General features: G+C 35.7%; 6 protein-coding genes across 6 annotated transcripts in view; 3 read left to right on the top strand and 3 right to left on the bottom strand.

Moving 5' to 3' along the window:
- The window catches only part of tbc1d10aa (TBC1 domain family, member 10Aa), a 16,341-nt gene extending 12,425 nt beyond the window's left edge, over positions 1-3,916 (bottom strand). Inside the window, exon 1 of the mRNA XM_051117195.1 lies at positions 3,008-3,916. Within this exon, the coding sequence (XP_050973152.1) occupies positions 3,008-3,192 (185 nt within the window). The 5' untranslated portion in view covers positions 3,193-3,916. The remainder of the gene's footprint in view (positions 1-3,007) is intronic.
- A 4,779-nt stretch (positions 3,917-8,695) lies between these two features.
- Positions 8,696-11,733, bottom strand: myl7 (myosin, light chain 7, regulatory). Its single transcript, XM_051117194.1, has 7 exons — positions 11,610-11,733; positions 11,210-11,311; positions 10,745-10,820; positions 9,747-9,851; positions 9,554-9,632; positions 9,421-9,469; positions 8,696-9,196 (listed from the first exon to the last, which is right to left on the bottom strand). Exons 1-7 carry the CDS (start codon positions 11,610-11,612, stop codon positions 9,092-9,094), a joined length of 519 nt encoding a protein of 172 aa, XP_050973151.1. The 5' UTR covers positions 11,613-11,733; the 3' UTR covers positions 8,696-9,091.
- A 13,676-nt stretch (positions 11,734-25,409) lies between these two features.
- Positions 25,410-34,227, top strand: gck (glucokinase (hexokinase 4)). Its single transcript, XM_051116271.1, has 10 exons — positions 25,410-25,559; positions 25,730-25,892; positions 26,915-27,069; positions 27,155-27,274; positions 27,414-27,509; positions 27,658-27,757; positions 27,957-28,140; positions 30,266-30,421; positions 33,162-33,395; positions 33,533-34,227. The coding sequence occupies exons 1-10, from the start codon at positions 25,413-25,415 to the stop codon at positions 33,678-33,680; spliced, it is 1,503 nt and encodes a 500-aa protein (XP_050972228.1). The 5' UTR covers positions 25,410-25,412; the 3' UTR covers positions 33,681-34,227.
- An 8,357-nt stretch (positions 34,228-42,584) lies between these two features.
- Positions 42,585-51,966, top strand: sb:cb288 (uncharacterized). Its single transcript, XM_051117490.1, has 5 exons — positions 42,585-42,785; positions 43,855-43,903; positions 43,989-44,057; positions 49,320-49,404; positions 50,932-51,966. Exons 1-5 carry the CDS (start codon positions 42,717-42,719, stop codon positions 50,984-50,986), a joined length of 327 nt encoding a protein of 108 aa, XP_050973447.1. The 5' UTR covers positions 42,585-42,716; the 3' UTR covers positions 50,987-51,966.
- Positions 51,967-52,145: 179 nt separating this feature from the next.
- npc1l1 (NPC1-like 1) lies at positions 52,146-71,360 on the bottom strand. The gene is made up of 19 exons (XM_051117489.1): positions 71,103-71,360; positions 65,933-67,250; positions 63,855-64,119; positions 63,122-63,222; positions 62,866-63,038; positions 62,654-62,782; positions 62,001-62,183; positions 61,373-61,487; positions 60,768-61,033; positions 60,289-60,378; positions 59,976-60,166; positions 58,429-58,556; positions 58,186-58,318; positions 58,007-58,065; positions 57,610-57,760; positions 56,009-56,240; positions 55,776-55,889; positions 55,509-55,671; positions 52,146-53,168 (listed from the first exon to the last, which is right to left on the bottom strand). The coding sequence occupies exons 1-19, from the start codon at positions 71,163-71,165 to the stop codon at positions 53,026-53,028; spliced, it is 4,017 nt and encodes a 1,338-aa protein (XP_050973446.1). The 5' UTR covers positions 71,166-71,360; the 3' UTR covers positions 52,146-53,025.
- On the top strand, positions 71,221-97,251 carry LOC127169898 (izumo sperm-egg fusion protein 1). Its single transcript, XM_051117570.1, has 10 exons — positions 71,221-71,288; positions 86,615-86,781; positions 87,323-87,397; positions 87,517-87,600; positions 88,811-88,831; positions 89,063-89,152; positions 89,284-89,402; positions 95,249-95,402; positions 95,486-95,654; positions 97,072-97,251. The coding sequence occupies exons 1-10, from the start codon at positions 71,221-71,223 to the stop codon at positions 97,166-97,168; spliced, it is 1,044 nt and encodes a 347-aa protein (XP_050973527.1). The 3' UTR covers positions 97,169-97,251.
- The last annotated feature ends 7,749 nt before the right edge of the window (positions 97,252-105,000 follow it).

Raw genomic sequence — 105,000 nt, 5'->3', positions numbered from 1 at the left:
GTGTCACAAGAATAAATTACAAGAAAAACAGAAACTATTTATTTTAAATTGTAATAATATGTCATAGTATTGCTGTTTTTACTGTATTTCAATCAAATATATGCAGGCTTGGTGTGCATAAGAGCTGTAGTCCTACTGACACCAAATGAGAAAAATGAGTAATTGAAACAAGAAATCTAGGTAGGAGTACTCCGAAACAATTTCATGACTAATGTAAATAACCATTCAGTCCATGACTAGACACTTTCATCCTGACTAACGTCAGGGAGAATCTCCCTGGCTTTGACCTGTGGTGAGCTACTTTGCCTAAGCCTACAATGCTGATGAACAGGCCTGTTATCTTTCTCTTTCATGTTTCCCCTATTCAATTTTGAACCATGTAGCTTGTGGCTGAGACATTTAAATATCAGTCTGCCAGCACACCAACCACCAGCTAGCTTCCCCTTTACTTAGATACCGAACCTAACCACTAGAAATTTGATCTGAAAGTAATGTTTCTTTAAATATTTTCCTACTAAGCTACAACTTACAGGTTTTACTTCCTTTTCATTTTCAAGAGCAGTTTTGACTTAAAACGGAGGAATCCAGAAGCGTTTTCACGAGAGTCAGGTTTGGGGCCGCTCTCTCTCCAGCAGTTGGCAGAGACGGTGTAACCTCAGGGCACCAGCACTCCCATAAACCACAGGAAACGGAAAGCGCCTGTACACTCAGTACACAGGGACAACTATCACTTACTCATTTATTCCATGCTCTTTAACAATTCACACCGAAAAGACAGGCCTGCTGCTGTCTCTGGCTACTGTTTAATACCGTTAATTCTCACAATGGAGTGGTGACAATCCCAAATCTAGGCGTATCTGTAAACAACACAAATGTGTTCTTCTCTGTAGACTGCAGTGTCTTTATTAAAGACGCCAACCTGGAGCAGATGCCTCGGTGATAAAAGACAGGAAGCTTTAACAGGACTGCAACCGGCTACAAAGCAAGTGAGGATGAAACGCCCTGACACTCCATTCAAACCACATCAATTAAACTAACATAGAACTTTTTAAGCCCAATTCCAATGAAAAGAAAACTGACAGTTTCACACATCCGTCAAAACTGGTTCAACGAGTTACACTAAAAAGATTAATTATCTCTGAGAATAGATTGGTTAATCTTGGTAAGTTTACAATACTTGGTTGCATGCTATGTTTTGATGTAGTTTCTTTAGTTAATTTAGCCACCAACCTCACATTTATCATTTTTTAAAAGGAGGGATTGTGGTGCTTTACAAAAAAGGGTGTAGGAATATATTAAGCATAATTACAGCTCAATTACTAATGTCATGGGAACAGTCACATGACATGAACTGTATACAATATATATAATTATATAAATGTATGTATACATACACACACATACAACCAAAAACTGAAAAAGAGTTTTTTTTTTTTTTTTTACAAACAGTTCTTTTGTAATAATTTTGTAATTTACAATATTTATGTTTAATGTTGTGTGTGTATATTATATTAATTAATAACTTGTACATACTATATGGTAGGGGTTAGGACTAGGATTCGGTTTAGGGTTAGCTGTAATTATGCATAATTTACTGTTATTGCTATAAGAAGTACACTACCAGTCAAAAGTTTTTGAACAGTTATATTTTTAATGTTTTTTAAAAAAGTTTCTTCTGTTCACCAAACCTCCATTCTTTGATGAATAGAAAGATTCAAAGATCAGCATTTATCTGAAATAAAAAGCTTTTGTAACATTATACACTATACCATTCAAAAGCTTGGAGTCAGTATAAGTTTTATTTTATTTTATTTTTTTAAGTAATTATTTTAATTAATACTTTTTTAAAATAATACAATACTTTAATCAAAAGTGATGATAAAGACATTTATAATGTTACAAAAGATCTCTATTTTAGATAAATGCTGTTCTTCTAAACTTCCGATTCATCAAAGAAAATGTTTTTGAGCAGCAAATCAAAATATTAGAATGATTTCTGAAGGATCATTTGACTGGAGTAATGCTGCTAAAAAAAATATATTACATTATAAAAATAAATTACATTTTAAATATATTCAAATAGAAAACAGCTACTTTAAATGGCACAAAAAAATTCCAAATGTAACTTTTTGCTGTACAAATAAACACAGGCTTGGTGAGCAGAAGAGACTTTAAAAAAACATTAAAAATATTACTTTTCAAAAATAATTTGACTGGTAATGCAAGACACTAAAAAAAATGTTACCTAATTATATTTTAACATTTAATTATATATATTTAGTTACATTACACATTTAATTATAAATAAATTATTTTTATAACAGTTACTCTAGTAATAATTGTAAAATTAATAATTCACAATATACACATAAACAATAGATATTAAATACAGAATGTTAAGAAAAACTAAATCAAAATATTACTGTTTTTAATGTATTTTGGAACAAATAAATGTAGCCTTTGTGAGCATAAAAGACTTAAAACAAAATAAAACTTAAAACTAAAAAATCTTTAATGATTCAAAACGTTTGTTTGTAGTGAATATGATCATGATAATAATAATTACTATTACTATTTATTATTGTTGTTGTTATTATTATTATTATTAATATTAGTATTATTCAAAGGGTTTCATTAAAAGGCTACACTTGCCACCAGGAATAAAGTATTTAACTTTTTAGATGTCTATATTTATTTACTAATTCTTATTGCATTAGACAATATTATGAATATATAGGCCTACATACATATATAATACACACATATATTAAGCCATTAAAAAAGCAACACAGATTTTGTTTTGAATGCTTCTGTTTAAGTGTGTCAAGAATCTAAACTATGTTATTCTCAAATGCTTCCCTACTACTCACACACCCATTTAAGTCCAAACATGCAGTATTTTCTGTTCCACGCTTCATCACGTGACTTTGATTACCACCCAAAATCAAGCTGCACAAACAGGATCCGATGGGACCCACTGAACAGCCTTGCAAACCAGTGCACTTACGATTCGGCTGAATACTGCTGGGCTCCCCCGATGAATCCATACTTGTCAGTTCGTCTCAAGCTGGGAAACCCGTTGATTTCAGAGTCCGATCCGAAAGAGCTCTCCTCATCAAACTGACTGCCCAGAGTCCTCACACTCATAGTGTCCTCAGACGACAGACGTCCATTCTCCTGCTGAGCCATCATGATCCTCTTCTAACACGCACTCTGAAGATAAGTTCACTTACAGGTCATCACCTGCACCCATCAGTAGACATCCCAAGAGAAAACGTGAAATTAATGAGATGCTTCAGCCTTACTGCTCCCAAATCAGGCCAACCGAAACTAACGTTACGCGGTCCCACCACGACTGTGGTAAATCATCCAGGTTCACGTTCCTTGTCTCCCGTGTTTTGTATGTAACGTTAGACTTGTGCGTCTTTTAAAGCTACAACGTCTTCTAAACGGATTACTGTGCTTCTAAATCACCCGAGTTAAATGCTAAATTAGCTTAGCGCGCAACGTGTCACTATCCAACCCCCAGTTAGTAAGATCCCAAAACAACAATTTCTGAAACTGTACTTTACATAAGCAGAAACGTCGTCCGAAAAACGTGTAAACAACCGGACGAGCGAAACTACGCCTGAATTTCCTGAATCACATTTTTCCAGTCCACGGATTGTCAGGTTCCGCGCTCAACGAATTCAGCGGACTGTTTTCATTCAGCACGCAAACTTCTGAGGTGGAAAACAGATTATATTCCCAGTCAAGATGCACCAGCGGAGTTGTTTTTGTAATTTACGTCGAGGTCCCATGGTTAAAGGGCAAATAATAAAGTAATTTACACATCGGTCGAGCCGTGTTTTTAGTGTTTGGGTGGTGTTGATGATGACATTAGCGCTGAGTTTCCAGTCTTTCGCTGTTTGACAGTTCTGCACATGCGCGTCTGTGTCACTTCCGGAATCCACAGGTTATTTGCATATCGTATTTCTATGGAATGGGCCTGTACCGAATACTGATGAATTGTAATCTTTATGTAATAGACGAGTATTAGGGAAAGGGAAAAAATATTTAATAATGTTAATTTAAAATTTGTGAAATTCTCCAACAAATGCATTTTATATACCTAGTTGTGCATAAGTTTCCTTCAGATCAGCTTTGTTAATAACTCCATCCCGGTTCTGATCTATGCAGCCGAATGCCTGTAAAAAAAGCATTTAATGTATGTTACATGATTTATACTGGATAATATATTATATTTAATCAGTCTAGCCTAATATCAACTGATGCTGGTACTTTCCTTTACCTTTAAAAAAATAAATCAATAAAATTAAATAAAAATCCACAGGTTATTTGCATATCGTATTTCTATGGAATGGGCCTGTACCGAATACTGATGAATTGTAATCTTTATGTAATAGATGAGTATTAGGGAAAGTAAAGGGAGTTTGTCTAATGATTTAAGGGACGGTTCACCCAAAAATATTTAATAATGTTAATTTAAAATTTGTGAAATTCTCCAACAAATGCATTTTATATACCTTGTTGTGCATAAGTTTCCTTCAGATCAGCTTTGTTAATAACTCCATCCCGGTTCTGATCTATGCAGCCGAATGCCTGTAAAAAAGCATTTAATGTATGTTACATGATTTATACTGGATAATATATTATATTTAATCAGTCTAGCCTGATATCAACTGATGCTGGTACTTTCCTATGCAGCTTTTTAAAATACACATTGTTTTAGAACAGCTTTTTAAAAAAATGCCTTAACGTATTTAGCACATTAGAGCTGGATGAATATAGTTTACATTTTCCAATACGACAATCAAACATTTGAGATTTGCTAGGCTAGGGTACATATCACTTTTCATGAATATGCTATATGTAAGCAACTGAGACTTGCTTTATGTGAATGTACTGTATATATGCAACTTTTTATATCTGGCTTCACTCATATATAAATTGTTTACTTTGGGTTTTTATATAATATAAACTGACCTCTTTAAATTCCTGTTTTTGTGATTGCTCGAACATGGAGAAGACATTGGAGGAGCCCCTCTGAGCAGTTTTCCCCCTCTTAGCTGCAGCTTTCTTACTTGCCTTTAAAAAAATAAATAAATAAAATTTGCATATCGTATTTCTATGGAATGGGCCTGTACCGAATACTGATGAATTGTAATCTTTATGTAATAGATGAGTATTAGGGAAAGTAAAGGGAGTTTGTCTGATTAAAGGGATGGTTCACCCAAAAATATTTAATAATCTTAATTTCCAATGTATAAACAGCCAAAAAGAGAGACAATCTATAGATGGTAAGCACCCACTTTCATTGTATAAAAATGGCTATTATATATCAACAATCCCATGGTAGTAATAAAAGTAGTGGACATATAAAAATGCTGGGTTAAATACAACCAGGCACTGGGTAAAATATGGGCAAATGTTTAATCCAACTGTGTTGGTAGTTTTATTTCAATCAACTATTAAAATGTACTAAATTAACCCAAAATAAGTTGTAAATTAAAAATTTAGATAATTACAAGAGGCGTTAGTAATAATCAAAAGGTGAACATTTAGTAAGCAATTTATAAATAAAAAAAAGATTATTTAATTATTATTTATTCAACTTGTTAATAAACGTTCATTTTTTGAACATAAATAAATGTTAATTTCCAACCTACAGTGCCCTCCACAAATATTGGCATCCTTGGTAAATATGAGCAAAGGCAGCTATGGAAATAAATCTGCATTGTTTATTCTTTTGATATTTCGTTCAAAAAATTCACAAAATTCTACTAAAAAACTAATTATGAAGTAAATGTTTTTCTCTAGTTCACAATGGTCACAATTATTGGCACCCCTAGAAATTCTTATGAGTAAAATATCTCTGAAATATATTTCCATTCATATTCCCATTTTTTAGCACACCAGGGTGACTAGGAGTATTGAAATCTGTCCAGCAATAACTTCCTGTTGCACAGGATTTTAAATATGAGGAACACAAAGGCCAAATTCCCTTAATTGTCCATCACAAGGAGTAAAACCAAAGAACATAGTTCTGATGTGCAGAACAAGATTGCTGAGCTTTACAAAATAGAAGGTGGCTGTAAGAAAAGAGCTAAAGCATTGAAAATCCCCATTTCTACCATCAGGGCAATAATTAAGAAGTTTCGAATCAAGTAAAGATGTTACAAATCTGCCTAGTAGAGGACGTGTGTCTGTATCGTCATAATGAATGGTGAGGAGGAGACTTTGAGTGGCCAAAGACTCTCCAAGGATCACAGCTGGAGAATTGCAGAGATTAGTTGAGTCTTGGGGCCAGAAAGCCTAAAAAAAAAATTCAAATAGCCCCTACATCACCACGTTTTTTAGGAGGGTTTCAAGAGAAATCCTGCTCGGTTGTCCAAATACAAACTCCAGCATATTAAGTTGTCGGATACGACTAGAACTTCAAACGGTACTGGCTTCTATGGTCAGATGAAACTAAAAAAGAGCTTGTTTAGATACATGGTATCATGGATTCTATCAAATGCTAAGAGATAAAAAAAAAAAAATCTAAACCTGACTGTCACTGTTAGAAATCTTATAATGGGCCGTGTTTAGAATCTTATCTGAAGGATCTGGAGAGATTCTGTATGAGGGAATGGCCTCTGATGTCTTGTTAGGTGTTCTCCAAACTCATCAGGGATTATAGGAGAAAATTCAGAGCTGTTATCTTGGGAAAAGGACTTTTTGTAATAATTGGGTGCCAATAATTGTGGCCAATGTGAACTAGAGAAAAACATTTATTTCATAATGAGATTTCCCCCCCACTTTTTATCTTTTTACGTCAATGAAGGATTAGAATTTTCAGATTTTTTTGAATGAAAGATCAAAAGGATAAACAATGCAGATTTATTTCCACAGCTGCCTTTGCTTATATTTATCATGGGTGCCAATATTTGTGAAGGGCATTGTATTTCATTTTAAGCAAGAAATATAGTGACTTTTAAGCAATAGTTGAGTTAAATAAAACTACCCAGAAGGTTGGGTTAAATGTGAAAACGTGTATAAAGTAGAAAGACTGAAACAGTATTTTCTTGTGAAATTTAGGGAACATATTTGCTAACTAAGAGTTTTTCCTCAATAAACTCCTATTTTGCTGCTTATTAATAGTTAGTATATGATATTATTAGGTAGGATTTAGGTATTGGGTCGAGTTAAGGGATGCAGAATATGGCCATGCAGAATAAGGAATTAATATGTGCCTAATGAGTAGAGGAGAACGGGGGGGGGACCTTAATCAAAATTGGTGATATGACCACAAATATTTGAAGAATTATCCATTTTACCCTATGATAGAAAGAGGCCCATGGGATAATTGGTAACTACAAAGTTCAAATTAGTTTATTTTGTTATTTATTTACTTATTTATTTTTATGTACAGGGACTCATGCTTCTTGTGTCTGAACAGACAATAAAAAATAAATAAATCACACTTGTGTTTGTGCTTTATGAAGTTATAATACAAGGCTATACTGTTAGCATGATGTTAGCTCTAAACTGCTGGATGATACAAGATTATTAATAAGGTAGGATTTGGGTAATTTGAGCCAAAAGTCCTGGGGTAAGTTGAGTCAGTGCCTCGCCCCTTTTTATGATTATAAAGTACTATTTTTCTGTAATTGTACATTATATTTCATTAATTTTAGACCAAAGATTTTGTATTTTTTTTGTTTTGAGTATTTTAAATAGACCTTGTTTATGAAAATTGCCCATTTAAGTTTTTATAAAATAGTATTTGCCCACAATAAATTTTAAATAATGTAAAAAAAAAATGCTGTTAAAGTTGCGAACTGTGTCTTTAAATAAATCTTTTAAAAGTCATCCATCCATCCATTCTATTATCCAAACCATTTTATCCTTATAAGGGTCACGGGGAACTGGAGCCCAACCCAGCATCCTGAGCCACAGGTGGGGAAACTCCCTGGATGATTGCCAGTCCATCACAAGAAGATGACTTCTGTTAAGAAATCATTTTTACTCAATTTCCCTTCCTTTGATACAGCATGAGGTGGAAAGGTTCAGTTTTCTCTTTTAGCATAATCAGTGGCACAGTTTAATTCCATGTGGCTCAACTTACCCCTCACTGGGGGCAAGTTGAGCCAATGAGCTTTTTTTTTTCTTTCTTTCTTTTTTTTCATTTTTAAAAAAGAGTTTATTTTAGATCCAAAGTGATTATCCCAAGGATGCACCACATCCTGAAATGTATGTACATATTGAAGTTGGACCTATTACTGTAATATGCTCACTTTAAACACACAATCAGTAAAAACTGGCTAAGCTCACCCAAAATAAAATGTTACCATAATCTTTGTCTTATTTACTTTGAAAAAAAAAAGAAAAAAAGAAAAACAATACTAAATAAAAAAAATGAAAAAAATCTGGCATCATTTAACTCACCCTAAAGTCATTCCAAGCTTGTATGCATTTATTTCTGAATGCAGAAGTCTATATTTTGAAGAACATTCACAGAAAAAAACACAAAAAAAAAAAAAAAAAAAAACGGACATTTTCAAGAAATCTTTGTTAGTTTTTCGGAGAAGCAAGAAAGTCATACTGGAATATCTTTACCATTTCTGAAAAGGTTGGGTTCTTTTAAGTTTATCATATTTAAAACATAATTGCATTATTTCTACTAGAAGTAAAACAATTTTAAAAAAGCATAGCAACTGAGTATGAAGTTTATTAGAGGTTTGAGAAAATGCGCCAGTTCCAGTTACTAATTGCAATTTAACAAAACCACCTGTGGGGGGCAGCAATTACAGACAGAATTTACAAGTGAGCAACCAGTATGCTCTTCTCTAATGTTCAGTTAGTTATGTACAGTAATAGTCCAATATAACAGTCTTGTAGTGCACTGCTCCTAACCGTACAATTACATGTGACAGCAAGCAATAGATTTGCATTACTTGCCTTGACTTTGTTCTATCTAGCACTACCAGAACAATAAATCTTGTTTTGAAATGAATAATAATAAAAAAAAAAATCTTGATATGCCTGAGGGTTGACTGAACTGAACTGAACTGAGAAATTTCAAATGCAATGGAAGATTTGTCTTTATTCAAGACTCCTCTTTTTCATCGCCATGTGTGATAATGTAGCAAAGTGATTTATAGTCAATATTCCCAGCCACATCTATTGGAGCCACTGCAAAAGCCTGGTCAACCTGAAACAGAATCAAATAGATTAGAACATCATTACAACAAGAGATTCTGTAAAAAGTACACATTCTTATCACAGCACCTGATAATATAGGCTATCGAAACCCCATTGTTTGTGATAGCAGTAGAAAGACGGGGACACATTATCCGTATCTATTTATTTTTTATGCATTTTATGTGACTAAATATGTTTAAAATGCAGTTTGTATACATGAATGCAAATATTAACCTCTTCTGCTGTGAATTTATCAGCTTGGTTCATTAGCAGCCTCCTGAACCTGAAACAAAATGACTCCAATCCATCAGTTGTCCTTAGAAAATACATTTTAAACACATTTTTGTGATCTGTGTGATACACTTACTCATCCTTATTGACAACTCCTGTAGCATTTGGGTCAAACAGTTTAAAAGCAGCAAGGATGGTTTCTTCTGGGTCTGTGCCTGATTACACAAATTATAATAAACACAAATTATAATAAATCCTCAATTCTTTTAGTGCCTATAGACTTTTTTCTTATTTATCAAGGTCTTAAAATATTAAAAGTTTAGTTATACCATTGAGCTTTTCTCCAAAGAGAGTGAGGAAGACAGTAAAGTTGATGGGCCCTTTTCCCTCTGTTAACATAGACTCCAGCTCTTCATCACTCACATTCAGCTTTCCTGCACAAACATTAGTATTCAGTGCTTATTTAAAAAGCTGTCTGCTTATGTGATGATTCCGATGTATAATAAAAGTATTCTGAAACTCTCCAACACTGTAAAAAATGATTCTGAGGTTTAGTCCGGTGGACAAGTTAAATCATGTCCTTTCAGCTTGCAGTGTCTCACTAAATAATAGGATGAGTTGGAACAACCCCAACTTAAATAGTTATTTGAAAAGTTAATTGAAAACTTAAAATAACATGTTCATATAACAACAAAACATAGGTTCTATCAACTTTCTGTGTAATGCACATGTGCCAGATACTCTACGTCATGATGACATACTTTTTTAACGAAGTTGAACAACTTAGATATTTGTGTCTGCTAAACTTAACAGATGGGTAAGTAACCCAGCTGCCTTAAAATTTTAAGTTGATTCAACTTAAATATCTAAGTTATCACTTAGTATAATTTAACATTTCAAGTTGAATAAACTTTTTTTTAAGTTGAATGAACTTAAAATTTTAAGGCAGCCAGGTTACAAATTATTTTAAGTTGACTCAACAAATTGTTTTTTACAGTGTACTACAAAGTCACATAAAAACAACAAAAACAAAAGAAAATAGTAAGAATAAAAGAAATTACAAAGACAATTCAGCTCATAATTTATTCATGCCGCAATCCATGATGGGAGCCATGGATGAGTTCTGATTGGCTACAACATGCTTTTTAGTTGATAAAGTATGTTGGCTCAATTTACTCCAAGTTATTTCAACAACTAGATAGAAGTTGAGTGAACTTAACACCTAGTGTTTGCTAAACTTAACTAAGTCAATGCGAAAGGATGACTTGACTAAGTCAAGCTGTGTTAACAAATCATTTTTTATAGTGAATGAATGCATTTTATATACCTAGTTGTGCATAAGTTTCCTTCAGATCAGCTTTGTTAATAACTCCATCCCGGTTCTGATCTATGCAGCCGAATGCCTGTAAAAAAGCATTTAATGTATGTTACATGATTTATACTAGATAATATATTATATTTAATCAGTCTAGCCTGATATCAACTGCTGCTGGTACTTTCCTATGTAGTTTTTCAAAATATACATTGTTTTAAAACAGCTTTACAAAAAAATGCCTTATCGTATTTAGCACATTAGAGCTGGATGAATATAGTTTACATTTTCCAATATGACAATCAAGCATTTGAAATTTGCTAGGCTAGGGTACATATCACTTTTCATGAATATGCTGTATGTAAGCAAATGAGATTTGCTATTACTTTATGTGAATGTACTGTATATATACAACTTTTTATATCTGGCTTCGCTTATATGTAAATTGTTTAATTTGGTTTTTATATAATATAAACTAACCTCTTTAAATTCCTGTATTTGTGATTGCTCGAACATGGAGAAGACATTGGAGGAGCCCCTCTGAGCAGTTTTCCCCCTCTTAGCTGCAGCTTTCTTACTTGCCTTTAAAAAAATAAAAATAAATAAAATTAAATAAAAATTGGAAGCACACAGTATAACAGTCCATAGCAATAAATATACATAATGAGGCTTATTAAAATTACTTTTTTGAGGTTTGCCACAGAAAAAGAATATATTTATGCTTTTTTGGCTATCTTTACTTACATTAAATAACAATATTACTAGAAAAATTGTTTAAAGCGTGCTTCTAGGTACACTGTTATAAGTCCTCTCTCTGTTAATTTCAAATTAATTGTCATTATATTCAAAATCAGGAAAAAAAAAAAGTGTGTCCACTTACCATGTTGACTGACTGATTTGCTCTGTGTTTGTGCTCCTGGGTCAGTGGTGTTGCTAATGGAGTCTTTAAGTATGAGGACTCTTATCGCTTGTCTCTCTATAAATGTCTGCAGTGCTTCTGTTAGTCCCCTACATGGGCACCCAGAGCCTCCTAAATTCAGGAGCCCTGATAACTGCCTAAGTACTCAGATTCCAGAGAGGTGGAAAGCAAGATAACATGACTGGATGGGGAGGGGAGGGTAAATGAAGGGACATTTTAAAGGGTTAATTCACCCCAAAATAAAAATTCTGTCATTAATTACGCACCTTCATGTCGTTCCAAACCTGTAAGACCTTCGTTCATCTTCAGAACACAAATTAAGATATTTTTGATAAAAATCTGAGAGCTTTCAGAGCCTGCATAAACAGCAATGCAACTGACACGTTCAAGGCCTAGAAAGGTAGTAAGGACATTGTTAAAACCATCTTCAGGTTCTTCAGATTATAAAAATGTTAGAAAGACATGGTTCTTTAAAGAACCTTTGATTGAATGGTTCTTTGTGGAACCAAAAATGCTTCTTCCATGGCATCGCAGTGAAGAACCTTTTAAGCCTTGAATGTGGTAGTTGTGTTGCTGTCTATGCAGGGTCAGAAAGCTCTCGATTTTAATAAAAAATATCTCAATTTGTGTTTTGAAGATGAACGAAGGTCTTGCAGGTTTGGAACAACATGAGGGTGAGTAATTTAAAAATTTACAGATCATTTACTCACCCCTTGTCATCCAAGATGTTTGTCTCTTTCTTTCTTCAGTCGTAAAGAAATTATGTTTTTTGAGGAAAACGTTCCAAAATTTTTCTCCATATAGTGGACTTAATTGGTTCCCCCGAGTTTGAACTTCCAAAATGCAGTTTAAAGGAGAAGTCCACTTCCAGAACAACAATCTACTGATAATGTACTCATCCCCTTGTCATCCAAGATGTTCATGTCTTTCTTTTTCAGTCGTAAAGAAATTATGTTTTTTGAGGAGAACATTTCAGGATTTCTCTCCATATAATGGACTGATATGGTGCCCCGTTTTTGAACGTCCAAAATGTAGTTTAAATGCAGCTTCAAATGATCCCAGCTGAGAAAGAGGGGCCTTATCTAGCGAAAAGATCGGTTATTTTCATAAAAATAATGGTCACGCTTTAGATTACAACCCGCAAAGAACTACGTAAGTAAACTGAATTTACGGTGTATGTTTCTGTAATTATAGTGTACCTATAAAGAACGTACATGTAGGTATAAGGGAACAAAATGTTATATTTGGGTAATAAGGGGATAACAAACCAGATAGTCAACCTGCAAAGAACTACATAAGTATACTGAATTTACGGTGTACGTTTCTGTAATTATAGTGTACCTTTTAAAGAACGTACATGTAGGTATACGGGAACAATATGTTACGTTTTGGTAATAGAGAGTAACAACCAGATATACAACCTGCAAAGAACTGCGTAGGTAAACTAAAGTTACGGTGAATTTTTCGTATTTATATTGTACCTACGTGTAAGTATAAGGGAACAATAGGTTATGTTTGGGTAATAAGGGGGTAGCAAACAGATATGCAAATAATTTATAATGGATTAATTTAAAAAAAAAAACTTAACAGGTACCTGTTCTATTAAATCGTAAGTTTGGTGTATCTATACGTAAGCTTTTTAAAATTACTTGGAAAATATACTCTTGTTCCATGTAGTTACAGGGTAATTGTGCCCTCTGCGGGCTGTAAATTAAAGTAGCGACTGTTCCCCTCTTGTTCAACGAAGTTACAGGGTAGGTACATATAACAACGCGACGTAAAATGTGGTTCTACAAAATGTACATTTATTTACATTTTTACAAACATTAAATGTACAATACTGACATATTTACATCATCTAAACATTTAACGTTTACTTAATATGAAATTATAACATTTAATTCTGTTCTGTGTGATTTCTGTTGCCAGCTCGTTTCCAAGAATAGGTCTACATAATGTTATCATGACTACACGGTAAACCCTTAAAATAAATAATATTTCTGCAATCGTTTAATCATTCATGTAATATTAACTTTGTTTGCCGTGGTGGAACACAAAGGCGTTTTCTCTAACATGCTGTGACTAACAATAGAACCATAAAATACACCGAACCCGCATCATAATTACAAATTAAACCATTTTATTTGTGTGCTGTAACCCAGATCTTCAGAATCCATACGATTTGCGAGGACCAGAACCAAATTCAAGGCTTTGTCCGGCGATCTTCATCTCCATCTCTAGCAGCGAGTCCAGCAGCAACAGCCGTAAACCCGTGCTGAAGTGCATTTTGCGACAGGAAAATCGGACGTTCATTGGCTCTCGCCTCCATTCGTCACAGATTACGACATGCCGTGTTTCTGGTGAGATGTGTTGGAATGACGCGCGGGCGCCTTCGAGGAGTGGATCAAGACAATAATCTGGATAATATTTTCAGCGATTAACAATTTATATTCTGCTCTCATCCTACTGCACCTCAAACCTACTGTATTCCCCCAGAGAGGACTGCGGCTGCAAACGCATCGTTATTTGGATTACTTTTTTGTATGGCTGTTGACATTTTTGCAATAAATAAATGATTGTGATTGCACTTTCCTGTTTTTTATATTTTTATAACTGTTCAGTCATAGTTAACTTTAGGTTTAGAGGTAGAAGTGGGATTAGCGACTATAAAAAATATTTTTAGATATATTTTCAGATTGTGTGTTTATGTATTGAACCTACCCTGTAACTTCCTTGAACAAGAGGGGAACAATCGCCACTTTAATTTACAGCCCGCAGATGGCACACTTACCCTGTAACTACATGGAACAAGAGTATAATTTCCCAGTAATTTTAAAAAGCTTACGTATAGATACACCAAACTTACGATTTAATAGAACAGGTACCTGTTAAGTTTTTTTTAAATTAATCCATTATAAATTATTTGTATATCTGTTTTCTACCCCGTTATTACCCAAACGTAACATATTGTTCCCTTATACTTACACGTAGGTACAATATAAATACGAAACATACACTGTAACTTCAGTTTACTTGCGCAGTTCTTTGCAGGTTGTATATCTGGTTGTTACCCCCGAATTACCAAAACGTAACATAGCCTATTGTTCTCTTATACCTACACATACGTACTAATAGGTACACTATAATTACAGAAACGTACACCGTAAATTCAGTATACTTATGTAGTTCTTTGCAGGTTAAATATCTGGTTTTTATCCCCTTATTACCCAAATATAACATATTGTTCCCTTATACCTACATGTACGTTCTTTATAGGTACACTATAATTACAGAAACATACACCGTAAATTCAGTTTACTTACGTAGTTCTTTGCGGGTTGTAATCTAAAGCGTTACCAAAATAATACAATTTATATGCTTTTTAATCTCAAACGCTCGTCTTGTCTTGCTCTCCCTGAACTCTGTGTATTCTGACTCAAGACAGTTAGGGTGTGTCGAAAAACTCCTATTTTCTCCCTCAACTTCAAAATCGTCCTATATCGCGTGTCCTATATAGGGTGTTTGATCTTCTTTGCATGTTCCCTTTGCAAAGACTGGGTTGGAACTTCTGCAGCCATGCAGGATGATTTTGAAATGATTTTTGAAGTTGAGGGAGAAAATACGATTGGAGTTTTTTTGACATACCTGTCTTGAACCAGAATACACAGAGTTCAGGGAGAGCAAGACAAGACGTGTAATGTGTAATCCGGGTTAATACAGTTAGGGTATGTAGAAAAACTCCCATCTCATTTTCTCCTCCAACTTCAAAATCATCCTACATCGCTGCAGAAGTACCAACCCAGTGTTTACAAAGTGAACGTGCAAAGAAGATCAAATTCCCTTAACAAAAAAGGGAGTTCAAACTCACAGGCACCATGTAAGTCCACTATATGGAGAGAAATTCTAGAATGTTTTCCTGAAGAAACAGTATATGTGAGTCTGGTGGCAGTACAAATGCTGCATGTTCAAGCCAAATTAGGGCAGCTCATGACCTGGTGAATTATAGAGTTTGCATATCAAGATTGTGTCCTTGAGTAAAGCCCTGGGACATGCAGAGTCCTTGTGACTGTTTTATTTTGGGTTTGCTTGGATTGTGTTAAATTAGGTGCAATGTGGGAAAAAATGTACTGTGTGACTCAGCATTGTGATTATGGAGTCATTTTTGTACTAAACCATATAAACGTGTCAAGATGGTTAGCAAGTGATTAAATTAAAAAGGAACCATTTTTATGGATTATGGATTGGTATTTTTGCAGAAAGCAATTGTTTACAGTTAAAACATCTTAATGATGGATTTGTTTCTTACGAGCACACAGCTTTTCACTTCCCAAGATGTTAATTGATGGACTTGGTCGTGTGGATTACTTATGGGTTATTAGATGTTTTTATCAGGTGTTTGGACCCTCATTCTGCAGATCCATTGCTGAGCAAGTGATGTAATGCTAAATTTCTCCAATTCTGCTCTGATGAAGAAACAAACACATCTACATCTTGGATGGCCTGAGGGTGAGTACATTTTTCAGCAAATTTACACTAGATCACACAAGTATAAATCTAACCCCAATGCCCATCACTGTTTGAAAACACCCACTGATTGCGACTGTAGTTCTGCAAGTACACTCCGTAGTGTAATTATTCTTCCTCATTAGAGAGAAAACATGCCTGACATATGCATATGACTATCTTATTATTTCTCTGTTCTTTGGTCTTACAGTGTTTGAATAAACCTTCCTACATACTTAGAAGTGTATTGGGTATGTCTTGATTAACAAAGATCTAACAACATTTAAGCCAAAGTGCAAGAGTCATAAGTAAGTACTTAATATATAGTCCATGTCTGATTATTCATTGATTTGCAGTTGACATAATGATCATCTGACCTGGTATTTGATACTAAACCATGCCTTATCTGTTGTTCCCTGATTACTGCTTTACCGGGTAATCATTCATTTTCCTTCCATTTTCAGTAAGACAACTTCTGCATTTAACCACTAAAAACGGGTCCTTGGTGCATCTACCAATCCACTTAACATCAAAAAGACCAACCCAGTAACTTTGTTTTGGTAAGCCTTTCTTTGCAAGCATGTGAAAAAATTAGCCACTCAGATTTCGCTCCCCTCGTAACGTAGAAAGGGGATCTATTTATAATTTTAATTTAATATAATTTTTAATCTTAATCTGCACGTTTCCACCCACAATGCCGCCATTGTGTTTTCGCAAGAGTGAACGGTGTATCGGTTCTAACCCCATGGCAAAAGTTTGAGCAAAGCATGTTAACTGTTCTGTCTTTGGCTGCACAGACGAGCACAGAACACTATTTAGAGTCCCAGCCTCAGAGAAGACAATAGAGCAGTGGATTTATTGATTTACTTACTGTGTATTACACTGCTGCCACACAGATCTAATATAAACATGCAATTTCTTTCCCAGCTGTTTACCTTCACAGACAAAACTGACTGTTTTTGTAACTCATGTGTTTTTTAACATAAACTTGTATTTGATAGTGTATGTGCAATAAGACATGAAAGAGAACTTAGTTTAGTACTCACATGACGTGTGACAGCCGCTTTCTGTTCGTGTGCTTCGGATGTGTGCGCTCAGAAATACATGATAATCAAAAACAAAAAGATGTCTATTGGCCAAGTATCTGATGTAAAAGTTGTAAAGGCACAGCCCTATTCTGGAAAAGGGGGCGGGGAGCAGCAGCTCATTAGCATTTAAAGAGCCATGCACAGAAACTATGTTTCTGCTTCCACTCAAAATAGGCATTTTCACTATATAATAATATCAAACATAAAATGATATAATAAATGATCTGTGGGGTATTTTAAGCTGAAGCTTCACAGACACATTCTGGGGAACCCTGAGACTGTTACATCTTGTAAAAAAGGGCATAATAGGTCATCTTTATATGTCATGTATGTAATTGATCTTCAGTTTAGCCTGTTACTGCTGAAACAGAATTTAAAAAACTAAATTGTGTTCATGAGAAAGTGACAGAGACATGGCTAGTTTGTGAAATAAATTATATAATTAAGTTGGCTTGAGAAAGCCAACTTACTGATATTCTATTTTCTTCTGAGACTAAATCTGTCGACACTAACTCGTCCTAGAGCTTTAACTCTACAAACTCCAAACTCAGCCCAGATCTTCACACTGATCCGACCGAGTGTGCTATATCTTTTCTAACTGATCGGACTTACGGTTTTCCTAAAAATGACGATTAAAATTGGGAAAAATCCCATAGACTTACATTGACGGAATGTTCAAATGAGCCAGCACTTTTCAAATTCCAACTGTCAAAACTCCCAGAATCCTCTGAGGCTCAATCAAGCTTCCCTTCTATGTACTGTATTTCTAATCCATTTAAACTCATTCAAACTCTATCTATGCCTAGCACCCAGAATCATGCTAGTAACTTGCTAATCATGCTAGCAAAATGCTAGTAACTTGCTAATCATGCTAGTAACTTGCTAATCATGCTAGAAACATGCTAGTAACTTGCTAATCATGCTAGTAACATACTAGTAACTTGCCAATCATGCAAGCAACACGCTAGTAACTTGCTAATCATGCTAACAACATGCTAGTAAATTGCTAGTCATGCTAAAAACATGCTAGCAACATGCTAGTTACTTGCTAATCATGCTAGAAACATGCTAGTAACTTGCTAATCATGCTAGAAACATGCTAGTAACTTGCTAATCATGCTAGTAACATACTAGTAACTTGCTAATCATGCATGCAACACGCTAGTAACTTGCTAATCATGCTAGTAACATACTAGTAACTTGCTAATCATGCAAGCAACACGCTAGTAACTTGCTAATCATGCTAACAACATGCTAGTAAATTGCTAGTCATGCTAAAAACATGCTAGCAACATGCTAGTTACTTGCTAATCATGCTAGAAACATGCTAGTAACTTGCTAATCATGCTAGAAACATGCTAGTAACTTGCTAATCATGCTAGTAACATACTAGTAACTTGCTAATCATGCAAGCAACACGCTAGTAACTTGCTAATCATGCTAACAACATGCTAGTAAATTGTTAGTAATGCTAAAAACATGCTAGCAACATGCTAGTTACTTGCTAATCATGCTAGTAACATGCTAACGACATGCTAATCATTCTACAATCATGCTAGCAACATGCTACTAACTTTCTAATCTTGCTAGAAACATGGTAGCAACTTGCTAATCATGCTAGAAACATGCTAGCAACTTGCTAACCATGCTAGTAACTTGCTAATCATGCTAACAACATGCTAGTAGCTTGCTACTTATGTTAGCACCATGCTAGTAAAATGCTAGTAACTTGTTAATCATGCTAACAACATGCTAGTAACTTGCTAGTCATGCTACAAACATGCTAGTAACTTGCTAATCATGCTAACGACATGCTAATCATGCTACAGTCATGCTAGCAACATGCTACTAACTTGCTAATATTGCTATAAACATGCTAGCAACTTGCTAATCATGCTAGAAACATGCTAGCAACTTGCTAATCATGCTAGTAACTTGCTAATCATGTTAACAACATGCTAGTAACTTGCTAATTATGTTAGCACCATGCTAGTAAAATGCTAGTAACTTGCTAATAATCCTATAAGCATGCTAACAACATGCTAGTAGATAAACAGACTGTAAAGGAGAAGTCCACTTCCAAAACAAAGATTCACATATAATGTACTCACCCCCGTCATCCAAGATGTTCATGTCTTTCTTTCTTCAGTCGTAAAGAAATTATGTTGTTTGAGGAAAACATTTCTGTGTCTTTCTCCATATAATGGACTGATATGGTGCCCCAATTTTTTATGTCCAAAATGCAGTTTAAATGCGGCTTCAAGCGATCCCAAATGTGGTTGTAAACAATGAAACAAAAAGGGTCTTATTTAGCAAAACAATTGATTGTTTTCATTAAAAAACTACAATTTAAATACTTTTTAATTTCAAATGCTCATCTTGTCTTACTCTGCTCTGTGTATTCTGACTCAAGACAGTTAGGGTATGTTGAAAAACTCCAGTCGTATTTTCTCCCTCAACTTCAAAATTCATTTCAAAATCATCCTACATCACTGCAGAAGTTCCAACCCAGTCTTTGCAAAGTGAACAAGATCAAACACTCTTAACAAAAAAAGGTAAAACAGCAATATAGGATGATATTGAAGTTGAGGGAGAACATGAGATGGGAGTTTTTCGACATACCCTAACTGTCATGAACTGGAACAAAACAGTCCAGGCAGAGTAAGACAAAGACAAGCGTTAATAAGTATACAAGTTGTATTATTTTTATTAAAATAACCGTCACGCTAGATAAGACCCTTTTTTCTTGGCTGGGATCGTTTAAAACCACATTTGGGATCTTTTGATTCAACGGCAGTGATGTAAAATCAACATCAGTTTACCGCTGATTCAAAGACATAAACATTGTTTTTCTGCAATTTCAGCATTGTTTCCATATTAAATGAGGCTGCAAAAGTGATGATGAAACAACAGCATTTTGTAATGTTGATTCAGTGACATTACGATTGATCTTATTGTTGAAATTTCCAAATTTCCAAACCTTTTCAACATTACCCTAGGGTGCAAAAGTGATATTAACCCAGTATTGCTTTGTAATATTAATTCAGTGCAGTTAGCATTGACACATCAACATTTGTCACAGGGCCATATATGTATAAGGGACAGATTCTCTCTTTTAGTATCTGTATTATCTTTAAAAGTTGATTTGATAAGAAGTTACCTCAGTGAACTATGAATCATTTGTTCTTGGCTATAAAAGAAGATCCTAAAGAGGCTCTGCATCATCACACAAGCTTTTTTTTTTTTAAACTTAGCCCACAGTTAAAGGATTAGTTCACTTTCAGAATAAAAATTTCATGATAATTTACTCACCCCCAATGTCATTCAAGATGTTCACATCTTTCTTACTTCAGTCGAAAAGAAATTGAGATTTTTGAGGAAAACTTTCCAGGATGTTTCTCCAGATAGTGGACTTTACTGGGGATCAACTGGTTGAAGATCCAAAATGCAGTTTCAGTGCAGCTTCAAAGGACTCTACACGATCCCAGCCAAGGAATAAGGGTCTTATCTAGCGAAACAATTGGTCACTTTCTAAAAAAAAAAAAAATATTAAATAAAAATTGATATACTTTTTAACCACAAATGCTCATCAACTGATCATCATTTGGACCTTCAACCCACTGGCTCCCATTGAAGTCCATTATATGGAGAAAAATCGTGTAATGTTTTCCTCAACAATCTGAAATAGGGGTGAGTAAATCATCAGGAAATTTTAATTCCGAAAGTGAACTAATCCTTTAAGCTTTAAATGTGACATCCATATCTTCTGTTTTTATTATAATTTCTCTGTGATTCCATATTAGGAATGTGCTACTGTCCATGAAAGTTAGTGTTAAGCGAACACTGCCACTCGTTTTCACCAAACAAGACTCATACTCAATGTTTTCCTAAGTAATTTTGCCTCATTTAACAATTTCCCTGGGCACTTAACCAAGGGCAAGCAAAGTATTTTCCATATCAGTAGTGTGTGGCCTTTACAGATATCCAAGGTGATGAGTTTGCCACGGCAACAAGAATGGGCCTGCGGTCTGAACTGGCGTAGAAGGAGACAGGTGTGGGTATTTTTCTACAAAAATAGGAGGAAATGGTCATTTTGTTGCCTTAGTTACAGAGTCAGGGAGGGAGAAAATTATGAATGAAACCTTTTTTTCCTCAACATAGCATTAGTGTAGGGTCAAAATAGCTTGTTTATTTAAGTTAAAAGTAAAAGGCTTACTCATTGTATTGGGGCAGACAGCTTCAGTGGTGCACGGTAAGCTGGTCGAGCATCATTTGTTGGTACACCTCTCACACCAGACGAGGATTTGGAATGAAAACAAATTCAAGCTACAAAAACATTTGGATTTTGGGACACTTGGATGATTGAAAATGGACCACACAATGGACCATCCAGTGTGACTGACTACTGGAATATCCAGAGTTGACCATGAAGAAGGTTGGATAAGTTGATCAACAGTTTACTATATTTTTATAGCAATTTGCATTAAACTGTTGTTCAGGAAGAAACAAACTTTAAAATGATGCACCCATGAAGAAGACACACCATGGACCTTCATACCATGGATAAGGTAAAGTACAGAGTTTTAATAAAATACATTTTATTCTCTTTTCTTGTATGCTCAGCATATGTTGTTTAAATTGGCATGACTGACATTTAAGAAACTTTACCTACTGTATTTTATTAGCAAGTGTAGACCGTTTTTATATTCAAATACACCAATTTATTGATCATGAAATGGATATTTTTTTACATGCAAAGTTTATAAATTCCTAAATCAGATATCTTTTTATTATACTTAATAGCACCTGGTTTCTGTCCAAGACATTGCCGAGAATGTAGTGTTTATCAGAGCATGCTGCAATGTCCTGTAAATATCTGTTGAGCTTTCATTGGTCCACCCCCTCACACCACAGTAGATTTCTTTGTTGCGAGTTTGCTCTAATGGCTCATGACCTTGGACGAACTCCATGTGTGTGATTTGTGTCATTCTGGCCGCATCTTCGATTCAGAGATCATGATTACATAGTCCATCGCCCCGTGTTTTTATGATATAATTGTGCATTGAATGTGTATCAATAAACAGTTCTTATAAAAGCTGATAATACATGATGAACTCTAACTAGAGTTACTACGCCCTCCCGTAAAATGATTAAAATTTAACTTACCTTTTTTTCTGGAATAAGACTAGACAACATACAGAAGCCACAGCTGTAAAAATATTATGATACTGATAAGTGTCTGTCTTGATTACTTTAGCCTGAGGATGGGTCTGCTTACAGTAATGTAGGCTGGAATGTGGGTTTAATAACAATGAATCATTTACAGTGCAGTCACCTGCCAGTCATGACCTTAAGTGTAGTGCTTAAGATGCAAATTCATTTGTAGGATAAAAATTCTAGTATAGGGTATTTCTACAGTGTGCAAGAGTCAGTGTAAAAGTCAGTTCTTTAGCTAACCTATTTAATGTATTTAAATCCATGAATAAATGATAAATGTGTCCAGAAATACAGTTCTGTTTGCACTGATAAGCACCTTTCGCAATGTCAGTATATTGTAACCGTATCTCGGCGTGGGAGTTCAATGGGTGTCTGACTGCCCTTATGACCCCAGACACAATTTTAAGGTCTTGATACACATACACCTAAAAAAGGCATTGTTTCGGTATGTAGCACACTGTTATATATTATAAAATGTGTGTGTGTATATATATATACAGTGGTGGGTGGACTACTTGCAAACTGTAGTCTGTTACTGATTGCAAATGACATAATTGTATTGCATTTGTGGTCATATAATCAGACTACTTTCTGATTACTTTTAGATTACTTTTGATAATAATAGGATGAGAATAAATAAAAATAGGAGAAAGAAAATACAAGTAAATCCATTAGGGTCAAATAGGTTCGGTTGACAAATAAAGTCTGGGAATTCCTGCATTGCATGTACATACGAAATTACATGAATTGCAAAGACACAGTAATACATTGTTGAGAAAACAAAACAAGTAAAAAGATTTCTGTAAATCCAATAGCTGGTCTGTGTGTGCAATTCAATAAATGTAGAACATTTTGGAAACGTATAAGTGACAGGCTTTTTTAGGAAGGAAAATGTAAAAGATAAAAAAAGAAGTATAATATGAATGATACGTAATTCTGTACTTAATTAAAAAAGTAACTGCAATCTGATTATGAGGATTTTAAAACATAATAAAAATCTACATACAACACACACACATAAATTTGCCATAAGGAAGTTAGATGTATAAATGTGTTACTTAATACTTATATAACTAACCCAAATACGATAACATTATCTATTGGCAACATACACTAAGGCTGAACTCATGTGAATATTTTAATATGGATCTTTCTTTGTAATGCTGGAACCAAAAAAAAAGTTTTTCATCTGCACAAACTGAGCTGAAAAGACATAATTCTCTATAATGTAATTGTATGATGTAGCATTGGGATTTGTCTAGGGCCTGGTCAAAACTGTGAATAAGAAATTTGGTCACACTTTGGGGACCAATTCTCAGTATAACTAACTACTAATTAAAATTTTTTTGTCTTAATAAACTGCTAATTTGCTGCTTATTATTAAATGGGGTAGGATTAAGGAATCTAATAGGGTTAAGCAGAATACGAAAAGAAAAGGAATTGCTTTGTAAATACTAAAAAACAGCCAACATGCTAGTAATATGCATGTTATTAAGCAACTAGTTATTAGTAAGAACTGGTCCCTAAACTAAAGTGTTACTATAAGTTTGGGTCATGTAGTGCACAAAATCAAACCCAACAGGCTTCATGTTATTAGGATTTTACCACATTTCTCCAGGGCTGCAGTGGTCAGTTTTCCAAACCTCTACTTGATATTAAAGCTTCAATTATGTCTGTCTTTCAGCCAATTCTTGAACTTCCATCAAGTACCATATAAACTTGCTGTTAATGACAAATGTCATATTCTTTTTTTATGATTCTGGAGCAATTTTGAATCTTTGTGTAATCACGTTTATCAGATTTGACAGACCTGATCATAATCTTATTGATTTTTTCTTTTTTTGACTCTGTCTGACTACTTAGGTAACTCTTCAGAGTGCAATAAACTTTTGATATTTGGACTTTCCCTCACATCACATTCCTGCAGGCCTATTTCTGGAAAAATGTTTGCCCTGTGCAAACTAAGTCATCTATATTAAGCAAGGGTTTAAGTTCAGTAGTTATTTTTAAATGTAACCTAAGTTCTATTTTTAAAAATCAAATTCCTGAAATTACATTACATAAGGCAAATCAGTATAATATTATATGATATATCATCATATAAATCAAAAGTTTAGTGGCAAGCGCAAACATCTGAAGAAACCCACATGCCATCTAAGGTGCATCCTGGTATAATGTGGTTAAAATGTTATTTTTTGCTTTGCAATGCATCAGAATGACGCATGTGTGTATAAATATACTTAGCATAATAGTAATATGTTTGTTGTTGTTTCATATATGTGACCATGGACCACAAAACCAGTCATAAGGGTCAGTTTTTTTCAGATTTATACATCATCTGAAAGCTGAATAAATAAGCTTTGCATCGATGTATGGTTTGTTATGACAGGATAATATTTGGCCGAGATACAACTATTTGAATATCTGGAATCTGAGGGTGCAAAAAATCGAAATATTGAGAAAATCACCTTTAAATTTGTACAAATGAAATTCTTAACAGTGCATATTACTAATCAAAAATTAAGTTTTGATATATTTACAGTAGGAAATTTACAAAATATCTTCATGGAACATGACCTAATGATTTTTGGCATAAAATAAAAATCAGTAATTTTGACCAACACAATGTATTTTTGGCTGTTGCTACAAATATACCCCAGCGACTTAAGACTGGTTTTGTGGTCCAGGGTCACATATAATCATTTTTATTCTAAATTTCACATTAATTGTCAGTCTCATTTTGAATTTCCCATGGAGTCAAAGGTCATGTTCACTGAGAAGCGCGTGATCGTGCTGAGTGGCCTTGACAGTTAGGTTTCCAAGGTGATAGGTGAGATTAAATGTACGTGTGTGTGTATGTTTGATCAAGTGTGTGTGTGTACACAGAGGGCAGCGATCTTTTTGACCACACCTCCCCTCCTCCTTCACTCGAGCATAAAAACAGCTGAGCATCTCCATGCACCTCACTCACGTTCAGACTTTAGCAAATCAACGCTCATCGTACACTTGTTTGGAAAAACTTGCAAAGATGCCGTGCCTGACTTCAGCTCGTAGGCAGAGGATGCCAAGTAACTATGAGTCAGTACTAGAGAGAATTCTCCTGGTAAGAAACTAGCTGAATCTATGTTTAGACTGGCATGAATCATAATACATGCTTTTGGCTAATTTTTGATTCACTGGCACTGTGTCACAAACACATGTGAGATCATGTTAATATCAAATTATGACTAAAACTATTCCCTTATTTGAATCTCTTTCTGGCTTATTCTACAGGTGGACCAAATTCTGTCTGAGTTTCTGCTGAGTAAAGAAGATCTAGAGGAAGTGATGAGGAGAATGCGGAGGGAGATGGAGAGAGGACTGCGTGTGGAGACACACGATGAAGCCAGCGTCAAAATGCTGCCCACTTATGTCCGCTCCACACCTGAAGGCTCTGGTAAGAATTCAGCTCTGGTCCTCATGCTGGGAAATGTTTAATTTTAACATTGTTTAAAGGGTAGTTTTCACATGTTTTTGGTTGGTTAAGTATAATGTATATGCCGCATCTTGTCATTTATTCTTAAAAATATATATTTTAAAATTAAAATAAAAATGTTTTGTTGCATCTGATGCTCTTAGGAAGCACAGATTCATGTTAAAGTCTGTGTAAAGCAATTTTAAATATGTTTTCGGAGTTTGTCACACCACAAAAGTATGTTGTTAACCACCCAGCCAAATTTGAATGAGAAAAAAACGCCAAGTAATAAAATAAGATATCAAAATGTTGAAAAAATAAGGGCTCAAACGCTGGGGGCGTGTCTGCTGTCGGCGTGGAAGCCACGTCCACTCGAGGGAAAACTGCTGTCTCTCTCAACTGTTAAATTTCGCTACAACCTGAATAGATGACTGGGCTGTTTTGTAAATATCGCAAACCAGGAAAAATATGCATTTACGTGACAAGGCATAGCTGGCTAGCAACTAATGGTAATGAGAGTAAATTGCGACTGAGTAGGGGAACAACTGATGCAATGGAAAGCATCTGCTATGTACAAACATCTTACAGACATCTGTAAGATGTCAGTTTTACATACATTCTAAATCATAAACATCTTAAAGACATCTAATAGACGTCTATTTGACATTTTGATAGGAAACATCATATAGATGTATTGCAGATAAGCAAACACTCAAAAAATACATCTTACAGATGTAAATGACACCAAAAAGACGTCTCTGTGACGTACGTGTGCTATCAGTGTTCAACAATGCATTTCTAACATTTATAATGTGTTCACAAACAATTTTCTAAATGGTCTTTACACAGACTTTTATCAGTATAAGGTTCTTATTAGGTTAGTTTATGTAAATAACAGCATGAGTACACTGACAAAAAGTCCTAATAGGCTTTCTTTCCTGGAATCAGATGTGATTCCCGTGACTCATTATGTTGCTGATGCTTATTTGTGTGACTCATCTCAGAAGTGGGTGATTTCTTGGCACTGGATCTTGGAGGGACAAACTTTCGAGTGATGCTGGTAAAAGTGGGTGAGGATGAAGAGCGAGGCTGGAAGGTGGAGACCAAGCATCACATGTACTCCATCCCCGAAGACGCCATGACCGGCACAGCTGAAATGGTGAGATATCAAAAGGCCAAAGAGTCTTTAAATAAACATATTCTGACATTTTAGTCTCATTGTACCTCCTTTTCTCTACGTAAAGTTGTTCGACTACATCGCCGGCTGCATATCTGACTTCCTGGACAAACATAATCTGAAACATAAGAAGCTTCCACTGGGATTCACCTTCTCCTTTCCAGTCCGTCATGAGGATTTGGACAAGGTTGGTGTCTGTATGCATGTAAACATGAGCCTCTTAAGATTTAAAACATGTTTTTAAATTACGAAGTAAAGATGAGATGCATTTTAATGTGGATGTGCTTAGTTAACAGATGTACTTTTTTATGTTTAATTTGTTACAGGGCATTCTGCTTAACTGGACTAAAGGCTTTAAGGCCTCTGGCGCTGAGGGCAATAATGTTGTGGGTCTACTGAGAGATGCCATTAAAAGAAGAGGGGTTAGTATGCATGCATACTAAAAATTTCCAGTTTTGAATCTTGTCCTGGAAACAGAAAGCTGCTTTTAAACCACTGGTACCTTAAAAGGTTATTTTAAAAGGTTAAAACACCTATCAAATAAAAGTGATTAAATATTTCTTTGTTTAGGACTTTGAAATGGATATAGTTGCTATGGTGAATGACACAGTAGCCACCATGATCTCCTGCTACTACGAGGACCGCAGCTGTGAAGTCGGCATGATAGTTGGTAAGACAGTGACTGCACACACTTAGTCCATGTAAATATAATTAAAGCTCGAACATAAAGTTTATAACAGGATGATGGAATATTTGGACAACCATTCAGGAAAAACAGCATGGCAATAAAGCTATATGCCAGAAGCTTTTAGTTTAATGTTTTTGTTGTCTCTCTCTTTTGTTTTTTCATTTTTTTCATGGTTTCTCAGGTACTGGCTGTAATGCGTGTTATATGGAGGAGATGCGTAAGGTGGAGCTGGTGGAGGGAGAGGAGGGGAGGATGTGTGTGAACACAGAGTGGGGAGCATTTGGGGACAACGGTGAACTGGAGGACTTCCGGCTGGAGTACGATCGCGTTATCGATGAGACGTCACTAAACCCTGGACATCAGCTGTAAGTGAGCTTGAAAATAAATAAATAAATAAATAAATAAAAACCCATAAAATGTAATTAAATTAAATTAAATTAAATTAATTAAAAAGAATAAAACAATGTTCCAGAAATCTGAGACCGCTTTGATAATCAAATTCAAATTTAAATTAGGCTATCAAACGATTAATCACGATTAATCGCATACAAAATAAAAGTTTGAGTTTGCCTAATATATGTGTGTGTACTGTGTGTAATTATTATGTATATATAAATACAACACACATTCATGTATATATTTAAGAAATATATTTACAAGTATATGTATTTATTATATTTTTATATAATTTATATTATATATAAATAAAAAAAATATTTTGTACATAAATAACATATTTCACCTAAATATGTACATTAATTTGTGTGTATTTATATATACATAATAATTACACACAGTACACACACATTTATTAGGCAAACTAAAACTTTTATTTTGTATGCGATTAATCACGATTAATCGCGATTAATCATTTGACAGCCCTAGTTTAAATGTTTTATGATTTTTTTTTAAAAAAAAAAAAGAAGAACAAAGGAAAGTTATGAGGTAAAATAATAAAAAAAAACTTCTTAAATATTTAAATATATGATTTATATCTTACAGTAAGGTAAAATGAATAAGAAATTAAAGCTGTCAAACGATTAATCGCATCCAAAATAAAACTTTTTGTTTACATAATATATGTGTGTGTACTTTGTATAATTATTATGTATTTATAAATACACATACATACAGTATATATTTTTTGAAAATATTTACATGTATTATTTATATTATATATAAATATATTTAATATATAAACTTCATATTCTTCTTAAATATATCCATGCATGTGTGTGTATTTATATATACACTACCGTTCAAAAGTTTGGGGTCAGTACATTTTTATTGTTTCTTTTTTTTTTTTTTTTTTTTTTTTTAAGAAATTAATACTTTTATTCACCAAGGATGTATTAAGTTAATAATTAAAAGTTTATTAAAAGTTAATAATAAATAATTTACATTGTTATAAAATATTTATATTTTGAATAAACACTGTACTTTTTAAACTTGTTATTCATGAAAGAATCCTGAAAAAAAAAATCACAGGTTCCAAAAAATATTTGGCAGCACAACTGTTGATATTATCCAACATTGATCATTCTAATAATAAATCCGCATATTAGAATGATTTCTGAAGGATCATGTGACACTTAAGACTGGAGTAACAGCTGATAAAAATTCAGCTTTTCATCACAGGAATAAATTCTATTTTAAAGTATGTTAAAATAAAAAAACATTATTTTATATTGTAAAAACATTTTGCTACTGTATTACTGTTACATATATTACTGTTTTTTTTATATATATTTTTAATCAAATAAATGCAACCTTGATGAGCATAAGAGACTTCTTTAAAGACTATTACAAGTCTTACTGACCCCAAACTTTTGAACGGTAGTGTACATAATAAATATACACAGCACACACATATAATACGTAAACAAAAACTGTTTTTGGATACAATTAATCACGATTAATCGTTTGACAGCACTATAAGTACTTCTTAAATATTTAAATATATGACTTATAGCTTACATAGAAGCAGAAGATGCACTTAAAAACATGATATATGTCATAAGAAACATTTACTACATTATTAAAATGCTAAATAAACAAAGTTTAGTGTTTTCAGACAAGCAGCAGCTTGATCGGTGTGTGAACCTGAAACACAGATGTTCTTACATACTTGCTTCTAAGTTTAAGAAGAGCTTAGTTAGATGGCAACCTGGAGCTCTTATGTGGTCTCCAGGTGATGAGGGTTGTTTTTCTGTACATGTGGAGACACTGACGGTAGCCACGTCAGTGCTGGAATACACACGGCTGGATTAATGGCCAGGGAAGGAGATCATTAGTGAAACTGCTCGCTTAATGGGTATTTACAATGTATGCTAGAAGATACTCAATGGGCCGCTCCTCTGTCCACGTCACTTCAGGCCATTTGTATTTCATGATTATCCTCAGGCTTTTACTGTCAGTAGAATTGTTCTTTTTGCTGTTGAAAGACTTTGAAAGATCTAATATCTACATATTCTTTTCTCATGACTCTAGGTATGAGAAGCTGATTGGTGGGAAGTATATGGGGGAGCTTGTGCGTCTTGTGCTGCTAAAACTAGTGAATGAAAATCTGCTGTTTAACGGCGACGCCTCAGACCTGCTGAAAACACGTGGAGCTTTTGAAACTCGCTTTGTCTCCCAGATTGAGAGGTATGACTGAGCTGTTGATATTACAAAGAGAAAATGTTACTTAAATCAAGACACATTTGTTTGAAAGGCAAAATGACTTTTATTACTTAAATATATTAAGTTGAAAAAATATCAAAATTAAGTAAGTTTATACTGAAATGAGAGAAAATATCTAATTATTTTAAAGATAGATCTTAATTCAAAGTTTATTTTTGTAACCCCATTGGTTGATTTTTTTTTTTTTTAAGTATAAACTAGGGGTCAACTGATTATCGGCAAGGCCAGTAATAAGCATTTTTAATGGTTATCGGCATCGGCATGGAAATATACTTTACATTTCCGATCTCTGATGTTTCTAGTCAAATTTATGGACGCCCGTTTCGACCACTGAAAAATAAAAATTTAAAAAAGGTTTTTATCTCACAATTCGTAGTTTTTTCCTCGCAATTGTGAGCTTACGTCTCGTAATTCTGACTTTTTTTTTTTTTTTTTAGAATTGCATGATATAAACTCATAATTTTGAATTCACGATTCTGACTTGTTTTTCAGAAATGTAAGAAAAATTTTGATATAAACTCGTAAATGATATAAACTTGAGGTACAAAGTCATAATTGCAAAACATAAACTCAAAATTTAGAGAAATAAACTCTTTATTAAAACAGTTTTTTACTTTTTTCTCAGAATTGTGTGATACAAACTTTGCAATTGCGAGTTATAAAGTCAAAAGTGTGAGACACAAAGTCGCAATTCTAAGAAATAAACTTGCAATTCTGATCAATTCTGAATTTTTTCTCAGAATTGTAAGATAAAAACTCACAATTCTGAGAAATGAAGTCAGAATTGCGTGATATAAACTCTAGAATTGTGAGTTTATTTCTCAGAATTGCGAGTTATAAAGTCAGAACTACGAGACAAACTTGCAATTCTGAGAAATAAATTTGCAATTCTGACTTTTTTTTCCAGAATTGTAAGATAAAGACTCACGATTCTGAGAAATAAACTGGTAATTTTAACTTTTTTTTTGGAATTGTAAGATAAAAACTCGTAATACTAAGAAATAAAGTCAGAATTGTGAGTTTATATCTCGCAATTATGACTTTATAACTTGCAATTCTGATATAAACACTCAATTCTGATATTTTTCTCAGAATTGTAAGATAAAAACACAATTCTAAAAAATAAACTAGTAATTCTGAGAAATGAAGTCAGAAAGAAATGAAGTCAGAATTGCGTGATATAAACTTGCAATTCTGAGAAATAAACTCGCAATTTTTTCTCAGAATTGTAAGAACTGCATGATATAAACTCAAGAATTGTGTTGATTTCTCAGAATTGCGAGTTATAAAGTCAGAACTACAAGATTTTTCGCAATTCTGAGAAATAAATTTGCAATTCTAATATAAACACTCAATATAAAAACTCAATTCTGAGAAATAAAGTCAGAATTGTGAGTTTTAAAGTTAGAATTGTGAGTTTATATTTCACAAATTCTGACTTTAGAACTTGCAATTCTGAGAAATAAACTCGCAATTCCAATATGAACACTCAATTCTGATTTTTTTCTGAGAATGGAGGATAAAAACTTGAGAACTTAAGTCAGAATTGCGAGACATAAACTTGGAATTGTGAGAAATAAACATGCAATTCTGACTTTTTTCTCAGAATTGTAAGATAAAAACACAAATCTAAAAAAATAAACTCATAATTTTGAGAAATAAAGTCAGAATCGTGACTTTTAAAGTTAGAATTGTGAGTTTATATTTTGCAATTCTGACTTTATAACTTGCAATTCTGAGAAATAAATTCACAATTCTGATATGAACACTCAATTCTGACTTTTTCACAGAATTGTAGGATAAAAACTTGAGAAATGAAGTCAGAATTGCGTGATATAAACTTAGAACTGCGAGTTATAAAGTCAGAATTGCGAGACAAACTTGAAATTGTGAGAAATAAACTCGCAATTCTGACTTTTTTTCTCAGAATTGTAAGATAAAAACACAATTCTAAAAAATAAACTCATAATTTTGAGAAATAAAGTCAGAATTGTGACTTTTAAAGTTAGAATTGTGAGTTTATATTTTGCAGTTCTGACTTTACAACTTGCAATTCTGAGAAATAAATTTGCAATTCTGATATGAAAACTCAATTCTGACTTTTTTCATGGAATTGTAAGATAAAAACTTGAGAAATGAAGTCAGAATTGCGTAAACTTGCAATTGTGAGAAATAAACTCGCAATTCTGACTTTTTTTTTCCCTCAGAATTGTAAGATAAAAACACAAATCTAAAAAAAACCCTCGTAATTCTGAGAAATAAATCATAATTGCGTGATATAAACTCAGAATTGCGAGTTTATTTTTCAGAATTGCGAGTTATAGTACAAAGTCACAACTGCGAGACATAATCTCGCAATTCTGAGAAATAAACTCACAATTCTGACTTTTTTCTCAGAATTGTAAGATAAAAACTCTCAATTCTTGTAACCCATTTTTTTATTCAGTGGCGGAAATGAGCCTCCATAAAAAAATAACATTATTATATTTAGTTAGATGTTTAAAAAAGTTTTAGTTTAAGTAATTTAGTTGATCTTTTTACCCCATTTCAACATGGATTTCTATGGAGAACGGAACGTGAAAGCATCCAAACAAAAGTTAGAATCCATCATGGCGGCGCTAATCAGTTATTCAGGAAAAAGGTGTAAAACAGGGGAAAAAGGTATGTTTGTATCTTAACACACCTTTTATATTATTAATTTCAGTGACACCGGGGACAGAAAGCAGATCTACAACATCCTAACCTCATTGGGAATCTTACCGTCGGAGCTGGACTGTGACATTGTGCGTCTGGTCTGTGAGAGCGTGTCCACGAGAGCCGCTCACATGTGCGGGGCCGGACTCGCTGGCGTCATCAACGTAATGAGGGAACGACGTTGTCAAGAGCAACTGAAGATCACTGTGGGAGTCGATGGCTCTGTCTACAAACTACACCCTCAGTGAGTACAAGAGGACATTATGGGAAGGCAAACAAAGAGAAGTGAGGGGGGAAATTAAGAGGAAACACAGATGAGTAAAGGATATAACACAGTGTGATATAAACAATTAAAATGTGTTTTCCTGCTCCTCTTTTCAGTTTCAAGGAACGGTTCCATAAGCTGGTGTGGGAAATGACACCTCACTGCGAAATTAGCTTCATCCAATCAGAAGAGGGGAGCGGTCGGGGCGCGGCTCTCATTTCCGCCGTGGCATGCAAGATGGCCGCCTCTATGCTGGCACCGTGATAAACACGCAATTTGGCCTCGTCAGGTGGATCTCAGCTGACCCGCAATGTTTGAGCGGCCTCTCAAAGCCTCTCCTTATGGTGAAAGTGCTTTTCTCCTTTTGAACATTGCATTGGCGCATTGGCGGCTGTAGGGTCGTTTGGCAACATCTTTTAACCGCATGCATACAGCTGATTGAAATATTTCACATATGTATTATTTTAAGTCAGATGTTTGCATTTAATTGCGCTTTTACACGAAACATACTTCTTTTATTATTAGCTGTTGTACTGAGCACCTTCAAGTAATGTTACATATACTTGCACCTTCATGATGGCTGTTTGGAGGTTAGGAGAGATGCGGAGGGAACTACATAGATGTGATTGTAAATATTTGAACTGGACAGGTTCAGCAAGGTAATTGTGCACTGTTTATTGCTTTTATTTATTGACTTTTAAATTATGTTTATATTCAATGTTAATCAGAACTGTTAAATTATTTAATGCAGGACTTGAATATACTTTGTACATGTGATTAATTATTGTAAATAAAGCTGCTGTACTATTGAGTGACTTGGATTGTTGTTTTTAGACGTCTGTTATAATTCTTGTGTCGAGTTTAAATGACTGTTACTCAAACGTAAGGATAAACTGTGGAAACAAGGCTAAAGGCCCCCCTTACGTGTGAAGAAAAATACATTTCTTCTCATTTAATTTAAAATACAATAAACACAGTAACATTAAAAACTATATATATATATATATATATATGTATATATATATATATATAAAATGTACCTCCACAAGATCATTTCAGGGAATCTCACAATAATGTTTTAGATTAAACTAATGAGTTTTTAATTGTTGCATATTCTGACTTTATGGACCAGGATGGATCATTTTGCAGTGAAAATGTTTAGGAAAATGTTTAAATTACAATAATCATTACATCTGCTTGATGATTGTGTCTGATAAAACTGGTGTCAAACAAAGCATCATAAAACTTACATATATATGTTTATGATTAACACAATAAAGTCTTGCATACTGAACTTAAAGGAGAAATTCACTTTCAGAACAACAATTTACAATAATTTACTCACTCCCTTGTCATCCATGATGTTCATGTCGTTCTTTCCTCAGTTGTAAAGAAATTGTTTTTTGAGGAAAACATTTCAGCATTTTTCTCCATATAATGGACTGATATGGTGCCCTGTTCCAAAATGTTGTTTAAATGCGGCTTCAAACGATCCCAGCCGAGGAAGTAGGGTCTTATCTGGTGAAACGACTGGTTATTTACATTAAAAAAATATATACAATTTAAATACTTTTTATTCTCAAACGCTCGTCTTACCTTGCTTGAACTCTGAGTACTCTGACTCAAGACAGTTAGGGTATGTTGAAAAACTCAGACCGTATTTTCTCCCTCAACTTCAAAAATCATTTCAAAATCATCCTACATCATTGCAGAAGTTCTGACCCAGTCTTTGGAATGCGAACATGCAAAAAAGATCAAACATCCTTAACAAAAAAGGTAAAATAGCGATATAGGGCAATTTTGAAGTTGAGGGAGAACATGAGATGGGAGTTTTTCGACATACCCTAACCGTCATGAACGGAACAAAAACAGTCCAGGCGGAGTAAGACAAGATGAGCGTTTGGCATTAAAAAGTATATAAATTGTATTATTTTTATTAAAATAACTGATCATTAGGCTAGATAAGACCCTTCTTCTTTGGCTGGGATTGTTTACAACCACATTTGGGATCGTTTGAAGCCTCATTTAAACTGCATTTTGGAAGTTCAAAATCGGGGCACCATACCAGTCCATTATATGGAGAAAATGCTTAAATGTTTTCCTCAAAAAACATAATTTCTTTATAACTGAAGAAAGAAAGACATGAACATCTTGGATGTCAAGGGGGTGGGTAAAATATGTGTAAATTGTTGTTCTGGAAGTGGACTTCTCCTTTAATGACAGCGTTCAGGTGGATGACACAAGATGTGATGTGTTACTGCCACCTGCTGCTTCTTACATGCAAATATTTGTATTTTCTTTCTTTTTTTCCATGGGTCAAATAAGCCAAAATATTGTTAAAATATGAATTTTGTATTTTTTCTTGTTTAAACATAAACCTCACAAATTTAATAACACAAAAAAAAGTATTTGCTTGAAAACTTTGACGACACCTTGTCTTATACAATTTTGTTTCTTAAAATCTATTTATTACTATTTTTTAATGTTTTTAGTGAAATATTGTAATAATAGACATAATTAAGTCATTTGCATGTACAAGAGAGTGGGCTTTTTTTGTGGTCACAGCAGGCTGTATATATATATATATATATATATATATATTATTGTAATTATCTATCTACTTATTATTACTATTATTATTATTAATTTTTATATAATCTTGTACAATTTTGTGTCTTAAAATCTTTTTATTTATTGTTTATTTATTTGTTTATGTTTTTTTCTTTTCTTTTCTTGTTTATTTTACTTAATTTTATGTATTATTTTAGTTATCTATTTTTTATTTTATTATTTCTGTTTATTTATTTATTTATTTATTTTGCAGTGAAATAATGAGGTATGCAAACTTTTGGACATATTGAAGTCATTTGCATGTACAAGCGAGTGTGCTTGTTTTTTTGTGGTCACAGCTGGCTGTTTTTCATACCGGATGTGGCTGTAACCAAACAAAAGATAAAGCAGATCTTCAATGATAGTGTTGGTTGCTTTACATCTTTTGAATGTTGCAATTATTTATCAGGTTTGAAAGTAAGCTCTTAACAATACAATAAAATATTGTATCCTAGGTTTGTCTATCGAATCAGTTCCAGTCAATTCTAAGCCAGAGTCCACCTCTGTCATCCCTGAATTAGTCACCCTCACTACCGTTATCCAAGAGAAAGTTGTGTCAACCACTGTCATCACCCAGTCAATGAAGGTTACTCCAGGCATTTCTGAATCCGCCAAGTCAACCTCTATTTTCCCAGAATTTACTGAATGCCCTCCTGTCATTCCAGAATCAGTCCAGTCTAATGTTATCCCTCAGTCTACAAGGTCCGTTCCCAACTTGTCACAGTCAGCTGGATCAATTCCTATCTCTGCTGAGACGACCAAGGCCACTGCCTCCCCGCCTGTGTTGGCCGAGTTAGCTACAGATACTACAAAGGCGGTAAAGCATGCAGCTTCAATCCATCAGAAGCGTAGGAAGACGGCCTGTACTGTGCAGTCTAATACCCTTCCTGTTTTGTCTACTGAAGCCATGCTAATGAATCCGGTCTTGTCCAAAGATTGTGTTCCTGCCAGTCATGTCATATCCACAAGGGCTTTTCCTGAGCAGGCTGCCACTCCTGTCATGGCCACGGAGGCCGATGCAGAGGTTATTATCTTGCCTGTCTTGCCTGGCCAATTCCAAGCAGCCTTTTTTCCCAGTAACTTCCAAGGATGGCATTCTCACCAGCCATGTTAAGTCTAAGAATGCTCCTACAAGTCATGTAATGTCAACAGAAGTTACTGTTAATCAAGTAATGTCCACAGAGGACATTTCTGAACAGCCCACTCTCACTGTATTGGCCACAAAGGTCAGTCAAGTGGCTCTCATTCAGCCCGTTATGGTCAAGGAGGCCATGTCTGAGACTCCTGCTGTTTCTGTTGTGCCCCCAGAGGCTGTTCCTGAGCGGCCTGCTCTTAGCATGTTGGCCATAGAGGTAATTCTGGAGGCTCTTATCCAGCCCGTTATAGCCACAGAGGCCATCTCCGAGCACCCCCGCTCTCCCAGTCACAGCCATGGAGGCGATTCCCAAGCAGCCAGTTGTCTTGGCCGCTGAGGCCTTTTTTTTAAAACTCTTGCCAGTCTACTCCGGTCCACAAGAGAGGTTCTTGCTGCCCTTGCCATAGCCACCAAGTATGAAATACCTGAGACTGAGCCTCCAGAGTTCGCTCCAGTCCAGGAGCCTCCAGAGTTCGCTCCAATCCAGGAGCCTCCAGAGTTCGTTCCAGAGTGAGCAGTCCTCGAGCCCACTCCAGAGAGAGCAGTCCCCGAACCCGCTCCAGAGAAAGCTGTTCCAGAGCCCACTGCAGAAAGAACTGTTCAAGAGCCCGCTCTAGAGAGAGCTATTGCAGTGCCTGTTATTGAGGAGATAGTTCCTGAGCCCGCTCCAGAGAGAGCAGTCCATGAGCCCGCTATGGAGGAAATTGTTCCCAAGCCCGCTCCTGAGAGAGCAGTCACAGTGTCGGCTCCAGCCCCTGAGTCCGCTCCAGTGTCGGCTCTGGCTCCAGTGCCCAGCCTAGTGTTGGCTTCGGCCTTTGAAGAAGTTTCTAAGTCTATGTCAAAGCCTGATCCTGTTATCCTTAAGGACACCCCAGAACCCAACCTGTTCCCAAGAGTCTTCCTGTCAGTTCCCCTGATTCTGCTCCTGTCACTAAGTCCAGTTGGAAGACCAGACCAGTGAGGCCAGTCCCTACACTTAAGGGAGCATCCAGTCAATTTCCCATCCCTCCCCTCCCACCCTCTGTGTCTCCTAGTTTTGGTCTCCCTAGACCAGCACCTCCCTGGTCCGCCATGAACTGTCTGCCTGGTTCGGTTCCCACCCGCCTCTCCCCTCCGTGTTTTCTGGCCAGTTTTGGACTTTAATGTCCGCTAACCACCCACCACCCCAGTTAGTACCACCTGTGATGTTGCCCCTGACAATCTTGTCTGTGTTGTCTTTGTTTCATGTTTCTGTGTTTGTGTTGTGTCTGAGCACATGGCTCTGTCTTTGTTGTTGTCTGCCATGTGCTCCTCTTGTCCTGCCTCCTTGTTTCCTGTCACCACGCCCCTTTGTTTAGTTTTTGTTTGTCTAAGTGTTGTCACCTGTTCCCCTCTTGTTTGGTCCTCGTCTGTCTGATTGTTCTCACCTGTTCCTCATGTCTCCCTTTCTCTCTTGTTTTGCCAGTTCGTTGAACAACTTCACTGCATTTGCTAGTTTGTCTGTCTAATACTCAGTAGTGCATTGTTTTTGTGGCTTTGCAACCTCGTGTCTTGTCCTGTCCAATCCTGTCTTGCAGGCTGAGCTCCTGGTCTGCTCCCTTATCTGCCACACAGCTAGACCTGAGCTGTGAGAGCATGTGTGTGGAGTGGTTGAGCCCTGTGTTCCTGTCAGGACATTGTTGCTAACTTCAGGCCTCCAGCTCTGCTGCCTTCACTGCTCTCTAGCTTTCTGCCACCCTGGGCTGCCACTTTCCCCCAGCCTGCTAGCCCCTGTGCCTTGTTGTTACTTACTGTTTGGATTGTGTTCACCTCTCCCCTCCTCACCCCTTCTTGTGTCCCGTCAATAATTTCTGAATAAACCTGATAACACTCTTTCTGCATTTGAGTCCTCCTTCAGATATCCTGACAAGGTTATCATGCACAGATGAAAGGCAGAAGAAAAGGTACAAAACTGTCACTGGGGTTATACATTTTAACAGGTGAAATAATATGTATGCTTTAGGTACTAACAAGCACTAATAATATTTAACTTTTATGGGTAAACAAAGTTGAAAGATGTACCTTTCAGCTTTTTTTTACCTTAGGGTATAGCCGCAGTGACAGCTTTGTACCTTTTTTCTGAAAGTGTGACCATATATCAGCTAGAAACACAGTCAATGTGATTGATTCACCCCCGTTCAAGGTTCACGGGTCAAACTAGTAATTCCACATTTTAAAAACTCCACCCTTTCATAAACATTTCTCAAGTCTAGCCCATACACTTACACTCTGTGCTAACATTACTCTGGACATTTTTAGAGGCTTAACCCTTCTTCCATTTGTATGATGTATTGTTTACCCTCTGAACAACTGGAAAAAGAAGCTTTCATGTTGACATGCATGTTGCCCAAGACACACTGAGAAGCAGATTGTTTCTACATTTAGCTATGTTAATTGCAATCTTCAGCAGGGAGAACCAGTAATTTTGGTCTTACATAATATTGCTGTATGTGTGTGTATACATCACTGAGAGCGAAAGCCTGTGGTCAAAGGCCGTTTCTCACTCTTCCATTTCTGCTTTCTCTGATGTCAGAACATCAAAAAAGAGAACTGTGATTATGAAGTAAATCAGAATCAGAATTAGCAGAAAAATATATAAAAATTACAGAAATGAATTGCAGAACACAGTCTTTGATGATGTTTCCTGCCCGTTTCTTCACTCTGGAGTTGTACAAGTCTTGAAGGTTGGGCAGGTGCACACCAAAGATTCTTTCTGCTGTCCTAACAGTCCGTTGCAGTCTTCTTATATCTGATTCGCTGGCTGCCCCAAACCAGACAGTTATAGAAGAGCACAGAACTGACTCAATAACAGCTGAGTAAAGCTGTCATCAGTGCCTGTGGTAGACTGAACTTTTTCAGTTGACGAAGGAAGTACAACCTCTGTTGGCCTTGTTTCACAGTGGAGTCAATGTGAATGTCCCACTTCAGATGCTCGAAGATGTTAGTTCCTAGGAGCTTGAATGAATCCACTGCAGCCACAATGCTATTCATGATGGTGAGAGGAAGGTGAGTGCAGGGGTGTTTCTTGTGAAGTCCACTGTCATCTCTACAGTTTTGAGCGTGTTGAGCTCCAGGTTGTTGTGACTGCACCAGACAGACAGCTGCTCAGCCTCCTGTCTGTAAGATTTGTCGATTGATGTAATGGGTCACTTGCAACAATAAATCACCCTCTTTATGATGGTGTAGAGTAGACAGTGTGTCATAATCATTTGCTTAATGGATGTCTGATCTCAAACTACCATTTAAGAAAAAAAGGAAATATGTGAAATATGGACAAACCCAGCGATTGCCTTGTTTTGACCCTTGTTTTGGTTGGGTTAAATGCAGGGTTGCCAGGTTTTCACAACAAAACCCGCCCAATTGCTACTCAAAACTAGCCCAAGACTAGCCATAATTCCGTTTCGAGGGGTTTCCGGGGGATACAATCCATGTCTTTTGTCGGGGTTCCCCTGGTAAATTCACATTTCAGAGGCTAAACGTGACATTATTTGGGTCGATTCAACCTGCAAACATCAAAAACAACCCGTGGCAACAGTGTTACAATTTCTCTGAGTATACAGGTGCAACCCGTGGAAAAGTTAATTTATTTCAGTAATTCAACTCAAATTGTCATCAATCTTCACAATTAAAAGAACCAAAGATTTAAACTACTTCAGTCTGTGTGCATTGAATTTATTTAATACACAAGTTTCAAAATTTGAGTTGAATTACTGAAATAAATGAACTTCTCCATGACATTCTAATTTATTGAGATGCACCTGTATATGACTGCAGCAGACCAGAAATCTCCAAAATGTGGCGGGAACTTCAAAAGTGGGCCTCCAAAATGGGGCGGGATCGGGAGCTCAGGGGAAAGGTTTTACTCTATCGCTATGTTTTAAGCAACGGGGGCGTACCGGGGCTTGAAATTCGCAGGGTAGGAGGGGGTAGTGACGCTGGGTGTAACTAAAAAGGTAAAATTTTCCGGTGAGGTCCGGTTGGGGAGCTACAGAACGGCCCGACGATCTCATGTCGCATAATCCTATTAACGGTTTATCTGCCATGCTATTCTGCAAAAAGTGCAGTCAGTTTCGCTGGTTAAGTTAGGGCAAGGTGTGGGGTAGGTTTAGGGCTTAGCATTTGTGTAGCATAGTGTGGGAAATCAACACTGTGATTGACACAACTAATAAAATCTTTAAAGTCAGCTGTGCGACGGAGTTTGCGCTGAAGTGGATTGAGGGGGGAAATGGTGCATGCGTGTCCCCAACCCTAAACTTAGCCCTTACTATAAAACAAAAACAGTATTATTGTTGTACAGTGTGACAAAAATAATGTTAGATTGATGTGCGCATGCCCAGTAGCTAGAGCTGTAGCTTTAACCGCGCCCACCCCGTTTTGGAGCTCCGCCCCCATTTGGAGATCTCCAGGCTGCAAAATCGCGGACTTGACAACACTGGTTAAATGTTTAACCCAACCTTCTGGGTAGTTTTATTTAACCAGCTATTGCTTAAATTACTGTATTTCTTGCTTAAAATGAACCCAGAATAGGCTGGAAATTAACATTTATTAATATTTTCAATAATAAACATTTATTAACACGTTGAATAAATAATTATTTAATTATTCCACATTCCACTCTGTACATAAATACCGGTTATTTTACTGGCTTTGCAATTTAGTAAAAAATTATTTAAATACATTAATATTTTGTAAATAACAACAGTATTTAATAATAACATTAATAAGTTGTGTTATTAAAGAGCAAGTTACTATATGTAAAACAAGGTTTCTGCAACTAGATGGCAGTGTAACACAGTAATGTGTTGTACCAATAGGAATTTACTGTTTTAAGCTAAGCCCATTGTATGTGCTGAAGGTATATATTCCACACACACAAAAATAAAAAGGTCTGTCATTATTTACTCACCCTCACGTCATTGTTGTCATTTTGTTCCGTGGAACACAAACGAAAACGTTTTTGAACAATCTTCACGCAGTTTTATACAATTTCTTCCATTCTCCCATCCTCATAGCGACCGTGTTTGTCAAAGAAAAATAAAAAAAGAAAAGAAAAAGAAAAAAAAGGTAAAAAACAAAACAGGATAAGCAATCTATGTGCCACATATTCCAAGTCTTCTAAAATCATAAGACAGCTTGATATGTGAGGAATAGAGTAAAATCTAAATAGATATTTCAACAAAATATCTAACATAAATAAATAAATAAATAAAATAACGATCCTTCAAACGCCATGACTTCTTACTTAATATTATTAATTTATAATTAATTAATTTATAATTCATGCTTGTCAAGACAGATTGGGAACAACTTTTTCTACAGTTGGGGAAAAAATTATACTCTGATTGAACGGTTCTGATTATACAAACTTAACTACAGCCGGATAGTTGCCCCGCCCACTAACTGTACTTACCCCGCCCATTCGGAAAGCAAGCTAAGGCGGATTTTACATTGTTTTGTTTGAGTCTCATTCGCTGTTTCGCTCGTTTTGCACAGGGTTCGTGATGATTACGGGAGGAAACACAAACACGCGCTGAAACATGTGGACGGAGGTGAGAAACAACAACAGCTCAGTTCATGAAGAACCACGGGACCACAATCTCACCCAGGTACAAGCAAACACAAGAAACAATAAACTTCTCTGCACTTCATTTGTTAGAAGTGCTAAATGCTCCACCTGTTTACAGGCTCTTTAAAGACAGGGCATTTTTAGGAGGAGTAATATGCATTTTAATGCAAATGTAGAAATTAGGTTAGTGTATCAGTGTAACACTTTGTGTGTTTTTTTTATTAGTAACAGTTGTTCAGTGAAGAAAGCATTACATCTTGAAATACTTAGGAATGTATTTACAGCACAGATCAAATGTTTAAGAAGCAAGACTTCTTGGGAAGCAGTGAATCTCTCTTGCTCCCTCTCTTTCTCTGTGTTTCATTTCCTGTCTTCCAGCATGTTTTGGAAACTTTCAGTCATGACATAGTTTCTTATCTTTGTTAAACGACTGTGCTGGGACATGCTCCCCTCTCTCTCTGTCACACTTCAGTGCTTTGATAGAATAGGTTCTGTAGAGGTTCAAGTCAAATTTCCACAGTTTTAATACTACTTTTGACAGATATGTTAAATTGATGTACACTTATATTTAAATACTCTAGCTGTAGAAAAAGCTGCTTAATTGTACAAAGGACAGGTCTCCCCTCATGGAAGCCACTTTGTTGGAAACACAATACTACTCACTTTATCTTCATAACTAGACATTTTCTGTGACAGAATCAATAAAACAGGTGAGAAATATCCACCTTATTTTTCCTGTAAGAGTAAGCACGGCCATTAGTAAAATGAATGTGTTTGGCTTCCGGTCTCATCGTCTTCCAGCTATTTTAAGCTGTACAAAACAGCTTGTTTTGCTGCTTGATATTGCAAACTGGTGTGTGTTTACCATGTTATTTTAATGTATTTTCTTATTATTTTAATTATGTAATCACTGGTTTGTAGTGCAAACAGTTTTACCATTTACTGCACGCTACGGCGGCTTAAGAACCGGAAGTCTTAACACATTTAAAAATAAAGGTGGATAAATATGGGGATGGGTGTATAATGTCTACAATGCAGTTCTTCAAAGATAATAATCAAGTCCCACCCATTATTTTCTCACTGAATAGCCTGTTGTTTTCTCTCTTCAGATAGTTTCCCCAGTGTCTTCGTGGCTTCCTTTCAGCTCTGATAAAAATGGTAGTACATCAAACAGCCTTAATTACATCATGTTAATGGTAGTTTGCACACGCGTGCTTTAAGATCTTCTTTATTGTCTCTAAAGGCACAGTTACTGCCAGTCCACCCCCTCTTGCTGAGACCCCCATGAAGAGAGAGAGTGGAATCATACCAGGTACAATCTCACGCTCTCATTTTTGAGGTTCGCAACAGTGACCATTCACTTTTTTTAAGCTACACTACCATTCAAAAGTTTGGAGTCTGTAAGATTTGAAAAAAAAAAAAAAATTTGATATATATATATATATATATATATATATATATATATATATATATATATATATACAACCCCTGGCAAAAAGTATGGAATCACCCCTCTCAGAAGATGTTCATTCAAATGGTTAATTGTGTAGAAAAAAAACAAGCACATATATGCAACAAAACAATTTTCACTCAACAATCCAAACTTCTGGCTGTATAAAACATTTTTAAAAAAAAAAAAGAAAGAAAGATAACTATAGTCAATTACAACTGTTTTTACAGATCACACAGAGGAAAAAAATATGGAATCACAAATCTGAGGAAAATGATATGGAATTACCAAATAAAAACACTACTAGTACTTTGTTGCACCACCTCTGGCTTTTATAACAGCTTGAATTCTCTGAGGCATGGATTTAACTAATGACAAACAGTATACTTCAGGGGTCACCAAACTTGTTCCTGGAGGGCCAGTGTCCTGCACAGTTTACCTCCAACTTTCCTCAACACACCTGCCTGAAAGTTTCAAGTATACCCAGTAAGACCTTGATTAGCTGCTTCAGCTGTGTTTGATTAGGGTTGGAGCTAAACTCTGCAGGGACACCGGCCCTCCAGGATCGGGTCTGGTGACCCCTGGTATACTTCATCAATCTGTCTCCAGCTTTGTCTTATTGCAGTTGCCAGATCAGCTTTGCAGGTTGGAGCCTTGTCCACCACAGATTTTCAATTGGATTGAGGTCCGGACTATTTGCAGGCCATGCCATTGACATTATGTCTTTCCTGTAGGAATGTTTTCACAGATTTTGCCCTATGGCATGATGCATTATCATCCTGAAAATTGATGCTATCATCACCAAACATCCTTTCAATTGATGGAATAAGAAAAGTGTCCAAAATCTCAACATAAACTTGTGCATTTATAGAAGATGTAATGACTGTCATCTCTCCTATACCTTTACCTGACATACAACCCCATATCATTAATGATTGTGGAAATTTGCATGTTTTCTTCAGGCAGTTGTCTTTATAAATTTCATTGGAACGGCACCAAACAAAAGTTCCAGTATCATCACCCTGCCCAATGCAGATTCGTGATTCATCACTGAATATAGCTCTCATCCAGTCATCCACAGTCCAAGATTGTCTTTCTTTAGCCCACTGAAACCTTGTTTTTTTCTGTTTAGATGTTAATGATGGTTTTCGTTTGGCTTTTCTGTATGTAAATCCCATTTCGTTTAGGCAATTTCTTACAGTCCGGTCACAGACATTGACTCCACTTTCTGCCCATTTGTTCCTCATTTGTTTTTTTTTTTGTGCATTTTCTGTTTTCAAGGCATATTGCTTTAAGTTTTCTGTCTTGGCGCTTTGATGTCTTTCTTGGTCTACCAGTACGCTTCCCTTTTACAACCTTTCCATTTGATTTGTACTTGGTCCAGATTTTAGACACAGCTGACTGGGAACGACCAACATCTTTTGCAACATTCCGTGAAGATTTACCTTCTTCGAGAAGTTTGATAATCCTCTCCCTTGTTTCAACTGACATCTCTTGTGTTGGAGCCATGAGTTATGTCAATCATCTTGGTTCAACACATCACTAATGTGTGCAAGCACTCTTTTTTAACTGCAGACTAATTAGCAGTTGTAATCAGACACAGGTGTTTGTTTTAGAAATGCAAAGTGCATGGTGATTCCATATAATTTTCCTCAGATTTGTGTGATTCCATATTTTTTTCCTCTGTGTGATCTGTATTTGCATTTTTACAAATATTTTATATATATATAGAATATTTTTACAATTTTTTAAAATATATTTTTGTCAGTGATATATATATATATATATATATATATATATGACAGACATGTATCAGTCCACCCAAACACTCATTTGCTGACTGAGAGGTTTATATAAATTAAAACTGTTTTATTTGTGATTCTAACGTGACATATGCCTCCAAAGTCCTGTCAGAATAAAACCTAAGGAAAGATGATTTATCTGTGACCTCTACACACTTAGTGCTTCGTCTCCTATGGATGATGTTTGTCTTTTTCATGTTCTGAGAAGAGTGGAGATCAAGTGTGAAGGTAAAGGAGAAGTCCACTTCCAGAACAAAAATTTACAGATAATGTACTCACCCCCTTGTCATCCAAGATGTTCATGTCTTTCTTTCCTCAGTTGTAAAGAAATTGTTTTTTAAGGAAAACATTTTAGCATTTTTCTTCATATAATGGACTGATATGGTGCCCCGAGTTCCAAACTCCAAAATGCAGTTTAAATGCGGCTTCAAATGATCCCAAATGCGGTTGTAAAGAATCCCAGCCAAGGAAGAAAGGTCTTATCTAGCGAAACGATCGGTTATTTTCATAAAAATAATACAATTTATATACTTTTTAATGTCAAACGCTCATCTTGTCTTGCTCTGCCTGAACTCTATTTTTTTTTCCGGTTCATGACAGTTTGGGTATGTCGAAAAACTCCCATCTCATGTTCTTCCTCAGAAAATTTACATAATTTTCTTTAAGAAAGAAAGACATGAACATCTTGAATGACAAGGGGGTGAGTACATTACATGTAAATTTTTGTTCTGGAAGTGAACTTCTGCTTTAATCATTTGATTTTACAGCATTTGCTGGGAAGAAAAGACAAGGGGTTATTTTGTGTAAAAATATCAAGCTCAATGTATTCTCAAAAACCACTGTATACACAGCATTTCTAGAGAAATCTGGTTGTACTGAGAAGTATTCAAGAGTGTGTGGGTATGTGGGAAAGGATACTGTTGAATTGTTATTAAACACTTGGAATTTCTGGACAAGGGCAGAGCGTCAGAGGCTAAATTCATTTAATGAGGATACATCCTCATTTGTTTGCTAAATGTGTCATTTATTGGCCACACAAAGTGAGACTTAAAATGTCTAAATTTCATTCCATTACAAAAAAATACTAAACTAACTACCTGCAAACAAAGAGAAATATCACTTTTTTTATTTTACTTCATACCTAATGTTTATGTAAACAAGATTAAGTTAGAATGATGTCGAAATATTTTGAGAATAATGTTAAAATTACGAGAATTAAATGATAGAATTTAAAGTTATATTTTGAGAGTATAGCCTGTATTGTGCATGCAAATGGCCCGGATTGGGAGCAGTGGAAGCAGTTGCCAGGCCACCGGAATTCATTTGAGTATATGTAGGATTATTAGCTGAAATCATGTGTTATACTCACAGGGACAGTATGTTTGCAAATAATATTTCATGTCTTTGATTGCATTCGCTATTTATGCACTGTGTGCAGAATTATTGTCTTCATGTATTCCTGTCCTCATGTATTTCACAACAGTATTGCATTCTTCTCATGGGCATTTAATAATTTTAGACTTTTCAGTCTGGGTTAAATATCTTTTTTGGCTCATTTTAGCTGTAAAAGAAAACATGCCTAATAATTATGCACACCTGAATATAAGGAGTTTTTCACTTCCAGCCTTCACGGACAATTGTATATCACATATAAATGATTAAATACAAAATTAACAGTAGTTATTAAGACTGATGTGGTTTGGAATTGGTAAAATGTGTTTGGAAAAAAAATATGACCAGAATATCAACATGCCTAATAATTCTGCACACAGTGTAGTGTGCCACCCCCCCTAATAATAGCAATAAGCTTTGTGCTTTTGGTACTTTTAATACAAAACAAAGTCTCGGCTTTTAAAATCAGTTTTATAGCGAAATACAAACTGTGTGTCTAACAACGTTTTTCAAGCTCTTTAATGTGGCGGCACAGATTGCTGTGTTCATGTGAATCAATTCATTAAATATACAGTTTTCTTTGTGAAAATTACACCACCTACTCTGCAAAAACGTCTGTGGCGTTCAACCTTTCATTTCTCACATGTATTTATTTAAAAACAACAATAAAACGTTCTAAAAGTTGAAGTGGACTCCAACTTAATAACATACTGTTACTGATATTTTTGCCTTTTCGGAGGCATATAACATTAAATGACTATTCACAAGCTGTTTTATTCATGGTATAATACAGTAAAAGATTGGACATAATATTTAACATCTTCTATTCATTATTTGAAGGGCACCTGTCAACCAGTAATCACATTAATTGTTGCTTTGTTGCTTTTTATACAACACAGCTCAGCTTTCAAATTCTTTTCACAAATTTTATCACAAAATACAAATTATAAATGTGTGTTTTCTCTTTATTTCAAGGTTATAGCAAGATATAAAAGTGAAGGAACATCAGAAGGCATGAAAAAAAAACTGCCACTTAAACTGAAGCGAATACAGTGATCTGTCACACCACATTTAAGAGCATGAAAATCACATTATTGTAAGACATATTATTTGTATTTTGATATAAAACCGACAGAATTCGAAAGCTGAGACTTTGGAATATCTCCTGCAATAGGCTAGAATATACTAACAAATATTATAACTAATTTTGTAATTGCTACAAATAAATTCTTGTAATTTTAATTTCAAAATATTTTAACATTTCAACTTTATTCTCATATTTTCAACTTTATTCTTGAAATATGACTTTAATCTCAGAATCTTAGTTTTTTTTTTTTCTTTTTCAATGTGGCCTGACCACAGTGTGTAAGAGAACATGAATTTGAGAACAGTTTTTTTTTGTGTGTGTGTGTGTGTGTGTGTGTGTGTTTGTCCCCCCCCCTTCTTGTTTCAGCCTCTCCGCTCACAGGCTCAAACAGGTTTCCAAGTCATCGCTGGAATTTTCCACCATCCCCCCCCATTTCCTCATTTCACCATATATCTCTTTAAGCACACACTGTTTATGTCTATATATGCCTTAACATTTCAGGGTCAGTCTCCTTAATGAAATACTCTAATGAATAGCAAACTGACTGTTCTTTCCCATTTAGTGGGACCTTTGACCTTTCACATGCGTAAGATTGGTGCATAAAGCAGCTGTGATGATTTATAAGTAGGAGGTGTTTATTAACAGTAGCAGAGTGTCCAAGTTGAATTTTTCACTGGAGCTACCAGTAATTTTTGAAGTGCAGACAAAGAAACTGCAGCCTGTCACACTCTGTCACACTGATCTCATCTCTGGGTAGAGGATACAGATTACGTGCCTCTGTGGACAAATGTATTTTTAGGCTGCAGACAGCAGTGTAAGAGGTGTATATTTTTGTGTTTGCAGGTGCAATTGCTGCAACAGTGTTCATAGGCTTTCTGTTAGCCCTTTATGCTGTCCTTTGGAAATGCATGGTTACGCAGCCGAAAAGGTAGGAAGTAAATGAAACTTTCACAAGGTGCAAATGCGGTGTTGTTTTGTTGCGTTTTGTTTTGCTGTGTGCTTTGTTTTTGTTTTGCTTTGTAATTTTTTATTTTGTTTTTTGTGTTTGTTTGTTTAGTTTTTTTTTGTTTTGCTATGTGCTTTTTGTTTTGTTTTGCTTTGTGCTTCTTACTTTTTGCGTTTTTTTTTTTTTTTTTTTTTTTTTTGCCATGTTTTTGTGTTGTTTTGCTGTTCTTTTTTTTTTTTTAAATATTTGTTTTGCTTTGTTTTTGTTTTGCTTTATTTTTTTTGCATTTGCATTTTTATTGTTGTTTTGCTGTGTGCTTTTTTATTTGTTTTACTTTGTTTTGCATTTCTTTTTTCTTTTGTTTTACTTTATTTTTGTTGTTTTATTGTGCGCTTTTTGTTTTTTTGCTGTGGGCTGTTTTTGTGTTTTTGCTTGTTTCGCTTTGTATTTTTGTTTTGTTTGCTGTGTGATTTTTTTTTTTTTTTTTTTTTTTTTTTTTTTTTTTTTTTTTTTTCTTTTTGCGTTTTTTTTTGTTTTACTTTGTTGTTTTGTTGTGCGCTTTTTTTGCTGTATGCTTTTGGTCTTGTTTTTTTGTATTGTTTTTGTTTTGCTTTTTACTTTGTTTAGCGTTTTTTTTTGGTTTTACTTTGTTTTTGTGTTTTGTTTTGCTGTGTTTTGTTTTTGTTTTGCTTTGTGCTTTTTATTTTCTTTTGTGTTTTTAGTTTTTAATTTTTGTTTTGCTTTGTGTGTTTGTTTTTTTGTTTTGCTATGTGCTTTTTGTTTTGTGTTTTGCTTTGTGCTTCTTACTTTGTTTTGCATTTTTTTGTACTTTTTTTTGCCATGTTTTTGTGGTGTTTTGCTGTGTGCTTTTTGTTTTCCTTTGATTTCACATCGTTTTTCTTTTTTGTTTTGCTTCATCTTTTTGTTTGTTTTGCTGTTTTTTTTTTAAATATTTGTTTTGCTTTGTTTTTGTTTTGCTTTATTTTTTTGCATTTGCATTTTTTATTTTTGTTTTGCTGTGTGCTTTTTTATTTGTTTTACTTTGTTTTGACAAGAACTGTTAAACTGTGTCAGAAAGAATCTGAACATTTTGATAAGGCCATTCTTCTGTCTCACAAATTGGGTTGAATAGCTGTCAGCTGTTACATTTAAGTACACAATTAGATAATACCAGTTTAGATCAACCAATTACCAAGCAATGCTTAATTTTGTTCAGTCTGTGGTGTAAAAAGTTTGCATTAGCAGTTAAAGAAAAAACACTTACGCACATGGTCAATGCTCAAAGTGTCTAAATAATTTTTGGCCCAAAATTCTTATTAGTTTTACTGATAGTCCACTGTATGGAGTATTTTTGGGTATAATATATCACAGAGTTTACTTTATTTTGCTATCCTCACTCCTTACACAAACAAAACTGTAAACAAGTAAACAAAAATTCTATGGTAGAAAAAAATCTACCATAGTGTTTAAATACCATATTTCTTTGTTTTGTTTCACTGTCTCTATTAGGAGGAAAAAGCGAGTGAGCCTGAAGGCTCGTGAACAGAGATCTCTTACATGCTGACCTGTGGACGGGACGTCTGCCAGATATTCTGAGGCCTTCTCCTGCTGTGTATAAGCACCCTCATGAACTCTGTTCAGGTCTTAACGCACACTGTTTGAGACAATATTTCATGCATGAGGGAACTAGATGCTTGTGTTATACAAAATCATCAACAGATCAGTAACCACTGTGTTTCACCCATCAGGTTCCGGACTGGTCCATTTGACAGATCAGTACGTTATTCAGTTAGACCGAGGGAGTTACATTTAAGAAAATGGTCCTTAAAATGTGAAACTTAGTCATTAAACTGAATGATTTTGTGTGTGTATATAAAGGAATTAGCAAGCTCAAATGTGCTTTTGAGGTATGAATATTTTACTTCACACAGTGTGTCACAGCACAGAAAATGTCCACTAGATGGCAGATGGCTCAATGTTTTTTTTACATGATGGAACGTGGAAATCAGCCAAGATATACAGTATATTCAGTCTTTACAGGTTTATCTTTATAGGCTTGTGCGTTTGAGACGATTGTATTATTGCTGATAGCTGTGCTAATTAATACATGAAAGATGCAATCCATTTTAAAAGATAAGGCCCTTGTTTTTCTCTAAACATCCCCTTTGACCATAGTGAACTCTGCACCAGTGAGTGAGTGCGTGTGTGTGTGTGAGTAAGAGCGATTTTCTTTATGCAGCAGTATTGGTAGAAAGCAGCAGGTTTCTGGGTTAAAGTCTTTGGGTACGTGCATGCTTGTGTGAGTGTGAACGTAAGAATCGCACATTTTATTGCAGGTGCTTTGCACAATTGATATACTGTTACGTATTTTATTTTTCCTATGCGTCATTAGTTTCAGGGTCTCATTGTCAAGATTTGATTTTCCATTATTTTGGATTAGAATGTGTTACATTTTTTTAAGTTAGACTGTGTGAAACTTGTTTTTCATTGCACAGATGTTTTATGTAGAGTGATATGTGCCAATAAATGTGAACTTTGATTTGATTTACTGGAAGATAATTTTGTGATCTTGTAAAAGCTGTTATAGTGACAGGCTTAAATATTCAAATACTTGCTAGATAATGCAATATTCATATGAGAAGGCAATATTGCAGTTCAGTATAGTTTATTTCAACAGTGTTTTTAAATATTGTAATATTTACCTTGTAAAAACAGTCTTAAAATATACAAAAAAAAGTTCATTTATTATCTCTGAAATTAGTTACAATCATACAACCAATAAAGTGCTGTCAAAGTGCTTTATGGTTACTTTAACAGTAAACTGTAAACTTTGAATGCAAAGTTGAGATACTGAACTTTTGAGATAATAATATTGAACATTTAACGAGTTTATACAGAATGTACAAATACATACAGTGCATTTAATATTATTACAGTAATGCTTATAATACAAGAGCAGGTGCTCTCTATACTGGAGTGTTATGGAGTGTTTCTGTCCTCAACGAGACATGCAAAAATAACAGTATGAAACCTAAACCACAAAATTAAATATAACATTCAACAAATATTACACAATAAAAAAGTAAAATAATTACAAACTATTGTACTAATTTCCTTATTTCTAAAAGAGTGAAACTGAGTTCTGTTATCACTTTGTTTCAGGCGTGACCTGGGCAAGATAATCACTGGTAAAGATGATGGCGAAGCTTTGGCATGCTGAGTATCTCTCATGAACATTTTCAGAATGCGATAGATTGTTTTATAGCATAACGCAATGCTATTGAGTCCATATAAAGAGGTGTAGAGCTGGCATCGCAAGATGAGATTGTTTATAACGTTTCTGAGCCTGCAATTGGTTGCTTTTTTCCTGTAGTGTATGTAATAGCAGGTGATCTACGATTCGGAGGTATCTTCAATACAACAAATTCAGTGTGTTGGAAGAGGTAAATGAACTGGAAGGAAGAGGATGAGCAGTCTGTAAGAGGCTCTCAAAGTGTCAGTTTCAATTTTGGTGGATTCTTGGGTGTTGGGCACAGAAATTGACGTGTTTCCACTCAATTCGCACAACTTAAACGATGAAGGAAATGCAGTTAATTTCAGCCTTTACAAACTTGTGATATATTTTTCATGGTCTTCAAAAGAAATGTTGTCATATGCAGCTTTGTTGTCGAGTTCTGTCTCTTTGGCTTTCTCATTGGTTTTCTTCTCTTGAATCTGCAGCAGAACTGCATTGTTCACACCAGGACCTGAGCAACACAGACAGATGATTTTGCTTAATCAAACCCTGTTATGATACTCCAGATTTCATTTGGAATGCTAGTTCTTGTCACATAGTCTGAATGGAAATTTCCTGATGATTTTCTCACCCCCGTGTCATCCAAGATGTTCATGTCTTTCTTTCTTCAGTCAAAAAGAAATTAAAGTTTTTGAGGAAAACATTCTAGGATTTTTCTCCATAAAGTGGACTTCAATGGGAGTCAGTGGTGTGTTCACACCAAACCACTCGCTCTAGATCAGTGGTTCTCAACTCCAGTCCTCGGGGCCCAATGCTCTGCACATTTTGTCTTCCTCATTTAACGCACCTGATTCAGATTATCAGCTTGTTTGGAGAAAGATCCATGAACTGAACTGAATGTGTCAGATTCAGAAACATAAAAATTGTGCAGAACAGTGGGCCCAGAGGACTGGGGTTAAGATCCACTGATCTAAATTACTCACGGGATGTTTTTTACAAGAGTTGCGTGATCAACCATGGTGGAGATAACTATGATCACTGCTTCGTACTTCTTCTGGAATTCTCAAATACGCTGGAAAGCTAAACGCCAACATGTCTTCACAGCACCATCCAGACACGGATGAGTATTAATCCTGCATTATTGTGTGTGTAGAATTTTACTACTGTATATACTTTGTAGCCATGCTAAAAAAAAAAATACAACTACCACTACAACTGATTTAAATTGTTTTCTATGCTCCACATACCCATATCATAAATTTGGGCTACAATAATGCTTTCTTTTTTTTTTCTGATACAACCGATACAAGCTCCTCGCTGACTGGCTTGTGCTGAAGATGTAATTGAGGCGAATATTGTGCATTCGTGGCAAACGCGTTGCTCATTTCGCGTCATTCACATCGCCTTTCGTGAATTAATCTCTATTGTTTCATTGACTTCGTAATCTATTGCGCAAATAATTAAATTCGGGTCTTATCTAGTAAAACGATCTGTCATTTTCTAAAAAATAAAAACATATATACTTTTTAATAGGGCTACCCCTTAATAGTTGACTAACCATTAGTCAACGAGAAAAGGCTTGGTCGACCAACATTTTATTAGCCACTTAGTCTCAGAAAAAGATTTCTTCAGTAGGTGGTGAAGTCTTGCAGTCTGTGATGGACTGATCGTTAATGGTTGGTCTATGTGGTAATTTAGTAAATCAGGCAGGACATCCAAATGCTCACCTATCAATCATTCAATATGGATTATCATCTGAAAGATGTATGTATGTATGTAGTAACAACTTAGTGGCCGTTCAAACTAACGTTAACCTACAAAAAATGTGCACTATTCAAGTGTCTGTGCAAAGTGTGGAAGCTGAATAGTAGCGTGCTCACTGTATGACGGATGGAGGTGCTGGTGCTGTCACTTGCTCTTAAAATATTCCGTAATTTTTGGTCATACAGATAAAAGTAATGCATCTTTCAAATCTGTAAAGACTCGTAAAGATGTTTATTTGTGTGCACTCACAATAACAACTAAACGTTGCACTTTTGTAAAATAATGACAGCAAACAGGATGCGCTTTCTGCCGTCTCAGTCTCTGAGAACTTGAGCGCAAAACATCTAAACTCTCTTGCTTTACAGACATGAAAAATATATCTATAAAGAGTGAGACGTCTTCTTTTCAATGAACCAAATAAACAAATATTCTCAGATTATGTAATCCGTATGAAACATGCTTACAAGTGCATCACTACTGCGGAGATGACTTAATTTCTTAAGCCGAAAACAAAGAAAGCACTGGTTTAACAATAAATTATTAAAGTGTTAATTCAGCCTCCTTACTGTTTTTCCATGACACATTCATAATTGTTACCTCTGTCAGTGTGTTGTGGCAAGCTTTATACGTATGCTTGTGCCCTTAATAGGCTATATAAGCAATTAAAGGCTCATTATTATGATTTATATGGTTTATTAATGAATGTGCAACTAATAGTCGACTAATACTTAAAATGAACGACTACTAGTCAACCAGAAAAATCTTTAGTTGAGGGCAGCCCTACTTTTTAACCACAAATTCTCATCTTGCACTAGCTCTGTGATTCGCATCTTTAACACTGGGTTGGTACTTCCACCTGGAATGTTTTCCTCAAAAACTTTAATTTTTTTTGACTGAAGAAAGAAAAACATGAATATCTTGAATAACATGGGGGGGTCAGTAAATTATCAGGAAATTTTAATTGAACTAATCCTTTAACTAAAACAAACTCCTTTAACTAAAAATAAATAAAAATTAATTTCCAGTAAAATATAACTATCAGATGAAAGAAGTTGAATAAGTTGAAGATATGGTTCTAAAAACATACCAAAGAAACTGAGCAGCACGGGCAGAAATATGAGGCCGTGGGCCAAGCCGAGCAGAGTGATGACCAGATTGAGTCTGAAGAAGAAGATCTGGATGAGCTGTGCTTTAGCAAACGCCAACACCACTATTCCAGGTAGGTTGGTCATTGCAACTCCAGCAAATACCTGAAAATCAGAACATACACGCTTATGAAACAACACAACAACTGGACATACAAACTAATGCTTTACTGAGAATATCTCCACATCTTTGTGGTTATGGTACTCACCGCACTACCCATGTTAGCTGTTGCTTCCTTTGCCCTCTCCACCTTCGTGAGGCGAACACTGAGAGCAAATGAGCGTGTTAAATGAGACACAAACTCCACTGATATACCAACGGCCTAAGAAACAAACCAAGAGTGAGATGTTATATGAATGTTACAGATCGGTCCTGTCTACCGTCAGTGATTTTACGAACTGCAAACATGCAGGACATACAGTGTTTCTCCAAACCACTCACCGTCACAAGGTTGATAAGCGACACAGCGTTGAAGTCGATGCCCCACAATGTCATGACACCAACTGTATCCACAGTGATCATCACTATGGTGAGCAGGTTCAGAAAGCCTGATCTCAAGTCCATACCGAGCAGGATACAACACACAACGAATGTGGGAAGCAAACACATGCCGATGTTGAACAAACCCTCATTCACGATGGTCAGGTACTGTTCGTAATACACATACGTCACACTGGGAAATAAAAGAGTCATATGTTAGAGTCATACATTAATATGTTAGAATACCATGTATTATACTTGTTCAAAGAACTGTTATGGTGTTATTTTTTTTTCCCTTTGGCCAAATTTTAATCCACTTTTATACACTTTTGCAAAATTTTAAAAACAGTTCTTCTTATAACAGTTGTTCATGAGTTTGTTTGTCCTGAACAGCTAAACTGCCCACTATTCTTCAGAAAAATCCTTGAGGTCCCACAAATTCTTTGGTTTTTAGCATTTCTGTATATTTGAACCCTTTCCAGCAATGACTGTATGAATTTGAGATCCATCTTTTCACACTGAGGACAACTGAGGGACTATTACATTATTACATTATAACCCTTATTATATGCAACTATTACAAAATGTTCAAATGCTCACTGATGCTTCAAAAGGAAAACTTATGCATTAAGAGCTGGGGGTGTAAACTTTTGAACAGAATGAAGATGTGTAAATTTGTCTTATTTTGCCTAAATATCATATTTTTTCATTTAGTTCTGCCCTTCAGAAGCTACAGAAGATACTTACATGTTTCCCAGAAGACAAAATAATTTAAATTTACCCTGATCTTCAAATTTCAAAAGTTTTCACCCCCTGTCTCTTAATGCATCTGAAGAATCAGTGAGCGTTTGAACCTTCTGTAATAGTGGCATATGAGTCCCTCAGTTGTCCTTAGTTTGAAAAGATGGATCTCAAAATCATACAGTCATTTTTGGAAAGGATTCAAATACACAAAATTGATGAAAAACCAAAGAATTTGTGGGACGTGAAAGATTTTTCTGAAGAACAGCAGGTGGTTTAACTGTTCAGGACAAACAGGGGGGCTCATTATCACTAAACAAAAAAAAAACACAGCTGTGGTTTCTCTTGTGGACTATATGTAAGCATCTTTTATGTAAAATATATTATTCAGGTCAGTACTAAATAAAAAACAACAACACGCATCTACATGCAAATAATTACCATTTTGCAAGGTGTATGTAAACTTTTGACCTCAACTATATATATATACACATATACACATACACACATACTTTTTACATTTTATTGCACTACAAAGTGCACATTCATTTTGAATTTTCACTGGTGCCACCTTTAAAATAGCTGCGTGACATCCCTGCTACACACAGTAAATTCCATGCTGTAGTTGAATGAAAAATATGAATTAACTCTAGGATCCTTGATGCTGTTTTGCAATGTTATAAAGTAGCTCAATGACGTGTTATCATTCAGTAGTATCACATGAACTGATTATCGCTTGTTATCTAACCCTAAGGAAGAAGCAGCAAGGGTGAAGATGATAATTCTAGAAAGATAAGGGACGATTAGTTGTGGAAACCTACGTGTAAGGGAAGACCTCAAAGTCTGGAGAGGTGCCTGTGATGTTCCTCATGGTCTGTGTGATACTATGTGCCAGTTCTCTGGCCTTCTCCAGCGCTCCTGTGAATTCCTGCGAGTTGACCAAAGGAGTGTGGTAGGCCATGAACCGAGATGCTGAAAAGCAGAGAAATTCCATAATAAATCAAACACTTAAATGTATTTTATCTGAGTTGTTTGTAGACCTCAAAGCCTAGAAGACAATTAGCATTTAAGCGAGTAGCGGGAAACTGCTATTCTTACATTTATAACGGAAACCAATGCGAAATAGCCTACAAATTGACAAAATGATTTAGCAGTTCTGTAGAACAGCTGAGAACCAGTGCTATAAAAGGGGAATGCAAATTCATTTATGTATCTCACCTATTATTTCTCCAGTGTTTTTGTCTATAACCACAGCTTTATCATAAGCTCCCAAACCACTGGAAATAAAACAAAACATTTTAGTAACTGCATACATTTTGTTGACCATAATCATGAATATGTTTTAATCTAAACATTCATTCAGTCTTTTATGTGTCTGGTTTAGTTGCTTTCTGTACCCTTTCGGACACTGTAGGTCAGGTCTGTTGCCAAGAAAGTCTGGCAGGAATCTGTTAAAATCTTCAACGCTAGGTCGCAGAACCCCACTTTCAGGTGCAGTCATACACTTCTTGGTACACATGAAGAGACCCGCTGTCAAAGAAATGTCACATTTAGTTCTTTATGTATGTTGCACTGACACATACACATAATAAACAACAACGCTTTATATGTTAACTGCTAAATTATATAGACACACTTACTCTCATTGGCAGGACAAAATTCATCTTTGTTTGGGCCAGCCGTATAGATACGACAACATTTGGATCCAGGGTTCAGCCAGTCAATATAGTCATCCACCCAGGAGGATGCTGGGATAGCCAAGTAAGATCTGGAGCAATCAGTAAGATATTATTGTCAAATATGATATGAAGTCAAAGATGCATTAAATAGATCGATAGTGACACTAAAGATTGTTACAAACAATTGCATTTCAAATAAATGCTGTTCTATCAAGACAACTCTCTGAGGAGTTTAGCATGATAATGGATATGACAATGTTAATGTATTTGGTCTTGGCGGAATAGATCTGCTACGCTCCTGCTGTTGGTTATTGCTGCTTTTGTAGATTATTGCTGCTGCAAAGCAAGTACTGCCAATACATAGGCCAGTATGGTGTTGTGAGTATTTGAGACATACTGCTGCTGCACAAATAGCATATATAATAACCTACAGCAGGACTTTACAGATGGAGCTGGGGAGGTGGAGGGCTTTAGAGGCTGAAAGTGTGCTGCAAATTTCTCTAGTGTATGCTAACCAGCCATTTAAATGTAAAGCAGCAAGCTTACTGGCTGCATACTTTTGAACTTTCTATTAATCAAAGAATCCTGAAAACAATGGATCAGTTTCCACAAAATATTATTGCTTAATTCTTGAGTACCAAATTAGCATATTAGACTGCTACACACTGTGAAAATAAAAGATCATAGAGTCATACGTTATAGTCACACATTAATACATTAGAACAGCATGTATTTTACTTGTATGAAGAACTATTATGGTGTTGTTGTTTTTTTCTTTGGCCAAATTTTAATCCACTTTTGCATAATTTTTAAAAACAGTTCTTCGTTTCTTAAAATAGTTGTTCATGAGGCCCTTGCTTGTCCTGAACAGTTAAACTGCCTGCTGTTTTCAGAAAAATCCTTCAGGTGCCTCAAATTCTTTTCTTTTTTGATTTCTCTCAATGATTTTATGATTTTGAGATTCATCTATTCACACTTAAGACTGAGGAACTCATATGCAACTATTAGGACTGCACTCTGTATATTAGAATGATTTCTGTTGGATCGTGTGACACTGTATAATGTGACTACTGAAAATTAAGCTTTGCCATCACAGCAATACATTTTAAAATATATTTAAATATTAAGTTATTTTAAATTTGAATCATTTTTCACAATATTACAGTGGTTAATGTATTTTTAAATGTTGTATAAGAGTAGTAAAGTGAAGTAGTAAAGTAGTAAAGTAGTAAATATATATATATATATATATATATACATAATAATGAGTACATCATAAATACATTTTCAAAACTGTATTTTTGTCTTAACCGGAATCACTATGGTACACCTATAATACGTTTTTTGCAGAAGTAGCTCCGGCTACAATGTTCTTCCGCAAGACACGTAGTTCTATTTATTAACCGCTAGGGCGGCAAAAGTAACGGACAACTTTAAATAATACTTATTTTACATATTGCAAGTTTAAATTTAGTTATTACATATTATACAGTGCTTTTAGGACTCACCGATCAGGGTACTCAGTGGCGTATCGGATCTTTTGGGTGAGAGAGAACTGGTCACATCCCACACTGGAACACACTGCATTTATGCCCTCCTCACTGGTGAAATTGTACCCTCTGGTTGTGATAAAATACGTGGGCACACCAACCTCAAAATACTTATAGAGGTATGCAAAGTAGTCCAACATGTAGGAATCCTGATAATATTTACAAACAGACAGACAACACTGTAACTTAATATTCAAAAACTGAAAGGTTTTTTAATTGCCATTTTGGCCATTTTTATCGGCAGGCTAGGAGAGTAAACTTGTGTACTTACAGATGGCATGGCCAGTTCCTGATTTAATCCCACTTTTACATGAAACAAGAGGAACACACAAGCACAGAACATGGCAAGGAACACCACCATCTAAGAGAACAAGACATAATAAGATTAAACTATTACTAATTTGTTTATACAGAAGCATATAAAAGACAGAAAATCTCCCATTTACTCAACTGTGAATGAGTGTTTCTTCAATGGGCACTTTTAGCCACATTTACTAGTTTTACTTTGTAAAATTGTGTGTATTTAATGCATTTATTTTGTGTATTTAAAGTATTTATGTGGCACAAAAAAAAAATACATGCATTACTTTATATATTCACAGTGGATTAAATTTTCCAACTTTTCCAAGTTTCTTGTAAAAGATCAATTATTTTGAAATCTGTTGGTTAATAAAAATCCACCCTGGGACATAAAAGTGCCTGTAGTTGATGAAAGATGCTAATACAATTTCTTGTGAAGTAGGAACGTACCACTAATACTCTGCTGACAGGATTGAGCAGTAAAGGGGCATAGTATTTTTTCATTAATGGGAGTAGGACGCCCTGGTTGGGTTTGGACGGGCGTTGAGTTTTCACAGTAACGCAGCAAGCTATCTCACACCGGTTTGCATCTTGCCGCCGAGCATCAAGTGAGAGCACAGCCACAAAGGCAGTCATCTGTAGAATGAAGTCCATGAACACAGCCAGTGCCGCATATAGGGCAAAAGACCTCACTGCTGGCATAGTGCTCAAAGCACCTGCAAAGAGACAGTAAGTGTGTGTTTAGTCAGCCATATATAGGTTTCCTCATAGATGCAATTAATTTGAACCCACTGACTGCATTATACATGACGCATTCAGCTGAAAGTGCATTATTGCCTGTACTCTACATGACTCATATCTCTCTTTAATTAGGACGATACATATCTGCTGCATCATGTTTTGCTGACATGCGCAAGTGAGTAAAGGTCAGGCAGTATAATACAATTTCCTGACTTCTAATCATTAGATTTGAAAATTAGATTTTTTTTTTTCTCTCTTGTACTGGTGTTTTATTATGAGTTGAAGCAGAGATGGGATTAGTAGGAGATTCTCACCCAGGAAAAAACAAACAGATTCAGACAAACTGCAAAGCAGCATGCTGGGAGCCACATTTCCAAGAACTCGTCCAATCTGTTCCTCCCTCTTCTCTCCTGGTTTGCGCATATCTCTCTGATAGAGATTAAACATAGAAAGCATGTTTCATGACATTATAGTCATAGTAGTGGAGACATAAAGTAACATCTTGAAGTTCTAAAACAGAACATTATGGTAGATATATACTACCGTTCAAAAATGTTGGATTGGTAAGACTTTTTTTTATGCTCACTAATTTTGCTTTTATTTAACTGGTAATACAACAAAAACAGCAATAACAGTGAATATATTTTAAAATATGATTTATTCCGGTGATGATAAAGCTGAATTTTCAGCATAATTACTCTAGTCTTCAGTACTACATGATTGTTCAGAAATCTAATGCTGCTTCATATTTAATTTACCAGGATACACTTTTTTATGATTCTTTGATAAATAGGAAGTTAAAAGACAACATTTATTTGAAATAGTTATTTCTAAAAAAAAAAAAAAAAATCTGTCTGACCCAAACCTTTTGAATTGTAGGGTAAAATGCTGACTAAGAAAAGTGATTATATAAAAGAAGAAAACCCAATAAACTCAACAAACCTGATATTCCAGAACAAAAATGAAGATATTATCAGCTCCCACAGCAAGCACAAGGAAGGGTACGACCTGAAGAATAACCAGTGAGGAGGGAACCCCAATCCAGGCATAGAAACCCATAGAGGCAATGACAGAGCAGCCGACGACCAGAATGCCACCCAGTCCAACCAAGAACTTTGAGTCTACCTAATAAAACAATAATATGACCTTGTCAAAATAGGCTGATGGTAACTGATCTGAAATACTTGTGTATGTATTTAGTATGTATTTTTTTTCTTCTAGTAATAATAATAATACATTTTTATCAAATCTGTAAGTTTGTGTGTGTGAAAACATTCAGATGGAACCGCCTTTGTAATAGATTAGTTACATTTATTTTGGAATTAAATTATGTAACTTACTCCCCAACACTGGGTATTGTTAATAAAATAAACATCTATAACTAACAACATCAATATCTATTTTATTATTGACAACTATCTGTAGGCCTGGACTATTTTAATCGAGAATGTATTGATTGCTCAGAACACACTTAAAACTTGCTGGAGTTTCCATTAAGCTTTTATTTTAAGAAAAGAAATGCTTCTTCCTTTATTCCCGTTATCAGAAACGAGGAAATTCCCGGTAAGCCATTAACCAGTCTGTTACGCACTCACCAGGATACGTTTGCAGGATGAATATTCCCCAAGAGCCACAGCTATATAGAGGAAGATGACAGCATAGCTTATCATGAATATGGGGATATCCTCTGCAGTCGTTCTGTTGATCTCATCCTCCAAGGACCTCTGCACAGCACGAGACAGTTTGATTACGAGACTGCTAAACACACATCTTTGATTGTTACAGCACACAGTCAGCAAAGTCTCACCTCAGCCATGTAGGCAAATGTAAAGTTAGTTTTTGGGTTTTTCTGATATTCCTGCACAATATCAAGGAACCTTTGCTCCCACTCTTGAGCCACCTTAAATTTAACATCAGTTCGTGCGTAATTGTTTAGGGAGAAGGTAAGGATCAGGGCTTCAGCAGTGGTGTATTCCTCATCTGAAAATGGAATGGAAAGCCACAGTCAGCCCAGTGAATCTTTAAGATGGGGTGAAATGTTAGCAACCAGATTTGTGTCTTACTCTCATATCCTCCGACAGCCAGGAAGGGGAAGACAGGGGCTCCGTAGTCTGCCATACAACTCATGCCAAGGGCTGTGATGTCTTTAAATGATAATGGAGAGCTGTGGGCAAGCAGAATATACCTATTAAGGTTATGTGTGATATTGTTTTTATAAAGCAGTTCAATAACTTTTAATTGACCCAGTTCTTTTTTGTTTCTGAGCCAGTTGGTAAAAAAATGATTCAGTGGCTCATTCATAAGGAGTCACTTGTCCCCACCTTGTGACTGAACATTGTAACCTACAACCTGCCTCCTTAAAAAAAACAAAACAAACAAACAAACAAACAAAAAAAAAACAGCGTGCAAACTGAGTGAAAGAAACTGCGAAAAAATTCCACAGATTGGCGTAGTGTTGCCATGTCCACGGTTTTCCCACGGAATTGGGCTACTTTAACACTGTTGTGGCGGGTTGTAGCTATCTATTAAACGTAAAATTTAGCCCCTTGAATGGTAATTTTACCAGGGGAACCTCGCCAAAAATGCACGAGCATGATTTTTAAGGGGGGACCACCCTCAAAACGTGAATTGGCTACTTTGGGGCTAGCTTTGGATAGCAATTGGGTGGGTTTTGTTGCCAAAATCTGGCAACCCTGGCTTGGAACAAAAACTGTTTAGTGGAGCTTCAGCAAACTGGAAGTATCTCTGCGTGGTCTCTAAGGTAGGTAATGCGACAAGTACAGATATCTCACTTACTTTACGCAGTAGATGAAATGGTCCCTCCAATCCACCTCCTTAGTCACGCCGAGCTCTGTCATGTTTACTTTGGCGTTCAGGTTGTCGATGCTATTTTGGAAGTACTGTGGTAGACTGTTGACAGCACAGTCTGTTAAAGACGGGTTGTTTGGATTGAGCGGTGCATAGCAAACATCTTTAAGGCTTGCAGTGCGGTTTAGGTCATCTGACCAGAACTCAATTGCCTGGATTCTCTGCTGAAGCTCCAACAGCTCAATGATCAAATCTGTGAGAAAGAAACATATACAGTATATTTTAATAGGGCTTAAACACTGATTAGGACTAACATTACATGGTTATAATGACAGAACTATAAATGCCGTTTGCTATTTCACATCCTTTACATAAGCTACACGTCCAAATATAATCTTTACAGTGGTTCTCTTGGTAGCATAACAAAAAAAACTGTTCAAATTTTGGCAGAAAAGTAGTGATGGTTGCTTTAAAATACAATGAAGCTTCAAAACATGTACGAATCTGTTGTTTCGGAGCGCGAATTAATCTGGCCAAGTCAAGTGATTTCAACAAACGCAGCCACTGAATAAAAAATAAATAACAAAAAAGGTTATTGCGACTTTCAGTCTCACAGTTATTACTTTTTTTCTCAGAATTGCATGATACAAACTTGCAGTTCTGCTTTTTTTCTCAGAATTGCAAGATATATAGCTAGAATTGCATGATCTAAACTCGCAAATGTGAGTTATGAAATCAGACTTGCGAGACATTTTTTTTTCTCACAAATGCGAGTTTGTATCTCGCAATTCTGACTTGTTTCACACAATTCTGACTTTTTTTTCCTCAGACTTGTAATATAAAAAACAAATGCAAAATACAGTCCAGTTTTGAGAGGGAAAAAGACTGTTATGTTTTCAGAATTGCGAGTTTGTATCTCACAATTCTGACTTAATAATTCGCAATTCTGAGAAAAAAATTCTGAATTGCTACTTTATTTCTCAGAATTGCAAGTTCACGTTTCACAATTCTGAATTTATATCTTGCAGTTGCAAGTTTATATTACATAATTCTGAGAAAATTTTGCAAGTTTCTGTCTCACAATTCTGACTTTATAACTCACAATTGCAAGTTTATATTTCACAATTAATATCTCACCGAAAAAAAGGTAAGAATTGTGAGATATAAAGGGGAAAAAGTCAGACAAAAGTTAATTAATCTTTTTTTTTTTTTTTTTTAGTTCAGTGGCAGAAATGGGCTTCCGTAATCTGATGAACACATGAAACGCTGCCTAATGGTTTTAACCAGTCTCGGCCGGTTTTATAATTTAGGCTGAGTTTTAATGACACAAACATGTATTATAGAAAAATTAAGAAGGTATATATGAAGCCTTCTGAAAAAACAAAACAAGAACTACTATAATCTAATGGAAGAACATACACTTCTAATAACTAACTAATGGACTAAACCAAGTTCCTGTTAAATTTTTGGTCTTTTTCGATAGTCAGCTTTTTTAATCGAAGCCCATTTCCGCCAATGAATTAAAAAAAAAAGTAATTGTGACTTTTTATTTTGCATTTCTTTTTTTGCAGAATTGCGTAATAAACTTGGAGTTGCGAGTTATAAAGTCAGAATTGCGTGATATATACTCACAATTGTGAAAAATAAAGTCACAATTCTGAGAACAGTCTTTTTTTCCCATCAGAATTGGACTTCATGTCTCATAATTGAGTTTATATCTCACAATTCTAAGAACTGCGAGAAATAAACTTGCAATTGCAAGAAAAAAGTAAGAAATGCAAGATACTATACAAACACACATTTGTGAGGAAAAAAAGTCACAATTGAGAGTTTATATCAATAGCAGTTCTGACTTTATATTGTTTTATTTTTTTATTCAGCGGCAGAAATGATTTTTGCCTCCATAGTTTTTCTTGTGGGAACATACTGAAAAAAAGATCTGTTGCTACTTATTTTACATTGTGGAAGTAGATTTAAAATATGCTTTTATCACTTTTATTAGTTAATTAAGACAACCATGCAGATTTTTTATTAGTCCAAAAATTGGAAAAACTAAGTAATATCACCTTTAGAGACGATGCCACTGAAGTTCTGTTCGCCAAAGAGTAAGGAATTATAATAGTGATAGGGCCTGTCTGGAGCAGTCAGGATCAGCTGATTAGTGCGGTAAAATGGATCAAAATGTGCATCATGGAAGTCCTTCTCGCGCATGGCACGACTTTGGGGCGCTGACCAGAGCTGGACAGGATCTGTGGTGAGTTCTATGTCTTTTATTCCCACTGCGAACACCAACACGACCACCAGGCAGACCGGGAGCACTATCAGAGGGTATCGTGCCATTATGGTTCCCCAGGTCTGGAAAAGAGACCCCAGGAATTTCTGAGTGGCAAGACTGGCTTTATCAGAGCACGTAACATCTTTAGGACTGACTTTATGTGCAGTGTCATTGTCGTTTTGATCTTTGGTGCTCTTTCCCTTCCGTGTGCCCTTTGATTTTTGGTAGTGGATAGTGTAGTGGAAAACTATGTAACATATAAGCAAGAAAAGGAGGCAGGCGAAGACTATGATGCAGATGACAAGGACACCATCTAGATCACCCATCATGAATGGTTCTTGTAAAGGCGGTGGCTGTGGTACAGCTGGACAGGATTGTTCACAGTCCTGACAGGAACAGGGCTCGCCACCTGTCGGTGTGGTCTCATTACAATTTAACGCTCTTCCTGCAAACAGAACTGCTCCTGGTGGGAGTCCAGCGGTCTGACCGTCTGGCAAAAGCCTGAAGTTAATATCCAAAGGAGCCAGTCCATTGCTCGAGTCGCCCTGGAAATCTAACCAGCGTTGCGGCGTGCACAGCGTCGAACCATAGCGGCCGCACATCGTGGCAATGGCGAAGCCTCCGGTGGCTGGGATTCGTACGTTTTTGCAGGACCTAAACGACGCATCTGAGAAGCTGGTGGATATATAAGCCTCGTAACCCACCACAGCTTCCTTTTCAGTGCCACCGGGTTGCGTGATGTTTGTGGTTTTGGTAATCTTCAAAATCTGACTTTGGTTGGGACTGCAGGTGGTGGCGCAGTGAATATGCGCAAAGTTGTCGGCACAGGATGGACAGCGAATCAGCACGGCTTTGGACAGCATCAAGCTGGTCTGTAGAGAATTGAGCTGTCTCATGGAGCAGCAGGCCAGTGTTTCACCCTCACCATGGTCCATCATTGGGCACACGGATTTTAACAGTTGATAGTGGTCTCCAGTCACATTAATGGCTTTTCTGTAGTCCTTACAGGGTACTCTGGGGGGGATAAGAGCACCCTCTACTGAAGGGTTTAGGCCACAGTCCTCATAAAATGCGCAGTAGCCCGGTTCATGCTGAGCACTTGTGAGAACCTGCAATAAACAGAGATACAAAATACATAAAGATGTAGTGTAGTAAAAGTATTTTATTTTAATCGCTTCTCATTTTTTTAAATGATATTGATTCTTAAAAGTTTCATTGGATGCCCATTTTCCACAAGTTGATATGATTCTTTAGGGTCTTAATGAAAAGTCTATATACTTTGCTTAAAAATTTCCAATGGTCATGTAAAACAACACCCTTTTTACCTCATTCAATTCTGAGGGATTGTTCCTTTAAATGCAAATGAGCTCTGCTCGCCCCGCCCCTCTCTTTTCTCTGTGGAGTGACGAGCCTGTTTACTTTAGCCGCATTTAACCGTTAAACTTGCTAACTAGCACGTTATTAGGAAAGACGATCACAAAGATTCATAAACCCTAATACTCACTTCTGCTGTAAGTGAAGCTGGATCACGAATGATTTGCACCAACATAGATGCATTTATGTAGATCGGATGCCTCATTCCCTTCACAAACAAACGTAATCCACTGCATCTTCAGCGGCTCAGATGTCGGGAGTAAATGACGACCACTGTTTATTATTACATCCAGCAACACAACACCTCAATCGCTCAATCTGAGATATTCTTGTCTAACTTACATCCCTGCTCCGGCATCGAAACAATGGAGGTCGGACTGTGACAGTTGATCTGAAGTAAGACGCTCATGTCAATCAACTATCGTGGAAGCGGCCTCTGTCGGTGTGACTCCACACCAGCAGGCATCTGACGATGGCTCGATTGGGGATATTATTTTTACAGATTAATTAAAAACCACTGCATGGATTTTTATCATTGTAGGGTAGATGTGTACATACACTGCCAACACACATTAATGTTCAAACAACAATAAAAAGTGAACTTAGCATCCAATGACCCCTTTAAATTCTAAAATCCCAAGTATCATTTAGTCTAGCCTATTATCAGTTAATAAACGGAACATTGCGCAACTCCCATCCAATAAATCGCAATATGCTTTCTGCTTTATTACTTTTGATATGAAACAAAGTCTCAGATTTCAAATTCTGTCCATTTTATTACAGTATTCAAACAATAAATGACGTTTGGTGCAGTTTAATGCGGAGTGACAGATTGCTGTGTGCGAAGCACATGTGAACTGACCATCCCCTCTGTTTGAACATGAATAAACATCCAAAGGTATGTTAAAAGAAAGAGCACAACTAAAAGAAGTTTTTCCCGATTTTATCGATTAATTCGTCTTTAATGTTTTTAAAATTTATTTTTTAGAAATCGATAAATAGAAATTTTGAATAGAAATATCGCCAAGGATCAGACACTTTGACATTATGCCAATGATAACACCAAAACAAAAGAATGATCCAACTGCATGTCAGCGCAGGTGATTAACCGCTCATGTGTGACGCGCTTGTGTCGCCAGGGGACATTCACACAGAATGCGCTTTTGTGTTGACAAAGATACGACGCGGGCAGCGGAATAGGAATAACATGCAAAAAGGATGGAAGTGAAGTGAACTTCTTTCAACTTGAGTGCCTCGTTTTCATAATGCCGTTTCATGCATTAGAAGCTGCAAGAAACGTGAGTGCAACAGTCAAACCTGTCCATAGAAAAAGCAAAGGAAAAGCAGCGCAACTGAATAAAATACCTGTGTAGAACTACTGTATGTCTGATATTTCATGTTTGCACCATAGTGACAGGCTGAAAGCTGCTGTTCATTGTTTTTACAGAAGGTTTATATTTAATAATAGTCTGCTGCTGTTATACCTTATTTTAAATTTGAATTACCTTGACTTTTCAGATTTTTTTAAAAGCATTTTCCTCGTATTATTTCTGACATATAATATGTAGCATATAAGACAAGTTTGTACAAGATGTAGTTGTAGTTCATGCATCTTTTGGTCCCACTTTATATTAAGTAATCTTAACTACTACGTACTTACATCAGAAATAAGTACAGTGTACTTAATGTGGTCATATTATATTGCAAAACACTTTTGCTGCTATTGAGGTGGGATATGGGTAAGGTTAGGGAGAGGTTTGGTGGTATGGGTAGGTTTAAGGGTGGGTTAAGGTGTACGGGATGGGTCAACAGTGTAATTATAAATGTAATTACGGAAATTAATTACTAAGTACAATGTAAATACATGTATGTACGCAAGTGTATTGTATTGAATGATTAATTTCAATGTAAGTACATAGTAGTTAAGGCCATTTAATATAAAGTGGGACCCATCTCTTTTGCAAATGATTTGTTTAAGATTTACATCATGTTGACAACTTCATGTGTGGTACACTTGGAATACAATTTTTTTTTAAGTAGAGGGTTAATAAAGAAAAAGTTACTTGAATCATGTTGTTCTTACATTTTCAAGTTGACTAGTTACAAATTGTAAAAAAAAAAAAAAAAAAAAAAAAAAATTTTTTTTTTTTTGGCATATTGCCCAGCCCCATTGTCAATATAACAGCTTGTAAACAGTATGTTGTGTAATGGCACATTGACCTTAGAAAAAAACGTATTCGGTGACCATAAACTTGTTAGTCAGCTAGAACAATTAACTCATTCATTATAAAGTTTACTTTTCTTTAATGTTTAATTTAGATTTGAATAAATTCATAAAGTTATGACACCCACCATTTAAATGTTTATATTTAAAAAAAAACAAAAAAAAACGAATTGGAGTAGAAATATAATTATGTAATTGTTTTTATTATAATTTATATATTATTATTATTTATTATATTATATTATTATGATGAAAGCTTTACTGAGTGTAATTTAAGCATTTGTATACAAATCTGTTAATTTTAACCTTCAATATTAGAGTAATGTAGTACCAACTGACTCTCATGTATATTTTACAGCATTAGTTAATTTTTTTTTCCTTGAGAAAATTTGGCATGTACTGTATTTGATATATATGAGAAATAGTCAATACCAAATCAAATCAGAAATAGAATCGAATCGAAATACAAGCTTGTGAATCAGAATCAAATCGAATCATGAAATTTGTGTCAAAAGCCAGCCCTAATAATTTAATATTACAATAAAATTAAGAAATAAATATTAAATAACATTACTTTTTTCTGCAGAGGCACCATATCTGTTGACCAATTAATTTACATTACTTAAAGACTTTTTTTCAAGCCTGCAATATTGTAATATTCCCTGATATTTCTAGGGTTTCAATTACCATAAATACCTGGGAAAAACCTAAAATGATTGTAGTTTGTCTAATCATGCTATGTTCTCAGATGTTATGAACAATACGTTTCTATTTCTTGCCGTTTGTTATTTTATCACACTTAGTCTTCTTCTGCCTGACATTTCAGTAAGAAAATGTGTGGATGTGATCATATGAAAATCTGAAATAAATCTGAAATGATTCACAAAAATTATGAACTAATACACAAATAATTGAAACAAGCAAATATACAATGAGAAATCTAGTTTTTTATATTATTATTATTAATATTTTGCCACAATTAAGGCAAGAAATTGTATAATAAATTTGATGTATATCAATGGAAAAAGCATAATGTCAAACTAAATTTGTTTACCGCTGGCAAAGACCACATGAATGTTTAAACCTGAAATCATAATTTTTTATTTATAGACAACCATTTAATCTGCAATCTGTCGAAAATCCATACATATTCCAATATCTCTTCATTTTGAAGCACTTAGCATATATTTGTGAATCAGTTTTCTTTTTGTGAAAATTAAGCAAGCATCATTCCAACTCTTATTATTGATCCCACATATAAAGCAGCCTTTGGAAAATAACTGTGCATTTACAGTCATATATATAAAACAGACAATTGTGGTATGCTGATTCTGTCACTCAGAAAAGTTAATCGCAGACCTACCATGCAAGCAGCCAGTGTAAACACTACAACGGACCATGTCCAGCTCTTTCTTGGAAAATACATTTCTCTTGTTGCGTTTGCAGTTCTGTGCGTATGGAGTGTTAGTTCCAGTGGCGAGATGGAGGCAGGAGGACGTGGGGAGTTTCGGGTAGCGGAGAGATCTCTGTTCTACCTCTGCTCGTGCTGGTGCTGTTTTGAAAGACAGCATCAAATAAAAGGCTTCGTCACTCACATTAGATAAACATAAGTGTTACTGATGATGATTAGGATCTTATCTGGCCTGATGTTTCCACCACCAACCAGAATGGACAAAATCCAGTCCAGCTCACTGATCATTAACTAGATGGGCAGTCTAAACCAAAGGTGTGTTACTGACACTATGGAAGTCTGAAGAAACAAATCACACCCACCAAAACCTGATAACTCCCCGATGACTCTCATTAATAAAATTTGCATTACACCGGTCTGCACGAATGCAAAACAACTTTAGTTTTCTTTTTTCAGTGGCGCAGTTCGTATTCATACACCATGTGTAACACAATGCAGTTAATATTCTGCTTATATAGTCTATTTTTTATAAATAAAAAACTGCAAAAGTGGTTCAAAATGCTGTTTTTCTTCTCTTGCAGTGCAGTTGCCTAACCATTTATTGGTGTAGAGATTGTTGAAATGCGTTCAATCAAGACTTCTGGAGAAGCTTTTATTTGCGCTGAAAAACAGTTGAGAGAGGTAAGATTAATGACACACGACTGAAGAAGAATCTAGGTTTGGCCATTAATTTTTTAATGTTTTTGAAAGAAGTCTCTTGTAGCCAAACATGTAGTAAAACCAGTCATATTGTTAAATATCATTACAATTTATTACAATTCTAATATGCTGATTTGCTGCTCAAGAAACATTTCTTAAACTGTGCTATTTTTGTGAAGCCATTATAAATAAATGTTTCAGGATTTTCTGATTAATTTAAAGTTCAAATGTTCAAAATAGAATTCTGGTCAATTTAATGCATCCCTTCTGAAGTATTAATTTATCTAAAAAATAATAAACCTACTCACCAAGTTTTGATTAGTGTATGTGGCTTATGGCTGCACACTTAATCGAATTTCTAATCGCATCTAAAGTACAGATGCCACAATTATGTAATCGTTTAAAGGCACAATTGCAAAAAAACAAAAAACAAACAAACAAAAAAAACCACATTATTCTGCTTGCTTAAGATGTGGGGGTGTTTTTCCTACAGGTTATCTTAATTTTTACATTTTTACCTTTTTTGTATTTAAAGAAGAAACTATTTCTAAAAAGGTGGCATGCAGTGCTTCAAACAAGGGTATAAACCTATTCAAAACATCATAAATTGTGATAATTGTAATTAATAATCGCAATTACAATTTCAAGGGAGTAATCGACAATTATGACTTTTGTCATAATCGTGCAGCCCTAATATGACTATCAAAAAAAAAAAAAAAAAAAACTAAAATATTGAGAGAATGATATAATAAATCAAATTAATCACATTTCTGATCATCTGTGGCATTTCCTCAGGCTTCTTAGATGCTTAAAACTAATCTACAAGTAAGCTATTGCTAAAGTAAGATAAAGGAATACAAGTAAATTATCAAGGAAACAATTTACTGTACAGGATTATTACAAAACAAACCTAAAAGATTTCACAAACCAACAAATGACAAAAACAAAGAGAGAAAATCAGATATCTGGTACATCTATGTGGTGTAGGTGTTTGTAAGGAATCTGCAGAATTTGTGTTGTGTATTGTAATCTCCATTGGCGCTGGTCAATGAAAAGAGATTTCCCCTAGTAAGGTTGTGAGATTATAAAGACGTAGGCTAGTGTATGCCTCTGCACCACGAAAATATTTAGTTTTTTCTTTGCAACAACATAATTGGGGGTCATATCCACTTACCTTGAACCAACACTTGATAGGACAAAGGTTTGCATAATTCTCCTTCAAGCTTGCCAGTTGAAGCAATCAGTTTGTTGATAAGATTTAACATGCAATTTGATAAACTGATATGTAACATGCCAAAATTCAGCTTGCGAATGCATTGGAACACATGCAGTACAATGTATTTATTTTTGATTCTGATATCTGTATGTATAATGTTTGAAAATAATTTGACCCATTTCTGGATGCTGCACAGTTATTAAAGTTGTAAAAATAATAACAGCAATTTATAAATGAGTGAAATAGATTTGTTTTAGGTAGGTCTTCTATAATTAATTTTATAATTAGTCTTTTTTAGGTAGTTCTTAATCATTTGTTAATTCCTAATACTTACACTGTCTTCCAAAAGTTTGGAAACGCCCTAGAAAAGTGGGGTTTTGGACAATATTGGCATGAATCCTTTTTCATTTGTGATAATTTTGCACTGATAAGGGACAACACAAACTACAGAAACACATTTTATTACATAAACAGTTTATACATAGAAAAAACTTAAATTTTCAATTCATCAAAATTTCCACTATTAGCAGCTATTACAGCTCTGCATAATCTGGGCCTAAATTCACTGTATTCTAAACTTAATTGGCAATCAATTGTTGAAGCTATTAAGGTGTGCTGACCCAAAAATCTTTTAAAAACCTGGGCCAAGTTTAAACCAGTAACCAGGCATCATAGCTGGCAAAGGGGCATGTCTGACTTTGACATGTATTGCCATTATTATGGAATCAAAATGAAAATTATTATTGCTGGTCTTCAATGATAATGTCTAGTTACTTTAATGTATTTGCACCAAAAAATGATAAGGATTTATGCTGATACTGTCCAAAACCACAGTTTGCCAGGGGTGTTTCCAAACTTTTGGAGGGCAGAGTATCATGCAAATAGATGATGCAATAGATCATAAAATAAATTTTATAATGCATATGTTATTAGAAATTTTTGGATGCTGCACCCTGTATTAGTAGAGCAATATTAAAGTTATAGTAATGATAATGACAGTTTAGAGCTCATGCAGTTTGGATGATTCAAATAGATTAGTCTTAGTTAGTTTTACACTTTTTGTTTTAATACACATCATAAAACATGTTTTAAACTGCACTTCATGATTATTAGTATGTAATATGTAGTAGACTTACTATTTTAAAGGAGAACTCCACTTTCAGAACAACAGTTCACATATAATTTACTCGCCCCCTTGTCTTCCAAGATGTTCATGTCTTTCTGTCTTAAGTCGCGAAGAAATTATGGTTTTTGAGGAAAGCGTTTCAGGATTTTTCTCCATATAATAGACTTCATTGGTGCCCCAATTTTGAACTTCCAAAATGTAGTTTAAATGCAGCTTCAAAGGGCTCTAAACGATCCCAGCCAAGGAAGAAGGGTCTTATCTAGCGAAACAGTCATTTTTTCCGGAAAATAATTTTTTTAATACTTTTTAAGCACAAAAGTAGCAAAACAACTAAAGACAGAAAGACATGCACATTTTGGATGACAAGGGGGTGAGTAAATTATTTGTAAATTGTTGTTCTGGAAGTGGACTTCTCCTTTAAGAGAAAGAGCTCTAGAGTAATTCATAAATACTTTTTGCCTTCTAATAACTTTGTAACTTTTAAGTGCCTAATCTATTTTCAGAGAAAAGGGTATGAAATTGCATTATGAATTAATTATTATTCTGCACCACAGCATTTCAGCATTTTGCACAGATGTTAGTATCATTTTGCAGACTTGCATGCATTGCATGGGAGTAAAGTGAAAAAATAACATAATACCATAGAAACAACAAAAGAAATGTATAATGTAGCATCTTATACTGCATACATAGTTACACAATCTGAACATAAAATAGTTATATGACTTTATTTTTTTACAATGTTTCCATTACATGTTATAATTAATAGCAGGATTGCTGTTATGTAAGGTAATTGGCACATTGAAACAAAGCTTAAAAAACAGAGTGATATAACCTCAACCAGAGCTACCTTTTACCTTTTTACTCAGTTTTACCTTTGGAACAGTAATGCAAATAAAGTCTTGAAGTTTTTTGTGCCTCTTTGGCAGTTGACACCTTTTAAATAACTTAAATAGTTTAGCAGATATGCTATCATTTTTGGCACTTAAAAACTTACTTAAGACCTAGACATTCTGAAATGCTTAAACATGCAGTTTTCTTTGCAAACAGTGTATAAAGAGAACAAGTGGTTCATGTGACCAACGAACAAATGATTAGGACAATATTTGGCTTGTGTATATAATTCTTCAAGCATTTCTAAGTGAAATCTGGAATGTAATAAAGGATGTGATTGTGCATAAAACAAATGCATAATAAGAAATGTTTGAGGTATTGTTCAATCTGACATGGGAAAAGAAGAGTGAAGAGTTTGGGGATATAAAAGAAAAAAAAAACCATGCACATCTAAATAGTATTTAAAAATAGTGCTTTACAAAACTAACATTAAAAAACTAAATGTCACAAAAATGTCAGCACACTTTTGCTCCTAAAAACACCTCCTTAGAGTTGAACTAGAACATAGATTTGAACCAGACTTGTGGCTTTCATTCTATTGTGTTCATAGGCTGATTAGACACAACCACATGGAATTTTTTTTTATTTAAAAATATTTTAAGTATTTAAAAAGCTTGCCAATGTTTCTGAACTTCTGTGTCTGTCATTAGTAATAGTTTGCATAATTCTGACTGAGTCTTCAACAGTAAACTTTACAATAAGGTTTCTTTAGTTAAATGTATTAACTAACATGAAAGAACAATGAGCAACAATGAGCATTTATTACAGTTTTATTAATCTTTGTTAAAGGAGAAATCCACTTCCAGAACAACAATTTACAAATAATTTACTCACCCCCTTGTCATCCAAGATGTTCATGTCTTTCTGTCTTCAGTCGTTAAGAAATTATGGTTTTTGAGGAAAACATTTCAGGATTTCTCCATATAATGGACTTCATTGGTGCCCTGATTCTGAACTTCCAAAATGTAATTTAAATGCAGCTTCAAAGGGCTCTAAACGATCCCAGCTGTGGATGTGCATCCCAGAGCCTGTGCTACATGTGCTTTTGTGCTTAAAAAGTAAATAAATGTTTATTTCCAGAAAAAAAATGGCTAATGGTTTCGCTAGATAAGACCCTTCTTCCTCAGCTGGAATCGTGTAGAGCCCTTTGAAGCTGCATTTAATCTACATTTTGGAAGTTTAAAATCGGGGCACCAATGAAGTCCATTATATGAAGAAAAATCCTGAAATGCTTTCCTCAAAAAACATAATTTTTTCACGACTGAAGACAGAAAGACATGAACATCTTGGATGACAAGGGGGTGAGTCAATTATTTGTAAATTGTTGCTCTGGAAGTGAACTTCTCCTTTAACTAAATAGTCTTACTGGAAAGTGTTACCAATCTTGTAATTTACCTACAGTATATTCTTAAACTGTTAACAATGATTATTTTCAGTAATTAAATCTGCATAATATTAAAAAAAACAAACAAACAAACAAACAAAAAAAAAAACAATATGAATGATAATGACAGAATAAAACAGAAATGCTTGTTTTGTTTTTAAATAAGATGAATTACAGCATGAGGAGAAACAAGGAATTCAAGAAAACTATAAAGTCTTAGAAAAAAAAAAGAGATTATACCTGCGTATTTTAAGTTCTTTATTTTAACACTTTGAAACAGATTTTCCCTCATATTTTGAACGAATAGAACATTTATCATTTTATTTATTCATATTTGCTATGAAACATCTGGAACTTACTAAACATGTCGCATTGTATTTTCATACGTACAGTATCTTGTATCTTCATGACTGTAATACATGTAATTCTGTATACTTGTTAATGATTACCTGCCCCGTCCTTGAGAATCAAATTAATTTTGATTAAAGATTAGTGTTATCAGCTATATGACTGATAATACAGATACTCAGAACAGAGTGCTTGTAGCCATAGGAACAAAAAACATAAGCTGATAAATGGTCATTCAGAAAGTCTCTGATGAAAAGGATTGTGCTTTTTTGCATGGCTTGGTGTGTAAATGCGTATACTCATTAAACTTACATGTTAACTGATCAATAAATACATACTTTAGATACCAGATAACAGTTTTAAAAGTTACAATTTTCATCCGCCTTACTTTCCACTTCATTGTTAATGTTAATATTGCTAATAAATAAATAGAATATTACTTCAATTTTTTGGATATAGGCTATAAGATATTTATTGATTTGATCAAGCTGTACAGCAGTTTAAGAAACTGCACAATTGTATTTGAAAGGTATAATTCTTTAAAATGCTGAATAGCTAAAGGGATTTTCCTAGCAAAAAGGGGTTTTAGAAAATAAAAGTGAATTAGAATCAATGTGCGTCCAGTCATCCCAACCCTTCAGAGGGGTTTTCCATTTGTTCTGCTTTCTGTTTTGTATCTTTTAAGGGTGAGTGTCCCTTTGACTCTTGTTGGATCTTCAAAAGCATGGTGCATTATGGCATCAGAGAGCAGAGTTCTTCAGCAAACACCTGTCTGGACACTTAAGATTGGGCACAATTTTATTATTTTAGGTGTGGTGTCTATGATTATGGTTTCTGAGAGGGTGTGTGAAGGGTGTATGTTTTTCACTGTTTGTTCATGAGTCACAGAGTCTTATGCTGTGTGTTCACTGTGAAAGTTGTAAACCTTTACAATGTGGTGATTTCACATGAATTTGTATTTTGTGAATCATACGAAAACCAGTAAGCATTAAGGTCCACCTCCAAAACATAACAGATAATTTCAGATTGTAAGAATGAGATCATACAAATTCACCACCACTTCATTTTGATTTGTTTTAGGTAAATTGTCTTAATACATTTTATTTAGCTTATGTATATTAAAATAAGATTAATTTTAAAACAAGAAAGAAAAAAGGTGCTCTCTTCAAACATGTTTGATGGTTTACTAATATCTTGTTGATTTTCTTGTCAAAGTTTGTTCCCATACTTTAAGTTCAGAAAATTTGTCAGTTACTGTAAGCAATAATTAAAATGAATTGAACTGTTAAAAAGCACAATTCCATGCAAGGTCTTTTTTTTTTACAGTGTCAAGTCTTCTAAAGTGAGCATGGATGAAGATTTGCACTGTACAGTATACACGCTGCAATATTGTACCCATTTATGGATAAGCACACATTGTTTATCAAAACATAAATTATCTTCTGAATGTATAGTTTATGTATGGAGGGACAATATATATTGAACTTTACTCAAGATATTCCAGCAATTGATAAACTATCAGGTAACTTCATCTTTTCCCTGCTTGTAATCATTTATCCTTTTATAAATGTTATCTTTTTGGTGTCCAACTGCCCTTTCATTTGCTTAGCTAAAGTGAATAATTTCTTCATTACAGTGATGTCTTGAAAGGTTTAGCATTTCAGCTTTTTGTACCAGCGGGTGGCAATATTGCATAGATTTTGACTAACTTTGAAGAAATCTTTGTGTATTATGCTGTGAGTGCATATATTTATGCATGTTTGTATATAAGCGTGTAGGGTCAAAAGTCTACGTTTATTAACTAAAAATACGTTTATTTTTTTTAAAGCCTGATGATCATGTTCTCCAGCATGATTCCAGATGATCCAAAGAGCATTTCAAGCTTCAGTGAATGAAGAACATTTGACTATGCAAAAAGTCACAAATTAAATTATTTGATCTTAATTTTATCTTGAACATTTCTTAATCATCATGTTTTGTTTACATCTTCTGATTTCTTTGACAAAATCCTGTAGCTTTTAGCTTAATTCAAGTTTTGAATTAGATTCAACGGAGTCCTATTATGCTCTTTTTCAAAGTCTTGATTTTGTTTGGGGGTGTACTAGAACATGCTTTCATGCTTGGTGGTTCGAAAAACTTTTAACATAATTTACATTATTACAATACATCTCTCCCAGCCTGGCACATAAGGCTCGATTAGTTCAGGGTTAAATGAAGGCCAGCCTTCCGAAAAAACAAAATGTGTTGTGATTGGTTAGCTCTCCCACTGCGTTGCGATTGGCGAACAGTACTGACACCCCCTTACGTTTTAAATATGGATATTTTTCTTACAAAAATGCATGGATTCGCTACAGGAGGCCTTTATAAACCCCCCGGAGGGGGTTAATAAAGCTTGGGAGTGCCAGGATAAATTTTAATATAACTCCGATTGCATTTGTCTGAAAGGAGGAAGTCATATACACCTAGGATGCATGGAGGGTGAGTAAATAATACGCTACAGTAGTGTTGGGTCCTATCATCAGCCTGCGAGATCCCCAGTACATGATATTATCGTGCTAATGTATTTAATTATTTACATACTTAGTTTCATTGCCCGAAACCAGCTCCAGCATAAGGCTAAAAGCGGCCTAACATTATCAAAGAATATCATCACTGAACAGCCTAGCCTATTCTAGTGCAAGTTTATGCATTTTAAAAAACACTCACGTTATAAGTGAAGCTATCCACACTGTATGATGAATAAATCTCTTACCACACACTGCACACGTCTGCGGCACGTTACAGCTCTAAAGTGGGCACGCTAGTCAATGCTTCTGTTTATACGAAGTGGCAACCTCCCGATCTCCCTCTTGAAGCCAACACGGAAGTGACTAAAACTGCAATTCATTGACTGGCCGCTAGAGACTGGCTGCAAAAGGGAGTCAATCCCATATACTCCCCATGTTAAAATGCCCAAATTCACAGCAGAAAAAAATATGTTTACAGCCTGGTTCAAAAAGTGTTTTTGGTCTATACAGCTAATTTTGGCCTTCATGTCAACTGTGAGGGGGGGTGAATTTTTTTATAACTCATCCGTTTAATTTATATTAAGCCTTAAAGTTCTGCATAATTTAGGGCGTGGCCACTTAAGTGACAGGTGGATTGCCGCTGCTGTCACCACCGTCGCGCTAGGTGGGCGTGGTTTCAGCATCAGCTCAACCCACGTCCCACCTATTTGCCCATTTTCGATTATCCGGGAGTGACGTGCAATGACACGATTCCAAGATGGCGACGGCTGACTCCTGCCCACTAAGAGCTTCAAAAATGATCTTCAGAAACCTACGGGTGACGTCACGGACACTACGTCCATGTTTTTTACAGTCTATGGTTTATACCCGCCGCACTGCGGCTCGTTGAAGCTTTCTTTGCGCTGCATCGCTAAAGTTTGGCTAATCCCCCACCTCGTCCCTACCCACCCTCCAACAATTTGACAGGGCTGCACATCCAAAAAGGCTCCAAAAAGGCTGCACATCTCGGCTGCTGTCATCAAACGTTGCTGAACATCGATTCACAAAAATAAACGAAATGAAAAGAGTCGGTACTAAACTCGTCTGAGTTTGAGGATGCAGCCTTCCATTAAGCACTTATTAATTTGCCTCTTGCTCGCCAATAGTGATTAAAATTCTGATTCGTTTTCACGAAAAGGTTTTTTCGGATAGATCGTTTTAATGAACCAGTTCAAAAATGATTCAGAAGTTATTTTACAGTGTAACTGGCTCATATTGTCCACATGGGCGCTGCACAAGAAGTGATCATGACGTGATCGAGAGTCTTGGTCCTATTTAATGCTATTTTTAAGCTTTCTGTCAGCCTGTGAAAATTCTGAAAGAAAGCGCTGAAAGCACAGATAAGTGGCCGAGAGCGCGCCTGGCTGACAGATAAACCACAAGCTCTTATATCCGTGTTGTTGTTAATGTTCTGGTTATTTCGTTTACGTGTACAGTTTGTTAATTTTGTGCAACGCACATGGTTGAAGTAAACATCATTCAGCTGAACTGTAAACGTTTTGTTTCATTTATGCAATAAACGCATGTCCACTGCTCAGCCGTACAGAAATGTGTCATAATTTTTTAAAAGCAAAGCTTCATATTATGATAAGGTTCCTTTCTAAGACCTTTATATCCTACAATCATGGCGAAATAGGTTCCTCCAACCTAAAAAAACAAGAATAGAAAACAACAGTGAGGAATCGATTCTTGGAATCGAACCCCATCGATTCCAGAACCAGGAATCGGAATCGGACTCGATTCCAAAATTTTCGGAATCGAACAGCCCTACAGTTCGAATTTCCGTGGGCGGGATTTATTTTAATAATATTCTAATGGACCGTGTTGTGGCATCATTGCATGCGGAAAACAAATGTTGTAGTCCAAAGGAGCCGTTTGTTGTAGTTCTTGGAAAGATATTTTTTAACATCTCCTTTTGGAATGGACTTTGAAATTTGTAACTTTGTAGATCTTTGTTATGCCCAAAGATACACACCACACACTGACTAAAGTTCAAAAAGTGAAAAAGCATAATATCACCTTTTTTATTTTAGATTTTCAATGTGATTATGTTTGTATTGGCTTTATGAATCCATATGCATGACTACAGCGTGTGCTTTGTGTTGAGTATGTAATAATAGTGTGTAATTTGATGGTTTAAGTATGGAAACTTAAAAACTTTCCGATGTCCTCATGTTCATGCGTTCATTGTCTTCACACCTACGTTATTATTACACGTCATAAACGAAGCAAAAGGATCTTGCAGTTGTCACCTACATCAGACCTATATGCCGAGGTGGGACAGACCGCCACTGTCATGGTTAACCACGAAGTGGGCCAACATTGTGATGATGTACTTTGACAGCAAGACTCTGATCTAGAGGAAGTAACTTGCCTCAACCATCTTGTCAGCATTCATAACAGTATACAATGTTTTTGTCTTGAAACATTCATTTAAAGGAATAATTCACCCAAACATGAAACTTTGCTGAAAATGTACTCATTCTCAGGCCATTCAAGATGTTCCATCAGAACAGATTTGGAGAAATTTAGCATTACATCACTTGCTCACCAATGGATCCTCTTCAGTGAATGGGTGCCATCAGAATGAGAGTCAAGTGATAAAAACATCCACAATTAATCCACACCACTCCAGTCCATCAACTGACTTCTTGTGAAGCGAAAACCTGCATGTTTCTGAGAACCAAATCCATCATTAAGACATTTTTAACCTCAAACCATTGCTTCTGACAAAGTTGTCACTTTTCGGGTTAATATTGTTTTCTCCACTGTAGTTGTCTTGTCTGAATCAGGAGAGAAATATGCAAAAAAAACCATCTCAATAATACATAAGTATTCCACACAACTCCAGTCTGTCAATAAACCATCAAATTTTAACCATTAAAATTTTCATCCAACTCACTTTCCACTTCATTGTTGATATTGCAAAAATAATAATAATAAATAAACAGAATTCCTAATTACATCATTTTTTATATAGGCTACAGTATGAGATATTTATTGATTTTAACTAACTTGAGTTTAAGGAACTGCTACAAGGTATAATTCTTTAAAATGTTGAATAACTATAGGGATTTTCCTAGCAAAAAGGGGTTTTAAAACCATTTTTTTTTTTAAAACTTCACAATAATACAGAAGTATTCCAAACAACTCCAGTCTGCCAATAAACCAAGTTCACTGGTAAAGTAAAAAGCTGTATGTTTCTAAGAAACAAGTCCATCATTAAGACCATTAAACTGTCACTTTTGGCCAAAATACCAGTCCATAATCCATTATAATGCTTCCTTCAGTGAAATGTCTTGTGTGTTTGTAATAATAAATTCATCATTTTGTTTCACTAGACGTTAATTGATGGACTGGAGTCATATGGGTTACTTGTGGGTTATTGTGATGTTTTTATCAGCTGTTTGGACTCTCATTGTAACGGCACCCATTCACTGCAGAGAATCCATTGGTGAGCATATGATGTAATTCTGCATTTCTCCAAATCTTCAAATTAGGTGAAGAAACAAACTCATCTACATCTTGAATGGCCTAAGAGTGAGTACATTTTCAGCTAATTTTTTTTTTCCTTCTCAATGCATGTTGATACATTTTTTTGTATGCATTTATTTATTTGAAAACAAAACAAGTTATAGAGATGTCAATTTAAATTAAAAGTAATTATAGGAATATTAAACACATTACAAAAATAAAATAAAATTGAAAAATAAATTATAAAAAATAGATGCAGCTCAGGTTCTGCTAATACAAATATTATATTGAAGTATAAAGGTTATGTATTTCAGTCTTACAAAAGTTCAGTTTAATTCAATGATAAAAGCAGTAATATTAAATTTTTGATGTAAAAAAAAAAAGTTAATTGACCATATGCACAGAGCGTTCTTTAGAACTTCCGCATAATGATAAGCCAGCTTGTAAACTTTCGGTGAGGCTCATTTTATATGTGCTGTATATAGGTGGAGACTCTTGAGACACCTCTCCTGACTCATTCTTATCAGAAACTGAGAAAATAATAATTCAACGTTGTAAATAATGATAGCAGCATGAACATTCAGTTTTATATTATTTAACAACATATAATTTAAATGCTGAGCCTGGTAATTCCAGGAGAGTATTTAGATACGTAGTTGTACACTGTAAAAAACAAAACAACACAATTAGTTAAGTCAACTTAACATAATTTGTTACCCTGCTGCCTTAAAATTTTCAGTTCAGTCAACTCAAATAAATTTAGTCAACTTGAAATGTTAAGTTGGCAAATTAGATATTTGAGTTGACTTAACCAAAAATGTGGTTTGTTAAACTTAAAAGCTGGGTAAGTTGCCCAGCTGCCTTAATATTTTAAGTTGAATCAACTCAAATATTTAAGTTGTCACTTAGTACAACTTAACATTTCAAGCTGACTAAGCTTTTTTGAGTTGACTGAACTTAAAATTTTAAGGCAGCTGGGGAACAAATTATTTTAAGTTGACTCAACAAATTGGTTTTTACAATGCTGACAGCTAAACACAATCATAACTGTTTAGGCTAACTTTAGCTAGCCAATGATGCTTCTCGTCAGCTACATCTTAATAGAGAAGTCCACTTCCAAAACAAAGATTCACATATAATGTACTCAACCCCTTGTCATCCAAGATGTTCACGTCTTTCTTTCTTCAGTCGCAAAGAAGTACCGACCCAGTGTTTGCAAAGTGAACATGCAAAGAAGATCAAACACCCTTAACAAAAAAGGTAAAACAGCCATATAGTACGATTTTGAAGTTGAGGGAGAACATGAGATGGGAGTTTTTCGACAGACCCTAACTGTCATGAACTGGAACAAAACAGTCCAGGCAGAGTAAGACAAGACGGACATTTGACATTAAAAAGTATATAAATTGTATTTTTTTTATATATTATATGTGAATCTTTGAAAGTGGACTTTAATAGTATTCTTGATAATCAATGACTTGCCTTGATAGTCAAACACATTTTTAAAATCGATATAAATAATATTTTGAAGCCTTTATTATTTTTCAACTCTACAGCTGTGCAGTAAAATTCACTTAAAAGATTCACTTTTCATTCATAAAGAGGATATGAAAAAATGTCTTTTCAGGGAAAACAATGACTTTTTAGGATGAAAATGACATGAAATTACCCTTAGAACCAGAAGATGGCAGCAGAGCATCACTCATTGGCTGCAGCTGCCTTTTCAGCTCCCTAGTTTTTTCAAGTCTTGCTTTTCGATTTATTATATAAATATATAATAAGATTTATTGTATAACAAATTTTAGTACTTTTACCACACTGAAGTATATAGTACAGCAAGTGCAGAAAGTCATTAAAGTAAATAAATAAATAAGCTCAGACACAAACAGCCTATAAGGTGAATTATTTAAATGCTTATATATAGTGCACTACAAATTAATTAAGTTAAATATTAATGGTATAAGAATTGAATGATGCACTCATGAATCAATATAAATTTGAAATATTTTAGATTTAATTTAATAACTACATCTTCTAAGTTTTATATTGAACTGTGAAAGCTATTAAATAGCCTATATTCAGTCAACACAAACTTGTTACTGCTGTAGGTTTGATATTCTGAATTTAGTCTGAATCATTTAATGCACAGCTCTATTTTTGACATCAGCTTGTCAGATGTTTCGTTCAGTTATTACTGTCAATCATAGCAATGACTCGCGCAATATTTAGCGGATTTACCCGTGTAATTTTTTACACTCGCGTTTGCTATTCTTGAAATGGTATACATGGACGTTTGGTGTTTTCTTTGAATTGTGAATGTATTATGTAGAGAAAACAAGCAAAGAACACTCCTATTTAGCCACAGTACAGTTGACCGGAAATGACTGAACTGGCTTGTTGTTCTGTTTTTTGTATATTTGAACCCTTATATACATATCCACAAGTTTCCGGGGGGCACTACTGTAAAAAAGAATGTGGGTACAACTTCCGGTGAGGCGGCGGACGTAGTATACCAATGGTATTTTGTGTGCTAATTAGCAAAGAGGCTAAGTGTTTTTTAGACCATTGTTTACTTTGTAAAGATGCACACCTTTATGAGAGATGTCATTACATTCTTATGGACAACATATGCTTTTCGAATTTGTGTTCCCACATCATTAGCCAATTTGGATCGCTAAATCTTGAATGACTGTCAACTAGTGAAATGACATTTGATCCGAGACATCAGAGCTCGTGTTAAAGGGCATGCCAGATAAAGCCTCGATTCGAGGCTTGTTAACGTGGAAATCCCTTTCGTAAAAACATCCCTTTCTGTTCTTGTCATGTGCGTGATTCACTTTGCGTGTCCTAATGTTCGACCCCCAGATCTTACTTTGCGAGTACATTTTCATTGGGACCTATTTAATAATTAAATTTTAAATACCCAGTCTATTAAGAAATATGAAGAATACAAATTATTTCAGAAAAATTAACTACATGCCATATGCAATTGATATACGTGTACATTATTCTTCTATTACATCACATTGATATTGCCCTGGTGAAAATACCAGCATATGCTGGTAGGTATGTTTTGGTGCTGGTTTAAGCTGGTCCTTTGCTGGTTTATGCTGGTCCTTAGCTGGTTTATGCTGGTCCTTGACCAGCAACATGACCAGCATAAACCAGCTAAGGACCAGCTTAAACCAGCACCAAAACATACCTAACCAGCATCCCAGCATCAAAACATACCTACCAGCATATGCTGTTTTTTTCACCAGGGTACTGGCATTTAATGGCACTGTTCAATGGGTAAATTAATTTATCAGAGTCAGAAATTCAACAAACCAACACACACACAGTTAGGCTTTTATTTGTGCATATAACATGGATCGATCTATGGAAATTGTGGTGAATGATTCTTCTGACGGAGTTCACAGACTTTTGGCTGCTTTATTTTTTACCAACCACCAGCTTCGTTTGCCCATCACTCCTGTCAACTGTTGAATGAATGAGTGTCACATCCCGCTTGTTTACTTTGAACCGGAAGAGGCTCCCACTTTTGACGCAAGGCCTCATGGGGCGTAGGAAACTTGTGGATACAACAGCATGTGTTGCTATGGAGTTTAGAATGTTTCTGCATATATGACATCATAGGGTTCTTTGGCTCAGAAGTGACTTTACTGATGAATTTCAAAGATTCACTTTTTATATTGTGAAAACCACAGCTTACTGTCTTTCTGAAATGGCTTTTGCATTTCTTTTCGTCTGGCTTTTGATTCTGGGTTCATGTCCCAGGGTAAGCTGCTGTCTGCAGTGTGACCAAGTGGTTCGTTATGTGCATGAAGACTTCCTGTCCTCAGTTAAAGGAATCACTGTCCGTGATCAAATCGAACTGAAACAAATCATTGAGCATGCTTACGTCAACTTTCGGGACACCAGCAGACTGTCTCGTGGTGTCATAGGTACTGCTGTTATGTAATCAGTAGTAGATACTATTATATTTATATCTGAAACATGTTTTAAGATGTAGTAGAAATTAGCTGTTTAGATTAGCTTATTGTCTGAACAGTTATCTACAAATAACACTGGCTATGCCGAATAATAATTTTCTTTAGTTTTGTTGTTTAGTTATCTTTACTTATTATGTTAGTACACATTCATGTTTAATTTTCTCATTTAATTTAACTGAATGTACCAGTAGTTTTAATTTTCTCATTTGGTTTGATTTTTTGTACTATAATAACTAAAACTAAAAATTGGATGAAAATGTATAACCACTGTTCCCAGGATGCATATAAGTTAATTGAGAGGATGGCAACCTTGAAGAACCTCAAATATAAAATATTTTTGACTAAACAATTCACATGTTTATGTTATTTTGTAATTTTGATCACTTTTGGTGTAAATTGTTTAGGTGCGTCCAAACTAATGCCATATTTCTCTTATGTCTTCGAATTATATTTCTAAATGATGATATTGAGTGCTATCTGATGTTTGCATTAGATCCCACAACACTCTATCGTGCACGGACAGAATATCAGAGTGAATTCAAGAGGCATTGGAAAGAAGACAGGACAGGTGAGCACTTGTGAATGCAGATTATGTTTTTTCATGCTCTAGACAAAAACATCTGAAAAATTAAGATTGATTTCATATCCGAAACCATTTAAAACTAATGCTTTGTTCTTCCTGTTTAGGGTCTATCCAGTGGGATATGATTAATATATTGGAGAAAGGAAAGAGAATCCTTCAGAAACATTTGGAGATTTTTGTTGCCCAAGGTAGGATGGGTGGTTATACAGTTGAGGTCAAAAGTTTACATACACATTGCAGAATCTGCAAAATGTTAACTGTTTTACCAAAATAAGAGCGATCATACAAAGTGCATGTTATTTTTTTATTTAGTACTGACCTGATAGATATTTCACATAAAATACATTTACATATACTCCAAAAAAGAAAATAACCGCATTCAAAGTTTACATACACTTGATTCTTAATACTGTGTTGTTACCTGAATTATCCACATTTGTTTTTTTTTTTTTTTTTGTTTTTTTTTTTTGTTTTTTCGTTTAGTGATAGGTGTTCTTGAGCAGTTAAATTGTCTGCCGGTATTGAGAAAAATCCTTCAGGTTTTTCAGCATTTTTGTGTATTTGAACCCTTTCCAGCAATGACTGTATGATTTTGAGATCCATCTTTTCTCACTGAGGGACTCATATGCAACTATTACAAAAGGCCCGAACATTCACTGATGCTTCAGAAGGAAACACAATGCATTAAGAGCTGGGGGGTGAAAAATTTTGTATTTGAAGATCAGAGCAAATTTAACTTATTTTGTCTTCTGGGAAACATGTAAGCATTCTCTGTACTAAATGAAAAATAGTATATATATATATATATATATATATATATATATATATATAGGCAAAATAAGAAAAATGTACACATCTTCATTCTGTTCAAAAGGTTTCACCCCCGGCTCTTAATGCATCATTTTTCCTTCTGGAGCATCAGTGAGTGTTTGAACCTTGTGTAATAGTTGCATATGAGTCCCTCAGTTGTCCTCAGTGTGAAAAGATGGATCTCAAAATCATACAGTCATGTTGGAAAGGTTTTCAAATACTCAAAAATGCTGAAAAACCAAAGAATTTGTGAGACCTGAAGGATTTTTCTGAAGAACAGTGGGCAGTTTAACTGAATCAAGCATATGTAAACTTTTGAACGGGGTCATTTTTAAAAATTCAACTATTATTTTCTCTTGTGGACTATATGTAAATGTCTTTTACGTGAAATATCTCATTCAGGTCAGTACTAAATAAAAAATGGCATCTTATTTTGGTAAAATAATTAACATTTTGCAGATTCTGCAAGGTGTGTGAAAACTTTTGACCTCAACTACACATTAGTTTTTATATAACGATGACGTTTAGATGTTAGATGTCAGAACATCTAATTCTCATACAATCTTTTTTATTACTCTTTTTATTAAGGTCTGTGTCCAAATAAATGTGGTAAGTATTCTCTATTTTTATTTTGCATTTTTTTTTTAACATCTTAGTGTAACAGTCAATTTTGTACACACTTATTCTCTCTTAGAACACTCTCTAAATTTAACAGATAAACACCAGGTAGCACATGCAATAAATGAAATGTGAAATGGTGGTGTATGTGTCACAAGACAGTGTATGATGATGTATATTTTATTGCTCATCGGGTGTGTGGGTGTATGCGGATGCGTACAGGGCTGTTGTATCAGAGGGTGATGAACTGCACTTCCTGTCAGTATGGGCTCTTTACGTGCATGTCAGCCACACCGCCACTAGACTGTGGAGGTGAGACAGACAAACGCCTACGGATACACACACCAGGAATGATTTTAGCTGACTATATTAACACATCATACTGTATTGTCTTTGTCTCTTTTTTGTATTCTTTTCTCTTTCTCTCTATCTGTTCCTATCAGAGCGTCATGTTGAGGCAGATGAAGGAGAGGAGGTGGTGCTGGACTGTTTCCTGCCCTGGCACGCTCTTGTAGTTGGACAGACCGAGTACCATTACTCCTGGCATCCTAGAGAAAAGAATGTACATGCACACAGACAAACAAACACATTTTCTGCTTTCAAAGAATCCTGAAGCCATTTTAAATTCTGTTTTAAGACAGCTTTTTAAGTTTAAATTTATATAGAATGCAATTAGTTGAGCTTGAAATTTTAAATATCATATTGAATAACACACTTAAAGGAATAGTTCATCCAAAAATGAAAATTCTGTCATTATTTACTCACCATCATGTTGTTCCAAACCCGTAAGACCGCCATTAATCTTCAGAACACAAATTAAGGTATTTTTAATGAAATTTGAGAGCTTTCTGATCCTGCATAGACAGCAACACAACTACCATGTTCAAAGCCATGTTTTATGTTAGTCAACACATCACAGTAAGTGTAGCTGCTTCTTTAAAAGCATTAGGGTAATTCCATATAAAAGTCAACCTTACTATGAAAAACAAAGTTTTTACCAAAGGTTTTTACTATACTGATAGCTCAGATGTCAACTTTTAGTGGTTCAGTGTGAGGTCTCTCTTAAAGTTTTCAAACCTTTTTTTTTTATTATTATTTTTAGTGCATGATTTCACATAGTCTGGTAAGTGCTATTTTCAGGCTTGTCACATCCATAACAGTACATATTCCTCATAAATAGACACATCAACATTAAAATAAAGTAACAATTATATATTCTGTAAAGAGCCATCGCTTCTCTGTTTGTTAGGTATTATTTTGTCTGGTTTGTGCATTTTAATTTGCAGAAATCCTACAAAGTATGTAGTCTCTCAAAAAGAGTTTTCTTCCTTGTCACATCCGTAACTGTAACGTAGGGAGTGAGGCGAGAGACGAGCGGATCCATTCGCAAACTTTTATTGTAAGGACGTGACAAAGACATGGTAAAAGGCAGGCAGGGTCGAACAACGGCAGACAGGTGTATGGACAGCGAGACAAGAGTAAACCGTAACAGGCGAGGGTCAATCCAGCGGCGAACGTTATCCGAGAGGGGCTAGGCAAGAGAGTGGTCAGACAAGCGAGAGATCAAAACAACAAGGCAAACAAGGTAACTAGACGGGGAAAACTAGGAGAAACGCTTCGTATGAAAGATAAACAATACAATCCAATACTCGGCGAGGAGTGACAGGAAGACCGGGGTATTTATACAGTCTCTGATTGGACAGGAGGAAGTGCAATGGCTGATGGGGAGTGTAGTCCGGGGTGTAGTGTGGCAGTCCGTGCGTGACAAAACGCAAGAGCGACATCTGGTGGTGAGCGGTCCGCAGCTCACCGACCAGATCATGACATAGCCCCCCAAAGAGCGGCTTCCAGACGCTCCAACAGAACAACAGTCCATGGGAGTGGTGGGGAGGGAGCGAGACAGGGTGAGGGTTGGAGGGCCAGGCCCCTGCGGAGGACCCGGTGATTGAGGCAGGACCGGCAGAGCGGGAGCCCTCCAGGGCGGAGCCGGAGGCGGAGCAGGCAATGCAAGAGCCCTCCAGGACTGAGCCGGTGGAGCCCTCCAGGGCGGAGCAGATGGTGCTAGAGCCCTCCAGGGCGGAGCCGAAGGCAGAGCAGACGACGCTAGAGCCCTCCAGGGCGGAGCCGGTGGAGCCCTCCAGGGCGGAGCCTGAGGCGGAACAGGCGGCGCTAGAGCCCACCAGGGCGGAGCCGGAGGCTGAGCAGGCAGTGCAAGAGCCCTCCAGGGTGGAGCCAGAGGCAGGGCAGGCGACGCTAGAGCCCTCCAGGGCGGAGCCGGAGGCCGAACAGGTGGCACTAGAGCCCTCCAGGGTGGAGCCGGAGGCGGAGTAGGAGGCGCAGCAGCCCTGCGGGGCGCAACAGGAATCTGCATCACGCTCTGGGACCTGGGGAGAGCAGGGACAGAGGAGGCAGACAGAATAGAGGGAGAAGCCGCAGCAGCCCTCCGGGGCGGAACAGGAGGCGGAGCAGCCCTCCGAGGCGGAGCAGCCCTCCGGGGCGGAACAGGAGGCGGAGCAGCCCTCCGGGGCGGAACAGGAGGCGGAGCAGCCCTCCGGGGCGGAACAGGAGGCGGAGCAGCCCTCCGGGGCGGAACAGGAGGCGGAGCAGCCCTCCGGGGCGGAACAGGAGGCGGAGCAGCCCTCCGGGGCGGAACAGGAGGCTGCGTCATTGACTGGGACCTGGGGAGAACAGTGACAGAGGATGCAGACAGGAAAAAGGGAGAAGCAGAGAGTTTGGTGGTTAACGCCCCCTCCGTAAGAGGTTCTACGGCCGGCGCCGACACCTCTGGAGGCATTGGCGCAGCTTCTCCGACGGGGAAGGCCTCTGAAGCAGACTTGAGACCATACGGGACCTCTGAAGAAAGCCTGTGATCAAATGGGAGCTCTGCAGCAGGCTTGTGATCAGGTGAGAGCTCTGGTGCAGGCTTGTGATCAGACGAGAGCTCTGGTGCAGGCTTGTGATCAGACGAGAGCTCTGGTGCTGACCTGGGAACAGGCGTGTCCTCAGGAGCACAGTGGGCCGCCCACACACACCACATGGCCACTGCCACTAAGGGAAGAGCAGCAGCGATGACGTCACTTGGCTTGTGGGGATCTGCTGTAACGTGGCTTGACTCAGGAACAACATGGCTTGACTCGTGGGGCACAGCTGTGACTGGGCTTGACTCAAGGAGAACGGCAGCTGTGCTTTGACCTGACTCAGTTGCTTGACCGGACTTGGAAGCTTGACTTGACCCTGGGGTAGCAGCCGCGACGTGAAGGAGCGCCACTTTAGCTGCCCATACGGCCCTTAGGGGTGAGTCCAGCACGTGGGCCATCATAAGCCGTGGTCTTGGGATGTCAGGAGAGACGTGACCGGACTCAAGAACCACGGCTGCAACTTTGCTTGACTCAGGAACAGCCGCTGTTATGTGACTTGACTCAGAAACCGCGTCAGGAAGTGCGGCCATGATGGGTGCAGACTCGGGTGCAAAAGACATGACGTGAACAGGCTGTGGCTTGGCTGACGAGGCGTTAGCAGGCTTTGACGTAGCGCCCATCTTGTGCAGTGGCTCTGGCGTGGCAGCCATCTTGTGCAGTGGCTCTGGCGTGGCAGCCATCTTGTGCAGTGGCTCTGGCGTGGCAGCCATCTTGTGCAGTGGCTCTGGCGTGGCAGCCATCTTGTGCAGTGGCTCTGGCGTGGCAGCCATCTTGTGCAGTGGCTCTGGCGTGGCAGCCATCTTGTGCAGTGGCTCTGGCGTGGCAGCCATCTTGTGCAGTGGCTCTGGCTCAGGATTGATGGCTGTAATTTGACTTGAGACAGAAGCGACAACTGTAACTTGACTTGACATAGTATCAACAGCTCTGACTTGACTTGACACAGGAAACACAGTTTTAATTTCACTTGCCTTAGAAAGAGCAGCGCTGACTTGACTTGGTGCAGGAAACACAGCTCCAGCGTGACTTGGCTCTGGCATGGCAGCTGTGACGTGACGGAGCTCTGTTTTCGCCGCCATTGCTCGAGCGCGCTCCGACACGGCCGCCATCTCACGAGCGATCCAGGCGGCAAATGTGTCCGTGGCTTCGCGCTCCGGCGCGGCCACCATTCCGTCAGCGGGATGCGTGGCCGCCATTACCGCGTTGTCGCGTTCCTCCTCCGCGACACCCACAGTAAACGGCGATCCCACACACAACAAAACATAATCCAGAAAACGCTCAAGGGAAGAACGCGGAGCCTCACGACGGAGCCGTGAGTTGAGCGGCTGATTCATGCCCTCGTGAAACAGATCTATTAAAACACAGTCTGGGAGATCGGAGTAATGGGCAATGTCCAGAAATTCTTGGATGTAGCCCTCGGCGTTCGTGTGCCCTGCTCGAGGGCTAACAACAGTTTTGTGGTGTTCATACCTGCGTGGCGTCCGGATGAGAAGTTGCTGGATCCTGTAGTGGCCGAGTATTCTGTAACGTAGGGAGTGAGGCGAGAGACGAGCGGATCCATTCGCAAACTTTTATTGTAAGGACGTGACAAAGACATGGTAAAAGGCAGGCAGGGTCGAACAACGGCAGACAGGTGTATGGACAGCGAGACAAGAGTAAACCGTAACAGGCGAGGGTCAATCCAGCGGCGAACGTTATCCGAGAGGGGCTAGGCAAGAGAGTGGTCAGACAAGCGAGAGATCAAAACAACAAGGCAAACAAGGTAACTAGACGGGGAAAACTAGGAGAAACGCTTCGTATGAAAGATAAACAATACAATCCAATACTCGGCGAGGAGTGACAGGAAGACCGGGGTATTTATACAGTCTCTGATTGGACAGGAGGAAGTGCAATGGCTGATGGGGAGTGTAGTCCGGGGTGTAGTGTGGCAGTCCGTGCGTGACAAAACGCAAGAGCGACATCTGGTGGTGAGCGGTCCGCAGCTCACCGACCAGATCATGACAGTAACGCATGATTATTTTCCTTTTTTAAAATAGAAAACTCGTGCATAGACTGATATTTTTCTGATGTTTAGACTATCAACAAGCGTTTATTAAAATATAAACAAATGGTTCGATATAGTGATAACACATACATTCTCTAAGCATTGTCATAAATAACGCTGGAATTCCTCATTACAAAAACTGAAACAATGATTTTGAATATACTTTCAAGTAAAACTTAAACACTTAAGTGGCTTTTTATGTCAGTAATATTTTATGCAAGTCAAGTTTTTAAAATACATTACTGTGCAAAAGTTTTAGGCCACTAGTATTTTCACCAGCTAAAAAATGGTTTAAAGTAAGTTATTTCTATCTTTTGCTGTAGTGTGTCAGTAAAAAATATCGGTTTACATTTCCAAACATTCTGTGTGCCATTAATTGTAATAATCTAGTGAGATTTTTGTTTGCACAAGGAGTCTGACAACAGCCAGTGCTCCACACAGAGATCTGATCTCACCATCATCCAGTCTTCCTGGAATGACATGAAGACACAGAACAAACTGAAACAGAGTAAATCCAGAAGAACTGTGGCAACGTCTCCAAGATGCTTCAAGAGACCTACCTGCAAAGCTACCTGAAAAATTTTGCGCAAGTGCACCTAGGGCAAAAGCTGCTGTAAACGCAAAGAATGGTCGCACCAAATGTTGATTTCATTTAGTTAATAGAAGGTAATTGATAAAGAAAATCTATTTATGACAGCATCCTCATTTTACAGTGCCTAAAACTTTTAACAGTGCTGCAGCTTTGCAGGTAGGTTTCTTGACGCATCCTGGAGACTTTGTCACAGTTCTTCGGGATTTAGTCTGTCTGAGTTTGTTCTGTTTCTCCATGTCATTCCAGACAGACTGGATGATGATGAGATCAGATCTCTGTGTGGAGCAATGGCTGTTGTCAGACTCCTTGTTCAAACAAAAATCTCACTGGATTATTACGATTAATGGCAAAATGAATGTTTGGATATGTAATCTGATATTTCCTACTGACACACTACAGCAAAAGGCCGACTTTAAACCATTTTTTAGCTGATGAAAATGCTAGTGGCCTAAGACTTTTGCACAGTACTGTATATACATTTAATATTTGAATTACACGTTCACTTTGTATACAATTAAAAGGATTAGAGATATGAGAGCTACCAAAAATAACAATGCTAACTTAACTAATTTTCTTAGAAGCACAACAGCTCAGCTGTTATTTTTCCAGTAGCAATCTACAACGAATATTATGTAATTGTAAATATATACCTTTATACTACAACTATATATCTTTAGACCTCCAGTAGCTTCAATATAGCTTGTAATTTAGCAGTTAGCCTCCTTTAATTCGTTAGGTTTTTGCTTGATAAGCTATAGATTAAAGTATTTATCCTTCCAAAGATCCACAGACCAGATCACACTGATTTAATTTACTAAAATGTACTAAAACGCAGACTGTTTATTATTCATTGCAAGCTGTCACTTGCCGGAGAGTATGAAGAGCTGGTGGTGACAGAGGAGTCTAAAATTGTCCTCAATCAGCTGAAAGTCAACGAGGAAGGCACGTACCGCTGCCTCCTACAGGATCAAATTGGTACTGCGCTGTCTCGCATGTATTTCAAACTGAAAGGTAGGCGATGTTTATTGAATATAGCAACTCATTGTGAGTTAGTATAGATTTCTTCCCCTCTCATCTGTCTGTCTTTCCCTCAGTCAAACCACTGCCGTCTACAACCCCTAGACTGATTGTGACTCTGCCGTCCCTGCCCTCGGGTTATGATTCCGCACCTAACAGCCTTCAGAGGAGCAGTTTCATCATTATACTGGTTTTACTCACTGTACTCAGCATCACAGGCAGCCTTGTCCTTATAGTGAACCTCAGGTATGTCATAACACGACAAGGGGCTTTTTAATAGAGTAACAATAACAACAAAACAAAAGCCAAAATAAAGTTAGAGAACGAAAGAATGAGTAATTAAATGACTAAGCAGTTGTTCATCAAAGCAATGCTTCTAAGAAGGACATTTTGTAGAAAAGGACTTGAGGGTTTTCCCTGAATTTTACACAAATCATATTTATTCAATGGCCTCACAGTATATAAAATAACAAGTGTCTGTTAGCTTTGCACACATCGGTACTGCCACTGTATATAGTAGCAGTATTATAATCAAGTCAAATTTTGTTTCATACACCTTCCGTGACATTTGTTTATATTTTTATTCATTTTCATGTTTTGGATATAATTAGGCCCGCATGGAATTTACACCCACAGGAATTTACACCAGACTTTCAGTGAACTGGAATGCCTGCCATTGTTTATTTATGAAATATCGTGGCCAATGTTGTTACTGTTAACTAAAGCTATTTAAAATCATTTTCATTCAGATTAGATGGGAAAACGTGAATGAAAATTAGAAATATTGCTTGGGCACTATTGCTTATAGTGAAAATGCTAAAATTACTAAAATTAAAGCTGAAATAGAAATTAAAATAAATAGAAATATTAAAAAGAACTAATGAAAAGGACAAAAGCACAAAAGAACGAACTAAATTCAAAATAAAAACTGAAAATATAAAAAATAAAAACTAATTCAAAGTGCATTCTAAAATAGTAATTAATGCTCATATAACACTGAAAATTCCCCCAGATTTTCTCTGGGCCTACAAATGCCTCAATTTTCTGACCCCAATGACTCCAATAAATAAGCTTTCAATTGATGTATGGTTTGTTAGGATAGGAAAATATTTGGTCGAGATACAACTGCTTGAAAATCTGGAATCTGAGGGTGCAAAACAATCAAAATGCTGAGAAAATCACCTTTGAAGTTGTCCAAATGAAGTTCTTAATACATAATACTAATCAAAAAATAAGTTTTGATATACTTATGGTAGGAAATTTACAAAGTATCCTCATGGAACATGATTTTTACTTAATATCTTAATGATTTTTGGCATAAAAGAAAAATCTATAATTTTGACTCATGCAGTGTATTTTTGACTATTGCTGCAAATATACCTGTGCTGCTTAAGACTGGTTTTGTGGTTCAGGGTCACATATGTAATGTATCATGTATATAAAAACAACATTTTGCAGATGGGAATGTATGAGCTGAGCTACATGTTGTATGCATGCATGAGGGTTGACACATGCAGGGAAAGAGAGAATGGAGGGGAAGTATGAATGACAGTGGGTGATCTGTCATGACATCCTGCTGATTTTGTCCAGAGAGACAACATTAGGAAGGAAGCACACTTTGGTTGCATTCATGCTGTCATGTTGCTTTGTTTCGCTCTGACAGAGTGACCATGAAGCGGCAGGAGGAGGAGAGAGACAACAGGAGAGGAGGAGAGGGGGAAGATGAGGAGCACATTGAGTTGATGAGTGTGACAGAATGAGGGATGTGATCCAAAGAGACACATGAATAAATGACTGCAGACACCCAAAAGACTGATGTGTCAGTCTTAGTGTGAACATCAAAAGGATGGTATGCTTATATATATATATATATATATATATATATAGATATAGATATATATTTTTTTAATATAACTTTCTTTTTTTTTTTAAGAAATTAGTACGTTTAAATACATTAAATTGACATTACATATAATGTTATAAAAGATTGCTATTTCAAATAAAGGCTGTTCTTTTGAACTTTCTTTTCATCAAAGAATTCTGAAAACACGTATGACGGTTTCCACAAAAAAAATATTAAGCAGCAATGTTTTTTAACAGCAAATCAGTATATTAGAATGATTTCTGAAGGATCGTGTGACACTAATGACTGGAGTAATGATGCTGAAAATTCAGCTGTACATCACAGGAATTAATTGCATTTTAAAATATATTCAAATAACATGCGTGTGTATGTGTGTGTGTAAGATTTTTAATGTTTTTTAAGGAAGTATCTTCTGCTCACCAAGCTTGCATTTGTTTGATCCAAAGTACAGTAAAAATAGTACAATTTTGAAATATTTTTGCTATTTAAAATAACTGTTTTCAATTTTAATATATTTTAGCATGTAATTTAATCCTATTTATTCCTATTTCAAAACTGAATTTTTAGCATCATTACTGCATAAATCATTCTAATATTTTAAAAAATTCTCAGTAGAATTTTTTGAGGTTTCTTTAATGAATAGAAAGTTCAGAAGAACATTTATATTTATATTTATATTTATTAATAGAAATATTTTGTAACGTTATAAATGTCTTTATCATCACTTTTAATCAATTTAAAGCATCCTTGCCAAATAAAACTATTAATTTCTATAACTTCTTTCCCCCCCAAAAAATGAATAAATAAAATACTGACTCCAAGTTTTTGAATGGTATAGTGTATAATGTTCCAATAGCTTTTTTTTTTCAGATAAATGCTTATCTTTGTATCTATCTATTTATCAAAGAATCCTGAAAGGATGATGTGACACTGAAGACTGGAGTCTTCATTTTTTTTTTACATTTTTTAAAAAATATTTTAAAGGTTCACTCAAAAATGAAAATTCTGTCATTAATTACTCACCCTCATGTAGTTCCAAACTTGTAAGATCTTTGTTTGTCTTTAGAACACAAAAACAGCAATGCAACTGACATGTTCAAGACCCAGAAAGGTAGTAAGGACATCGATTAAATATGTGACATCAGTGGGTCAACCATGATTTTAATCTTGGGAATGCACGTCGAAGATTGACACGAAACAGAATAAATTGTTAAATAAAGTAAAGTGAATACATTTTTGTTTTCTTTGCACAAAAAGTACTCTTGTAGCTTCATAAAATTACGGTTGAACCACTGATGTCACATGGACTATTTTAACAATGTCCTTACTACCTTTCTGGGCCTTGAATGTGTCAATTCCATTGATGTCTATACAGGGTCAGAAAGCTCTCGGATTTCATCAAAAATATCTCAATTTGTGTTCTGAAGATGAACAAAGGGAACAACATGAGGGTGACTAATTAATGACAGAATTTTCTGTTTTGTTTGAACTATACCTTTATTAATATTTATATTATATTCTAAATATAAATTAATATTTATATATTTTTATATATCAAAAGTTGATGGAAATTTTAAAGCCCAATAATGAAAGGTACAATAAATTAACCATCAACTTGACAAATGCTCATCCAGAAAAATAGTGACATCATTAAATGACATGAAAGTCATGAAGTCATGTGACATACTGTACACAGAAACAAGCTCTTCAGGTAGATTTTCATGGGTAATTTACTTTTTTATGTTTGTTTCAGTGGTTAATGTCATTTGCATTATTATCTGACCACCAGATGCTGCCATATGTTATTCAGTTACACACTGAGTTCACAGACACACACACACACCTTATGTAAAACAGATCCATTCACTAGAACAGAACAAAAGGAAGACACGTTTCAGATGAATGAATAACACGTTTTGGTTGGGCTGACATGTGGGTGAGAACGAAAGATAAAGCGGGAGAGGTAAATCTGGTGGATTACAGTGTTTTTCTAGAATTAATATTCCCCTGCCAACTGGTTAATCCTGGGGATTATCCGCTCCTCTGGCCAGAGGGGAGTACGCCGAAATCTCTAAAACGCTCATTTTCATATGAAGTTCCCCTTTGGTAACTGAAAGACTGTCAGACTTCCTGTTTAGACTGCCTTCATTACATCTGATCGATGATGGGACTGTTTTTCAGTTCTTTCAGTTACGCTATTGTGTTTTTCAGCATGAATAGGGGGCTGAAATCTCTTATCTCTGAATTCTCATATCAAAAAGTAATATTTGATCAAGTCAGTTTTGTTTGTGTAGCGCTTTTCACCACACATATTGTTTCAAAGCTTTACAGAAACCATTAAGTTAATGTTTATTATATCCTAGTAGCCTATCATGTCATTGGGGATTTTAGGGAAAGTCCTGCTTGTTATAGGAAATGATCTGTTTTGAAAACTCTCCTCGGTTGTGATTTTGAATGACTGGTTTTGATGCTATTGTCTGCTGGTCTTTCTGCATTTTCCTATTGTTTTACTGAGGCGAGTGACATCACGGGAGGCAAGAAACGCTGCCAGAGTAAACGCACGTCGAATAGTTCTTCCAAAACATTTTTTTTTTTTTAACACGTTAGGTTATTTATTCCTCAAGCTTTCTGACTTGAACTAGTTGGTTGTTTTCTCTGGAACAAAACATTATATGAAACATAACATTTACATAGAATAAGCATCGATTTTCACTAGATTACTCATCAGCTTCCTTTATGAGAGACAGACGGTTTGATTAAACAAATGTGGAGGGGGCGTCCCTCACCCAAACATTATTTTACCTACATTTGCAATTTGTGATCAGGATGTAGTCATGAGTATTAATATTAATATGTCGACATTCGTGACGTACAGAAATGATTTGGTCCACAGGAAAGTTAACACAGGAAATGTATATATATACGTGTATATAGATATGCATGTCTATGCATCTGTGAGTAGATTAAACATTTTTAAATATCAAGTATTTAAATTAGGGCTGTCAAACGATTCATCGCGATTAATTGCATACAAAATAAAAGTTTGAGTAAAAACAATTTGCTGAGTCGACTTAAAATAATTTGTAACCTGGCTGCCTTAAAATTTTAAGTTCAGTCAACTCAAAAAAAGTTTATTCAACTTGAAATGTTAAATTATACTAAGTGACAACTTAGATATTTGAGTTGAGTCAACTTAAAATTTTAAGGCAGCTGGGTTACTTACTCATCTGTTAAGTTTAGCAAACACAAATATCTTTTTTTAAGTTGTTACTTAGTACAACTTAACATTTCAAGTTGACTAAACTTATTTGAGTTGACTGAACTTATAATTTTAAGGCAGCAGGGTAACAAATTATTTTATGCTGACTCAACAAATTGTGTTTTTATTTTTTACAATGTGTGCTGTGTAATTATTATGTATATACACAGAAATTAAAGTATATATTTAAGAGAAATATGTTATGTACAACATATTTTTATTTAAATATAAAATATGTAAAAATGATAATAAATACATTGTAAGTATTTCTTAAATATATACATGAATGTGTTTGTATTTATACACATAATAATTACACACAGTACACACATATAATAGGCAAACGCAAACGTTTGACAGAACGATTTGATTAAATTAATATGTAGATTGAAATTGTATTACAATTTTAATAAAAAAAAAATTGAAAAATTTAATGAAATACAAAATAAGGTATACACCACTGTATCGTATACACACAATGATTCATTCAGGATATAGTCTTAAAAACAATCGTTAAAATTTTATATTATTGAATTATTTTCCGACAGAATACAGGTCTATTTTGTTGCTACAGCAACAAGGGACAGTTCTATTTTTTTTTTTTTCTCTGCCAAACAGGAAGTTGTGACATTACATGGCTCGTTACACTAACCTCAGCCCACAGCACCATCCTCGCAACAGTTTACGCACTTAAAATGAACACCCTCATCCTGACACCCTCACAAAACCACATATAGATTATTGAATCGTGCACACACACTTAATGCAACAGGTGTACATACTGAACTCACATAACACATGATGATATAAAAAGATGAGAATGGAAGCAACTGAAAACACACACACACGCTTATATATGTATATATGTATATACACTACCGTTCAAAAGTTTGGGGTCAGTAAGACTTGTAATAGTCTTTAAAGAAGTCTCTTATGCTCATCAAGGCTGCATTTATTTGATTAAAAATATAGAGAAAAAAAAAAAAAAAAACAGTAATATTGCAAAATGTTTTTACAATATAAAATAATGTTTTTTTATTTTAACATACTTTAAAATAGAATTTATTCCTGTGATGAAAAACTGAATTTTTATCAGATGTTACTCCAGTCTTAAGTGTCACATGATCCTTCAGAAATCATTCTAATATGTGGATTTATTATTAGAATGATCAATGTTGGATAATATCAACAGTTGTGCTGCCAAATATTTTTTGGAACCTGTGATTTTTTTTTTTTTCAGGATTCTTTCATGAATAACAAGTTTAAAAAGTACAGTGTTTATTCAAAATAGAAATATTTTATAACAATGTAAATTATTTATTATTAACTTTTAATAAACTTTTAATTATTAACTTAATACATCCTTGGTGAATAAAAGTATTAATTTCTTAAAAAAAAAAAAAAAAAAAAAAAAGAAAGAAACAATAAAAATGTACTGACCCCAAACTTTTGACCGGTAGTGTATGTATATAAAAGCACAAATGGCTCCTACTCATTCTGAGCTACTCGTTTATTAGTTATTATTTTCTGGCAAGACAGACTGTCTGTAGTATCAGCAAAAAAAAAAAAAAAAATATATATATATATATATATAATAATGTATTTGACTTACTGCCATGATAGGAAAATCCCTTTTTGTGTCATTTAGATACAGGCCTGGAGGCGTGATTGTTCTTTTTTTAATTAATTGCACTAAATTAATACATTCAGATGGCTACAGCAGTTAAAACGTACCGTTAACCTCATATTAACTGTGAAGTATGTCTTCACCACATTTTTATTTGATGCAATGATGCAATGTTTCGTTATAACCAATTATTTGGCATGCAGAGACGTGAAAGTCAGATTAATTTCGGGCAAGTACGAACACAAAACTTCATATTCTTAAGCTTAAAAGGAGGAGGTGTGTGGGATGGAAGAGTGGCCGCAGTTGTGGGAGGAATTGTAGGGGAAAAAGATGGGGGAGAGACAGAGTGAACGAAGGGAAATTTAAGACTGAGGGAGTGAATGAGAAAGAGTGAATGACAGAGCTGAACTCAGCTGCTCTTTACACACATTTAGGGAAAGAAAAACAGTGCATGGGAGGATCCTCCTCCTCTTCCTTTAACAATAGTGGTTTTAGTTTTGCTTTGTGATTTTAGGCCGAGTTGAGTATGTACCAGTGTTTATTCTTAACTGTCATTTTACAATATTGTGAAATGCTGTATATTTTGGTAGATAAGAAAGTATTTCAGTTTCAGCAGTGATACTTTTCATTAAACATCAAAATGTTTTTTATCATTTTAACCCTTGTGTTTCAGAGAATCATTTTAACATATTTTATATATATATATATATATATATATATATATATATATATATATTCACCAAGGGTGTATTAAGTTAATAATTAAAAGTTTATTAAAAGTTAATAATAAATAATTTACATTGTTATAAAATATTTATATTTTGAATAAACACTGTACTTTTTAAACTTGTTATTCATAATCCTGAAAAAAAAAAAAAAATCACAGGTTCCAAAAAATATTTGGCAGCACAACTGTTGATATTATCCAACATTGATCATTCTAATAATAATTCTGCATATTAGAATGATTTCTGAAGGATCATGTGACACTTAAGACTGGAGTAACAGCTGATAAAAATTCAGCTTTTCATCACAGGAATAAATTCTATTTTAAAGTATGTTAAAATAAAAAACATTATTTTATATTGTAAAAACATTTTGCAATATTACTGTTTTTTTTCTATTTTTAATCAAATAAATGCAGCCTTGATGAGCATAAGAGACTTCTTTAAAGACTATTACAAGTCTTACTGACCCCAAACTTTTGAACGGTAGTGTATATATATATATATATATATATATATATATATAACATGTACACTACCAGTCAAAAGTTTTCGAACAGTAAGATTTTTAATGTTTTTAAAGAAGCCTTTTCTGCCCACCAAGCCTGCATTTATTTGATTCAAAGTACAGCAAAAACAGGAAAATCTGTTTTTTTTTTTTTTTTTTTTTTTTTTACTAATAACTACTTTCTATTTGAATGTTTTAAAATGTGATTTATTCCTGTGATTTCAAAGCTGAATTTTTAGCATAATTACTCCAGTCACATGATCCTTAAGAAATCATTTTGAAATTCTGATTTTCTGCTCAAAAAAATGTATTATTATAATTGTTGAAAATAGCTGAGTAGAATTTTTTCAGGTTTCTTTGATGAATAGAAAGTTCAGAAGCTCAGCATTTATCTGAAATACAAATCTTCTGTGACATTATAAATGTCTTAATCATCACGTTTGATCACTTTAAAGCATCCTTGCTATATAAAAGTATTAATTTCTATCATTCCTTTCCCAGTTTTTAATGGTATAGTATGTAATGTACTCAATTGTTTAAATATTGATAATATTAATAATTATAGATGTATCTTGAACAGCAAATCAGCATATCAGAATGATTTCTGAAAGATCATGTGACACTGAAAACTGGAGTAATGATGCTGAAAATTCAGCTTTGAAATCACAGGAATAAATTACATTTTAAATTAAAGCTGCAAGCAGCGATGAAAGGGCCCTCGCACCCGGGCTCACCTCCGATCGGAGGCGAATGGTGGGCACTATGCTTTTCACATAGTAAATTTAGGAGGAATCTGTCAAAGTCATTAATATGTGCAAAACTTCCTGCTGCCAGCTGGTGGCGCTATGCCTATAACTGAATATTAGAATGTAGATGTGTTCAGGCCTGCACTTTTATCAAACATACGAAGTTTGGTGCAGATTGAACATAGTATACTTGAGCTAGTGTAAGACATGACATATCTTGTTGCCAACAGGTGGCGCTATGATTATAACTGAATATTGGCCTTTAGATGTCTTCAGGTCAGGACTCTTACCAAACATGTGAAGTATGGTGCAAATTGGACATTGCATGTTTAAGTTAGTGTAAAATAAGACATTTCCTGTTGCCAGCAGGTGGCGCTATGATGATAACTGAATATTTGCCTCTAGATGTGTTCAGGCCAGGACTCTTATCGAACATGTGAAGTTTGGGGCTATTCGGATATTGTATGGCTGACTTATAACAGGTTCTATTCCCATGGCGAAACATCGAACTTTGTCAGACCGCCACGGACACGCCCTTCAACGAAAACTCAAGATCTTCACAATTTATCATGGCAAAGGCCTTTAGATTAGACTGACCAAATATAATGTTGATTTCATGAAATCACTAGGAGGAGTTTCTCACAACGTAAAACATGTGACTTCCTGTTGCCACCAGGTGGCGCTATGACTATAACTGAATATGATCATACGTATGTGTTCAGGACCAGACTGTTATCAAACATGTGAACTTTGGGGCAGATCAGACTTTGTATGGCTGAGTTATAACAACTTCCTTTTTCATGGCGAATCATCGAAATTTGACAGGCCGCCACGGACACGCCCTCCAACGAAAACTCTAGATC

Source organism: Labeo rohita, chromosome 8 (genome assembly GCF_022985175.1).
Source record: "Labeo rohita strain BAU-BD-2019 chromosome 8, IGBB_LRoh.1.0, whole genome shotgun sequence".
Lineage (NCBI taxonomy): Eukaryota > Metazoa > Chordata > Actinopteri > Cypriniformes > Cyprinidae > Labeo > Labeo rohita.
This window is presented reverse-complemented; position numbering and strand designations above follow the sequence as displayed.

Excerpts from the sequence above, each read along its gene's own strand:
- myl7 (XM_051117194.1), bottom strand. Across the intron at positions 9,633-9,746 it reads CTTTGGAGAAAAGCTCAATG|GCACAGACCCAGAAGAAACC; the intron begins GTATAACTAAAC and ends TTGTGTAATCAG. Across the intron at positions 9,197-9,420 it reads ATAAATTCACAGCAGAAGAG|GTTGACCAGGCTTTTGCAGT; the intron begins GTTAATATTTGC and ends ATTCTGTTTCAG.
- gck (XM_051116271.1), top strand. The coding sequence starts at position 25,413 with ATGCACCTCACTCACGTTCAGACTTTAGCAAATCAACGCTCATCGTAC. Across the intron at positions 25,560-25,729 it reads TACTAGAGAGAATTCTCCTG|GTGGACCAAATTCTGTCTGA; the intron begins GTAAGAAACTAG and ends CTTATTCTACAG. Across the intron at positions 27,510-27,657 it reads ATGCCATTAAAAGAAGAGGG|GACTTTGAAATGGATATAGT; the intron begins GTTAGTATGCAT and ends TTCTTTGTTTAG.
- sb:cb288 (XM_051117490.1), top strand. The coding sequence starts at position 42,717 with ATGTGGACGGAGGTGAGAAACAACAACAGCTCAGTTCATGAAGAACCA. Across the intron at positions 42,786-43,854 it reads GGGACCACAATCTCACCCAG|ATAGTTTCCCCAGTGTCTTC; the intron begins GTACAAGCAAAC and ends TTCTCTCTTCAG. Across the intron at positions 43,904-43,988 it reads TTTCAGCTCTGATAAAAATG|GCACAGTTACTGCCAGTCCA; the intron begins GTAGTACATCAA and ends TTGTCTCTAAAG.
- npc1l1 (XM_051117489.1), bottom strand. The coding sequence starts at position 71,165 with ATGTATTTTCCAAGAAAGAGCTGGACATGGTCCGTTGTAGTGTTTACA. Across the intron at positions 62,783-62,865 it reads CATTTGCCTACATGGCTGAG|AGGTCCTTGGAGGATGAGAT; the intron begins GTGAGACTTTGC and ends CGTGCTGTGCAG. Across the intron at positions 58,557-59,975 it reads GCCACTGAGTACCCTGATCG|ATCTTACTTGGCTATCCCAG; the intron begins GTGAGTCCTAAA and ends TGATTGCTCCAG.
- LOC127169898 (XM_051117570.1), top strand. The coding sequence starts at position 71,221 with ATGGAGGCAGGAGGACGTGGGGAGTTTCGGGTAGCGGAGAGATCTCTG. Across the intron at positions 89,403-95,248 it reads GGCATCCTAGAGAAAAGAAT|CTGTCACTTGCCGGAGAGTA; the intron begins GTACATGCACAC and ends ATTCATTGCAAG. Across the intron at positions 95,403-95,485 it reads CATGTATTTCAAACTGAAAG|TCAAACCACTGCCGTCTACA; the intron begins GTAGGCGATGTT and ends TCTTTCCCTCAG.